Source organism: Oncorhynchus masou, chromosome 11 (genome assembly GCF_036934945.1).
Source record: "Oncorhynchus masou masou isolate Uvic2021 chromosome 11, UVic_Omas_1.1, whole genome shotgun sequence".
Taxonomy (NCBI): Eukaryota; Metazoa; Chordata; class Actinopteri; order Salmoniformes; family Salmonidae; genus Oncorhynchus; species Oncorhynchus masou.
The window spans coordinates 18,976,129-19,119,151 of record NC_088222.1 but is presented as its reverse complement, the minus strand read 5'-3'; the positions used below and the strand labels follow the sequence as shown (position 1 = coordinate 19,119,151).

The window sequence follows — 143,023 nt, the reverse complement described above, 5'->3', positions numbered from 1 at the left end:
CCCATAGTTCCTGCTGTGCCAGCTACTCTGCCTTTGTTGAGGAATTCAAACGAGTGTTTCAAGGCCCAAGCAGTGGTCCTGACTCAGCCAAACAGCTCCTGACTCTCCACCAAGGTTGGCGCAGCGTGACGGACTATGCCATCCTGTTCCGCACGGTGGCAGCAGCGAGTGGCTGGAACAACGAGGCGCTCACGGTGTGCTTTCTGAAAGGCCTTTCCGACACTATCCAAGATGAACTGGCCACTCGGGAACCACCGGACAATCTCGAGTCCCTAATCAAGTTGGCCTCACGCATTGACCAGCGTCTGAGAGAGAGAGAACTCAACTGTAGACCTCTAGCCCCTATCAGTCCCAGCTCCGAGTCCCCACCTTTATCCTCGCTGGCTCCACCGGAACCCATGCAGATTGGACGCATCTCCCAGGCTGAGAGAAACCGCCGGATGAGGGAGCGATGCTGTCTATATTGCGGCAAACCGGGCCATTTCCGTTCCACGTGTCCCGGGCTCCAGGGAAACGCTCTGTCCCGTACAGACCGGGGGGAACTGTAACGGGAAACATAACCTCCTCCCATCCGTCCAACTCCCGTCTGCTCATTCCAGTCACCCTTTGCTGGGACAACCACAAGCTTCACCTTCAAGCCTTGGTAGATTCTGGAGCCGCAGGTAACTTCATGGATGGTGTCTGGGCGAAGGAGAATGGCGTTCCCTCTGAACCTCTAAGTGACCCCATGAGGGTCACTACATTGGATGGAAGCCCTTTGGGATCTGGACTTGTCACTCATGTCACTACCTCCTTGCGACTTTCAGTTTCACAACACCAGGAATTGATGAACTTTCATTTGATCTCCTGTTCCGAGTTCCCTCTCGTCCTTGGATACCCCTGGCTTCACAGCCATAACCCTCACATCGACTGGTCTGTGGGCACTATCAAGCAGTGGGGTCCTACGTGCCAAGCTACTTGTATTTTCCCGAATTCCCCGAGTTCTACTCCCGAGTCTTTAGAATCCATCGACCTGACCCGAGTTCCCGAGTGTTACCATGACCTCAAACTGGTGTTTAGCAAACAGAGGGCCACCATGCTACCACCCCATAGACCTTATGATTGCCCCATCGACCTGTTTCCGGGAACTTGCCCCCAGGGGTCGGATCTTTTCCCTATCTCCACCCGAACGAGCTGCTATGGATACCTACATCAAGGACGCTCTGGAAGCAGGCCTCATGCGTCCATCCACCTCCCCGGCGGGAGCAGGGTTTTTCTTTGTGGCCAAGAAAGACGGTGGATTAAGTCCTTGCATCGACTACCGGGGACTCAATGCCATAACCGTCCGTAACCGTTACCCGCTACCCCTTATGGCCACAGCCTTCGAGCTGCTCCAGGAAGCAGTTGTTTTCACTAAGCTTGACCTGCGGAATGCATACCATCTTGTGCGGATCAGACCTGGTGACGAGTGGAAGACCGCTTTCAACACGCCTACTGGTCACTATGAATACTTGGTGATGCCCTTCGGCCTGACCAACGCCCCAGCGGTGTTCCAAGCGCTCATAAACGATGTGCTTAGGGATATGCTTAACATATTTGTTTTCGTTTACTTGGATGACATCCTCATCTTTTCGAGCTCCCTTCAAGAACACACAAAGCATGTCAGACAAGTACTCAAACGCCTCCTAGACAGCCATCTGTACGTTAAGCCGGAAAAATGTGAATTCCATTCATCCAGAGTACAATTCCTGGGATTTGTAGTGGAACCCGGTCGAGTCCAAATGGACCCCAGGAAGGTAGGGGCGGTAGCGGATTGGCCCACTCCCAAATCCGTTAAGGAAGTTCAGCGTTTCCTGGGCTTCACAAACTTTTACCGCAAGTTCATCAAGAACTTCAGCTTGGTGGCAGCCCCTCTCTCAGCTTTAACCAAGGGCGGCAATGCAAGGTTTTTGTGGGGAAGAGAAGCTGAGACGGCCTTCCAAGGACTCAAGCAGCGCGTCCTCTCTGCTCCCATCCTGATACTACCGACTACGGATCAACCGTTTGTGGTGGAGGTAGACGCATCAGAGGTTGGTGTTGGAGCTGTCCTGTCTCAGAGGAGTGAAGACAAGAAGCTTCATCCGTGCGCTTTCTTCTCACACCGGCTTACCCCGGCTGAGAGGAACTACGATGTGGGGGATCGTGAACTCCTAGCGGTTAAGATGGCATTGAAGGAATGGAGACACTGGCTCAAGGGGGCTTCTCACCCGTTTCAAGTGCTTACGGACCACAAAAATCTGGAGTATATCCAGCAGGCGAAGCGGTTGAACTCTAGACAAGCTAGATGGTCTCTTTTCTTCAATCGATTCCAGTTTATCCTCACCTATCGGCCCGGGTCGAACAATCTCAAACCGGATGCCCTGTCCCGAGTCTACGCTCCTGCCATTCGAGATGACACGGACATGCCTGTCCTTCCTGCTGCTAAGATCGTGGCTCCGATCTCGTGGCAAGTTGAGGATACCGTGAGACGAGCTCAAGCTATCGAACCGGACCCGAAAGGAGGTCCTGCCAAAAAGGTTGTTTGTCCCCAAGGCAGTGAGGACTCAGGTCCTTCTGTGGGGGCACTCCTCTCGCCTCACCTGTCACCCGGGCGTAGGTCGCACCTTGGAGTTCATCCAGCGTAAGTTCTGGTGGCCTACCATAAGAGAAGACGTTGCCACTTTCGTCAATGCCTGCCCCGTGTGCTGCCAGGGCAAATCTTCTCACCTCCGCCCTCAAGGACTCCTTCACCCTTTACCTGTTCCCCACAGACCCTGGTCACATATCTCATTGGACTTTATTACTGGCCTTCCTCCATCCCATGGCAATACTACTATCCTAGTCATAATCGACAGGTTTTCAAAGGCGGCCAGGTTCGTCCCTCTGACTAAGTTACCTTCTGCCAAGGAAACGGCTGAGTTGGTAATTAATCATGTGTTTCGAGTCTTCGGCATTCCTCAAGATATGGTTTCTGACAGAGGTCCCCAGTTCGCCTCAAGGTTTTGGAAGGCCTTCTGCCAACTCATGGGGGCTTCTGCCAGTCTATCTTCAGGGTACCATCCGGAGTCCAACAGCCAAACAGAGAGGATGAATCAAGAGCTGGAAACCACCCTCCGATGTATGACTCGTAACAACCCGTCCACATGGTCGTCCTTTATTGTTTGGGCCGAATACGCGCACAACACCTTGCGCTCCTCCTCCACTGGTATGTCCCCGCACGAGTGTCAGTTTGGCTATGCCCCTCCATTGTTCCCGGACCAGGAGGCAGAAGTCAGAGTGCCTTCAGCCTTGAAGTTCATCAGACGCTGTCGGCTTATGTGGAGGAAGACCCGTCTTAATCTTATGCGTTCCTCACAGAGGTACCAACAACAAGCCAACAGACGTCGCCGTCCCGGGCCTACCCTGCGCCCCGGCCAGAGAGTCTGGCTCTCCACAAGAGACTTACCACTACGGGTGGAGTCTCGCAAGCTGTCCCAAAGATACATCGGTCCCTTTAAGGTTGCCAGGAGAGTTAACCCAGTTTCTTATCGCCTACACTTACCCAGATCCCTTAAGATTAATCCCACGTTTCACATTTCCTTATTAAAACCTGTTGTTTTTTCTCCCCTTGTCCCGGCAGACAGACCTCCCCCTCCGCCTCGTGTCATTGGAGGCCAGCCGGCTTATACCATCCATCGGATACTGGATTCCCGCCGGGTGCAGCGGTCCTGGCAGTATCTGGTGGACTGGGAAGGCTACGGTCCCGAGGAGCGCTGCTGGGTTCCTGCCAAAGACATACTGGACCCTGACCTCATTCGTCACTTCAGGGCCCTCCACCGAGAGAGCTGGTAGGAACGTCAGGAGCCGTTCCTAGGGGGGGGATTCTGTCAGGATTTGGCCAGGGTTGTTCCGGTTTTTGGTCACTAGATGCCCCCATTGTGCTTTTTGACCTTTTGCTTTCCCTTGATCCCCATTATTATTTGCACCTGTGCCTCGTTTCCCCTGATTGTATTTAAACCCTTAGTTTCCTTCAGTTCTTTGCTCTGTGTTTGTATGTTAGCACCCAGCCCTAGTATTCTGTGAACTCTTGTTGTTCCCGGTGGACGCTCTTGTGGAATTCTGTTTTTTGTTCTTGTTTATTTATTTGTGAGTATCTTTTGAGGCTTTTTATGCTATACCTACCACCTTGTGGATTTACCTTTTTGTCTTGGAGGATTACCTTGTGGATTACCTTGTTCTTGTGGAATTCCTTTTGAGGTTGTGGAGTTACATGTTTTCCTGAAGGACTTCACTTTTTACTTTATTAAATACACCGTCTCAAGTACTGCTGTGTCTGCCTCATCTTCTGGGTTCTGCCGACTATTCGTGGCTCAGTTGGTTAAGTGGCTGTTTCTCACTCTGGAGACCCGGGTTCGTAACCGGGTCCTGACAGCACCTGTCTCATAACAGGGGCAAGCAAAAAAAAGACACATCATCTATGCACTTAAATAGCGAATGGAGTACACTTTTCCCGTGGTTTATTTTCATGCCAGCGAGGAAGGTTATACTCCTGTTGTAAAGAGAAGCAATGTACTTAATATTAGGAAAGTTGCAAAATAAATATAGTAGGCCTATAAAAAGCTGATGGGATTCTCCTCTTTGTAATATTTGTTTTCTCACACAATTGCATAACCTATAGAAATATTGCGCAACCTGAGCTCATGGGCGCTAACTAATTATTTATTTTTGATTACATTAGCACTGATGTCAGTGATTAGAGGGTCAATAAATAGGTTGCTGAGTACCAGGCACTTAGCATGTTTGGTAGGCTACTAATGACCATCTATGGTAACCGTAACAGCCCTACGTGCATCTCAATATTAGGAAGGTGTTCTTAATGTTTTGTACTCTCAGTGTATAACAATGCAAATAGACAAAAAGCAATTCCATGCCTGGAGTGTCTCTATAAAATGATGGTGTAGTATGACCATGCTGGTCATTTATGAACATTTGAACATCTTGGCCATGTTCTGTTATAATCTCCACCCGGCACAGCCGGAAGAGGACTGGCCACCCCACATATGCTCTCTCTAATTCTCTTTCTTTCTCTCTCTCGGAGGACCTGAGCCCTAGGACCATGCCTCAGGACTACCTGACATGATGACTCCTTGCTGTCCCCAGTCCACCTGGCCGTGCTGCTGCTCCAGTTTCAACTGTTCTGCCTTATTATTATTCGACCATGCTGGTCATTTATGAACATTTGAACATCTTGGTTCTGTTATAATCTCATGTTCTGGTTATAATTTTTCCTAACCACCGTGCTTCTACACCTGCATTGCTTGCTGTTTGGGGTTTTAGGCTGGCTGTACAGGAATATCAGATGTACGAAGGGCTATATAAATAAATTTGATTTGATTTGAAATTTGATTAGTAGCCTTGTGGCAGTGGATGGGCAGAGACTGCACGACCAGTAGCCACATACATAAATATAAATCCTCTTCAGCCATCTGGTCAGTATTAAGGGATGAGGCTAGGGAAGAATGTCTGTGGGGGATAGCTTATTGTGGACATACAACAAAACACAGCACAGTAGCTGTGTTTGATGTTTTTATTGCAGCAGTCACCTACCCCACTTCAGCCTCTAGCAATGTTGAGATTTTATAATATACACATTTATGTGCACGTATGCACACATACACATACACATGCATGCACACAAACACATAAACAAACTAATGTATGCACTACTTTCACATAAACCTTAAATACTCTTTTGAGGTGGCTATAATGTTTTATAACTCATCTTCTTAGACCCGAGGCCTTGAACACATTAGAGTTTCTTCCCCTTCTCCCACAGTCTCAGTAAACATTTCCAGAGCCAGCAGCAGAGTGGAGCATGTGGCGGAGTAAGCTAGGTCTCTATGGAGCTAGCTACTAGTAGATGTGGTTGTACTGTGTACGGTTGCTGCAGACCTTCCCTTATGAACAACCCTGTGAAGACCCCCATAGACTATGTGTACAAAACATTACAACACCTGCTCTTTCCATGACATAGACTGACCAGGTGAATCAAGGTGAAAGCTATAATCAATTATTGATGTCACTTGTTAAATTCGCTTCAATGTGTGTAGATGAAGGGGAGAAGACAGGTTAAAGAAGGTTTTTTAAGCCTTGAGACAATTGAAACAAGGATTGTGTGTGTGTGACATTCAGCGAGTGAATGGGCAAGACAAAATATTTAAGTGCCTTTGAACGGGGTATGGTGGTGCCAGGTGGACCGGTTTGTGTGTCAAGAACTACAGCTGGGTTTTTCATGCTCAACAGTTTCCCGTGTGTACCAAGAATGGTCCACCACCCAAAGGACATCCAGCCAACTTGACACAACTGTGGAAAGCATTGGAATCAACATGGGCCAGCATGCCTGTGGAACGCTTCGACACCTTGTAGAGTTCATGCCCGACTAATTGAGGCTGTTTTGAGTGGAAAAGGGGGAGGTGCAACTAAATATTAGCAATGTATTCCTAATGTTTTGTACAAATCAAATCAAATCTAAATGTATTGGTCACATTCACATGGTTAGCAGATGTTCATGTGAGTGTAGCGAAATGCTTGTGCTTCTAATATCTAACAAGTAATCTAACAAATTCACAATGACTACCAATGACTATACACAAATGTAAAGGGATGAATTAGAATATGTAAATATGAATATATATGGATGTAAGATGGACGTAAGATGCAGTAGATGGTATAGAATACAGTATAGACATATGAGATGAGCAATGTGGGATATGTTTACATTATTAAAGTGGCATTATTTAAAGTGACTCGTGCTGCTGCGCCTTCTTCACCACGCTGTCTGTGTGGGTGGACCATTTCAGTGTGTCCGTGATGTGTACGCAGAGGAACTTAAAACTCTCCACCCTCTCCACTACTGTCTTGTCGATGTGGATGGGGGGGGGGTGCTCCCTCTGCTGTTTCCTTAAGTCCACAATCATCTCCTTTGTTTTGTTGACGTTGAGTGAGACACCACCCTCCGAGGGCCCTCACCTCCTCCCTATAGGCAGCCTCGTCATTGTTGTTAACCAAGCCTACCATTGAAGTGTCGTCTGCAAACTTGATGATTGAGTTGGAGGTGTGCATGGCCACGCAGTCATGGGTGAACAGGGAGCACAAGAGACAGAACGCAACCTTGTGAGCTGAGAACACACCCTTGTGGGGCCCCAGTGTTGAGGATCAGAGGGGTGGAGATGTTGTTTCCTACCCTCACCACCTGGGGGCGGCCCGTCAGAAAGTCCAGGACCCAGTTGCACAGAGCTGGGCAAGACGTCGATATCTGTGACGGGGTTGGTTTTCTGTCAGTAATCCATGATTGACTGTAGACCCTGCCACATAAGTCTAGTGTTTGAGTCATTGAATTGCGACTCTTCTTTGTCTCTATACTGATGCTTGTTTGATTGCCTTGCGTAGTGAAGACACAGAGTTAAAAAGAATGTACCGTGCATTCAGAAAACATTCAGACCCCTTAACTATCCCTGGATTTGGAGAGTTTCTACCATTCTTCTCTGCAAATCTCATCAATGATCACTCTGTACATTGCTCTGTTCATTTTTTCCTCGATCCTGACTTGTCTCCCAGTCGCTGCCGCTAAAAAACATCCCCACAGCATGATGCTGCCACCACCATGTATTTATTATATTTTTATTTAACCTTTATCTAACTAGGCAGGTCAGTTAAGAACAAATTCTTATCCACAATGACAACCTACCCCGGACAACACTGGGCCAATTGTGCGCTGCCCTATGGGACTCCCAATCACGGCCGGATGTGATACAGCCACCATGCTTCCCAGTAGGGATGGTGCCAGGTTTCCACCAGATGTGACGCCTGGCATTCAGGTCAAAGATTTCAATCTTGGCTTCATCAGACAAGAGAATCTTGTTTCTCATGGTCTGAGAGTCCTTTAAGTCCGTTTTGGCAAACTCCAAGTAGGCTGTCATGTGCATTTTACTGAGGAGTGGCTTCCATCTGACGACTCCACCATAAAGGCCTGATTGGTGGAGCACTGCAGAGATGGTTGTCCTTCTGGAAGATTCTCACATCTCCACAGAGGAACTCTGGAGTTCTGTCAGATTGACCATCGGGTTCTTGGTCTCCTCCCTGACCAAAGCCCTTCTCCCCCGATTGCTCAGTTTGGTCAGGCGGCCATTTCTAGGTGGTTTGGTGGTTCCAAACTTCTTCCATTTAAGAATGATGGAGGCCACTGTGTTCTTGTGGGCCTTCAATTACATTTTTTGCTACCCTTCTCCAGATCTGTACCTCGACACAATCCTATCCCTGAGCTCTACGGACAATTCCTTCGACCTCATGGCTTGGTTTTTTTCTCTGACATGCACTGTCAACTGTGGGACCTTATATAGACAAGTGGGTGCCTTTCCAAATCATGTCCAATCAACTGAATTTACGACAGGTAGACTCCAATCAAGTTGTAGAAACATCTTAAAGATGATCAATGGAAACAGGATGCACCTGAGCTCAATTTCGAGTCTCATAGCAAAGGGTCTGACTCCTTATGTAAATAAGGTATTTCAGTTTCCCAGTTGTCTTGAAAGTACCACCTTCCTGTTTTAAAAAAAGTATTGTATTCTGTTGCATAAGTGATACAATATGTCAGGGAGATATGTATACTGTAGCTAAACAAGTATTACTAAGTGAACGTTGTATAATAAGCTGTTAGTAGCCCATGTGCCTCACCCTAATAATTTGGTATATTTTCCCTCCTTATTTTGCCTACTGTTCTGACTTGGTGGTGAACATGTAGCCTATAACCTGTTTTAGAGAATACTGTAAGAGGTTTCATTGTCTGCTTATATGCCCTTTTTATTTATTGTACGGTTCTGACTTGGTGTAGAGGGAGAACACTGTAATAACGGCCCATGTTCTGAAATCTGTTGCTGTACATTTCAAAAGTGCTGAACAATTAGTTATATTGACTATGTCTGTCCTAGCTCTCTCATTAATGTCTTAATCAAAATTACAGATTGCCTCTTATCCTCTTGTCATCCCCTTATGCCATAGTTTGTACATCTCAATTGTCAGTAGAAACCACATTTGTTTAAGCAAGTCAGCCATATCAGCTATGTTTTTTTTAAAGGCAGTAAATGAGGCTGAATGAACTGTTTTGCTGCCAGACAAGGCTCCGCTGATAGCCAGGTATGGCAGTGGTAAGGTGTTGGGACTGCTATTGGGACAGAATTATGTAGGCCCTAACAGTTTGTGGGCACCGTTTTCACCGTTATAGTGCAATTAATGTATTGTTTAGTGTTGTGTTATTGATAAACAGGGGAAACTGCTGAGCGTGAAAAACCCAGCAGGGTGACAGTTCTTGAAAAAAAAACGGTGCGCCTCGCATCTACAACAATACCCCATTCAAAGGCACTTAAATCTTTTGTCTTGCCCATTCACCCCAGCTGAATGGCAAACATACACAGTCTCAATTGTCTCAAGGTTAAAAATACTTCTTTAACCTGTCTCTACGATTGTCCCCGATGCGGCAACTAAATGGAGCTGTATTCCATCTAGCCATAGAAGCTATCAGTAGAAGACTTCAGTTCTGAGAAACCATCAGTAACACAACACCGATGTTTGGGTTTTTCATCATAGATTATTTAGCATCTTTCAAATTTCAAAGGGGAGGGGACAACTTGCAAAGACAGAGGGTGATGCTCCTCTTTCGGTTCTGCTCCTCGTTCTAGCATCTCTTAATCTCTTCTCTTAACACGTCTGGACCCAGAACTTAATCAAGCTGCTGACCAGTTACGTGAGACTTTAGTTCTGGGTTAACCAAGATTAGAGCTTCCCAGACAACTGTGATTCCACCACTGCACAGTGCACACACACACACTGTTCCTAACCCTACAACCACCAGATACAATACATGGTGGTGCTACTGTACCAATTTAAAAAAGTTAGGAGCACCAAACAGTATTTAGCAGTAGAAAAATTTCCGCAAGACCCATTTCTTCCAGTGCCGTCAAGTTACCATGTTGTTACCAGCCTAATATGACTGGACAAGGTTGTTTGTTGCCAAACAACTATTTAGTCGCCCGTGAGCAGTTTAAAACGGCCTAGGACATGGTCTATGAAAAAATAAAAAGTGGCCCGCGAATCCACATATGAGGCGGCACACAACATGGGGCACCGACGAGAGGTTCCAGAAAGGGAATTATCAATGCAATCACCCATTGTGATAATAAACATTGGCTATAGCGATATTACTGTGGGACATAGACTTTCTATTCCTGCCCGAGATCGCAAAACAATAAATACGTTGATGTAGTGCCCAATGGTTATGAATGTTTCAATCTGTATTGAGAAGTCGTGTTTTCACAATTTGTTTTTGGCGCAAAGATTACAAAAAACTACACTAACCATGAAAACTGCAGTCTGTACCATCCAATCACAGAGTAGTTACAAGTCACATGATCCGCAAACGCATGTGTGTTTGCCAACAGATCATGTGACTTGCATCTGCTCTCTGACTGGATGGCACAGACCTCAATGCATGGAATGAGTAGTTTGTTTGCCTCCTATACTAACCAAATACATGTAGCGAGACAGAATGTAAGCTTGCGACCCTTCAGGATGGTCGTAATAGACTAAGGGTACCGTCAAGTGCTAATGGTTTTCACAGGTGAGGTGCAAAGGGAACTGAACACTGTCTGCCGCTACCTCGCTTTCAAGTGTAGAGGAAATTCAACAATTATTGGACAGTGGATGTTGAAAGTTCTTTGTTAAAAGTAGGAAATGTGTTTAGCCGAGCAAAGTCGGTATGTTGTACCTTTCCACCTTACCTGTGAAAAGGAAGAGGACCTTCTGCAGCTCTGGCAACATTAGCCTTCATCGGTGTGTTACAGATCGAGAAGTGAAGGATGCTTTTATACAAACTGGCCTCCTATTGGTCCGATTTTTGTAACTCAATTACCAATCACATCATGTTTTGTATTCCCATTGTGATTGGTGCCTGAAAACAATTTTGAACTAATAAAACCTCAAATCTTTAACACCCTAATGAGAAAGCTGATGCTCCAAGTGAAATTATACAATGTAATGATTTTTATTGGGATGTACTCTGCTCATATGATCAAACTGTAGTCGTATGACAACAAAACAATGATACAAATGTAACTTTGCTTGCTCCCAACGGCACAAATAAAATTACCATTTGTAATGAGCCTCGCAATATGAGCCACATTACAATTCCCACCAAGTGGGTTAAATGTTTCTGAATAAGGCCAAGGAGAAACTTCAGTGTCCCTGGGACAGGTTAGTGACAAGTAATGGGACAGAGTTAGACTGCATTCACATTCTTTAGGCATTGGTGGTAAACATTACTGTAAATCAAACAGCCTACACTAAGGGATAGGTAAAGCATGAACATATGAGGGAGGTCTGACAATTTAGATAGTTCAAATTCTAAAGTTATCAGAAACACATGTGTTTATACAAGTGTTGTATACCACATTCCCTTTTACTCCAGGCCCAGTCTGTTACCAAACAGCAAACATGGTAGGCAGAAGAGAACATATTTTAAGGACAAGGTTTTTTGAAAGTCAAATGGTTTATTGAGTAAATCATGCAAGAGTAGTAGCAAGAACACCAGGCTAAATCAAAAGCATAACCGTAGAACCTAAAAGTGTGTCAGCAATATCACTACATCAGAAGTCAATTTTAGTTGTATGGTTATAAAAACAATTCATAACATTGTATCGTCCACCCCTGTAAACAATTTGCATGACGATGTACAAGTGAAGGAGATCCTCATTTCAAACAAGCACATGAGTTGGCACATTTCCCTACCTCATTTACCTTTACCCTTTTCTTCAAGAGGCACAGTAACAGGGGTAAGACAAGGAGATGGCCAAACCAAATTATGATCTCCCTAATTGAGTGGTCGGGCCGTCTGTTCCAAGGCTTGTCGCTACTGCTGAGGCGCCGGGGCCTGACGCTACTGCTGAGGCGCCGGGGCCTGACGCTACTGCTGAGGCGCCGGGGCCTGACGCTACTGCTGAGGCGCCGGGGCCTGACTTCACACTTGACGTGGCATTGTGGCCAGTGTCTTCTGCCGACGTGGCATTGTGGCCAGTGTCTTCTGCCGACGTGGCATTGTGGCCAGTGTCTTCTGCCGACGTGGCATTGTGGCCAGTGTCTTCTGCCGACGTGGCATTGTGGCCAGTGTCTTCTGCCGACGTGGCATTGTGGCCAGTGTCTTCTGCCGACGTGGCATTGTGGCCAGTGGCTTCTGCCGACGTGGCATTGTGGCCAGTGGCTTCTGCCGACGTGGCATTGTGGCCAGTGGCTTCTGCCGACGTGGCATTGTGGCCAGTGTCTTCTGCCGACGTGGCATTGTGGCCAGTGTCTTCTGCCGACGTGGCATTGTGGCCAGTGTCTTCTGCCGACGTGGCATTGTGGCCAGTGTCTTCTGCCGACGTGGCATTGTGGCCAGTGTCTTCTGCCGACGTGGCATTGTGGCCAGTGTCTTCTGCCGTAGCGTGGCATTGTGGCCAGTGTCTTCTGCCGACGTGGCATTGTGGCCAGTGTCTTCTGCTTCGCCGACGTGGCATTGTGGCCAGTGTCTTCTGCCGACGTGGCATTGTGGCCAGTGTCTTCTGCCGACGTGGCATTGTGGCCAGTGTCTTCTGCCGCGTGGCATTGTGGCCAGTGTCTTCTGCCGACGTGGCATTGTGGCCAGTGTCTTCTGCCGACGTGGCATTGTGGCCAGTGTCTTCTGCCGACGTGGCATTGTGGCCAGTGTCTTCTGCCGACGTGGCATTGTGGCCAGTGTCTTCTGCCGACGTGGCATTGTGGCCAGTGTCTTCTGCCGACGTGGCATTGTGGCCAGTGTCTTCTGCCGACGTGGCATTGTGGCCAGTGTCTTCTGCCGACGTGGCATTGTGGCCAGTGTCTTCTGCCGACGTGGCATTGTGGCCAGTGTCTTCTGCCGACGTGGCATTGTGGCCAGTGTCTTCTGCCGACGTGGCATTGTGGCCAGTGTCTTCTGCCGACGTGGCATTGTGGCCAGTGTCTTCTGCCGACGTGGCATTGTGGCCAGTGTCTTCTGCCGACGTGGGCATTGTGGCCAGTGTCTTCTGCCGACGTGGCATTGTGGCCAGTGTCTTCTGCCGACGTGGCATTGTGGCCAGTGTCTTCTGCCGACGTGGCATTGTGGCCAGTGTCTTCTGCCGATTGTGGCCAGTGTCTTCTGCATTGTGGCCAGTGTCTTCTGCCGACGTGGCATTGTGGCCAGTGTCTTCTGCCGACGTGGCATTGTGGCCAGTGTCTTCTGCCGACGTGGCATTGTGGCCAGTGTCTTCTGCCGACGTGGCATTGTGGCCAGTGTCTTCTGCCGACGTGGCATTGTGGCCAGTGTCTTCTGCCGACGTGGCATTGTGGCCAGTGTCTTCTGCCGACGTGGCATTGTGGCCAGTGTCTTCTGCCGACGTGGCATTGTGGCCAGTGTCTTCTGCCAGTGTCTTCTGCCGACGTGGCATTGTGGCCAGTGTCTTCTGCCGACGTGGCATTGTGGCCAGTGTCTTCTGCCGACGTGGCATTGTGGCCAGTGTCTTCTGCCGACGTGGCATTGTGGCCAGTGTCTTCTGCCGACGTGGCATTGTGGCCAGTAGCTTTAGCATTTGGACCAGACACAACACTTGCTTGGGCATAAGATCCAGTTGGTTCAGGTCCAGTGTAGGCATGATTCCCATGAGCGTTACCTAGGAAACAAAGAAAACATTGTGGTAAAATGCCAGCCTTAATTTGGATCGGAACTAGACCTGTGATTTGACCTGAATTACTGTAAACCAAAACGCACCTTTAAGTGTAAAACAAGTTATCCCTCCAATTAGCAGGCAACAAATCCAAGAAACACTACAAAACAGTCAGACAGTTAAACATAAATAACCAGGGAAAACTTTAAGACATGGTAAACCAACCAGATGAACACATTGAAAAACTAACCTCAAAGAGAATCCAAAAGTCACAGCCATATTAGTGATAAAAACCACAACAGTATTCAAGAACTAATTCTCGACAGCCTGCCAGAATATCCCTGTTGCTATTTCTAACAGCTGTTTTGGTTGCACCTCATAAAGGAATCCCAGACCCTTTTAACCTGGCTGGCTAATTATGTACAGCTGTCAGCCAATGAACTTCATTTCCATTGGTTCAATTTCCCAAATGCGATTAGGTGCAGTCATCCGTTGACGTATGGTGAACAACAGAGAGAGAATTGGACGACAAAAGAAAGAGACCAAATTCAGTTCAACAACTTACAAAAAAACAGACAATTGATGAACGCATATTCAATTTCATACATGTTCATTCGTCTGAAGCTGCCAAATTCTGATCTTTTTCCCACTAATTGGTCTTTTCACCAATCAGGTCAGCCGTTTTGCCAGCAACGCGGGGCAAAAGGTCAGAATTGGGCTGCCTGTGTAAACAGAGCCTGTGTGGCTGGGACCAAACAGACTATGAGGTAGTTTGTGAATGCGTCCAAACAGACTTCAGCCACTTTCCAAAGCTTAGACGTTGCTGAAGTCTGCCAGATCTTACATCGCCTTGATAGGTCCCTGCCTACAGACAGAAACTAAAACAAGAAGCTCCCGCGCTGAGGTCTGTTCAACGCTGCTCCGACCAATCTGATTCCACACTCCAAGACTGCTTCCATTACGTGGACTGGGATATGTTTCGTATTGCATCAAACAACAACATTGACGAATACGCTGATTCGGTGAGCGAGTTCATTAGAACGTGCGGTGAAGATGTCGTTCCCAAACTGAAAGCGCGAACCACTGCTTTTAATCAGGGCAAGGTGACCGGAAACATGACCGAATCCAAACAGTGTAGCTATTCCCTCCGCAAGGCAATCAAACAAGCTAAGCGTCAGTATAGAGACAAAGTAGAATCTCAATTCAACGGCTCAGACACAAGAGGTATGTGGCAGGGTCTACAGTCAATCACGGATTACAAAAAGAAAACCAGCCCAGTCACGGACCAGGATGTCTTGCTCCCAGACAGACTAAATAATTTTTTTGCCCGCTTTGAGGACAATACAGTGCCACTGACACGGCCTGCAACGGAAACATGCGGTCTCTCCTTCACTGCAGCCGAGGTGAGGAAAACATTTAAACATGTCAACCCTCGCAAGGCTGCAGGCCCAGACGGCATCCCCAGCCACGCCCTCAGAGCATGCGCAGACCAGCTGGCTGGTGTGTTTACGGACATATTCAAACAATTCCTATCCCAGTCTGTTGTTCCCACATGCTTCAAGAGGGCCACCATTGTTCCTGTTCCCAAGAAAGCTAAGGTAACTGAGCTAAACGACTACCGCCCCGTAGCACTCACTTCCGTCATCATGAAGTGCTTTGAGAGACTAGTCAAGGACCATATCACCTCCACCCTACCTGACACCCTAGACCCACTCCAATTTGCTTACCGCACAAATAGGGCCACAGACAATGCAATCTCAACCACACTGCACACTGCCCTAACCCATCTGGACAAGAGGAATACCTATGTGAGAATGTTGTTTATCGACTACAGCTCGGCATTTAACACCATAGTGCCCTCCAAGCTCGTCATCAAGCTCGAGACCCAGGGTCTTGACCCCGCCCTGTGCAACTGGGTACTGGACTTCCTGACGGGCCGCCCCCAGGTGGTGAGGGTAGGTAACAACATCTCCACCTCGCTGATCCTCAACACTGGGGCCCCACAAGGGTGCATTCTGAGCCCTCTCCTGTACACCCTGTTCACCCACGACTGCGTGGCCTCGCACGCCTCCAACTCAATCATCAAGTTTGCGGACGACACAACAGTGGTAGGCTTGATTACCAACAACGACGAGACGGCCTACAGGGAGGAGGTGAGGGCCCTCGGAGTGTGGTGTCAGGAAAATAACCTCACACTCAACGTCAACAAAACTAAGGAGATGATTGGGGACTTCAGGAAACAGCAGAGGGAACACCCCCCTATCCACATCAATGGAACAGTAGTGGAGAGGGTAGTAAGTTTTAAATTCGAGACGGCCTACAGGGAGGAGGTGAGGGCCCTCGGAGTGTGGTGTCAGGAAAATAACCTCACACTCAACGTCAACAAAACTAAGGAGATGATTGGGGACTTCAGGAAACAGCAGAGGGAACACCCCCCTATCCACATCGATGGAACAGTAGTGGAGAGGGTAGTAAGTTTTAAATTCCTCGGCATACACATCACAGACAAACTGAATTGGTCCACCCACACAGACAGCATCGTGAAGAAGGCGCAGCAGCGCCTCTTCAACCTCAGGAGGCTGAAGAAATTTGGCTTGTCACCAAAAGTACTCACAAACTTCTACAGATGCACAATCGAGAGCATCCTGTCTGGCTGTATCACCGCCTGGTATGGCAACTGCTCCGCTCACAACCTTAAGGCTCTCCAGAGGGTAGTGAGGTCTGCACAACGCATCCCCCGGGGGCAAACTACCTGCCCTCCAGGACACCTACACCACCTGATGTCACGGGAAGGCCATAAAGATCATCAAGGACAACAACCACCCGAGCCACTGCCTGTTCACCCCGCTATCATCCAGAAGGCGAGTTCAGTACAGGTGCTTCTAAGCTGGGACCGAGAGACTGAAAAACAGCTTCTATCTCAAGTCCATCAGACTGGTAAACAGCCACCACTAACATTGAGTGGCTGCTGCCAACACACTGACTCAACTCCAGCCACTTTAATAATGGGAATTGATGGGAAATGATGTAAAATATATCACTAACCACTTTAAACAATGCTACCTAATATAATGCTTACATACCCTACATTACTCATCTCATATGTATACATATATACTGTACTCTATATCATCTACTGCATCTTTATGTAATACATGTATCACTAGCCACTTTAACTATGCCACTTTGTTTACATACTCACCTCATATGTATATACTGTACTCAATACTATCTACTGCATCTCTCCTATGCCGCTCTGTACCATCACTCATTCATATATCTTTATGTACATATTCTTTATCCCCTTACACTTGTGTCTATAAGGTAGTAGTTTTGGAATTGTTAGCTAGATTACTTGTTGGTTATTACTGCATTGTCGGAACTAGAAGCACAAGCATTTCGCTACACTCGCATTAACATCTACTAACCATGTGTATGTGACAAATAAAATTTGATTTGATTTGATTCGGTATTTTAAGTATCAACTAACCACATCATATGTCAGTGGATGACACAGTTGATGATGTGGCACGCAACCATTGGTTGTTGCGTTGCCTCACTTTAGCTGTAGAAACTGACCTATTGCTGTGTTACACAGGGAGCCCAATTCAAATCATTTTTCCAAGTATTAGTGTTTTGAGCAATAACATCAGATCTTTTCACATCAGATCTTTTTCAGAGCTGATTGGTCAAAAGACTAATTAGTGAAAAAAATATCAGAATTGGAAGGCCTTTGTAATGCAGCCTTTGAGGGAGTTCTACTAACCTGAGCCGCAGTGCACCGGTCTACGGAAGGTGATGTGAATAGGCAAAAGCAGTGAGGGAGGAGCGCACTTCTCAAATCGTACAGTCAGTGGTTTAATGGAGGCTATACGCAGGTGTACCACTTTGTTTTCAATGGACATTTTGTGTACTCAATTCTTAATCCCCACTGATATGTATCAAAGTAGTATAGTGGAGGTATATGCTGTATCAATTCATAAGGCTGATGGAACAGATCAGAATGTTAGGATCCAAATGTTGAAAAACTATTATTTCTTCACATTTTAAGTGCATGAATGTGCACACGGTGATAGGCCTATTCAGAATGTTCCAAAATGCCACACCAGAGGAGGCTAGTGGGAGGAGCTAGAGGAGGACAGGCTGATTGTAATGGCTGGAATGGAATCAATGGAACGGAGTCAAACATATCAAACATATTGGAAACTGTTCCATCAATTCCATTCAAGGCCATGAAAATAAGCCCATCCTCCTATAGCTCCTCTGCTGCACCTCACATTTGAGCAGTTTTATGTTCAGATATTTGGACAGAGATGGTAATATCCATTATAGTTCAGACACACCGGTAGGATTGTCTAATGTTTGCCTGCCGATTAGTATTTAGCACCTCCGAACAGTGTTTGCAGTCAATCTCTGAGTGTCGGCAGTCAATCTCTGAGGGTCGGCAGTCAATCTCTGAGGGTCGGCAGTCAATCTCTGAGTGTCGGCAGTCAATCTCTGAGGGTCGGCAGTCAATCTCTGAGTGTCGGCAGTCAATCTCTGAGTGTCGGCAGTCAATCTCTGAGTGTCGGCAGTCAATCTCTGAGGGTCGGCAGTCAATCTCTGAGGGTCGGCAGTCAATCTCTGAGGGTCGGCAGTCAATCTCTGAGGGTCGGCAGTCAATCTCTGAGTGTCGGCAGTCAATCTCTGAGGGTCGGCAGTCAATCTCTGAGGGTCGGCAGTCAATCTCTGAGGGTCGGCAGTCAATCTCTGAGGGTCGGCAGTCAATCTCTGAGTGTCGGCAGTCAAACTCTGAGGGTCGGCAGTCAATCTCTTGACTGCCAACCCTCAGAAAACAGATCTTCTAAAGGTGGGGGAGTGGTCATCTTTTCCAAGGATCATCTTCAGTGCTCAGTTGTCTCCACCAAATCTGTCCCCAAACAATTTGATTTTCTTGTTTAAAGCATTAAACTTTCAAATATCTCTTTGTTGACTGTTGCTTGGTGTTATCGTCCTCCATCAACACAGGCCAGTAATCTACCTGCCCAAAGCTCTCTCATGGCCCCTTACACTAAGTCTGAATTTGTCCTGCTAGGTGACCTAAACTGGGACATGCTTAAACCACCTGACCAAGTCCTAAATCAATGGGACTCCCTACATCTTTCTCAAATTATCAGCAATACCACAAGGCATGACTCCAAACACCCCCAAACACCCAGAAAAGGCTCCTCTCCTCGATGTCACCCTCACAAATAATCCTGATAGGTATCAGTCTGGTGTTTTCTGTAATGACCTTAGTGATTACCGTTTTCGTAATGGCTGCTTTGTGAAACGACCTGTCCTGATTTGTCATAGACGCTTGCTAAAAAACTTATTCCTTCATGAACTGGCCTCTGTAAAATGGTATAGAATCAGCTTGATCCCCCTCTGTTGAAGACGCTTGGTCCTTCTTTTTTGATATTTTCAGTGTTATTGTTAACATAACAAGTGCCGTCAGATCAGTAGGCTAGTTTTTGTTTTTTTGTTTTTAATTAAACCTTTATTTAACCAGGTAGGCTAGTTGAGAAAAAGATCTCATTTAAAACTGCAAAGCAGTTCGACACATACAACAACACAGAGTTACACATGGAATAAACAAACATACAGAGTAATACAGTAGAAAAAATAAATATATATATACAATGTGTGCAAATGAGGTAAGATAAAGGAGGTAAGGCAATAAAATAGGCCATAGTGGCGAGGTAATTACGATATAGCAATTAAACACTGGAGTGATAGATGTGCAGAAGATGAATGTGCAAGTAGAGATGCTGGGGTGCAAAGGAGCAAAACAAATAAATGAATACAGTATGGGGATGGGTTATTTACAGGTGCAATGATCTGTGAGCTGCTCTGACAGCTGGTGCTTGAAGTTAGTGAGGGAGATAAGTGTCCAGCGATTTTTGCAGTTCGTTCCAGTCATTGGCAGCAGAGAACTGGAACGAAACTTGGCCAAAGGAGGAATTGGCTTTGGGGGTTACCAGTGAAATATACCTGCTGGAGCACGTGCTGCGGTTGGGTGCTGCTATAGTGACCAGTGAACTGAGATAAGGCGAGGCTTTACCTAGCAAAGACTTAATGACCTGGAGCCAGTGGGTTTGGCGATGGGTATGAAGCGAGGACCAGCCAACGAGAGAGTACAGTTCGCAGTGGTGGGAAGTATATGGGGCTTTGGTGACAAAACGGATGGCACTGTGATAGACTGCATCCAATTTTTTGAGAGTTTGAGGCTATTTTGTAAATGATATTGCCAAAGTCGATGATTGGTGGATAGTCAGTTTTACAAGGGTATGTTTGGCAGCATGAGTGAGGGATGATTTGAATAGGAAGCCCATTCTAGATTTAATTTTGGATTGGAGATGCTTCCTACCATGGGAACATACAAATGGACTGTGCTATGATTTGCAGTCACTCCCCTCTGTCCTTGTCCTCCTCTCTGCTTCTTTTATATTGATTCTGTACCGTTGAGGAAAGAGTTGGCAAGGAAGCATTTCACACCGTGTCCTGTTGAGGTCAGACCTGGGTAGAAAAGTGTTTAGTTTGTCAGCTTTTCAAATGCTAAAGGTAGTTAAATATATATTGTAGGATCCCCATTAGCTGATGTTTATGGCGACAGCTCGTTACACGAAAACACTTGGCAATTTACATATGTTAATGCGTTAAGTGTGGGTTTGTGCATCCGTTACACAACCAGTAGGTCACATAGGGGAGAGGCGTTGCCTTTTTTTTTAAACCCCGTTTGTTCTCTTGCGCTATATGGAAGGGAGTTCCAGCCAATCATGGCTCTAACACTGTGCGTTTAATTTGGAGACTGAAAAGACCACTGTTGGCATGTCTGGTGGGGTAAGTGTGTATGTTGACTATGCAAACAATGAGGAATTAAAACAAGAAATGCAGTCAACCTTTCCTCAACTACCAGAAACAAAGGTAAACAAATCTTTTTATACAAGTGGTGTGATCCACAATCCCTTTTTCTCCAGACCCAGTCTGTCCCTAATCAGCAAACATATGGTAGGCAGAAGAGAAACCCACATTTAAAAGACAAGGCATTTTGGAAGTCAAATTGTTTATTGAACAAATCATGCAAGAGTAGCAGGAACACCAGGAAAAATCAAAACCGTACAACCTAAGTGTCAGCAATAGTGGCCAAATCAGATGTAAATTTTAGTCGTATGGTTTTGAAAAAAAATCATACCATTGTAGTGTTCACCCCTGTAAACAATTTGCATAACAATGAGCAAGTGAAGGAGACCCTTATTTCAAACAAGCGCATTAGTTTGCACAATTCCTCACCTCAGTTCCCTTTGCCCTTTTCTTCAAATGGAGGCACAGTAACAGGGGAAAGACGATTAAGGAGTTGGGCAAACCAAATTACGATCTCCCTATCGAGCTTGTTGAGGGGTTGGGCCGTCTGTTCAAGGCCGGCCGCTTCTGCAGAGGTATGTTTGGCAGTTGCTTCAGCTGAGGCGCGGGGGCCGGCGGCCGCTTCTGCAGAGGTATGTTTGGCAGTTGCTTCAGCTGAGGCGCGGGGCTTCTGCAGAGGTATGTTTGGCGTTGCTTCAGCGGCCGCTTCTGCAGAGGTATGTTTGGCAGTTGCTTCAGCTGAGGCGCGGGGGCCGACGGCCGCAGAGGTATGTTTGGCTGCAGAGGTATGTTTGGCAGTTGCTTCAGCTGAGGCGCGGGGGCCGACGGCCGCTTCTGCAGAGGTATGTTTGGCAGTTGCTTCAGCTGAGGCGCGGGGGCCGACGGCCGCTTCTGCAGAGGTATGTTTGGCAGTAGCTACAGCAGAGGTGCGGGGGCCGGCGGCAGAGGTATGTTTGGCAGTTGCTTCAGCTGAGGCGCGGGGGCCGGTGGCCGCTTCTGCAGAGGTATGGCTGGCAGTTGCTTCAGCTGAGGCGCGGGGACCGACGGCCGCTTCTGCAGAGGTATGTTTGGCAGTAGCTACAGCAGAGGTATGTTTGGCAGTTGCTTCAGCTGAGGCACGGGGGCCGGCCGCTTCTGCAGAGGTATGTTTGGCAGTTGCTTCAGCTGAGGCGCTGGGGCCGGTGGCCGCTTCTGCAGAGGTATGTTTGGCAGTTGCTTCAGCTGAGGCGCGGGGGCCGGTGGCCGCTTCTGCAGAGGTATGGCTGGCAGTTGCTTCAGCTGAGGCGCGGGGACCGACGGCCGCTTCTGCAGAGGTATGTTTGGCAGTTGCTTCAGCTGAGGCGCTGGGGCCGGCCGCTTCTGCAGAGGTATGTTTGGCAGTTGCTTCAGCTGAGGCGCTGGGGCCGGTGGCCGCTTCTGCAGAGGTATGTTTGGCAGTTGCTTCAGCTGAGGCGCGGGGACCGACGGCCGCTTCTGCAGAGGTATGTTTGGCAGTAGCTACAGCAGAGGTATGTTTGGCAGTTGCTTCAGCTGAGGCGCGGGGGCCGGCCGCTTCTGCAGAGGTATGGCTGGCAGTTGCTTCAGCTGAGGCGCGGGGGCCGGCGGCAGAGGTATGTTTGGCAGTTGCTTCAGCTAAGGCGCGGGGGCCGGCGGCCGCTTCTGCAGAGGTATGGCTGGCAGTTGCTTCAGCTGAGGCGCGGGGGCCGGCCGCTTCTGCAGAGGTATGTTTGGCAGTTGCTTCAGCTGAGGCGCGGGGGCCGGCCGCTTCTGCAGAGGTATGTTTGGCAGTTGCTTCAGCTGAGGCGCGGGGGCCGGGCCGCTTCTGCAGAGGTATGTTTGGCAGTTGCTTCAGCTGAGGCACGGGGGCCGGCCGCTTCTGCAGAGGTATGTTTGGCAGTTGCTTCAGCTGAGGCGCTGGGGCCGGTGGCCGCTTCTGCAGAGGTATGTTTGGCAGTTGCTTCAGCTGAGGCGCGGGGACCGACGGCCGCTTCTGCAGAGGTATGTTTGGCAGTAGCTACAGCAGAGGTATGTTTGGCAGTTGCTTCAGCTGAGGCGCGGGGGCCGGCGGCCGCTTCTGCAGAGGTATGGCTGGCAGTTGCTTCAGCTGAGGCGCGGGGGCCGGCGGCAGAGGTATGTTTGGCAGTTGCTTCAGCTAAGGCGCGGGGGCCGGCGGCCGCTTCTGCAGAGGTATGGCTGGCAGTTGCTTCAGCTGAGGCGCGGGGACCGGCTTCTGCAGAGGTATGTTTGGCTGCAGAGGTATGTTTGGCAGTTGCTTCAGCTGAGGCGCGGGGGCCGGCCGCTTCTGCAGAGGTATGTTTGGCAGTTGCTTCAGCTGAGGCGCGGGGGCCGGCCGCTTCTGCAGAGGTATGTTTGGCAGTTGCTTCAGCTGAGGCGCGGGGACCGACGGCCGCTTCTGCAGAGGTATGTTTGGCAGTAGCTACAGAAGAGGTATGTTTGGCAGTTGCTTCAGCTGAGGCACGGGGGCTGGCCGCATCTGCAGAGATATGGCTGGCAGTTGCTTCAGCTGAGGCGCGGGGGCCGACGGCCGCATCTGCAGAGATATGGCTGGCAGTTGCTTCAGCTGAGGCGCTGGGGCCGGTGGCCGCTTCTGCAGAGGTATGGCTGGCAGTTGCTTCAGCTGAGGCACGGGGGCCGGCCGCTTCTGCAGAGGTATGGCTGGCAGTTGCTTCAGCTGAGGCGCGGGGGCCGACGGCCGCTTCTGCAGAGGTATGTTTGGCAGTTGCTTCAGCTGAGGCGCTGGGGCCGGTGGCCGCTTCTGCAGAGGTATGGCTGGCAGTTGCTTCAGCTGAGGCGCGGGGACCGGCCGCTTCTGCAGAGGTATGTTTGGCAGTTGCTTCAGCTGAGGCGCGGGGGCTGGCGGCCGCTTCTGCAGAGGTATGGCTGGCAGTTGCTTCAGCTGAGGCGCGGGGGCCGACGGCCGCTTCTGCAGAGGTATGTTTGGCAGTTGCTTCAGCTGAGGCGCGGGGGCCGGCGGCCGCTTCTGCAGAGGTATGTTTGGCAGTTGCTTCAGCTGAGGTGCGGGGGCCGACGGCCGCTTCTGCAGAGGTATGTTTGGCAGTTGCTTCAGCTGAGGCGCAGGGGCCAGCTGCTTCTGACGATGCATGGTTGGCAGTTGCTTCAGCTGAGGAGCGGGGTCCAGCCGCTTCTGCAGAGGCATGGTTGGCAGTTGCTTCAGCTGTGGCATTTGGACCCTGCGTCACACCTGCCAGGGTATTGTAGCCAGTAGCTTTAGCATTTGGACCAGACACCACACTTGCTTGGGATCCAGTTGGTTCAGGTCCAATGCAGGCAGGATGCCCATAAGCATCACCTGGGAAACAAAGAAAACATTGTGGAAAAATGCCAGCCTTAAGCCATTGGAACTAGTCTGTGATTTTAACTGAAGTAGTGTAAACCAAAACGCACCTTGAAGTGGAAAACACTTTATCCCTCCAATTAGCAGGCAACAAATCCAATAAACACTACAAAACATTCAGACAGGTAAACATCAATATCCAGTGAAGACTTTAAGACAAGGTAAACCAATCAGATGAACACATTAAAAAACTCACCTCAAAGAGAGTCCAAAAGTCACAGCCATTTTAGTGATCAAAACCACAACCGTATTCAGAACTAATGCTAGACAGACACCCTGCCAGAATATCCCTGTTGCAATGTCTAACAGCTGTTTTGGTTGCACCTCATAAAGGAATCCCAGGCCCTTCTTACCTGAATGGCTAATTATGTACAGGTGTCAACCAATGAACTTAATTTCAATTGGTTCAATTTCCCAAATGCGATTCGGTGCTCTTGATTTCATTCAGCTGGTGTGCACTTGTGTGCTGGAGGGTGGAGTTTACACATCATGGATCAAATCCGACAGTTTTAACCATATTGATGCGATGCATAGAGTGTTTGCCTTCCACACCATCAATCTGGGTTCGCTTACCTGCCCCACTGTTTGCTACACTGGTGTCAGAAGTGGGATGGTAGCCATAAGGTTGTCAGGGGTTAATAGGGTTAATCTTATTGGCGCGATGAATAGTGTGTTTGCCTTTCACCCTGGTTCGCTTCCCTACCCTGCCGTTGAGTGAATATTTTTCTAGTCTCACTGGTGCTACCAAATCAAATGTACAGATTACAGCAAAAATATTTAGGAGTGTGTGTGACCAAAATGGTTGAAAATGAGGTTGCAAATCATGTTTCAGTGTTACCTACCATCTAGTATATCTTTGTTCTACTAATGTACAACTAATGCAACCTCATACAAGTACTTGGGAGTATGGCTAGACGGTACACTTTCCTTCTCTCAGCACATATCAAAACGGCAGGCTAAAGTTAAATCTAGACTTGGTTTCCTCTGTCGTAATCACTTCTCTTTCACCCCAGCTGCCAAACTAACCCTGATTCAGATGACCATCCTACCCATGCTAGATTACGGAGACATAATTTATAGATTGGCAGGTAAGGGTGCTCTCGAACGGCTAGATGTTCTTTACCATTTAGCCATCAGATTTGCCACCAATGCTCCTTATAGGACACATCACTGCACTCTATACTCCTCTGTAAACTGGCCATCTCTGTATACCCATTGCAAGACCCACTGGTTGATGCTTATTTACAAAACCCTCTTAGGCTTCACTCACCCCGTATCTGAGATATCTACTGCAGCCCTCGTACTCCACATACAACACCCGTTCTGCCAGTCACATTCTGTTAAATGTCCCCAAAGCACACACATCCCTGGGTCGCTCGTCTTTTCAGTTCGCTGCAGCTAGCGACTGGAACAGGCTGCAACAAACACTCAAACTGGACAGTTTTATCTCAATCTCTTCATTCAAAGACTTAATCATGGACAATCTTACTGACAGTTGTGGCTGCTTTGTGTGATGTATTGTTGTCTCTACCTTCTTGCCCTTTGTGCTGTTGTCTGTGCCCAATACTGTTTGTACCATGTTTTGTGCTGCTACCTTGTTGTGTTGCTACCATGCCGTGTTGTCATATGTTGCTGTCTTGCTATGTTGTTGTTTTAGGTCTCTTTATGTAGTGATGTGTTGTCTCTCTTGTTGTGATGTGTGTTTTGTCCTATATTTATATTATATACATTTATTTATTTTTATCTCAGGCCCCCATCCCCTCAGGAGGCCTTTTGCCTTTTGGTAGGCTGTCATTGTAAATAAGAATGTGTTCTCAACGGACGTGCCTAGTTAAATATAGGTTAAATAAAATAAAAAACATAGCATAGTGTCAGTGAGTGCTTCACTATTGGATACAACAACAGAACACCTCAGGGTTTGACTGGAGTCTGGTTCCCAGTCCATTGCTCTATAACCACTAGGTAGTAATGCGGCCGATGTAGGTATAGTCCCAGGCCCTGCTGCAGCCCACGGCCCAGACCGCCAGGCTATTCCTGACCGCAGACGGACTAATGATGCCCAGATCAAATCAAATCAAATCAAATTTATTTATATAGCCCTTCGTACATCAGCTGATATCTCAAAGTGCTGTACAGAAACCCAGCCTAAAACCCCAAACAGCAAGCAATGCAGGTGTAGAAGCACGGTGGTTAGGAAAAACTCCCTAGAAAGGCCAAAACCTAGGAAGAAACCTAGAGAGGAACCAGGCTATGTGGGGTGGCCAGTCCTCTTCCGGCTGTGCCGGGTAGAGATTATAACAGACTCCTGGCCAAGATGTTCAAATGTTCATAAATGACCAGCATGGTCGAATAATAATAAGGCAGAACAGTTGAAACTGGAGCAGCAGCACGGCCAGGTGGACTGGGGACAGCAAGGAGTCATCATGTCAGGTAGTCCTGGGGCATGGTCCTAGGGCTCAGGTCCTCCGAGAGAGAGAAAGAAAGAGAATTAGAGAGAGCATAAGTGGGGTGGCCAGTCCTCTTCCGGCTGTGCCGGGTGGAGATTATAACAGAACATGGCCAAGATGTTCAAATGTTCATAAATTACCAGCATGGTCGAATAATAATAAGGTAGAACAGTTGAAACTGGAGCAGCAGCACGGCCAGGTGGACTGGGGACAGCAAGGAGTCATCATGTCAGGTAGTCCTGGGGCATGGTCCTAGGGCTCAGGTCCTCCGAGAGAGAGAAGGAGAGAATTAGAGAACGCACACTTAGATTCACAAAGGACACCGAATTGGACAGGAGAAGTACTCCAGATATAACAAACTGACCCCAGCCCCCCGACACATAAACTACTGCAGCATAAATACTGGAGGCTGAGACAGGAGGGGTCAGGAGACACTGTGGACCCATCCGAGGACACCCCCGGACAGGGCCAAACAGGAAGGATATAACCCCACACACTTTGCCAAAGCACAGCCCCCACACCACTAGAGGGATATCTTCAACCACCAACTTACCATCCTGAGACAAGGCTGAGTATAGCCCGCAAAGATCTCCGCCATGGCACAACCCAAGGGGGGGTGCCAACCCAGACAGGATGACCACATCAGTGAATCAACCCACTCAGGTGACGCACCCCTTCCAGGGACGGCATGAGAGAGCCCCAGTAAGCCAGTGACTCAGCCCCTGTAATAGGGTTAGAGGCAGAGAATCCCAGTGGAAAGAGGGGAACCGGCCAGGCAGAGACAGCAAGGGTGGTTCGTTGCTCCAGAGCCTTTCCGTTCACCTTCCCACTCCTGGGCCAGACTACACTCAATTATATGACCCACTGAAGAGATGAGTCTTCAGTAAAGACTTAAAGGTTGAGACCGAGTTTGCGTCTCTGACATGGGTAGGCAGACCGTTCCATAAAAATGGAGCTCTATAGGAGAAAGCCCTGCCTCCAGCTGTTTGCTTAGAAATTCTAGGGACAATTAGGAGGCCTGCGTCTTGTGACCGTAGCGTATGTGTAGGTATGTACGGCAGGACCAAATCAGAGAGATAGGTAGGAGCAAGCCCATGTAATGCTTTGTAGGTTAGCAGTAAAACCTTGAAATCAGCCCTTGCTTTGACAGGAAGCCAGTGTAGGGAGGCTAGCACTGGAGTAATATGATCAAATTTTTTGGTTCTAGTCAGGATTCTAGCAGCCGTATTTAACACTAACTGAAGTTTATTTAGTGCTTTATCCAGGTGGCCGGAAAGTAGAGCATTGCAGTAGTCTAACCTAGAAGTGACAAAAGCATGGATTAATTTTTCTGCATCATTTTTGGACAGAAAGTTTCTGATTTTTGCAATGTTACGTAGATGAAAAAAAGCTGTCCTTGAAATGGTCTTGATATGTTCTTCAAAAGAACAGGCCAGGGGAGCCAGAGGAGCCAGGAGAGCCAGGGGAGCCAGAGGAGCCAGTAGAGCCAGGGGTGCCAGGGGATCCAGAGGAGCCAGGAGAGCCAGGGGAGACAGGGGGCCAGAGGAGCCAGCAGGAGAGCCAGGAGAGCCAGTGGGACCTGGTGAGCCAGAAGAGCCAGGAGAGCCAGGGAAGCCAGAGGAGCCAGGAGAGCCAGGGGGACCAGAGGAGCCAGGGGGACCAGGGGAGCCAGAGGAGCCAGGAGAGCTAGGGGGACCAGGGGAGCCAGAGGAGCCAGAAGAGCCAGGAGAGTCAGGGGGACCAGGGGAGACAGAGGAGCTAGGGGAGCCAGGGGGACCACGGGAGCCAGGGAGCCAGAGCAGGTCAGGGGAGCCAGGGGGACCAGGGATTCTCTGCCTCTAACCCTATTACAGGGGCTGAGTCACTGGCTTACTGGGGCTCTCTCATGCCGTCCCTGGAAGGGGTGCGTCACCTGAGTGGGTTGATTCACTGATGTGGTCATCCTGTCTGGGTTGGCGCCCCCCCTTGGGTTGTGCCTTGGCGGAGATCTTTGCGGGCTATACTCAGCCTTGTCTCAGGATGGTAAGTTGGTGGTTGAAGATATCCTTCTAGTGGTGTGGGGGCTGTGCTTTGGTAAAGTGGGTGGGGTTATATCCTTCCTGTTTGGCCCTGTCTGGGGGTGTCCTCGGATGGGGCCACAGTGTCTCCTGACCCCTCCTGTCTCAGCCTCCAGTATTTATGCTGCAGTAGTTTATGTGTCGGGGGGCTAGGGTCAGTTTGTTATATCTGGAGTACTTCTCCTGTCCTATTTGGTGTCCTTTGTGAATCTAAGTGTGCGTTCTCTAATTCTCTCCTTCTCTCTCTCGGAGGACCTGAGCCCTAGGACCATGCCCCAGGACTACCTGACATGATGACTCCTTGCTGTCCCCAGTCCAACTGGCCGTGCTGCTGCTCCAGTTTCAACTGTTCTACCTTATTATTATTCGACCATGCTGGTAATTTATGAACATTTGAACATCTTGGCCATGTTCTGTTATAATCTCCACCCGGCACAGCCGGAAGAGGACTGGCCACCCCACATATGCTCTCTCTAATTCTCTTTCTTTCTCTCTCTCGGAGGACCTGAGCCCTAGGACCATGCCCCAGGACTACCTGACATGATGAATCCTTGCTGTCCCCAGTCCACCTGACCGTGCTGCTGCTCCAGTTTCAACTGTTCTGCCTTATTATTATTCGACCATGCTGGTCATTTATGAACATTTGAACATCTTGGCCATGTTCTGTTATAATCTCCACCCGGCACAGCCAGAAGAGGACTGGCCACCCCACATAGCCTGGTTCCTCTCTAGGTTTCTTCCTAGGTTTTGGCCTTTCTAGGGAGTTTTTCCTAGCCACCGTGCTTCTAAACCTGCATTGCTTGCTGTTTGGGATTTTAGGCTGTGTTTCTGAACAGCACTTTGAGATATCAGCTGATGTATGAAGGGCTATATAAATAAATTTGATTTTGATTTGATTTGACCAGGGTAGCCAGAGGAGACAGGGGAGCCAGAGGAGCTAGGGGAGCCAGGGGGACCAGGGGAGCCAGGGGAACCAGAGGATCCAGGGCAGCCAGAGGTGCCAGGGGAACCAGGGGATCCATCCTGCTCTGGTGACACAATATAACTTGTGCAGCCGTCATCTCAAGGAAAGACTGAGTTGAGTGTTGAGTTGTTGGGGTCTATGCATAAACATAACCTTTCTTGACGTAAGTATTTTGAAATATTTCTATTCTTTAGGGAGTGTATTGGTTAAATTTATTCACATAGCTCATTATTATACGGAAGACAACCACCCATCAAGGACACTACATCAATGTTCAGAGATGGCATTTGATGCATTTGCTCCAATACAATTGTTTCACCTTAAGATTGCCATTTTCTCCATCCTGTTTTGAGCACTCTGTTTTCCTTGTGTGTAGGCCTAGGTCTGTGTTGGTCAGTGGAAGTGGCCTCCGAGTGCCTCCTTATGGTCTGTTTGGGCTAAAGGTCATGCATGGATACACTATAACTAAATGCCCTGCACGGGACCCAGACCTGTCCCTGTCCCTGTTGACACCCATAAAACACTATACTGCCTGTGTGGGTGTCACTTGAAGCCTGTTTACATCTCCTTGCTCAATTCCTTGAAAAAATACAAGATTTCCAACTAAACTGTCGCAAGCCTACTTTTATATATTGTGTAATTTGTTTTGAGACAGACTAAGCGACCGAGAGGCCCTTTGACAGACAGAAACACACATCGTTTGAAAAAATAATGTTTTATAAGGGAGGATTTTTCCATACAGACAGACACATACCGTGTAGCCACTGCAGCGATGTGTTAAGAACACACTTGAATGAAGCCACGTTATGCCACAGGAGTCTAGAGTCATCCTGCTATGAAACATTGTTGCTATTTTCCACTGTCATTAACAAGATGCTCCAGAGGCAGAGTCATGGCCTGTCATCGTATACAGCAGCTCCATACAGAGCAGCAGGGGGTCAGTTGTGTCTGTTTTCCCTATTTAAGATTATGTTAACTAGTGACATGAAAAGAGTCATCTGACTAATGACCATGTGAGACCGCATTGTGACATTTCAAAGTGACTCACTGAAGCAAGCGGCCCAGTCAGTCAGTCAGTCAGTCAGTCAGTCAGTCAACGGCACGTCTTAACCTGCTGACTCTGCAGTGCTCCTGACTGCAAACCCCTGCAGATAGATAAGACAGTGTTAATGCTGCATCTTTACACTTATTTACAGTAAAACGGCTCAGGTTTACAATAAAACAGCTCAGGTTTACAGTAAAACAGCTCAGGTTCCAGCATGTAAACTAAAACCCCAGTCTACAGTACAAAATACATACTATGACAGTCAAAATAACTAAGTTATCACTTTTCACTGCTGAGTTGGGATCTCACCATTTCCACACATTAATTTTCACAAATTCCCCCCCCCCCCATAAGAAAAGAAGATTACATTCAAACTCAATGTCAATTTTCAGCCATAAACTCCAATAAGCAATATAAGCGGCCACCTGTGGCTGCAAGGGGGCCCCGCAGCTGCAAGTTTGTTAGGAACTCAGTCGGGTCTCAACGTACTGTTGAGGTTTAGAATAGTAGAATACACAAATTGCAATTTAAAAATTTGGTAGTGCATCAGCAGTTTTCCTCAGTCACTGGCAGTAATGTCAGTCGCTGGCAGTAATGTCAGTCGCTGGCAGTCACTCAATCAGCCCATGTCAGCAAACATTTCTTTACACTGCTAGGTAAGTTAGTCTAGTCAGCTATCTAAACCTTGTAGTAATCATGTCCGAATTACCAACTGGGCGTTGTGGGGGGTCCCCAACCAAATCTCTCTTAGGGCCGCCAAAATGCTTTAACAGGCCCTGCATATACTGAAGACCTCCTGTTATGGTGCATCAGTTGTTCCACTGGTGGAGAGTGATACAGTCCAGACTAGCTAGTCATGTCTATTACTGTCCAGTGTTTCTCAGGATGCATGCTTATCTGGTGGTTACAGGGCTAGCCAGGATCTCCTATTCTGATCCGTTTTATTGCTTTTTATTGCATGGTCAAATATAAACCGTGTTCATTAAAAATGTATGATTGAGTTGGAGTAAAACTGTAGAAAATGTTGTATGGATTAATAGAAATGACGCTGCCACGAGCACCAGAGATATTGAGATGAGTGAGATGCAAGGCTTTCTCTCTCAAACAGCCACACACAGTATCTGCACATGTGCAAGGGTTGGTTTCACACTGTTACAGCGTGGTAGCCAGGGTAACAAAACAGAGGACAGGTTGAGCCTTGAGCTTCAATGCTCTTAGTTGTTGTGGAAATTGACCCACTATGCCGTTTACTTTCTGCATGTACGTGATATGAGTCTACCTTTAACTACTGTTTATAAATGTGTGTCTGTTCATTTCACAGCAGTGAACGTATTGTATTGTTAAAACAATAGTATTATTATTATTAAAGTACTGACCAGTAATGACTCTGAATGAACTTTTCCTGCTAAGGCCTCCTTGCTGCAACCCAAAATGACCTAATAACACAACAGAGGTGGAATTCCCAAACAGAGGCAGTGGTGACCAAATCTGTGTGTCTCTGTCTCTTTGTTTCTCTGTCTGTCTGTCTGTCTTGTGTGTCTCAGCCACAATGGTCAATCTGAGGGATGTCATGAGGTATTTGGTATACAGAACTAGGCTATACTTCCCAAACAAACAAACCTTCTGTCTATTTGATGCTGCTCAGACAGAAATCAGTCTCTTTACAAGTGGCTAAGTAATCTTTCTGAAGCAAAACTCTCTGGAAATTGACAAAGTCAAAAATGGATAGAGACAGATGAGCGAACTGAATGATGATATTCACGTGATGGCGCTTTCTCTCCTCTCCACAACACGGGTTCACTGACTATAAACAAAGCATCTTAACACTGGTGTCTGTCTGACCACAACTGGCCATCCTAGGAGATAGAAATACCAGATGGATGTCAAGTTTGGAGACATGATAGTAGTGTCTCCACAAATGTTTTCTCATCACAGATATAGGATTTTTTTATTATGGGATATGTTTGATAGAGTTGACAGAGTTGACAGAGCTTCTACAAACAAACTCAAGATCAAGGTTACATAACAAGCAAGAGTTGAACCTAGATGGCATTTATTTTCTTTTACCACAATTTTACCACTCTTTCCCTCTACTTAGTTTGTCCAAGTGAACAATATAGGAGCAATCTTCACAACTTGTTTGACCAGGGAGCTTGTTAATGTCACACCCTGATCTGTTTCACCTGTCTTTGTGATTTTCTCCACCCCCCTCTGGGGTCGCCCATCTTCCCCATTATCCCCTGTGTATTTAGACCTGTGTTCTCTGTTTGTCTGTTGCTAGTTCCATCTCGTTTGTCAAGTCAACAAGCATTTTTGTGTCTCAACGACCTGATTTTCCCAGTATCTCTTTTTTTCTCCCTGGTTTTGACACTTGCCTGTCCTGACTCTGAGCCCGTCTGCCTGACCACTCTGCCCGACCCTGAGCCTGCCTGCCAACCTGTACCTATGCCCCACCTCTGGATTATTGACCCCTGCCTGCCGTGACCTGTCTTTTGCCTGCCCCTGTTGGATTATTCAACCATTATTCATTGCCCGAGACCATCCTTCCCACCTCGTACCTGGCGACGGCACTCAGCTGGGGTATCGGGAAACAGGTCCGGGAGGCGCAGAGGTCCCAGCCGAACCCTGGGGGGGCCCAGATAACCGGATGTTTGTGCCTGACATGCTGACCAGACCGGACACGTCGCGTGCTCGAGCGTCGCAAAAAATACATTTAGAAATCCTTGTTATTCAATTATTGCACCCACACTGCTCGCGGGCACCAACGAGCGTCTGCGACGCCAAGGGCTAAAATAGAGCTCATTCCTATTTCTGATGTAGATCGCGCTACAAGTCCTGCCTCTCCCATCTCCTCATTGGTTTATAGAAGCAGGTACCCACGTGCCATCTCCTCAGTGGTTATACCAACGTGGGTAAATGAAAGACAAACTGTTTTGCCGGTAGTCGTGGTAATACAATGAAAGTTTAGATGCGATCACCATATACAGTGGGGCAAAAAAGTATTTAGTTAGCCACCAATTGTGCAAATTCTCCCACTTAAAAAGATGAGAGAGGCCTGTAATTTCCATCATAGGTACACTTCAACTATGACAGACAAAATGAGGAAAGAAATCCAGAAAATCACATGGTAGGATTTTTAATGAATTTAATTTGCAAATTATGGTGGAAAATAAGTATTTGGTCACCTACAAAAAAGCAAGATTTCTGGCTCTCACAGACCTGTAACTTCTTCTTTAAGCGGCTCCTCTGTCCTCCACTCGTTACCTGTATTAATGGCACCTGTTTGAACTTGTTATCAGTATAAAAGACACCTGTCCACAACCTCAAACAGTCACACTCCAAACTCCACTATGGCCAAAACCAAAGAGCTGTCAAAGGACACCAGAAACAATATTGTAGACCTGCACCAGGCTGTAACGTAACCAAATGTGGAAAAAGTCAAGGGGTCTGAATACTTTCCGAAGACACAGTGTGTGATATATACAGTACTAGTCAAAAGTTTGGACACACCTACTCATTCAAGGGTTTTTCTTAATTTTGTAAACTATTTTCCACATTATGGACTTGGTATTTTAACAAATAAGGCTATCTTCTGTATGCCATCCCTACTTTGTCACAACACAATTGACTGGCTCAAACGCACTGCAGTCCCGGGTTCGATCCACAGCCGGCCGTGAACGGGAGACCCATGGGACGGCGCACAATTGGCCCAGCGTCGTCTGGGTTAGGGGAAGGTTTGGCTGGTTGGGAATTCCTTGTCTCATCGTGCTCTAGCGACTCCTTGTGGTGGGCTGGTCAGTCGACATTGCACGTCAGTTTGAAAATGTTTCCTCCGACACATTGGTGCGTCTTGCTTCCAGGTTAAGCGAGCAGTGTGTCAAGAAGCAGTGTGGCTTGGCTCTCGACCTTTGCTGAGTCTGTAGGGGAATTGCAGCGATGAAACAAGATCGTAACTACCAATTTGGATATTACCAAAAAGGGGGTAATGCCATATGCCAGAAAAGTTTGAATACATTGGCCATGCTGTCAATCAGTATAAAAGACACCTGTCCACAACCTCAAACAGTCACACTCCAAACTCCACTATGGCCAAAACCAAAGAGCTGTCAAAGGACACCAGAAACAATATTGTAGACCTGCACCAGGCTGTAACGTAACCAAATGTGGAAAAAGTCGAGGGGTGTGAATACTTTCCGAAGGCACAGTGTGTGATATATACAGTACTAGTCAAAAGTTTGGACACACCTACTCATTCAAGGGTTTTTCTTAATTTTGTAAACTATTTTCTACATTGTAGAATGGAATCATGCAGTTACCAAAAAAAGTGTTAAACAAATGAAAATATATTTTATATTTGAGATTCTTCAAAGTATCCACCCTTTTCCTTGATGACAGCTTTGCACAATCTTGGCATTCTCTCAACCAGCTTCACCTGGAATGCTTTTCCAACCGTCTTGAAGGAGTTCCCACATATGCTGAGCACTTGTTGGCTGCTTTTCCTTCACTCTGTGGTCTAACTCATCGGGTGATTGTGGAGGTCGGGTGATTGTGGAGGCCAGGTCACCTGATGTAGCGCTCCACTCTCCTTCTTGGTCAAATAGCCCTTACACAGCCTGGAGGTGTGTTGGGTCATTGTCCTGTTGATAAACAAATGATAGTCTCACTAAGTGCAAACCAGATGAGATGTCACATCGCTGCAGAATGCTATGGTAGTCATGTTGGTTAAATGTGCCTTGAATTCTAAATAAATCAGACCAAAGGACAGATTTCCACCAGTCTAATGTCCATTGCTTGTCTTTCTTGGCCCAAGCAAGTCTCTTCTTATTATTGGTGTCCTTTAGTAGTGGTTTCTTTGCAGCAATTTGACCCTGAAGGCCTGATTCATGCAGTCTTCTCTGAACAGTTGATGTTGACATGTGTCTGTTACTTGAACTCTGTGAAGCATTTATTTGGGCTGGTAACTCTAATGAACTTATCCTCTGCAACAGAGGAGACTCTGGGTCTTCCTTTCTTGTGGCGGTCCTCAAAAGAGCCCATTTCATCATAGTGCTTGATAGTTTTTGCGACTGCACTTGAAGAAACTTTCAAAGTTCTTGAAATGTTCCAGATTTACTGACCTTCATGTCTTAAAGTAATGATGGACTGTCATTTCCCTTTGCTTATTTGAGCTGTGCATGCCACATTATGGACTTGGTATTTTAACAAATAAGGCTATCTTCTGTATACCACCCCTACTTTGTCACAACACAATTGATTGTCTCAAACGCACTGCAGCCCCGGGTTCGATCCACAGCCGGCCGTGAACGGGAGACCCATGGGACGGCGCACAATTGGCCCAGCGTCGTCTGGGTTAGGGGAGGGTTTGGCTGGTTGGGATTTCCTTGTCTCATCATGCTCTAGCGACTCCTTGTGGTGGGCCGGTCAGTCGACTTTGCACGTCAGTTTGAAAATGTTTCCTCCGACACATTGGTGTGTCTTGCTTCCAGGTTAAGCGAGCAGTGTGTCAAGAAGCAGTGTGGCTTGGCTCTCGACCTTCGCTGAGTCTGTAGGGGAATTACAGCGATGAAACAAGATCGTAACTACCAATTTGGATATTACCAAAAAGGGGGTAATGCCATATGCCAGAAAAGTTTGAATACATTGGCCATGCTGTCAATCCAGCATGACTTCTTCTGCGTTCCAAATAACTGGAAACTCGGAACTGGGAAATCTCAGACTTCAGTGAGTTTAAGACAACTGGGAACTCGGATAAAACTAGCTCCAACTGTGGGCCTCCCGGGTGGCGCAGTGGTTAAGGGCGCTGTATTGCAGCGCCAGCTGTGCCACCAGAGACCCTGGGTTCGCGCCCAGCCTCTGTAACCGGCCATGACCGGGAGGTCCGTGGGGCAATGCACAATTGGCCAAGTGTCGTCCAGGTTAGGGATGGTTTGACCGGTAGGGATATCCTTGTCTCATCGCACACCAACGACCCCTGTGGCGGGCCAGGTGCAGTGCATGCTAACCAAGGTTGCCAGGTGCACATTGTTTCCTCCAACACATTGGTGCAGAATGCTTCCGGATGCATGCTGTGTTAAGAAGCAGTGCAGTTGTGTATCGGAGGACGCATGACTTTCAACCTTCGTCTCTCCTGAGCCTGTACGGGAGTTGAACAATGAGACAAGATAGTAGCTACTAACAATTGGATACCACGAAATTGGGGAGATAAAGGTAAACAAATATATATATATATTTTTTTTAACTAGCTCCAACTGGGAAAATCGTTCAAAATTATTTTCTGGGTCATCCAACTTTGAATTCCAAGTTGGTATTTCGGGCTTCTTTCTAGAGCCCACAGGAAGGACCGCCGCGCCACCTTCCTGCTCAAGTGAGAACAGCACAATAAGGTGTCCAAAAATGTATTGTATGCTGCTCCATAAATGATGTAATATGCCAGGGAGATATGTATACTGTAGCTAAGAAAGTAGTATGAAGTAGTATTAAGCCCATGTGCCTCACCCTAATAGTTAACTCCCTTTTCACCTCAGAACTTTACCTACTGTTCTGACTTGGTGTGCACATTTAGCCTAGAGCCTGTTTTAGAGAAATCCAATCATCGATAATCGTAAGAGCTTTCCTTGTCTGCTTGTATGCCCCCCTTTATTTATCCTATAGTTCTGGCTTGGTGTACAGGGAGAACACTGTAAGAATGGCCCATGTTCTGAATTCTGTCGCCGTACATTTCAAAGTGCTGAACAAATAGTTATATTGACTACGTCCTAGCTCGCTCATTAATGTCTTAATCGAAATTACAGATTGCCTCTAATCTGCTCGTCATCCATTTATGCCATAGTTTGTACATCTCAATTGTCAGTAGAAACCACATTTGTTTAAGCAAGTCAGCTATGTTTTTTTTAAAGGCAGTATTGTTTAGTGTTGTGTAGTGGCTTTGCTGGCATGCATCTGAAACTTTTTTCCCCCCACCACTGATCACACTCATTAACCCAATCACATGTATTGATATAACATGAACCTAGTATTTTTATTTCAGACGAGTCAAGATATCTAACCTCAGGTAGGAACTGTTATGTCAATGAGGCATGACTAGCAAATCGGACTGTTTTTCCTGCACCCACACATTGCCTGATGATGTGGTGGTGAAATAAAGAAGTTTGTTTTAATGTTTGAGCCCTTCAGGTCCACATGAGCTGGATTAACACTTAGACTTTAGCCTGTATTGATCTAATCCCTCAGTCTTCCCAAATCATACTGCACTCAAACTGTCATAGTGTACTTTAAGACCATGCAATTGTCTCTAAACGAAATGAGAAAATAAATGGTAGTGGTATAATGTGTGTATGTGATATTAAGACATTTTTCATCTGGTCAAATAATTGCTGCATTCAGCAAGATGACACAATTCTGATTTAGTCATGTTCTTTTCATGTTACTACTTCCACATGACCATATGCATGTCATCGTACAGTGGTCATGTGGTTTGGGAGAAGAGTAGAGTTACCATGCTAGTGCATCGCTTGCTGTAGTAGAAATGAGTCCAAATGAATGGCTCTGCAACTGGGCCTCACCCTGAATGAGCTAGAATAACATATATTATATACACATACTAACGTAACCAATAAGCCGAACCTGAAAGACACGCCAAACTAAACATATTACTTTTTCTCTCTTGAGTATAACCATTGTGTACTGTGCACATGAGAACATATTTATTCATCAACTGTCAGGAGAATTCTATACTCCTGTTCATTTACCAATTAAATGATGTTACCCTCAGTCTGTTATATCAGGATTTGTAAGATTCTGATAGAAACTAAAACAGACAGAGGCCCAGTCTACCAAAGTTAAAAGTTTATTCACGGGAACGTTCTGAAGTCAAGAATACAAATCAATTCATTTTATACTGACTTCACATACGCACACAAACATACGCATACACATACACACACACATACACACAAACATACGCACAAACATACACACAAACATCCGCACACACATACACAGAAACATACGCACACACATACACACAAACATACGCACAAACATACACACAAACATCCGCACACACATACACACAAACATACGCACACACACAAACATACGCACACACATACACACAAACGTACGCACACACATGTCCTGCTAAGCACACACTGTCTGTCTCACTACCCAGCCGGCAGAGATAGTGACCTTGTCCTTGAGACGTACTCCCCGTTCTCTCCCAAATCTCTTGTCAGGTCGGCACCAAGCTCAGACAGTCTGTGTTTGAAATACCATAAAGGCATATTGTTTTACCCTAATTCTGACTAGGACTACACATTTATTGATTATAATTTCATACATTCTAATCAATTCCATACAATCATATGTATAATATTATATATTATATTCTAATCGTTCAATTAACAGACAATTTTCACCTATCAAATCCACCCTTAATGAATAAATAATACACACTGATGCATCAATTGTATACAAGAATAATCCAGACCAATACTTTGCTTATCATATCCTGCCATATGTTACACCATCTATTGCATTTCCAACTATTGCCTAAACATTAACTACAAAAAAAGGACATGTCTATTTTTATTAATATCGTCAGTCAATCAAAATCAATCTCACAAAATCAATATGTGTATTTTCATTCCTTATCCATCAATGGCAGTTATAGGCCTACATTAGGTATCCTAACACTTCCGGTTTAGGTTTTTATTACAATCTTCATAAAGAACAGTATTATAAATTTTACAAACGTATTCATCAACTTCAATTACAGCAAGAATGTCCCAACAATCCTGAACCCAATCCAAGACAGTGAATGTTTGTCCTATTGCACTCTATTTTCATACTGCATGGTGGTTAGTACTGTTAAGGAGTGGGTGAGTTTTCTCTCTCTCTGCCGGTAAGGGGGAAACAATATTATTTGAAGAGTTGATGCAGACCCTAAATTCTGTTTAAAAGTTATGCTGAATCTGCATTACAGATGTAGGATCTTAATTTGATAACCCTGTTGCAGGAGAACTTTCCTGCAAAGCAGGAAATGTAAAACGTGTAGTGTGTTTGAGGTTTAAAAAGCCTTCTGAAGTTTGTAATTTACACCTAGAAATATCAGACTTGATTTTCCCCTTATGAAACATTTTATCAACCCCAAAAATGTCCATTATTTATAATCTACATAATAATTCTCATTTCCTGTTGCTGCACAATTATTTTCCTGCTGTAGCAAACTGTCTCAAATCAAGATCCTACATCTGTAGGTATAAGACAGAGAAAAAGATTGGGTGTACGGTTAACCAGTGTTAACTCAATACCACACATGTTTGTTATAGCCCCAGACAAACTCACCTGATTCAACTCATTGAGGGCTTGATCATTAGTTGATAAGTTGAATCAGGTGTGCTTGTCTGGGACTACAATAAAAATGTGTACTGTTGTGGATGCTGGAGGACTGGAGTTGGGAAACACTACGGTAGACCATCAATAGACTACAAGAAGACAGTACAACCAACAATGACATTGACAGTTAAAGGTCAAATTAGTATTTTTCAGGATGTTACTCATTCTCCAATAAAAATTAAAAGTCCACAAATACATCTAGTCAGCTGAAGAGGTGGGCTGATGGTGACTGGTCTGACTCCAGATTAGTGACACCATGGAACCACATCCTGGGTTCCAGGAAGTGAAGCACACTGTAGGGCAAAACCAGAGACAGGAAGAATGGCAGTCCAGTCACTGTGGAAACTGTGGGTGGAAACCAAGAATATTGCAGACATGAAGACACAATCTGAGCTGTGTGTGAGGCCTGTCTCAACCAGAAACTGTATGTGGGATCATAGAAAACAATGACCTAAGATGTTCGGCTACCTCAGACTAGTACAGTACATTCATGACGTTCACAATAACAGACCTGTTGTTTTTGCATTACAATATCGCACTTTTTCTGTCAAGATTTCCAGATTTCCTTGCGGAGGCTGAAGAACAACAAGATTCTAGACACTTTCCGGTTCTATGGTGTGTGGGCTAACTGAAAAATGGTGCCACCATTTTTATAGTTTTTCTCCAATCCAAAATCATAAATTAAAACGTTTTTCAAAGTAACACGTTACTAAACTTGAAGAACTTTTCAATCGTTTTACGTCTTGTTCCGAGTATAAACATTTATAAAAACGAATGTCTCAAATGATTTGTTTTTGGGTGCTGGTTCTGTCCCATACAAAGTCAAATTGAGCGCAGATAGTCATCTAAAGGCAAGAACTGTGGCTCCTCAGTTTTACAGGGTTTCCACATGATTCATTGTATTATTCTTATTGTGCTTTCTGTTTGTATTGCAACAGTAAAACCTTTGAGTGTTTTACATTGTCTTCTGAGAGGGAACACCAAACATATAAAGTTGAAGTCTCATATACTGCACAATATATTTCTATAGTTATTTACCCAAATAACTGTATACCGACTTCGCACAAATAATCAGAACAGTGGAACTGTTCTGCAACTGTTATTCTACAGTCGACAACAAATGTTGTTCAACAGGACATAGAATCCGATGTGTGCGACAGGGCTTGACCTTGAGTAAGTACAGAGCTGGTATGCTGCTCACACTTGTCCTTAATCTCATTTCTCTCCAAACATAAATTGACAAGAAATTGCCTGTTGTTTGGAATATACTTAGTCTAGGTTAGGGCAAAGACCTCTATCTCAGACACATTGCCATTGACTTCATTCACTCTCTCCCACTTGCATAAAGAACTGAGTACAGACTCAAGGGCACGAGGCGATGTTCCCATTAGGTCTCTTTAAGGGTTTCAGCAAGACGTTATCCCACTGATGTTCTAAGAACGTTCTAGGAACATTAAAACCTGACGTTAACTTCAGGACCATAAAAGGACGTTCAGTACAGGTCCCGGTTTGGTCGCAGCATAACGTTATAATAAGATAGTTTGATGTCCATTACAAAAGTTTATGAAAAGTTCTTATTTGGTTCTGATAGAACATTATCCGTAGAACATTTAATGACCACAAGGAGACGTTTCATGATGGTCAAGGGGACGTCGCATGATTGCCCCAAGAGAACATTCTTTGGAGGACCTTTGTCTAGTTCCCTGTAAGTTACCCGGTCGCTTAAAGTGGTCAGGACATTGTGTCATGGTCCCCTGAAGGTTTTTTCCAGTTCCTAGTTTGTCACCAAAAAAATAAAATTCCACGGGACCTTGACACAAAGTCCTAAGCACATCCAAAAAAACTCCTTAGGATGTCCCGGGACAAACCGAGAACTAGACAAAATCTCCAAGAGACCATGCCACAACGTCCTGACCACTTTAGGCAACCATTTCGTGACCTTCTGGGTACGTCCTAACTACCCATTTTTGGCTGAAGGGTAAAGATAACAATAGCCTTTCCCTTGGTGCAGTCCCACTGACCAGTTTGACACAATTAGTAACATAAATGTTATGTAAAGTAATATGATCTCCTGTCTTTCAGTATGTTACACTGTAGATACACTCACAAGCACACACACACACACACACACACACACACACACACACACACACACACACACACACACACACACACACACACACACACACACACACACACACACACACACACACACACAAAAACAAACCGTTAATGACTACTTGGCCTGTACTGGGTTCTTCCACTGTATAACAGTTAGTGCAATACCACATTTACAGGCTTTAGGTCTACAGCGGGATCATCCCTCACTGTGAATCAGCCCGAACAAGTTTTTTACGATAACGAATGTTGATGGCTTAATTCAATATTCCATTAAAACACTACACAATCTGCATAATGCATGTATGATACAATGAGTTTAAATAATATTTCCAAACTAAATGATCACCGGGCCTAAGGTGCATTTTGTTGTACATGGGTTCCACTTCAATGAATTACATCAGCTTCATAAACTAATGCTGTGGATCATGGCTCAATTGGAGCCATGTGTTTTCCCTGATTTCAGCTTTGCTTTAAGGCAGCCAAACCGCCAGCGCTGCATTGACCAGACTAGGATTACAGTAAGGTCATTAACATGCTCTGAGGAGACTGTAAAAGTGGATCTCCTAGTTCTACTGCAGACTTTCCACAAAGGATATAAAGAATAAGGGCTGGGTGGTCCAGTGATGTGATATCCTCTCTCTCTCTCTCTCTCTCTCTCTCTCTCTCTCTCTCTCTCTCTCTCTCTCTCTCTCTCTCTCAGCACCTTATACCACCCACCACTGCGACCTGTATGCTCTAGTCGGTTGGCCCTCGCTACATATTCGTCGCCAGACCCACTGGCTCCAGGTCATCTACAAGTCCATGCTAGGTAAAGCTCCGCCTTACCTCAGTTCACTGGTCACGATGGCAACACCCACCCGTAGCACACGCTCCAGCAGGTGTATCTCACTGATCATCCCTAAAGCCAACACCTCATTTGGCTGCCTTTCGTTCCAGTTCTCTGCTGGAACGAATTGCAAAAATCGCTGAAGTTGAAGACTTTTATCTCCCTCACCAACTTCAAGCATCTGCTATCTGAGCAGCTAACCGATCGCTGCAGCTGTACATAGTCTATCGGTAAATAGCCCACCCAATTTACCAACCTCATCCCCATACTGTTTATATTTATTTACTTTTCTGCTCTTTTGCACACCAGTATCTCTACCTGTACATTTATCACTCCAGTGTTAGTCTGCAAAATTGTAATTATTGGCCTACCTCCTCATGCCTTTTGCACACAATGTATATAGACTCTCTTTTTTTTCTTTTTTTCTACTGTGTTATTGACTTGTTAATTGTTTACTCCATGTGTAACTCTGAGTTGTTGTCTGTTCACACTGCTATGCTTTATCTTGGCCGGGTCACAGTTGTAAATGAGAACTTGTTCTCAACTAGCCTACCTGGTTAAATAAAGGTGAAATAATACATTTAAAAAAAGAAATATCTCTCTCACACTATCTCTCTCTTATACACTATCTCTCTCTCTCTCTCTTTCTCTCTCTCTCTCTCTCTCTCTCTCCCACACACACACACACACACACACACACACACACACACACACACACACACACACACACACACACACACACACACACACACACAGCGTTTTGTCTATACTGTGTAGTTAATCAGATAATAATTTATAGTGGATTACATGTGGGGCAGCAGTGTAGCTAGTGGTTAGAGCATTGGACTAGTAACCGGAAGGTTGAGAGTTCAAACCCCCGAGCTGACAAGGTACAAATCTGTCGTTCTGCCCCTGAACAGGCAGTTAACCCACTGTTCCCAGGTCGTCATTGAAAATAAGAATTTGTTCTTAACTGACTTGCCTGGTTAAATAAAGGTTAAAAAAAAAAAAACAAACATGTAAAGTACCTTAGCAGACTCAACATGTAGAAATGCATACTCCAGTGGCTATGTCAGACACCTGTCAAACATTAATATAGAAATCCAGACAAGTTATGTAGTATGATCTAAAATAAAGCCGTGCGACAACGAGGTTCTAGCTCCATCCTGTTTATTAACCTAACCCTTGCATGTCCTACATAGGTACGGATGCCCCCAAGGGACATCCTACTACATCTTCCCCTCTCCCATGAACAAGAACTCAACATGCATAACCACTGAAGCATAACTGAAATGCAATTTGGAAACCAGTATTATTCTCTAACATGCTACTTCCCATCCTGAAACAGTATGAAAGCATTAAATCACACAGTATGAACATTAACTTAGGTACAGTCTCTTTTTGCTGGGTATGTTCCCCAGCAGTAGGTTTTCTCTTCACGTAACATAGTCTTTCAGACACTCTGGTGGCTTCACATCCCTTTTTGGGTGCGCTTATGGCTCTGTGAGCATTCTCTCTCCTTCACCCTCTTTTTGTGCATTTTCTGTGGCCTCGGTCTGTGTGGCTGGTAGGTCTGTGTGGCTGGTAGGTCTGTGTGGCTGGTAGATCTGTGTGGCCTCGGTCTGTGTGGCTGGTCTGTGTGGCCTCGGTCTGTGTGGCTGGTAGGTCTGTGTGGCTGGTAGGTCTGTGTGGCTGGTAGATCTGTGTGGCTGGTAGGTCTGTGTGGCTGGTAGATCTGGAAGAGCTGTGAGGTGTGTTTTGTTCCTTCGTACCTCTTCTGAGTCTGTGTCCACCACATAGGAGCGTGAGGCATCCGCTTTCCTCAGCACTATTGCTGGTGTCTTTGAGTTTGTAATCCACATGCGCTGACCTTCGGTCAGCTCTGGCCTCTCCTTAGCACGGTGTCTCCCATTAAAGTCTCCAGTTAGCGTTTGTTTCAGACGTTTGTCCCTCTCAGCGAAGGCGTTCCTGTTAGGCCATCAGGGTTTAAGCTGAGCCGGCGAGAAAGGCAATGGGGAACGCAGCCTCCTGCCCATCAGGAGCTCGGCAGGCGACGGCCCATGATGCAGTGGTGTAACTCTGTAAGCTAACAGAGCCCTGTATGGATCCTTGTTCTTTTTCAGCAGTCCCTTGACTGTTTTCACAGCTCTCTGCCTCACCATTACTCTGTGCATGGTAGGGGCTACTGGTCATGTATGAAGTCATATTCTGCGGCAAAAGCAGAAAAGGAGCTTGTAGAGAACTGGGGAGCGTTATCTGTAACCAGGACCTCAGCGACCCCTTGCCTGGAAAAACATGGACTTTAATCCATTGATAACACCAGCTGATGTGGTTATGGGTGTCTTTGCTATTTCAATGTATCTTAAGTAGTAATCTACCACTAGCAGATAAGTGTCATTTCTCCAATAGAACATATCCGCCCCTACCTTTTGCCATGGCCGTTTTGGCAGCTCCGTTGCCATTGGCTCCGGATGACAAGGTTGACATTTTGTACAGACCTCACACTGGGCCACTAGCTTGGCAATCTGAGTACTCAGACCAAGCCACCACACTGACTGTTGAACCCTCAGTCTGCATTTGGTTATCCCCATGTGTCCATCATACACTCTGTCTAGCATTTCTGGTTGTAGAGTCTCTGGGATAACTATCCGTTGTCCTTTCATGAGAAGATCTCCATTACAGTGGAAGTCACTTTGGTGCACCCAATAGGGCTTCAGCAGCTGAGGCAGTTCCTCCTGCCTGGACCATCTCTTTTTGCACTGCTGCACTATCTGTTGGCAGATGTGGTCTTGTTGTTGCTCCTCTGCAATCTGCTGCAGTTGGGTCTGAGATGCAGGTACACTGTCCCTTATTGTATTAATGGACACCTGTACCTCACCCTCTAGACATTGCTCCTCCTCTGATAATGGATGTTTAATTGGGGCCCTGGAGAGTGCATCTGCTGTGATCAGTGCCTTCCCTGGCACATACACCATCTTGTAGGTGAACCTCAGTAATCTGAGGCGGAAGCGCAGAACTCTGGGAGGCAAGTCGTCCAGTGCTTTTGTCCCTAACAGAGCCAACAGTGGTTTGTGGTCAGTCTCTGATGTATACTGCAGGCCAATAAGGTATTGGCTGAGCCTTTCACATGCCCATGTGATAGCCAACGCCTCCTTCTCCACTTGAGCATATTTTTACTCTGTGTCGGATAAGCTTCGGGAGATGTATGCTATTGGACACCACTCCATGTTGTCCTGCATCTGTGTGAGGACCGCCCCTAGCCCAAAGGATGATGCATCTGTGTGAGGACCGCCCCTAGCCCAAAGGATGATGCATCTGTGTGAGGACCGCCCCTAGCCCAAAGGATGATGCATCTGCTGATACTTTTGTCTTAGCGTGGGGACGGTACTGGGCCAGCACTCCCTGTGAGGCCAGATCTCCTTTGATTTTGTCAAACGCTACCTGTTGCATGTGACCCCATGACCAGTCATTCTCTTTGGCTAGTAAGTCTCTCAGAGGTTTGGTTGTATCTGAGAACTGTAGGAGGAACTTACCCACATATGTGGCCATGCCTAAGAAGGTCCTGACTTCAGCCACATTCTGGGGTCTGGGCATATCTGTGATGGCGCTGATCTTCTCTGGGTCCGGCTCTATTCCAGCTGCACTGATTTTGTGTCCCAAGAACAAGACCTCTGATTGTGCAAAAGTCCATTTTTCATTGAGTGTCAGGCCAGTCTCCTGGAGTCGGGTCAGAACTGCTGTGAGCCTTACATCATGTTCTGCTCTGTCCCTTCTGCACATGAGCACATCGTCCGCGTGGACTATGACGCCACTCAGCCCCTCCAACAGCTGGGACATGAGTCTTTGGAAATGCTCAGGACCGGAAGCGATTCCAAATGACAAAACATTACAACAGTAATGGCCAAATGGTGCTATAAACGTTGTGAGTGCCCTACTCTCTGATGACAGCGGTATCTGCCAGAAATCTGAGCGGGCATCCAGCTTTGTGAAGACTTGTGAGCCATCCAACTGAGCCAGTGACTGCTCCACTGATGGTAAGATGTGTCTCTGTCTGCAGAGTGCCTCATTTAATTTAGTCATGTCCACACAGATCCTTATTTCCCCATTGGCTGTTGGGACCACCACCATCCCTGCACACCAGTTTGTGGGACTCTCTATTTTAGACACCGCCCCAATTTCTTCCATCCTCCCCAACTCTTCCTTTACTCTGGCCAATAAAGGGATAGGCACCCGGCGGGGGGTGGTAAGGGCATAGGGGACAGCATCCTCTTTCAGGTGGATTTTGTAGTCACCTTCTATCCTTCCTAGACCAGAAAACACTTTTGGGAATTTCTTTTTGAAAACCTCACCTGGGTCCTCCAGTTCGCTCACTCTCTCAATGAGTTGCAATGCTTCAATTGCTGGCAGCCCCAGCAACGGTCTGGCTAGAGAGTCAACGACGAAGACAGGCCGGATGGTACTTTTGTCTTTACTCTCCAGTTTAATCACCAAGTGCCCTTCCACTGGTAAAATGTTATTACTGGGCCCGTACAGTTTTTTGTTTGTAGAGAGCAAAGGGCCATCTCTGCTATAGCTATACAGCCTAGTTGGGATAGCTGTCACTGCTGCTCCAGTGTCTGGTTTAACTGACACAACCTCCCCATTGAGTGTAATGTCTGAATGCCAGCCAGTATTTTTCCCCTTTACTTCTCCCAGAAAGATGCTGTCCTGCTGTACCTCCTCTGAAACCTCATGCATTTGCTTTAATCGACAGACAGCTGTAAAGTTCCTCTCCTGTGACATTTCCTGCATTCCGCATCCTTTTCTGGGCAATCTTTCCATCTGTGGAAAGGGGATTTCTCACATTTGCAACAATTTGTAAGTCGCTCTGGATAAGAGCGTCTGCTAATTGACTTAAATGTAATGTAAATGTAAACATTTGAACTAGCTATTGGTGCTGTCTGTGATTGTTTTCTCCACGTCTGCCTCTGTTCTGTGTTCCCCTCCGTTTTTTTAGCTCTGTATGAAAATACATGTATTTCCTCACTCTCTTCGCTCTGCAAGAAGGATAGATAGTTTGACAAAGAAACCAATCAGGGACACTACCTTAATTTCATACCTACTACTTTTATTGTTTATTTCAATGCTCTCCAACTTTTAGGAAAAGTATGTTCTAGAATTCAGAGAATACATCGGTGTCTGGAAGTTCTCCTCCGCAAAAGGATTACTCCATCTCCTTGTACTCTCCATACGATATACAGTGCCTTCAGAAAGTGTTCTTACCCCTTGACTTATCACATATTTTGTGTTACAGCCTGAATTCAAAATTGATGAAATCAATTTTTTTTCTCTCGCCAAACTACACACAACACCCAAATAATGACAAAGTGAAAACATGTTTTTCTACATTTTAGCAAATTTATTGAAAATTAAATACAGAAATATCTAATTTACATAAGTATTCACACCCCTGGGTCAATATTTTGTAGAAGTACCTTAAGCGATTACAGCTTGGGTATGTGTGTATCAGCTTTGCACATATGGATTTGGGGATATTCTTACATACTCTGTGCAGATTTTCTTAAACTGTTAAATTAGATGGTGAGTGGCGGTGAACCGAAATCTTCCACAGATTTTCAATGGGATTCAAGTCTGGGCTTTGGCTGGGCCACTCAAGGCTGGCCCACTCACATTCTTGTTCTGAAGACATTCCAGCATTGCTTTAGCTATATGCTTGCGGTCAACGTCCTGTTATAACGTAAATCTTCACCCCAAGTCTAAGGTTGTTTGCATTCTGAAGCAGGTCCTCATCAAGGACTTGTCTGTATTTAGCTCAATTCATTGTTCTCTCTATCCTTACTAGTCAATCAAGTAGTAAAATCTCTAACTGATTACTATTGAAATGCCTGTGTAGTAAAGCTGTAGTGTTTTGACTATGTATTTGCTACCAACATCAAGTACTGTAGTAAAAATCTCTACCTGATTATTACTGGAAACACTACTGTTTTCTTACCGAACACTTCAAAACTCTACTTGTGTATCTTGAGTAGTGCATAAACTACACATTCACTGCACAATTCCTACGTGCCTCTAGATAGTCACTACTGCACAATTCCTACGTGCCTCTAGATAGTCACTAACTGCACAAACGAGTTTTGTGTAGTAATTCAGTAGTACTTTTCACGAGGGCACTGCAATAACAACAGCTAATGGGGATCCTAATAAAATAACAAATAAACACATGCATCTCCTCCTTAACCGTGGCTCTTCTTTAACTTTGGCTTAGTGATTATGTAAGGAGGATTACCTTACAAACCAACAGTAATGTTTTGGTACTTCAATCATGGTTCATCTGCTACACAATTCTTCATCAGTAATAAACCCAAAATGTCTTCATTTTGTGTTTTCTATCAAATGACTGTAAGTACTGTCATGTATCTCAATTTCACAGGGCTTGTGTCCACAGTTTATTTCTAACAATACAGGATATGAGGGATTTTTTTCTTCCTGTCTTGTCGATTGGTGAATGTTTGCATTGAGTGGCCACAAAAACCACAGGAAGAGTGGGAGAGGAGAGGTGGGCCAGAAGTGGTAAACATCACAAGACACTTCTAGCTCTGCTGCTATTGGCTGGAGCTGGAGGCAGCCGGGTTTATAAGCCAACCAGCAGCCTCCCTTCAGCAGCATCCATTCACATCCAAACTGAACTGTGCTGTTCCTCCTTTGGCATCCAAGAGAATAGTGAGCAGCTCTCATCCTCCTGACTAACTACTCTAGAGTTATCCTGTGGATTCTCTGAAGAACAAGTCAAGGTAAAAAAAAATGGCTTTTACTTGTATAGATGTTGGTGCTTACTTGCTATAATCCTCTCCTATATTTTGTGTAACTCAAATATCAATTATTTTCACAATTTTAAGAAATCTGGGAGACACTCTTCAGCACTTATAATCTATCATCCTACACAGTCAATGCTTCAATGTGTTGCACTTTTTTTTATGTACAACAGAATACACGCAATATTCTGGTTAGCAATAATAATGAAAAAGAAATAGAGCTCACTAGTCTGGTGTAACAATAAGTTTGTGTTATTACACATTCTCTCTAAACACCAGATATGTATGTGCCTTTGCTTGAACCTGATAGAGTGAAATAAATCATAAACTAGGTTTTATAGTGTTGGAGTGATGAATGTGAGCATGACAGCAGGAAGAGGAAGCTGTGGCCTCAGCTCACAAATCCACAGCTAATTTGTTCTCAGCTAACTGACTCGTACAGTCTGTTCCAAGACAAAGCCACAGCCTTTAAAGGGCTGAATGTGAGGAGAAATAATAATAACAGCGAAACTGACAGGCTGGATTAGTTACTTCTGAAGTCAGATCTCATCTACACTCATCATCCTCTCAACATCCCACGTTGTTTCTCTCGCCTCCGTCACACTTCAGATTTCTATTCTAGAACAGATTTATTCTACAACAGATTTATTCTGGAACAGATTTATTCTGGAACAGATTTATTCTAGAACAGATTTCTATTCTAGTACCCAAGGATCTAATGAAAAAAGTAGAGTTAGCTTTCAAAATAAAGCTGAGGGACGTTCATCCTGTTCCCTGCCTCCCTGGACCAACTGTGGTCTTCCAAACTTCCACTTTTAACTTGGGGAATTATACACTATGCAGAGATCATTATTGGTATAGCTAAAAGACTGCCTGCTCAGAGTTATACTTGATGTAATGTTGTTCTAGCTGAGAGTAGTTTAGCTGGAAAACAAGGGAGATGATTATGCGTGGGCTTAGGCATTAAAAAAAAAGAATCAAGTCAAATGTTATTTGTTCCTTGTGGCGAATAAAACAGGTGTAGACCTTACAGTGAAATGCTTACTTACAAGCCCTTAACCAACAGGTGTAGACCTTACAGTGAAATGCTTACTTACAAGCCCTTAACCAACAGGTAGACCTTACAGTGAAATGCTTACTTACAAGCCCTTAACCAACAGGTGTAGACCTTACAGTGAAATGCTTACTTACAAGCCCTTAACCAACAGGTAGACCTTACAGTGAAATGCTTACTTACAAGCCCTTAACCAACAGGTAGACCTTACAGTGAAATGCTTACTTACAAGCCCTTAACCAACAGGTAGACCTTACAGTGAAATGCTTACTTACAAGCCCTTAACCAACAGGTGTAGACCTTACAGTGAAATGCTTACTTACAAGCCCTTAACCAACAGGTGTAGACCTTACAGTGAAATGCTTACTTACAAGCCCTTAACCAACAGGTAGACCTTACAGTGAAATGCTTACTTACAAGCCCTTACAAGCCCTTAACCAACAGGTAGACCTTACAGTGAAATGCTTACTTACAAGCCCTTAACCAACAGGTAGACCTTACAGTGAAATGCTTACTTACAAGCCCTTAACCAACAGGTAGACCTTACAGTGAAATGCTTACTTACAAGCCCTTAACCAACAGGTAGACCTTACAGTGAAATGCTTACTTACAAGCCCTTAACCAACAGGTAGACCTTACAGTGAAATGCTTACTTACAAGCCCTTAACCAACAGGTAGACCTTACAGTGAAATGCTTACTTACAAGCCCTTAACCAACAGGTAGACCTTACAGTGAAATGCTTACTTACAAGCCCTTAACCAACAGGTAGACCTTACAGTGAAATGCTTACTTACAAGCCCTTAACCAACAATGTTTTATGCTTTATGAATTTAAGAATAAAAAAATAAAAAAGTGTTAAGTAAAAAATAGAACATAAAAGTAACAAATAATTAAACAGCTGCAGTAAAATAACAAGCAAGGCTATATACCGGGGGTATCGGTACAGAGTCAGTGTGCGGGGGCACCGGTTAGTCGAAGTAATTTAGGTAATATGTACATGTAGGTAGAGTTAAAGTGACTATGCATAGATTATAAACAGAGAGTAGCAACAGCGTTAAAGAGGGGTCTGGGTAGCCCTTTGATTACCTGTTCAGGAGTCTTATGTTTTGGGGGTAGAAGCAGTTAACAAGCCTTTTAGACCTCGACTTGGCGCTCCATTTTTAGGGCCTTCCTCTGACACCACCTGGTATAGAGGTCCTGGATGGCAGGTAGCTTGGTCCCAGTGATGTACTGGCCATATGCACTACCCTCTGTTGTGCCTTGCGGTAGGAGACCGAGCAGTTGCCATACCAGGCAGTGATGCAACCAGTCAGGATGCTCTCGATGGTGCAGCTGTAGAACCTCTTGAACCGTAGAACCTATTCTCCTGAGTGGGAATAGGTTTTGTCGTGCCCTCTTCACGACTGTCTTTGTGTGTTTGAACCATCATAGTTTGTTGGTGATGTGGACACCAAGGAACTTGAAGCTCTCAACCTGTTCCACTACAGCCCCGTCGATGAGAATGGGGGTGTGCTCGGTCCTCCTTTTCCCGTAGTCCACAATAATCTCCTTTGTCTTGATCACGATGAGGGAGAGGTTGTTGTCCTGGCACCACACTGCCAGGTATTTGACTTCCTCCCTATAGGCTGTATCATTGTAGGCTAGGCTGGATGTCATTAGTTGGGAGGGAAGCCCATTTTGTCTGCCAACGGTTAGGGACTTTAAAAGGAGTGCACTTCCAACAGAGTCCTTCCACTTAGCTATGGCAGAGACTCATAAGGGCCCATGGTTGGTGTTTTCCCTGTATAGTAATCCAGGCTTTAAGGGTTTAAACATTACAAGGCAGGACTTCACAGGCACTTTTCATGTAAAATCAGTCTAATTGCCTCCCATCCGGGCATTTCTGCTGTAATTGATGCTTTTATTAGGATACCCATTACCCGACGCCAATGGCGACAGCTAATCTTCCTGGGGCCAGACACATAACAAAAAAGACATTACAGACAAAAAGACTTTACAAATTGAAAAAAGAATGTATCACATTTTCACATTTAAAAAGGTGTTAAATGTAGCCTACACAGTGTACAGCTTTCAACATAGTTTCTATTTTCAGTCCTCATCATTTTGGTGGCTTTCATGATTCTTTCTTTTTTCATGATTATAATTTTTTTAGATACACCTCGTGACAATGAAGGCTGCAATTGTTTTCGTCCTGCTCTTTGCATCGGTCCTCGGTCGCCCGGCGATACGCTCGCTCGGCAACAGTCCAGAGAGCTCAGAACAACTGGTGAGTGTTCCTTCTATATGAGAACATACAGTATATATTGAACAGAGTCAGAGAGAGAGACAGATGTGTACATTGGTATCCACTTAAATTCCTGTTCATGTTGTCAGGTGAAACCAGCTCCAGTGCTTGGGATAGCCCCAGCAGAACTTGCTGAGGTGGCTCCTGTACAGGTAAGAGCCTCTTTCAGCAAACATTCATTTATCATCTGAAGTTGTGTTGGCATTGAAATGTATACATTTGCCCTGTAGGGAAAACTACATTAATATGTCAATTTTTATTGGACTGTTTTTAATGCTGAGGTTTTCTTTAAGAATGTAGATACCGCTACAACATCAGACGAGAGCTCCGACAAAGATGAAACCGAGGTAAAACATAATTATGTTGAAGCATAACGAAGCATAAGATGCTAAATAAATCTTACCCCTGATAGAGACAACCATATCTGTGCTTTTGATGGATGTTAATTGATACATTGATTGATCCTGTTTTTCTATTCTCCAGGGAGCTGATCCAACTTCAGACCCAACATCGGACAGCGCAGACAGTGCAGACAGTGCAGACAGTGCAGACAGTGCAGACAGTGCAGACAGTGCAGACAGCGCAGACAGCGCAGACAGCGATGTGAGTAGTGCACTATGTCTAAAACTACTGACAGTTGATATGTAGGAAATATTGAGTCACTTTTTTATTTTTAGATGCATATGTAGTTATGGCTCCAATAAGTTCACAGGGTCACACTGAGACTATAGCCACACTGAGACTATAGCCACACTGAGACTATAGCCACACTGAGACTATAGCCACACTGAGACTATAGCCACACGGAGTCTATAGCCACACGGAGACTATAGCCACACTGAGACTATAGCCACACTGAGACTATAGCCACACTGAGACTATAGCCACACTGAGACTATAGCCACACTGAGACTATAGCCACACTGAGACTATAGCCACACTGAGACAATAGCTACACTGAGACTATAGCCACACTGAGACTATAGCCACACTGAGACTATAGCCACACTGAGACTATAGCCACACTGAGACTATAGCCACACTGAGACTATAGCGACACTGAGACTATAGCCACACTGAGACTATAGCCACACTGAGACTATAGCTACACTGAGACTATAGCCACACTGAGACTATAGCCACACTGAGACTACAGCCACACTGAGACTATAGCCACACTGAGACTATAGCCACACTGAGACTATAGCCACACTGAGACTATAGCTTGTAGTTCAATGAAGACATCTAGTTCATGTTGACAGACAGGAGTGTTTCACTAAGCTCTTATTTGAACTTTATATCTTATAAGAGGTTATGTAAAACTAAAGGTGTTGTGATGTGTTTTCAGGACAAAGATGAGTCCAGTGAGTCAGAGGAGGCAGACACCACAGCTTCCCCTGCAACAGCTGAGCCCACCGTAGAGCCCACAATGGCTACCACTGAGGCCCCCATTTACGATGACGGACGTGGAGACAGCATGGCTTACCCCAGCGACTACAAGAAGTCTACCATCTATGTAGATACTAACAACATCGAGAAGGGACCTTCTCCTTACAAATCCTATGGAAAGATGGATGAGGGCATGTATGCTGGCAAAAAGGTGTCCGTCTACGACACCGGGCTCGGAAATGAGATTGAGAAGACGATGACAGTGTTCAAGGTAAATTTGTTTCTCCTCTGTGTTAGAATTCTCCATTTCAAACTCATAGGCATTATTTCCTTCCATTTAGTTTTGGAAGTTGGTCTAAACATCCTTCCACCGCCTCTCTCTCTCCCCCTCCAGGCCCTGCAGGTGCATGATTTGATGGAGGAGGACACCAGCATCCCTGACGTGGAGAGCCAGGTTCTGGACGCCTCCAGCGGGAAAGCCGAGGAGTCCAGCATGCGCAAGGCGCATGTCGACGTAGCCAGCCAGGACAGGACCCCCTCTGAGAGCACAGAGAGCCAGAAGGCCAAGAGCCTGGAGAGTGATGCCACCAGTGAGCGCACCAGTAGCGCTAGCAGCGATGGTACTAGCGAGAGCACCAGCACCAGCGCCAGTAATGAGACTGACAGCAGCAACAGTAGTGAGGAAGCTACAGCCAGGCCTGGGGCAGCAGACAGCGACTCAGCAGAGAGTAACGAGAGCCATGACAGTGACAGCGACTCAGCAGAGAGCAACGAGAGCCATGACAGTGACAGCGACTCGGCTGAGGAGGCAGCCACAGTGGCTACCATCACTACCGATGCTCCCGTCGTCATCACTGCCAAGTAAAGGCCTGTCTCTCTCATCCTGCTGCTGTCGACAGTGAAGAATGCTACCAGGACCTGGAAGGTGCTCTATGACCCTGACTTAGGAGGAGAGGTCAGAACGGAGAGAATAACAGAAAACATATAAGCACAACTCAGGGCCCTTAGGGTCTGATACAGTACAACAATAATACATGAGAAGATTCATACTAGCTATCTCATCATGACATATAGAACAGTCAATTCTGTTCAATTGCACAATTATTTACACTACATGTTGTTTGTCCCATTTTTACTGTAATAATGTATAACGTTGTATCAGTCCTAAATACATGCATTCTTTTTTTCCATAAAACTCATAGTGGGTCTGTTATTTCACGTGTATACGTTGTTGTGTCTGCTGAGCCATTGAGCTCTGTGCGTAGCATGTAGAGACTCCAGGGGGATTCACAGTGGTGTTCACCAGAGAAACCACAATCCATCACAAACCATCATTCAGCGTCGTTATGAGCTAAAATATGAACAAAGGCCCTGTCACAGTAAACATGCTGGATGTAAAATAGTACTGGAAAAAATTACATTTTGAACCTTCAAATGAAGTTGTTCATAGGTTGTTTTTCTCAACGTAACATTCCTTACTCAATTGTCTGATGAGGTGTTGTCTCTGTCAGGAGGAAGCTGGAGTTCACACATAACTCAAGCTGTGCCATAATCCCTTGGTGGTGTAGTGCAGCAAAAAAACACAAGGAAGCGCTGTAGGAATGGATGAAATCACTGTCAAAATCCCACTGTTAATGACACACTCGATCTCAGTGAACACTCATACTCTTTTCCAAGCATACAGTACACTAATACACTAATAATCTATTATGACTGATCATACCCATAACTAAAACTTGATAACAGTAATCAAAAATATAATCAATTAAGAGACATCTTTTCTCAATTTAAGTATTTTTCTACCTCTTTATTGAGTACACAAGTTCACAACAAATATCAATCAATCAATCAAATGTATGTTATTAAGCCTTTTGTAAATCAGCAGTTGTCTCAATGTACTTTACAGATAACCAGCCTAAAACTCCAAAGAGCAAGTCACTACATACTGTGTGTAAAGAGACATACTGGAGCATAACACAGCAATATCAATGAATCAAACATTCACAATTGTTTATATCACACCCAGCAGATTATGATCACCGAGTTCACAGACATCCAAACACCCGTAACTACCACCATATGTTGAACTAGTAAAGATTACAGGGCTTCTGATAGGGTTATTATGAAGCTATCGATAACATTACCTATAAATGCTGCTGCATAAAAAACAAAAATAAAATGCCAAGAAAGATATTTCATATAATGCAGGTACTGTAAACAGTCCATACAAAAAAATATGACCTAAAAAAAGCAATGATTTATAAACTCTTGAATAATTATAATAAAGCATTCTCATGAATTCTCTCATTATTAGTTGTCTCCTCTAGTTGGTGAAGGGGGAGTTGCTGGAGTGGGAGTTGTAATGTCCTCAGTGACACGTGCAGTAACGCTCCCTGGTGACGGTGTCATTTCACTGACAATTGGCCCATTCGTGGACATTTCTGTCACTGGTGGGATAGTTGACATGGCAGAAGTGGAAGGGTTCACTGTGGTTGGAGCAGTTGGTCCTGGTGTCCTTCTTGATTCATCAGATTCTGAGGACTCGTGGATTCGTGGAACATTGTGGTGTCCAGGCCTGTTGAACTGTGGAACATTGTGGTGTCCAGGCCTGTTGAACTGTGGAACATTGTGGTGTCCAGGCCAGTTGAACTGTGGACCATTGTGGTGTCCAGGCCTGTTGAACTGTGGACCATTGTGGTGTCCAGGCCTGTTGAACTGTGGACCATTGTGGTGTCCAGGCCTGTTGAACTGTGGACCATTGTGGTGTCCAGGCCTGTTGAACTGTGGAGTGAACAAAGCACATCATCACCTGAAAATACTGTAACGATAGCCATTACTGCTACTAATTATGGCAAAAGATATATAAAATATATAAAATGTACATCCACTTACTGGTTTTGCGATTGCTGTTGAGATAAAGACAATAAGAAGTGCAGGCCTCAGTAGCTCCATCTCTCTTTTTTTTTCTGATGGAAAAAAATAAACAAAATCTAAGATTTCTCTCTGATTACAGCTCCTGTCCTGTCTGAGCCTACTGTGGAGGAGACCATAGACAGACATCCTGGGCTGGTGCTAATATAGAGGGTGCCATTAAATGAACCAAGGGCTGGGCAGTTATCTAATCCTGGGAATGTTGCAGGAGGATTACTGGGCCTGATAGGATAGGCTTTCTGACTGTGTGTAACACATGTCTGTCATTTCATCACTGAAAATATTCCTCTCTGAGGAAAACTGAAATAATTCCAGTGTAAACAAAACAATAAATCATCTAATCATCCCCCCCCTATGTTGAAGAGGTCCATTGTATTGAAACAAACACTGAAAAGGAAAAAAGCTGCTACATGTCTGTCTCTAGCAGGAAATAATCTTTGCTAAAACAATACTAATGGCCGGGGGGATTTCATTTAACCTTGTTTCAACTATTAGTTTAGTCAGGTTCCAGTCTGCAGATTCTGAACTAGCTCAAACTAGTGCAGATAATTATTTAAGCCACAAGATTGAGCAACGATTAGCCAACATAATGGAATAGAAGTGTAGACATGCCTTGTAATTTCCTGTCAACTATAATTCAATGAAACTGTTGCTGATAGAGACTGATGACTGAATGACTAATGGTCAAATAAGTACACTCATAGTTTCTGGAAGAAGAACAAATCCTGAAAATGGCAACATGATCATAATTTGTATTGCAACCAAAGGAGGAAGTTAGGTAGCTGTCCTGTATCTTTTAATTCACTACAAGTTAAAACCTCACTCATGTCATTTTGAATCATGGATGGTTGAGCAATTAGATTTTGAAAGATTGTCTAACAAGTTTAATCTTGCCCAGCCTGACTGTTGCATCCAATGTGATACTCAGTATAGTAATGTAGTAAGCACAACACAATATTCTCCTCCATTTTGTTGTCCCCCACGATGAAATCGGAGAGGGGACTGTGGATCTGTCTCCATCTGTTCGTTCCTACATTAAAGCCAAATTAAAGCCAATTTATGCTTGATCTGAAAACGTGGTCGGAGGCGCCATATGGAGGATGTGACACAATTGCGGAGCATCCAGAGGAATAAAGAGGCCAAACTGAGCTCCGTACTGCATCGCCGTGCACTTCCCATATTTAGTAACAATGCGGAGGGCTCTATATAGTTCCGCTTTGGCATGATTGGTTGACTCTAGGTAGGGGCACGAGGTCCTGTATAAAAGCTAACTCACTTCCTTGACAACGTCCTTCAACGCTCTGCTCAACAGCTCTACGCTGCTCCATAAAGCGCAAGAAGCATGAATGCCCTGACTTCTGCAAAGGCCGTATCACCGTAAATGCTACATGGGCATTGTAGACGTCAGACTGACCATGCAGAGCCTTTAGTCACACAAATATCTCAGACAGCACTAGCCCGATTTTGAGGAAACTTGACTGAATGATGCGTCTTGCCATAGCAATCATGCCTTTACAAAATTACACTTATTGGCCCAAGGGAGCTGCTGCATCGAGGGGGACACCATGTTTACTGTTGCCTTGTTTTTATTTGGTCTGTGGGTTGAAATCTGGAGTACATCTAATTAAGAATGAAATCAGAACAAACAACTACTGACATGTTCAAATCAAATCAAATGTTCTTTGTCACATGTTTCATAAACAGCAGGTGTAGACTAAGAGTCAAATGCTAACTTTGGGCGCCAGAGTGGTGCAGCGGTCTAAGGCACTGCATCTCAGTGCTTGAGGTGTCACTACAGACACCCTGGTTTGATTCCAGGCTGTATCACAACCGGCCGTGATTGGTAGTCCCATCGGGCGGTGCACAATTGGCTCAGCGTTGTCTGGGTTTGGCCAGTGTAGGCCGTCATTGCAAATAAGAATTTGTTAACTGACTTGCCTAGTTAAATCAAATTAAAGGGGCAGAACGACAGATTTGTACCTTGTCAGCTCGGGGATTCAAACTTGCAACCTTTCGGTTACTAGTCCAACGCTCTAACCATTCGGCTACCCTACCCTGCAACCCCTTTTGTCCTCCGAACAGCCTCAACTGGTCAGGGCATAGACTCTACAAGGTGTCGAAAGCACTCCACAAGGATACTGGACCATGTTGACTGCAGTGCTTCTCACAGTTGTGTCAATTGCCTGGATGTCCTTTGGGTGGTAGACCATTATTGATACACACAGGAAACTGTTGAGCGTGAAAAACCCAGTTCTTGACACTCAAACCGGTACATCTGCCACCTACTACCATACCCCATTCAAAGGCACTGTAATGGAATTTTAATGTTTGTGCTTTTCTTATAACTATTATCTGTGTTCTATTCATGTGCTGTTCTATAAACCGATTTCTGTGTTCATGCAAGTGGCTGACTGTACAAATCCTCACCATCAGTAGGTGCAATTTGGCAGTACGCCCAGACATTGTTCTGAAAACAAACAAAAGATATCTCAGTTTCAATGTTTCAGCTTTGAGAGAAGAAGCCTCGTGAGATATTGGTCTGTCACATGTTATGAACCAGTATTGGTCTGTCACATGAATGAAACAAAATGGTAATGATTAATGAATTATGCTAAATCATGCAAATAGAACCTGTCTGTGTATAGCCATATATAAGACAACTGCTGGGACTGCCCAGGCAGAGCACCTGATTGACATGTGTACTATGGTGCATTGAGTTGGTTGGAACCTCTCCAGTGCACTGACAATAACTTCTTTGGGATAGGGGGCAGCATTTTCACTTTTGGATGAATAGCGTGCCCAGAGTGAACTGCCTACTCCTATGAACTCCTACTCAGTCCCAGATGCTAATATATGCATATTATTGTTAGTATTGGATAGAAAACACTCTGAAGTTTCTAAAACTGTTTGAATGATGTCTGTGAGTATAACAGAACTCATATGGCATGCAAAAACCTGAGAAAAGATCCAAACAGCAAGTGGGAAATCTGAAGTTTGTAGTTTTTGAACTCAGCCCCTATCGAATTCACAGTGGGATATGGGTTATTTTGCACTTCCTAAGGCTTCCACTCGATGTCAACTGTCTTTAGAACGTTGTTTCGGGCTTCTCCTGTGAAGGGGGCCGGATGAGAGCTGTTTGACTAAGAGGTCTGGCAGCGGCCTCGTTCTCAGTCACGCGCATTTCACATGAGAGGTATCTCTCGTTCCATTGCTTTTCTACAGACAATGGAATTCTCCGGTTGGAGCATTATTGAACATTTATGATATAAACATCCTAAAGATTGATTCTATACTTATTTTATCTCTATTTGTGCTTTTTGTGACTCCTCTCTTTGGCTGGAAAAATGGCTGGGTTTTTCTGTGAGTTGGTGGTGACCTAACATAATCGTTTGTGGAGCTTTTGCTGTAAAGCATTTTTGAAATCAGACACTGTGGCTGGATTAAAGAGAATTGTATCTTTAAAATGAAATCTCATAATTTGATTTATGAGATTTCTGTTGATTTGTATTTGCTAGCGGAACCCCAGTCCTAGACAGGATATCCAAAGATTCATTTAAGATTGATTTTGAGTGTCCCTGTGTAAGAATTTCCACAACACTTGCCCATTCACCATATGAATGGCACACGTACACATTCCATGTCTCAATTTTCTCAAGGCTTAAAGATCCTTATTTAACCTGCCTCCTCCCCTTCATCTACACTGATTGAAGTGGATTTAACAGGTGACATTAATAAAGGATTATAGTTTTCACCTGGATTCAGCTGGTCAGTCTATGTCATGGAAAGAGCAGGTGTTCCTAATGTTTGGTACAGTTGACTATACACTGAACAAAAATATAAAATTTAACATGCAACAATTTGAAAGATTTCACTGAGTTACAGTTGAGATTAGGAGATCAATCAATTGAAATCAATTAATTAGTCCCTAGTCTATGGATTTCACATGACTGGCAATACAGATATGCATCTGTTGGCGACAGATACCTTAAACAAAAGGTAGGGGTGTGGATCAGAAAACCAGTCTGTATCTGGTGTGACCATCATTTGCCTCATGCAGCGACACATCTCCTTCCCATAGTGTTAATCAGGCTGTTGATTGTGGCCTGTGGAATGTTGTAGGCCTATGTAGATATTCCATTAAAAAATATTTCGTTTGCAGCTGGTCATTTACAACATTAACAATGTCTACACTGTATTTCTGATCAATTTGATGTTATTTTAATGGACAATTTTTTTTTGCTTTTCTTTCAAAAAACAAGGACATTTCTAAGTGATCCCAAACTTTTGAACAGTAGTGTAGTTCTGATCATTATGGTGAAATTAGATTGATGTAACAACCTGTTAGTCAGGTTACGTCATTGTATTTATATTGAAGTTTTACCCTAATTTCAGTGTTTACAATGCTGGTGGAAATGAGATGGAAACAGTACTGGTTGAGGATTTTTTGCAAATCCAAATGTGTTTTCCACCTAGATTCCACTTCACAATAGGTTGACAAAAATGACGTTGAAACAACGATTCAACCAGTGCGTGCCCAGTGGGAGCTCTTAGACCAACATTTAATTGATCATTTTTACAATTTCACAATTTTTTTCCAACCTCATAATGTGGAAATGTATATAAATCACAGGAAAATCATGTCATGACTGTGTTGGGCCTTTAAAGGCTGAACGGTAAAATATCAAACTAATCTAATGAAGAATCATGGTTGGTTGAGCAATTTTATTTTGTCAGACAAATTGACTAACAAGTTCACTCTTTCCCAACCTGCCTGTTGAATCCAGGGTGGTTCACAGTATGGTATTTTGATAAGCCTCAGGTAAACAAACAGTGTAATATTGATGCTCAGTGACTAGACGTTCTTGTTACACACGATGAAACACAGTAACACAGAGATGCACAGTGTATAGCATAACAAAATCATACCCTGAAATGAGGCAGATAGATTTGAATTTCATACACATTTTATTTCACTGATTACTCTTCTTCTATATATTTGGAGAATTACAAAACTCAGAGATTCAGGGTTATTGCCTTGAGGGCCTTACAACAGAACAAAAAGACAGAACAAAAAATCAGCACTACAGAGTGAACACTAATCGCTTGGGACCGTGTGTTTCTTCAGCGATACTACACAAATTCTCTCTCTTAACAGATCCAAGGTTAATGACAAAGGGAGACATATTGGTGCCACTGAGGTAAGGATAGTGTGTGTACACAGGGGCTCCCATAGTGTTGCGAAGATGGCTAAAAGGGTAATAACCATAAGGGTTATAGCTATAGGGGTTCAAGTTGTATGGGTTAATGGTGTATGGATTCAAGCCATATGGGTTAATGCCTAATGGGTTAAGACTGGATGGGTTCAGGCCGTATGGGTTGACGCCTAATGGGTTAAGACTGGATGGGTTCAGGTCGTATGGGTTGACGCCTAATGGGTTAAGACTGGATGGGTTCAGGCCGTATGGGTTGACGCCTAATGGGTTAAGACTGGATGGGTTCAGGCCGTATGGGTTGACGCCTAATGGGTTAAGACTGGATGGGTTCAGGTCGTATGGGTTGATGCCTAATGGGTTAAGACTGGATGGGTTCAGGCCGTATGGGTTGACGCCTAATGGGTTAAGACTGGATGGGTTCAGGTCGTATGGGTTGACGCCTAATGGGTTAAGACATTAATGGGTTCAGGCCGTATGGGTTGACGCCTTATAGGTTATGACTGGATGGGTTCAGGCCGTATGGGTTGACGCCTAATGGGTTAAGACTGGATGGGTTCAGGCCGTATGGGTTGACCGGATGGGTTCAGGCCGTATGGGTTGACGCCTTATAGGTTATGACTGGATGGGTTCAGGCCGTATGGGTTGACGCCTAATGGGTTAAGACTGGATGGGTTCAGGCCGTATGGGTTGACGCCTGATGGGTTAAGACTGGATGGGTTCAGGCTGCATGGGTTGACACCCAACTGTGCTATTTTGTTATTTTCTTTGCATTGTTTGTAACTTATTTTGTACATAATGTTGCTGCTACTGTCTCTTATGACCGAAAATAACTTCTAGGCATCAGAACAGTGATTACTCACCTCGAAGTGGAACAAGAATTCTGCTTTAACTAGTGACGTGAAGGATATACTGCTTTCTCGGGAACGGGACAAAATCCCTGTCATTTGTGTGAAGAAAAGACAAAGGGAGCGAGGTCTGGCTGCCAACTGAGAATTTGTAGGCTAGTGAGTAAACCCCCACTGCTAACCTTTCTATTGGCCAACATGCAATCATTGGAAAATAAAATGTATGACCTACGATCAAGATTATACTACCAACAGGACATTAAAACTGTAATATCTTATGTTTCACCGAGTGGTGGCTGAACAACGACACGGATAATATAGAGCTGTCAGGATTTTCTCTGCATCGGCAGGACAGAGAAGCTACTTCTGGTAAGATGAGGAGCAGGGGTGTGTCTCTATTTGTCAATAACAGCTGGTGCATGATGTCTAATATTAAAGAAGTCTCGAGGTATGGCTGGCCTAAGGTAGAGTACCTTAGATAAGCTGTAGACCACATTATCTACCAAGAGAGATCTCATCTATATTATTCGTAGCCGTCTATTTACCACCACAAAGGCCATAAATCAAATCAAAGTTTATTTGTCACATGCGCCAAATTACAACAGGTGTACAGTGAAATGCTTACTTACAAGCCCCTAACCAACAGTCCTATTTAAGAGTGGCCGAGCGGCATAGACAAGATGCAATAGATGGTATAAGATACAGTATATACATATGAGATGAGTAATGTAAGATATGTAAACATTATTAAAGTGGCATAATTTAAAGTGACTAGAGACCAATTTATTTATTATAGTGGCCAATGATTTGAGTCTGTATGTTGGCAGTAGCCTCTCTGAGTTAGTGATGGCTGTTTAACAGTCTGATGGCCTTGAGATAAAAATTGTTTTTCAGGTTGTTTTCCTGACATCACACTCTGAGTGCCCTCACCTCCTCCCTGTAGGCTGTCTCGTTGTTGTTGGTACTGTTGTGTCACCTGCAAACTTGATGATTGAGTTGGAGGTGTGCATTGCCACGCAGTCATGGTTGAACAGGGAGTACAGGAGGAGGCTGAGCACGCAACCTTGTGGGGCCTCAGTGTTGAGGGTCAGCAAAGTGGAGATGTTGTTTCCTACCTTCACCAACTGAAAGTCCAGGACCCAATTGCACAGGGTGGGGTTGAGACCCAGGGCCACAAGCTTAATGTTGAGCTTGGAGGGTACTATGGTGTTGAATGCTGAGCTATAGTCAATGAACAGCATTCTTACATAGGTATTCCTCTTGTCCAGATGGGATAGGGTAGTGTGCAGTGTGATGGCGATTGCATCGTCTGTGGACCTGTTGGGGCGGTATGTAAACTGAAGCAGGTCTAGGGTGGCAGGTAAGGTGGAGGTGATATGATCCTTAGTCATTTAGTTCAGTTATCTTTGCCTTCTTTGGTAGAGGAACAATGGTGGCCATCTTGAAGCATGTGGGGACAACAGACTGGGATAGGGAGCAATTTAATATGTCCGTAAACACACCAGCCAGCTGGTCTGCGCATGCTCTGAGGACGCGGCTAGGGATGCCGTCTGGGGCAGCAGCCTTGCGAGGGTTAAAACATTTAAATGTCTTACTCACGTTGGCCGCGGCAAAGGAGAGGGGGGGCCCGCAGTCTTTGGTAGCAGGCCGTGTCGGTGGCACTGTCTTATCCTCAGTGCGGGCAAAGAAGGTGTTTAGTTTGTCAGGAAGCAAGACGTCGGTGTCCGTGACGTGACAAGTTTTCTTTTTGTAGTCCGTAATTGCCTGTTGACCATGCCACATAAGTCTTGTGTCTGAGCCGTTGAATTGTGACTCCACTTTGTCCCTATACCATAATTTCGTTTGATTGATTGCCTTGCGGAGGGAATAACTACACTGTTTATTTTCAGCCATATTCCCAGTTATCTTTCGATGGTTAAATGCGGTGGTTCGCGCTTTCAGTTTTGCATGAATTCCGCAATCTATCCACGGTTTCTGGTTAGGGTAGGTTTTAATAGTCACAGTTGGTGCAACATCTCCAATGCACTTCCTTATAAACTCACTCACCGAGTCAGCGTGTAGATCGATATTATTCTCTAAGCCTGCCCGGAACATTTCCCAGTCAGCGTGATCAAAACAATCTTGAAGCGTGGATTCCGATTGGTCAGACCAGTGTTGAATTGTTCTAGTCATGGGTACATTCTGTTTGAGTTTCTACCTATAGGACGGCAGGATTGCGGAAGTTAGAGTAGTTGTGGTCCAATGTATTGCCCGCGCGAGTGCTGCAATTGATACATTGATAGAATTTAGGTAGCCTTGTTCTCAAATTTGCTTTGTTAAAATCCCCAGCTACAATAAATGCAGCCTCAGGATATATGGTTTACTCTTGGGAGATAATATGGACGGCATTTGATTGTAAAGATTTCTAGGTCATGTGAACAGAAAGAATTGAGTTCCAGTATGTTATGATAGTCATTAATCATGAAGCATACACCCCTGTCCTTCTTCCCAGAGAGATGTTTATTTCTGTCGGCACGACGCATGAAGAAACCCGTTGGCTGTACCGACAACATATCCCGAGTGAGCCATGTTTCCATGAAACAGAGAATGTTACAATCTCTGATGTCTCTCTGGAAGGCAACTCTTGCCCTAATTTCATTCACATTGTTGTCTAGAGACTGGACATTGGCGAGTAATATACTCGGAAGCTGTGATTGGTGCGCATGCCTTTGAAGTCTGACCTAAGGCCGCTCCGACTACCTCTTCTGCCGCGACATTGTTTTGGGTCAGCCTCTGGGATTAGATTCAATGTCCTGGGTGGTGGTCCGAACAAAGAATCCGCTTCGGGAAAGTTGTATTGCTGGTAGGTTGACGTCGCTCTTTTATCTAATAGTTCTTCACGGCTGTATGTAATAACACTTAAGATTTTCTGGGCTAACAAAGTAAGAAATAATACATTAAAAAACAAAATACAGCATAGTTTCCTATGGACTCGAAGCGAGGCAACCATCTCTGTTGGCACCATCTGATCCTTCAGAAGGTGTAATTTACACTGAATAAAGTGGTTTGTGCTGTTTGTGCCGTCATTCTGTTACCAAACATTGGACGCAGGTGCAGGCTGGTTTGCAACACAGGATGATACTCCCAAGAATAGGAGATAATAGGACAGTTTCACACAATTTCACAAGGTTAGTCACACATGTCCCATTACACTCCTCCCTGTTGTTAATTCCTTAACAATAATTTAATCCGTTTTAAATACAGCAAGCTTCTCAAGGCATAATATCCTGTACTCCACAAATTCTACCATGTAAGTCTCATCCGTTGTGAGACTGAGTTTAAAACCTTCAACCCTTCATACATCATATACAGTTCTAACTTCCAGTGTCTTCTCATGATTAGGCAGTTAACCCATTGTTCCTAGGCCGTCATTGAAAATAAGAATTTGTTCTTAACTTAAATAACTTAAATAATTACACAGAATTACATAGACACAGAATGGATATTATGTCATACAGAAAACGTCCCTGGTGGACGGAGCCAACATGACAGCTGGTTACACAAAGGAAAGGGGGTTGGGTTTGAGTGAAAGAGTGGGAAGACTGAGGAACAAAGGGAGAAGCTAAATACAGTGTCTTATGCATTCTAAATTACCGCCCATTTGAAAAAGGAGAATGCAATATATATTTACTCTGAGCTGCGCATCAGTAGGTTGGTCGTAGATGCTGGCCGTGTTGCCCAACAGAGATCTTCCTTGTCCTTTGAAGAGTGTCTCTGGTGGTGAACTGGCTACTTGGTAGTATCGTGTAGTTTGTTAGAACAGATCCTTTGTCCATCCTTTCTTAGCCCACGTTTACAGCTGCGGTTGCTAACGTAACGGCTAGGAGGTATCACTTCTTTAGTGAAAAAGAGTTCAAAGTTCATACAAAGTAGGGTCATGTGGGTGAGCTGGTGAATTGTCAAAATGTTCATTACCACTCAACCCTACCATCGCACTTCTGACACCAATCTGTCCTGTTGAACAGAGCAGCAGCAGACCCAGTATGAAAAGTGTGATTTGCGCCATCACCTCAGATCTGATCGTCCTCAGGGTTGCCCACCTTCAGACAGTGGGATCCGTGGATCCAGTTGTCCCTTTCAGCGATCCTGACCGCAGTCGGAGGGGTCAGCAGCACTTGGTATGGTCTCCTCCACCGAGGTTGGTGCCAGTACTTTCATCTCAGATCCTTAACCATGATCCAGTCAACAAGGGAGATATTATGCAGCTGTCCTCCCTTTGTCTTGGGCAGGGTAGCTCAGCACCTGTGTATAAATAGACTTCAGAGTTTTGTTTAACTCTATCATATACTTTACCATCTGGTCGTCCCCACCGGTCAAGGTGAACTGGGCCTGCTTCACTGGCGCGTTATCCATCTTCATCTGCCTTCCTGTAAGTACTTACTCTGGCAGGGAGCGAGTTCGATAAAATCCATCATCAAGTGACTGAAAGGCATCTCAGGTTTGGGGTGAGCTGAAATATTTTTTATTTTTTTATTTTATTTCACCTTTATTTAACCAGGTAGGCTAGTTGAGAACAAGTTCTCATTTGCAACTGCGACCTGGCCAAGATAAAGCATAGCAGTGTGAACAGACAACACAGAGTTACACATTGAGTAAACAATAAACAAGTCAATAACACAGTAGAAAGAAAGGGTCTATATACATTGTGTGCAAAAAGCATGAGGAGGTAGGCAAATAATTACAATTTTGCAGATTAACACTGGAGTGATAAATGATCAGATGGTCATGTACAGGTAGAGATATTGATGTGCAAAAGAGCAGAAAAGTAAATAAATAAAAACAGTATGGAGATGAGGTAGGTATAATTGGGTGGGCTATTTACCGATAAGACTATGTACAGCTGCAGCGATCGGTTAGCTGCTCAGATAGCAGATGTTTGAAGTTGGTGAGGGAGATAAAAGTCTCCAACTTCAGCGATTTCTTTAGGCATGGGTGCAGGTCTTCCAACATTATACAATAAAACATTGTTTATAAAAAATGTCTGCAAAATTTGTAAACCCAAATGTATGTCAATGTCTATTAACATACAGTTGAAGTCAGAAGTTTACATAAACCTTAGCCAAATACATTTAAACTCAGTTTTTCACAATTCCTGACATTTAATCCTAGTAACAATTCCCTGTTTTAGGTCAGCTAGGATCACCACTTTATTTTAAGAATGTGAAATGTCAGAATAATATTTTATTTCAGCTTTCATTTCTTTCATCACATTCCCAGTGGGTCATAAGTTTACATTCAATTAGTATTTGGTAGCATTGCCTTTAAATTGTTTAACTTGGGACAAATGTAAAGGGGAGCCTTCCACAAGCTTCCCACAATAAATTGGATGAATTTTGGCCCAATCCTCCTGACAGAGCTGGTGTAACTGAGTCAGGTTTGTAGGCCTCCTTGCTCGCACACACTTTTTCAGAACTTCCCACAGATTTTCTATGAGATTGAGGTCAGAGCTTTGTGATTGCCAAAACTATATTTTGTTAACAAGAAATTTGTGTAGTGGTTGAAAAACAAGTTTTAACCTAAATGTATGTAAACTTCCGACTTCAACTGTATATACACATCCCCCCTTTGACACATGGTCCAAACCATGTGACAATTTTGCAAAGTTGGGAAAAGCCACTTGAGGGAGTACAGGGAGGCCCGTTGGACCCTTCCAGACACCATCAAAGGGGTTACACATGCATGCTGGTTGCCAATATCTCTTTTCTGCTTGCTCAGCCCCTTGTTGTAGTAGAGAGACAGCATTAAAGGAAATAGGGTTGACAGGGGAAATGCATCAGTGTGTTTAGTATGAGCTGCACATTTACAAATAGCAAGTGTGGAAGGTAGGAGTACTGCCTCAAGCAGTTCTTTAAAGGCCACATATCTACAATGTCAGCACAGGCCAATACTGCCTCCATTGCAGCCGCCACATAGCGGAGGCAAGGGAGCAGTGCACGCGCAACAGTATGGAGCCATTTCCAGTAGAAACCAACATGTCTCATTTTACCACCCACAGTTTGTGTCAGTACTGATGACATAAATCCTTTATTTTCTGAAATGAACAAATGGAAAGGTTTGGAGTGATCAGGTAACCCCAAACAAGGCGACTACGAGAGTGCCTGTTTCAGCCGAATTAGCGTTTCGTCATCATCTTTAGTCCACTCAGTCTGATCCCCCGTGGCCGTGGGTTTCAAATGAATGAGATCAAAGCGAGGTTGGACAACTTCAGCGTAATCAATTAACCAAACTCTACAATAGCCAGCCATTCCTAGCAGTGACAACATCTGTTCTTTGGGGTTTGGTTTTGGAACTTGTAAAATAACTTTAACCCTGTCTGTAGCCAAGCTTCTGTCCCCTGGTGTGATAACGTGTCCCAAATATTTAACAGTCTGTTGAACATATTGCAATTTGTTTTTAGAGGCCTTGTGGCCATTATCAGCTAGAATATTTAGCAGTGCAACAGTATCAATTTCACATGATTCTCTGTCAGGAGAGCAAAGAAGGAAGCCATCAACATACTGAACAAGTGTATTCCATTTAGGGGGGACAAATGACAGCAAGTTGGTTCCCAATTCATCCGCAAAAATGGTTGTGCTTTTCAACATAATCTTTTCTTTGAAAGAAAAACGCAAACCAATACTGAGTATCTGGGTACACAGGACTGCTAAAAAAACGCAATAGCCAAATCGAGAATTGTAAACCAATTTAAATCTGTCCGGACAGAAGAAAGGATAGTGTCTGGGTTGGGCACAACTGGAGCCCTGGTGTACACTGCATCGTTAACAGCTCTAAGATCTTGTACCGTTCTGCATTCACTAGATTATTTTCTAACAGGGTAAATTGGTGTGTTGCAAGGTGATGGTGTACAGGTGAAAACAACCCCCCCTGTTCAGCAGAGAGGTCAGTATTTTGCCAATTCCTGCATCCGCCTCCTTACACAAGGGGTACTGTGCATTGTGTGGCCGATATGTGCCTTTAGGAGAGACGGTTCAGGCGTTTCTCCTGTGAGGTGGAGGGGTTGGTAAGTCTGGATAAAGTCCACAGGTCATTTCGGTGACCAGTCGTTTGGGAGGCTTAGGGTCTCGGTAGGGGGCAGCCCAGAGGTGTCTGTATTTTACTCCGGAACTTTCTTCTTAGTGTTCATCAGATTCTCCACCGTCTGCCCCCACAGTTGTGGAGGTGGTAGCTGTTGTTGAGGTGGGGGGGCGTGAATGATGTTGATATAGTTCTTCTTTACGTCTGTTCCTACTTGCTTTGCCTTTCTTTTCTTCCGCTGTCATCATTGCCTCTGCACCCTTCTCTGCACGTTTCCTCTCTCTCTGTCCTTGTCTCTGCTTCAACTTCACACTTTCTAAAATGATCCCAGCGTATATATAATTGTTCTTGCCTTTCCCTATTTTCTCCAACTGTTCTCTGACTCATTTGAATTTAACAACACTGAGGGTGAATCTCCATTTGTTAAGCGATGCCATTGTGACACGTCCTCGGCAACATTCAGACCCCATTTGCTTACCATCACCTTCAACAGCCCTGTGTAGCAGATGGTGGCTGGAGAACCCTTTTTCCTCCAGGATGATCCCATCTTGTGTATTTATCTCACTCACACACACAGACTAAATAGAGGAGTGATCAGTTCCTACAACCTAAACCATGTAATTACATAGTTGCTAAGACATTGCCTAACTTGTGGTTGAACCATGGGAGAACTAATCCAAATTGTTATCTTACCTAAAAAGTAAACACAGTTTTGCTATGATACTTAGTTTCAACTGTATGATAACAGCCTCCACTCTTCTGTGAAGGCTTTCCACTAGATGTTGGAACATTGTTGAGGGGATTTGCTTCCATTCAGCCACAAGAGCATTATTGAGGTTGGGCACTGATTTTGGGCGATTTGGCCTGGCACGTAGTTGGTGTTCCAATTCATACTAAAGATGTTCGATGGGGTTGATGTCAGGGCTCTGTGCTGGCCAGTCAAGTTCTTCCACACCAATCTCGACAAACCGTTTTGTATGGAATTCGCTTTGTGCACGGGGGCATTGTCATGCTGGAACAGGAAAGGGCCTTCCCCAAACAGTTGCCATAAAGTTGGAAGCATGTTATTGAATGTTGTAGTGTTAAGATTTAGAAGAAAAAGAAACGCACACCTATTCAGACGAGGTGCTAGCTAGCAGAATAGAAACTTGAAAATAAAAGAGAGCCGCACACTCTAGGAGCTCAGATGCAAAAAAAAATGTAATACCAACATTTCGAGAGCCAAGCTGTCTTCATCAGGGTATAATCACAAACACTGCGGGATGACTCGTTTATATAGTGTCAAAAGACACAGGTGTCTGTAATCATGGCCAAGAGTGGCCTAATATCATTGGTTAATAATCAAATATTAAAATGTCATACAAAGAACAGCATGCAAACAACAAATGGATAGCATACGATCATAGATTAATTTGACTACACAAGTTTACAAACAATTACAATGGCAAAGTCACAATAATCACAAGAATGGCTTCAGGTCAAAGTCTTCGTTGAGACCGAAGGGCGCAAGGGTCTTTAAATTAAAGATCCAGGCAGCCTCTCATTTTAACAATAAATTATCAAGGTCACCCCCTCTCCTAGGGAGGGTGACATGTTCAATGCCAATATAACGCAGAGATGAAATCGAGTGGCCTGCCTCCAAGAAGTGGGCCGCAACTGGATAAGTAAAGTTTTTACACCTAATGGTGCTACGATGCTCTGAGATATGTACTTTTAATTCGCGCTTTGTTTTACCTACATAATGTTTACCACAAGGACAAGATATAAGATAAATAACTGCCTTAGTGGAGCACGTAATTACATCTTTTATTGGGATCGATTTCCCTGTTTGTGGGTGTTTGAAGGATCTATATTTATAAGTGCCATTGCATTGAGCACAGCCATTACATTGAGCACAGCCATTACATTTGTAATTTCCATCCAGTAGCGGTGCAAATAGACGTTGTTCAGGAATATCTTGGGGTGGTAAATCAGAGTTTACCAATTGGTCTCTGAGATTTCTGCCCCGCGAGAATACGACCAAGGGAAGGTCCGAAAACACATAACCGAGACTATCAATGGATTTTAGGATGTGCCAATGTTTGTGAACAATTAAGATTTCCCTTCACTTGAACGAAGGGGCTTAGCCCGAACCATGAAAATCAGCCCCAGACCATTATTCCTCCTCCATCAAACTTTAAAGTTGGCACTATGCATTCAGGCAGGTAGCGTTCTGCTGGCATCCGCCAAACACAGATTAGCCCATCGGACTGCCAGATGAGGTGTGATTCATCACTCCAGAGAATGTGCTTCCACTTCTCCAGAGTCCAATGGTGGCAAGCTTTACACCCTCCAGCCAACTCTTGATCTTAGGCTTGTGTGTGGTTGCTTGGCCATGGAAACCCATTTACTGAATCTCCCGATTAACAGTCATTATGTTGATGTTGCTTCCAGATGCAGTTTCGATCTTGGTAGTGAGTGTTGCAACCAAGGACAGACGATTTGTACGCGTTACGTGGCAGTCCCGTTCTGTGAGCTTGTGTGGCCTACTACTTTGCGGTTGAGCCGTTGTTGCTCCTAGACATTTCCACTTCACAATTATAGCACTTACAGCTGACCAGGGCAGCTCTAGCAGGGCAGACATTTGACAAACTGACTTGCTGGAAAGGTGGCAACAAATGTCTCCCGATCCCTCCCACATCCCTCAAATACAGGACAGACACCCCAGATTCGTTGAAAGTCACTGAGCTCTTCAGTTCGGACCATTCTACTGTCAGTGTTTGTCTATGGAGATTGCATGGCTGTGTTCTCGATTTTTATACAGCTGTCAGCAATGGGTGTTGCTGAAATAACCGAATCCACTAATTTGAAGTGGTGTCCACATACTTTTGGCAATGTGCATTTCACTGTTACTGTATATCACTAGTGGCTATTGACATCTAGTGTTCAAAAAGTACATTGACTAAAAGACAAACTGTTGTACCATGTTTGGTGCTGCTTCCATGTTGTGCTGCTGCCATGTTATGTTGATACCATGTTGTTGTCATGTTGTATCGCAACCATACTGTGTTGTCATGTGTTGCTGCCATGTTATGTTGTCTTTAGGTATCTCTTTATGTAGTGTTGTGATGTGTGTTTTGTCCTTTATTTTTAATTTTTAATCCCATCCCCCATTCCCGCAGGAGGCCTTTGGTCTTTTAGTAGGTTGCCATTGTAAATAAGAATGTGTTCTTAACTGACATGCCTAGTTAAATAAAGGTTCAACAGGCTCAACAGTGTGCACCAAGGGTCTTGACCTCAAGGAAACAGTATATTTGTTGTTATTGAGATTAAATGTGTGTGTGTGTTTATGTGTCTGTATAGGCGGCCTACAAGCAGACAGTTATGTGGACAGGTGTGTCCCACAGGTGTCGGGGCATGACAATAATACTACACTACCCACAATACCATGCGTTTGACAGACACAGCCATGTTGTAGGAAATCCGTTTGTGGTGGATTGCTACAGTAATCCTACAGCAGTCTGGACGATATATTTGATCACGACTAAAACCCAAAACTGGAGACCTGGATCAGATTAGGTACAGCCAAGAAGAAGCAGATGAAATTAAGACATGAATTGAGCTGCGGTGTGTAAACCAGAGAAAACAGAGATCGATTGGAAACCTTTTCCTGGACTGGAGCAGTCTGTTCATCTGACAGATAATTTGACAGCAGTTGGTTTACTAGCTACCTCTGGCTCGACAAGGCAGGAAGAAAGCTTTCATTTAGTGGTTAAAGTGACCCCCCCCCTCCCCCTCCCTCCCCACATCTAGCTAGCGAAATTACGTTCCTGCCCAGTTGATCTGCACTTCCCTAGTCTGCTAACCCCCTGCCGGAGAGGACGGCTGCGGATCCAGAGGTGCTGTTGGAGGTAGCTAGCTAGCACGGCTAGTTCATTTCACTAGCTAGCCTGCTAGCTACGCCTTGGAATTCACACCATTAGCTAACTGGTTCCTCCTGGGGCAGATACGCCGAGATGTCGGTGACGAAAGACCAAACACCAACCAAACTGTCCACCACCGATCGGCCCATTAAAGGTAGCTATGCAATTCTATCTCTATTAATTCAGCAAGTGGTTGCAGGAAGTTGGCTAGCAGCTAATTCGCGATGAAAACTGCTAGCTAGCGATCAAGCTAACTAGCTTGATTGGCTGTAGATGCACCGATACGGACAAGATGCTTCGTGCCAACTAACGTTAGCAAGCTACTTAGATCGTTCAGGTGCTCATCGTATTTGGTTTGCTTGGAATAAGTGGGATAATGTTAATGGTTTGTTCATTTACAAGCTAGCTTCCCTAGTTAGGTTGCTAGTCTGCAGCACTCGGCTGACACGTCGTGAGAGAATAAAGTATAATAGCAAGCTAATAAATATTTTACCTCAAATAACTTAGATTTTGGCATCAATCTTGTTGTAACAAACTAGCTAGATAGTCAGATGTTTTTGAGACTCCTACCTAGATTATATTTTTAGTTTTATCTGACTGTCACACTGACTGAACTGAAATAAGCGTGTGTGTTCTCAAGTGTCTTGTCTGTCTGTTTGATGTGTGTCTAGGTCAGTAGACCAGTGAGGCGAGAGAGTGTGTGTGTCAGTGGAGGCTGCTGAGGGGAGGACGGCTCATAATAATGTCTGTAAGGGAACAAATGGAATGGCATCAAACACATGGAAGCCATATGTTTAATGTATTTGGTACCATTCCACCAATTCTTCTCCAGCCATTACCACGATCCTGTCCTCCCAATGATGCCATCAACCTCTTTTGATGTGTGTGTGTGTGCGCGCACTGGTGGGTTATACCACAGCATACACACACAACCAGGGCCCCTGCGGCATATGCTGAATGACTGTCAGTGGATTGAGTGGCATGGAGCGGGTCTTTTGATTTACAACCTGGGTGGCCTATTGGGGTGTGGGGGGTATTGCTACCAACTTGCAACATTTGCTTTTGAAATATCAGCTTCTATTTTAAATTTGTAATGGACTTGTGCAGAATGTAAATGGCAAGCCTAACAGTGCATAGCCACTGCTCTGTCTACACTGTAGCAGGTATTTATGAATGGTAGCAGGTAGGCTTACTGTATGCTGCCTGATCTAACTGTAACCCTGATCTATGTTATGAAAACAACAGCAGGACTGAGGGTAAGGCCTTACGCTCCACAGGGAGTGAAGAGGACCAAGTAGGCTAGAGGAGCTCCAAGAACTGTGATGACCTTGTTCTTTAAGACAATGTACTTTGTTGTGGACCCAACGTGTGTGTGTGAGTGTGTGACAGGCTTAGTGGGTTAGGAGCATCAAGCTGCTGAGGTCATTAAACCTGCCTCTCTGATGCCGCCAGGTTAACCATCCTACAGACAGCACTGGGCTAAATAAACACGCACACACTCACTCATACATAGGCCTACAGCTTGACTCTATGCCCACTGACCTCCCTCGCTGCAACTGTGACCAAAATACTCCCCTCGCTGTGGCTGTCACTGACCAAGATACACCCCTCGCTGTGGCTGTCACTGACCAAGATACACCCCTCGCTGTGGCTGTCGCTGACCAAGATGCACCCCTTGCTGTGGCTGTCACTGACCAAGATGCACCCCTCGCTGTGGCAGTCACTGACCAAGATGCACCCCTCGCTGTGGCTGTCACTGACCAAGATACACCCCTCGCTGTGGCTGTCACTGACCAAGATACACCCCTCATGGCAGTCACTGACCAAGATGCACCCCTCGCTGTGGCTGTCACTGACCAAGATGCACCCCTCGCTGTGGCTGTCACTGACCAAGATGCACCCCTCGCTGTGGCTGTCACTGACCAAGATACTCCCCTCGCTGTCACTGACCAAGATACACCCCTCGCTGTGGCTGTCACTGACCAAGATACACCCTGTCACTGACCAAGATACACCCCTCGCTGTCACTGACCAAGATATTCCCTTCGCTGTCACTGACCAAGATACACTGTCACTGACCAAGATACTCCCTGCTGTCACTGACCAAGATACACCCGGTGTGGCTGTCACTGACCAAGATACACCCTTCGCTGTCACACTGACCAAGATATTCCCCTTGTGGCTGTCACTGACCAAGATATTCCCTTCGCTGTCACTGACCAAGATACTCCCTTCGCTGTCACTGACCAAGATACTCCCTTCGCTGTCACTGACCAAGATACTCCCTTCGCTGTCACTGACCAAGATACACCCCTCGCTGTGGCAGTCACTGACCAAGATACTCCCCTCGGTGTGGCTGTCACTGACCAAGATACTCCCCTCGCTGTCACTGACCAAGATGCACCCCTCGCTGTGGCTGTCACTGACCAAGATACACCCCTCGCTGTGGCTGTCACTGACCAAGATACTCCCTTCGCTGTCACTGACCAAGATATTCCCTTCGCTGTCACTGACCAAGATAGTCCCTTCTCTGTCACTGACCAAGATACTCCCTTCGCTGTCACTGACCAAGATACACCCCTCGCTGTGGCTGTCACTGACCAAGATACACCCCTCGGTGTGGCTGACCAAGATACACCCCTCGGTGTGGCTGACCAAGATACACCCCTCGGTGTGGCTGACCAAGATACACCCCTCGGTGTGGCTGACCAAGATACACCCCTCGGTGTGGCTGACCACCCCTCGGTGTGGCTGAGATACACCCGGTGTGGCTGACCAAGATACACCCCTCGGTGTGGCTGACCAAGATACACCCCTCGGTGTGGCTGACCAAGATACACCCCTCGGTGTGGCTGACCAAGATACACCCCTCGGTGTGGCAGTCGCTGACCAAGATACAAATATTACAACAATACAATGTGTGTCCACAGTCCGCGTTGTCTTTTTTTTGTGTGTGTGTAATTTTACTGCTAACTTGAGTTACTTGATGTGGAATAGAGTTGTGTGTAGTACTGTGCGTTTCCCTTCCTCTGTTCTGGACTTGGGGATTATGAAGCGACATGTCTAGTGGGGTGTCTGAGCTGTGTGTTAGCTTTGTGTTAGATGTTTGAACAGACAGTTCGGCACTTTTAACACGTCAATACCTGCCACAAAGACAAGTAGTAATTCAGTCAATCTCTCAACTTTGGCAGGAGAGTTTGACATGCATGTTCTTGATATTAGCCCTCCGTGTACATTTAAGGGCCAGCTGCGCTGCTCTGTTCTGGGCCAACTGTACATTCAATAGATCTAGCATGCCTGTGCTTGCTTAATTTTGTATAGGCCTAGGCCTGTTGCACCAAATGTTGTTTTGACAACTTTTGAAGAGAAATGAGTCCGTGTGGAAGCCTACCAAGGCAGATCTAAACCACTAGAAGATTCACACATTTTCCCCCCAATTGTTTTGCTTGTGATTTACGAGAACCAATTAGGCCTACTGGTCACAAAAACAACTTATTTATATCCCATTCCCTACATTCAATTAGAATAGGCCAAAATGTAATCGTATTACTTTCAACCATTTAACAAACTGCTTTTTAGGCCAATCAGGTTTATTAAAAGAGACGCCTTCTCTGTGTACCCAAACAGTGGCAGCATGGAGGTGATGATAAATTGGTATTATAATAGAATCCATTAATTTTGTCAGAACACATCTCTTATGCTAACATTGTTGATTAGTTGCACACTGTTGTTTGTCAAAAGAAAGCAACCTATGCCTTTAGAGATGGAATCCGCAGTATGGGGAAACGGTGCCACTGTTCGACCCCACCACCATTGTTATTGTTGCCAAGCTGAGGAGTGACGCAACATTTCTTCCCCCCCAGTAAATATTGTGTGCTTCAATAGCACATGCAATGATGTCCGAGGGGGAAACACAGTGTTGGTTGTTTGCAATAACTTCTTTGTTGTAATGTGTCAGATTCACAATTAAGGATTAAAGAGTTATAGCTCATAAAAGGAAACCAGTCATTTGAAATCAATTTATTAGGCCCTAATTTATGGGTTTCACATGAACTGGAATACAGATACGCATCGGTTGGTCACAGATACCTTCAAAAAAATGTGTGCACAACATTTGAGAGAAATAAGCTTTTTGTGAGGATGGAACATTTCTGGGATCTTTTATTTCAGCTCAAATCAAATCTAATTTTATTTGTCACATACACATGGTTAGCAGATGTTAATGCGAGTGTAGCGAAATGCTTGTGGTCCCATGAAACATGGGACCAACATTTGACATGTTTTTAAGTGTAATTCGCTGCGATCAATAATCAGTTTTTGTCAGAGGCGTGTGTGTTGTCAGTGCTCTCTGAGGGTTGACGTTTTGACCTTTTGACTTAGTTACCGATGGTAACCTGATCAGGCCAGCCAGCTGCATCGCTCTGCCTGTGTAATGATACTGTCTATGGGCCCTTTTTTTGCCCTAGGCCCGATTGTATCCTGGGCCCTAGCGTATACAGGAGCTGCCCGGGATTAGTGTGTGTGTAGTGTGATATGATGAACCAGTATGTGTGTGTGTGTGGAATATGTGGCGTATGGGTTAGATAAGATGAACCTTTAGTGTGATATGATTGGCTCAGTCTGTCTGTCTGACCTGCTTCTGTGGTGAAATGTTACACTAACTGGGCAGAGGGTGGGATAGAGGTAGAGAGATGGAGGGAAGAAATACTTTTGTATATATAGTGTATGTGGACACCCCTTTAAATTAGTGGATTTGGCTAATTCAGCCACACCCGTTGCTGACAGGTGTATAAAATCGAGCACATCTCCATAGACAAACATTGGCAGTAGAATGGCCTTACTGAAGAGCTCTGTGACATTCAATGTGGCACCATCATAGGATGCCACCTTTCCAACAAGTCAGTTAGTAAAATTTATGCCCTGTTAGAGCTCACATGGTCAACTGTAAATGCTATTATTGAGAAGTGGACACATCTAGGAACAACAACGGCTCAGCCACGAAGTGTTACGCCACAGAATGGGACCGCCGAGGGCTGAAGCATAAATCGTCTCCTTGGTTGCAATACTCAATTCCGAGTTCCAAACTGCCTCGGGAAGCAACATCAGCACATGAAATGTTCGTTGGGAGCTTCATGAAATGGGTTTCCATGGCAGAGCAGCCACACACAAACCTAAGATCACAATGCCAAGTGTCGGCTGGAGGGGTGTAAAGCTTGGGCTCTTGAACAGTGGAAACGCTTCTCTGGAGTGATGAATCACGCTTCACCATCTGGCAGTCCAAAGGGCTAATCTGGGTTTGGCAGATGCCAGTAGAACACTACCTGCCCGAATGCATAGTGCCAACTGTAAAGTTTGGTGGTGGAGGAGGAATAATGGTTTGGGACTGTTTTTCATGGTTCGGGCTAGGCCCCTTAGTTCCAGTGAAGGGACATTTTAACACTACAGCATACAATGATATTCTAGACAATTCTGTGCTTCCATCTTTATGGCAACAGTTTGGGGAAGGCCCTTTCCTGTTCCAGCATGACAATGCCCCTGTGCACTAAGCAAGGTCCATGCAAAATGGTTTGTCAAGATCAGTGTGGAAGAATTTGACTGGTCTGTACAGATCCCTGGCCTCATCCCCATTGAACACCTTTGAGATGAATCAGGTCAACACTCACAAGGCAGCGTGCCCCGACAGTATTCCAGGGCTCGTTCTCAGAACATGCGCAGAACAGCTTGCAGGCATATTCACAATCATTTTAAACCTCTCCTTGTCCCAGTCTGTAATCCCCACATTTTGTGGTGACCACAACTTTCCCCAAGAACTCCAAGGTTTCATGCCACAATGACTACCGCCCTGTAGAGCTTACTTCTGTAATCATGAAGTACTTTGAGAGGCTGGTTATGGCACACATTAACTCCACCATCCCAGACACCCTAGACCCACTCCAATTTGCATAGCTCCCCAACAGATCCATAGACAACACAATCTCAATTGCTCTCCATGTAGTTAAGAGGAATACCTATGTGAGAATGCTGTTCAGTGACTACAGCTCAGCATTCAACACCATTGTCCACTTCAAGCTTGTCACCAAGCTTAGGACTCTGAGTCTGAGCACCTCCCTTTGCAACTGGATCCTTGGACTTCCTGACCCTTAACACAGTGGCCCCACAGGGTTGTGTGCTTAGTCCCCTCCTGTACTCCCTGTTCACCCACAACTGTGTGGCCACGCATGACTCCAACACCATTATCAAGTTCGCTGACAACACAACGGTGGTGATCACCAGTGACGCTGACCTCCCTGTTGGATGACTCATCAAGACCAAGGAGCTGATCGTGGACTACAGGAAACGGGCGGGCGGGGGTTGGGGGGGGCAGTGGAGTAGGTAGACAGCTTCAAGTTCCTCAATGTCCAAAACACTAAAGACTTAATGGTCCAAACACACACGCACAGTTGTGAAAAAGGCGCCGCAATGCCCCTAACCCCTCAGGAGGTTGAAAAAATGTGGCATGGGCCCTCAAATCTTCAAAAGGTTCTACAGCTGTACCATTCAGAGCATATTGACTGGCTGCATCACTCCTTGCTATGGCAATAGCACCGCCCTTGATCGCATGGAGCTACAGAGGTACTGGGATGTCCGCACAACCATCACTGGGGCCGAGCTCCCTGCCATCCAGGACCTCTATATCAGGCCGTGTGAAAAGAAGCCCCGAAAAATCAGACTCCAAATATTTTCTCTTCTGCCGCATTGCAAGAGGTACCGGTGCATCAAGTCTGAAACCAACAGGCTTTTGAACAGCTTCTATCCCCAAACTATAAGAGTGATAAATAGCTCACAAAATAGATACACAGACTATCTGAGTTTACCTTGTATCTTTATTGACCTTTTATTTCAACCTTTGCACACTCACAGGGCCCTATACACACACACTGTTACTCCAACACACACTCACACACACACTCACAGGGCCCTATACACACACACTGTTACTCCAACACACACACTCATTTGCAAGCTGCTGCTACTCTGTTTATCTTAGATCCTGTTGCCTAGCTCCCTTACCCCTTTACATGTCTACCTCCATCACTCCTGCACATGGAAATATGCTATTGGATCTGACATTTAAAAAATATATTTCCTGTGTATAGTATGCTTGCTTACTTTGTGTATTTCATATTTATTCTTATTTCACATGTATTTTCTAGTAAAACATTGTTATTGATTATTGCATTGTTAGGTTTTAAGTTTGCAAGAAAATCATTTCACTTTACTTGTTCATGCTCCATTTAAACTGGAAACTTGAATTGGAACGCTGACTGCGAGCCAGCCCTAATCCCCCAACATCAGTGCCCAACCTCATTAATGCTCTTGTGGCTGAATGGAAGCAAGTCCCTGCAGCAATGTTCCAACATCTAGTGGAAAACCTTCCCAGAAAAGTGGATGCTTTTATAGCAGCAAAAGGGGGACCAACTCCATATTAATGCCCATGATTTTGTAATGAGATGTTCAATGAGCAGGTGTCCCCATACTTTTGGAAATATAGTGTATTTTAGCTATTTTCAGAGGGAATTATGGATGCAATACCTGGCACCACACCGACGGTAATATAAAAGAGGGGGTTCTGATGAATGAATGGTAGACTGTTTATGTGACTAGGACTTAATATAGCCCAGATGGAGGGAGACCGATACAGATGTGTTTTTGCCAGTCAAATCTGGTCTTCCTGATTCCTGCCAGTCCTCTTACAAATATGACACTGTATTTTTACCCAGTAACTCAGCCATGCAACACACACACACTGACTATCACTAGACTAGAGCCACCACATTTTAATGTGGAAGGATTGGCACCCTGAGACCTCCAGATGGTATGTCCTGGGTTTTAATGAACCAGTAGAGCTGCTAGAGGGTGTGTCCTGGGTTTTAATGAACCAGTAGAGCTGCTAGAGGGTGTGTCCTGGGTTTTAATGAACCAGTAGAGCTGCTAGAGGGTGTGTCCTGGGTTTTAATGAACCAATAGAGGTGCTAGAGGGTGTGTCCTAGGTTTTAATGAACCAGTAGAGCTGCTAGAGGGTGTGTCCTGGGTTTTAATAAACCAATAGAGATGCTAGAGGGTGTGTCCTGGTGTTTGATAGCTTCATTAGTTAATTAGTGTTTGTAGTGTATATTCTTTATAATAATGTTGTATTGCTTTGTAGCGGTGCCCTACCCCCCTGGCTCCAAGCTGACTGTAAAGGACCTGTATGTAGACGGGAAGCCCAGTGTTGAGGTGCTCAAGACCCATCTTGTTAAGGAGGGCCGTCTGGAGGAGGAAGCAGCTCTTCGCATCATCACTGATGGCGCCAACATCCTGCGACAAGAGAAATGCATGCTGGAGGTGGAAGCACCTATAACAGGTAACCTCTGACCTGTTACTAACCCCAAACATTCTCTGACAGACGGACTTCTAACTCGTGTGTGTGTGTGTGTTGCAGTGTGTGGGGATGTCCATGGCCAGTTCTTTGACCTGATGAAGCTGTTTGAGGTGGGCGGCTCGCCCAGCAGCACCCGCTACCTGTTCCTGGGGGACTATGTTGATCGAGGATACTTCAGCATCGAGGTCCGTGTGTTTCTACATCTGCTGTTTCATCTAACATTAAGAGCCGTGGCCTGTAACCCGGTCTTGAGTTGCAGGGCTTAGGAGCACATCTTTAAAGTCAGCAGCACCCAGTTGTCGTCGAACCCCACCCCACACACAATTGGGTTTTGTGTCCCTCTTAGGTTCTGATTAAGCCAGTGTATTCTAATGATATTACATATCTATTGTCCTTCATTCTAGCTGTCGTGATCGTAGCGAGTGTTAGCAACATGAGATGGAACTCACTCTCTCGTTCTCTTCAGTGTGTGTTGTTCCTGTGGACTCTGAAGATCAACCACCCCACCACTCTGTTCCTACTCAGAGGAAACCATGAGTGCCGGCATCTCACAGAGTACTTCACCTTTAAACAGGAGTGTGAGTGGTGCTGTGTATTTAGTGTCTGTGTGGGGTGGATGCAGGTTTCTGTGCCATGTGTGGTTGGTGCAGGTTTCTGTGAGTGGGTGGGTGTGTGTCTGGGTTTCTGTGGGTGGGTGCGTGTCTGGGTTTCTGTGGGTGGGTGCGTGTCTGGGTTTCTGTGGGTGGGTGCGTGTCTGGGTTTCTGTGGGTGGGTGGGTGCGTGTCTGGGTTTCTGTGGGTGGGTGGGTGCGTGTCTGGGTTTCTGTGGGTGGGTGGATGCGTGTCTGGGTTTCTGTGGGTGGGTGGATGCGTGTCTGGGTTTCTGTGGGTGGGTGCGTGCGTGTCTGGGTTTCTGTGGGTGGGTGCGTGCGTGTCTGGGTTTCTGTGGGTGGGTGGATGCGTGTCTGGGTTTCTGTGGGTGGGTGGATGCGTGTCTGGGTTTCTGTGGGTGGGTGGATGCGTGTCTGGGTTTCTGTGGGTGGGTGGGTGCGTGTCTGGGTTTCTGTGGGTGGGTGGGTGTCTGGGTTTCTGTGGGTGGGTGGGTGCGTGTCTGGGTTTCTGTGGGTGGGTGGGTGCGTTTCTGTGGGTGGGTGGGTGGGTGGGTGGGTGTCTGGGTTTCTGTGAGTGGGTGGGTGCGTGTCTGGGTTTCTGTGAGTGGGTGGATGCGTGTCTGGGTTTCTGTGGGTGGGTGCGTGCGTGTCTGGGTTTCTGTGGGTGGGTGGGTGCGTGTCTGGGTTTCTGTGGGTGGGTGGATGCGTGTCTGGGTTTCTGTGGGTGGGTGCGTGCGTGTCTGGGTTTCTGTGGGTGGGTGCGTGCGTGTCTGGGTTTCTGTGGGTGGGTGGATGCGTGTCTGGGTTTCTGTGGGTGGGTGCGTGCGTGTCTGGGTTTCTGTGGGTGGGTGGGTGCGTGTCTGGGTTTCTGTGGGTGGGTGGGTGCGTGTCTGGGTTTCTGTGGGTGGGTGGGTGCGTGTCTGGGTTTCTGTGGGTGGGTGGGTGCGTGTCTGGGTTTCTGTGGGTGCGTGTCTGGGTTTCTGTGGGTGGGTGGGTGCGTTTCTGTGGGTGGGTGGGTGCGTGTCTGGATTTCTGTGGGTGGGTGCGTGTCTGGATTTCTGTGGGTGGGTGCGTGTCTGGATTTCTGTGGGTGGGTGTCTGGATTTCTGTGGGTGGGTGCGTGTCTGGGTTTCTGTGGGCGGGTGCGTGTCTGGGTTTCTGTGGGCGGGTGCGTGTCTGTGTTTCTGTGGGCGGGTGCGTGCGTGTCTGGGTTTCTGTGGGTGGGTGCGTGCGTGTCTGGGTTTCTGTGGGTGGGTGCGTGCGTGTCTGGGTTTCTGTGGGTGGGTGCGTGCGTGTCTGGGTTTCTGTGGGTGGGTGCGTGCGTGTCTGGGTTTCTGTGGGTGGGTGCGTGCGTGTCTGGGTTTCTGTGGGTGGGTGCGTGTCTGGGTTTCTGTGGGTGGGTGCGTGCGTGTCTGGGTTTCTGTGGGTGGGTGGGTGCGTGTCTGGGTTTCTGTGGGTGGGTGCGTGTCTGTGTGTGTATGTCTTATAGTAATAATAATGTCCTCTCTGTTGTGTTCTAGGTAAGATAAAGTACTCTGAGCGTGTGTATGATGCGTGTATGGAGGCGTTTGATTGCCTTCCCCTGGCTGCGCTCCTCAATCAGCAGTTCCTGTGTGTCCACGGAGGCCTGAGCCCCGAAATCACCTGCCTGGATGACATACGCAAGGTATGACCTCTAACCTCAGACCTGCTTTGGATTAACTCTCTATTAATTGTTTTAACTGGTTAAGCTGACAATGATATTAAGTGTTTTGACTGGTATAAGGAGCACCCAGCGTTATTTAACTGTTTAACCGGATTAACCCTGTAGATTCACTGTGTTTAACTCTGTGTTGATCAGCTGGACCGGTTTAAGGAGCCCCCTGCGTTCGGACCCATGTGTGACCTGCTGTGGTCAGACCCTGGAGAAGACTACGGCTCTGAGAAGACCCAGGAACACTTTGCTCATAACTCAGTTCGAGGCTGCTCCTACTTCTACAGTTACCCAGCAGTATGTGACTTTCTGATGAACAATAATCTGCTGTCAGTAATAAGAGCACATGAAGCCCAGGACGCTGGGTGAGTATTATTCATAATATGAATTCATAATAATAGTGGTATGATACTGTTTTGTGATATAAACTGTGTATTCCAGGTATAGAATGTACAGGAAAAGCCAGACGACGGGTTTTCCTTCTCTGATCACGATATTCTCTGCTCCGAATTACCTGGACGTGTACAACAACAAAGGTAAACAAACACAAAGGTTACCCACGTTAGAAACCATGACAACAAGGTAGAAACCATGGCAACACAGGGTAGATCGTGTATGTGTGTGTGTGTTCTTGTAGCGGCGGTGCTGAAGTATGAGAACAACGTGATGAACATCCGTCAGTTCAACTGCTCCCCACACCCCTACTGGCTGCCCAACTTCATGGACGTCTTCACCTGGTCGCTGCCCTTCGTCGGCGAGAAGGGTGAGTGTATATGTGTGTGTTATAACGGTGTATGGTATCTTTGGGCTTCTTGTTACCTTTGCAAAACTGACCTCTGTGTGAGATAATGTGTGTGTGTTCCTACAGTGACAGAGATGCTGGTTAACGTGCTCAACATCTGCTCTGATGACGAGCTCATGTCTGAAGGAGACGACACCTGCGAGGGTAAGAAACACAGACACTTAACAACTCTTTCATATTGACTTTCCATGTATGAAAATGATGATATAGTTGCAACGTGTTTCTTCAAAGAGGAAATGAAACCTTTAAGGAAGTGAAGTTGTTTTTGACTGAAGTGCAGTGTAGCAAAAATAGACGTGAAGAGAGGTGATAGAGTTCACACCCCTAACGGATCCAACAACAGATATTTATCAAGGCCTCTATTGTTGCCACATGGCAGCTGAGTATCAGCTGAGCTGTGTGTGTGGGCGCGTTCCACATTGCAGCAGACTTTAAAGTTGACTAAAAATCCATTTAACCATGATACATCACGGTTTTGGATGCTCTCGAACACGGACGGTGTGTTATGTTTCACAAGTCTGTTACCTCACCCTTCTTTCTCCCTCTCTCCTACCTTCTTTCTCTCAATCCTCTTTCCCTCTCTCTCTCGTTTTCTCTCCCTCTCCCTTTCTCTCCCTCTCAGCTGGAACTTCTGCTGTGAGGAAGGAGGTAATCAGGAATAAGATCCGAGCGATCGGGAAGATGGCCCGTGTCTTTTCTGTGCTCAGGTAGAGTACACGCGTGTTTGACTCTCTCTGGTTTCATTGATTAGATGTAATCAACCACTGTAAAGGCATTGATGAGAAGACCTGCATACAGATTCTATCTGGACTTGGTTATGTTCAGCTTCCACTCTTTGTATGGTGCCCCTTGTTTGTAACAACCATGCTGTTGACTCTGGAAACTGAATGTGTGTGTTGACAGAGAGGAGAATGAGAGTGTGTTACAGCTGAAGGGGCTGACCCCCACTGGGGCCTTGCCTGTGGGAGTTCTGTCTGGAGGACGGCAGACCCTGGAGAGCGGTACGTATGCACACCTACACACACACTCCCTGGCTCTCACACACACACACTTCCTGGCTCTCACACACACACATACACTCCCTGGCTCTCACACACACACACTCCCTGGCTGTCACACACACACACACACACTCACCTGAACTACTATTGCATCATGAGAGAATTGTTTTATCCTTTCCCTGCACTCAAACCCACCAACAGACTTAACCCTCCCTCTCTCGGGCTCCCTGACTCTCACACACACACTCCCTGACTCTCTCTCACACACACACACTCCCTGGCTCTCTCTCACTCACTCACCTATCCCTAATCCACATTCTCTAACCTGCAGAATTCTCTTTAAACCTTGATCAATCTCTTAAACCCAGAACATTCCCCTTTCTACACTAATCACAGTCATGTGTAACTCCTGTGTCACGTTTCAGAGGGAAGTGGGCTGGGGAGGTTGGGGTTGAATGATCGTATGACTGACTGCATTGATAACAACTCACTGACAATAGATGTTTAACACTGAATAAATAAATTGATATCTCACTGACTATAGATGTTTAACACTGAATAAATAAATTGATATCTCACTGACTATAGATGTTTACCACTCTGAATAAATAAATTGATATCTCACTGACTATAGATGTTTAACACTCTGAATAAATAAATTGATATCTCACTGACTATAGATGTTTACCACTCTGAATGAATTGATAACAACTCACTGACTATAGATGTTCAACTCACTGATCTGGGTCTGTTGGTAATGTTAACTCTCTCTCTGTATGTTTTGGGCATGGCTCTACTACTCACGCTTACACAGCTACCGTACAGGCAGAAGAGGCACGAGGTACGCAAGTCATTTCTCATCTCTGTCTCCATCTCTCTTCCTCCCTCCCCAAAATTAGAGTGTATTATTGTTGTTTATATACATATTACTAAGTTAAGAGGACATACCATGAAGTTTTAAAGTCTCAGACTATTTCTGCCATTTACCAAATAGTCTGAGACTTCGCTCCACTCCCTCTCCTCCACCTGGTCTCAATCTCCTTTTCTCTGTTTGTTTGCTCATGCTGCCTTGATGTTTTTGAAGTAAGTGTCTTACCTCTAACAACCAAACCCCTCAAGTCTACAATGTCAGACTACACTTTATGTATTAGACTAAACATGACCATACTTCTATTACCCCTACCAACCACTACCTAGTACCTTCTAGACTGTAGATTAGATCCTAAATCTTCCTCTTCACCCCCATACCTCCCTTACTAAGAGTCAGACCAAACCCCCTGTATTGTGCTGTATCCTGCACTGCTGCTAAACTCCACTTCTCTCTCCAGCTATCCAAGGGTTCAACCCGCAGCATAAGATCCAGTCCTTTGAGGAGGCCCGAGGTCTGGACAGGGTCAATGAACGGATGCCCCCTCGCCAAGATGCTCCTCCCCCTCCCAACAACCTCCCAGCCAGTGGCCCACCTAACAAGAATGGGACCAACACACAGGCCTAGGCATCTGGCCCACCTCCCTCTGTATCCCTCCCTCCCGCTCAAATGTTTCCCTCTCGACTCCCGCTCTCTGTATCCCTCCCTCCCGCTCTCTGTATCCATCCCGGTCTCTGTATCCCTCCCGCTCTGTGTCTCTCCCTCTCTCCCTCCCGCTCTCTGTGTCCCTCCCTCCCTCCCGCTCTCTGTATCCATCCCGGTCTCTGTATCCCTCCCGCTCTGTGTCCCTCCCTCCCTCCCTCCCGCTCTCTGTGTCCCTCCCTCCCTCCCGCTCTCTGTGTCCCTCCCTCCCTCCCGCTCTCTGTGTCCCTCCCGCTCTCTGTGTCCCTCCCGCTCTCTGTGTCCCTCCCGCTCTCTGTGTCCCTCCCGCTCTCTGTGTCCCTCCCGCTCTCTGTGTCCCTCCCGCCCGCTTTCTGTGTCCCTCCCTCCCTCTCCCTCTGTATCCCTCCCTCCGTGTCCCTCTTTTCCTGCCCTCCTCTTCTCCCTCCCTCACTGCCCCTCAGAGAAAGGATGGGTCTTTGTTACTTGGCCTCCAGAGAATCAGTCCTAGCATCATGTTTATTTATTTCATCATCTAGAATGAATCTAATGTCATTGGAGTCTAACAGTGGATCTGAACAAATGACACATGATTTAATCTACATTGTACATTTCTATAAATGATACATGACGACTCAATCTACAATGTACATTTCTTTATTGACTGTCCCGAGGCTGGGGCATCACTGCCGTATTAAATAAAAGGCAAATCCATTTTGTAATTTTGAGTTGATAATTGGGATAATAGTCACACCACCTTTTTGTGTGCTTGGCAAAGGAAGACCTACGCTGCAACTCATAAAGGTCTTTGCCTTGGTACTTTATATATTAGACAACATTACTAAGATATAAAGTACCTAAGATACATAGTATATAATGTACCTAGGCTATGATGCCTAAGAAATATAGTATATAAAGTACCTAGGCTATGATGCCTAAGATATATAGTATATAATGTACCTAGGCTATGGTGCCTAAGATATATATAGTATATAATGTACCTAGGCTATGGTGCCTAAGATATATAAAGTACCTTGTCTGTGTCCCACCCAAAAAGAGCAAGCAAGAGCACTTGAATAAAAAAAAGAGAAATCCGTTTGAACCACCATTGCATTAAATCCATCCTTTCTAATGCCAATGACAGTGTGACAAGAATATTGACATTTATATTATATGTACATTATAAATGTTCCCGTCTCTCAATGTGATTGACTGTTTGTTTTATTTTTACGAAAAATAGAATTAGGCTTCATACCTAGATCAGCGAGGGATGTGGGAGGGAGAGATTTGTTTTCTCTCTCTGAAGACATCAGTCTGTTAACAGTGGAGAAGCACAAGCTAGATCATGTATGAGGGAGAGGTATGAATGAAAGGTGTTTGAGAGTGTGTGGAAGATGGCGGTTGTTGGATGATGAATAAGTGAAGGCTGTTTGGAGTGTGTGTGTTTGCATGGGTGGCGGTATTAAGGGGTGGAGGTATTGAGGGTCAATAGAGAATGGGGTTGACGCGTATGTGAGCGGCGATGGGGCCTCGTCTTGTTTCTGACTTCTGTTCCAGCTCAACATATCTCACAGAATGTACAGAGATCGTTTAATTAAGGTTTTTCATAATAGCTGAATCTCAAAACTGTTTTTTGGCAAGTATTTGTACTGCGAGGCCTCTGATTTATGTAGCTGTATCCATTCAATAAAAAACTGAAAAGAAACACCTTTGTTACCTTGTAGAATTTGTTGAATGACAAAGGACAGTGTTTTCTATACAGCTAGATTTGTTGTCAAATGTAATTAAAACAAATAATACAACACTTATTTCATTCATTTTCCAAATTCAGCATATACACTAGGGTTGGGAGGTAGGGATTACGGGTCTTGTTCTGGGTGGGATTTAAAATGGTAATCATTTCTGGTGTTCTTCATGCCAGGAATGTCCTGGTCTCAGAACCTTTTCTACGATCTTAGAGCCTGTTTCTGATTTGAGAATAACCACAAAAAGAAAAAAATAACGCTGTTCTGTTTTGAGAGAATAATTTTCAGATTAATATAATAATAATATTTGTCAACCTCAGTCATGGGTTCACACCAGGAAATATATTCACGTGAATAAAAAGCTGTACTAATACACAACAACATTTCTATAAAACATGAACCATGGTCGATCAATCATGTAAAAACATATCACAGTGATACTGTGAAGTTTGAACATACAGTGCATCCGGAAAGTATTCAGACCCCTCGACTTTCTCCACATTTTGTTACATTACAGACGTATTCAATTGTTTTTCCCCCCTCAATCTACACACAATACCCCATAACGACAAAGCAAAAACAGGTTTTTAGAAATGTTGTCAATTTATTAAAAATAAAAAACAGAAATACCTTATTTACACCATTTGCTATGAGACCCAAAATTGAGCTGAGGTGCAACCTGTTTCCATTGATTTTACTTGAGATGTTTCTACAACCTTATTGGAGTCCACCTGTGGTAAATTCAATTGATTGGACATGATTTGGAAAGGCACACACCTGTCTATATAAGGTCCCACAGTTGACGGTGCACGTCAGAGCAAAAACCAAGCCAGTAGGTCGAAGAAATTGTCAGTGGAGCTCCGAGACAGGTTTGTGTTGAGGCACAGATCTGGGGAAGAGTACCAAATCATATCTGCAGCATTAAAGGTTCCCAAGAACACAGTGGCCTCCATTATTCTTAAAATGGAAGAAGTTTGGAAGCACCACCACTCTTCCTAGAGCTGGCCGCCCGGACATACTGAGTAATCAGAGGAGAAGGGCCTTGGTCAGGGAGGTGACCAAGAACCCGATGGTCACTGACAGAGCTCCAGAGTCCCTCTGTGGAAATGGGAGAACCTTCTAAAAGGACAACCATCTCTGCAGCACTCCACAAATCAGGCCTTTCGGGTAGAGTGCCACTCAGAAGCCACTCCTCAAAAAAAGGCACATGACAGCCCACTTGGAGTTTGCCAAAAGGCACCTAAAGGACTCTGACCATGAGAAACAAGATTCTCTGGTCTGATGAAACCAATTCTTTGGCCTCAATGCCAAGTAACACGTCTGGAGGAAACCAGGAATTGCTCATCTCCTGGCCAATACCATCCCAACAGTGAAGCATTATGGTGGCAGCATCATGCTGTGGGGATGTTTTTCAGCTGCAGGGACTGGGAGACTAGTCAAGGTCAAGAGAAAGATGAACAGAGCAAAGTACTGAGAGATCCTTGATGAAAACTTGCTCCAGAGTGCTCAGGGCCTCATACTGGGGTGAAGGTCCACCTTCCAACAGGACAACGACCATAAGCACATAGCCAAGACAATGCAGGAGTGGCTTCGGGACCAGTCTCTGAATGTCCTTGAGTAGCAAAGCCAGAGCCTGGACTTGAAACCGATTGAACATCTCTGGAGAGACCTGAAAATAGCTGTGCATTGAACCTGACAAGAACTTGAGAGGATCTGCAGAGAAGAATGGGAGAAACTCCCCAAATACAGGTGTGCCAAGCTTGTGTCATACCCAAGAAGACTCAAGGCTATAATCACTGCCAAAGGTGCTTCAACAAAACACTGAGTAAAGGGTCTGAATACTTACAGTGGGGAGAACAAGGATTTGATACACTGCCGATTTCGCAGGTTTTCCTACTTACAAAGCATGTAGAGGACTGTAATTTTATCATAGGTACACTTCAACTGTGAGAGATGGAATCTAAAACAAAAATCCAGAAAATCACATTGTATGATTTTTAAGTAATTAATTTGCATTTTATTGCATGACATAAGTATTTGATCACCTACCAACCAGTAAGAATTCCGGCTCTCACAGACATTTTAGTTTTTCTTTAAGAAGCCCTCCTGTTCTCCACTCATTACCTCTATTGACTGCACCTGTTTGAACTCGTTACCTGTATAAAAGACACCTGTCCACACACTCAATCAAACAGACTCCAACCTCTCCATAATGGCCAAGACCAGGGAGCTGTGTAAGGACTTCAGGGATAAAATTGCACAAGGCTGGGATGGGCTACAGGACAATAGGCAAGCAGCTTGGTGAGAAGGCAACAACTGTTGGTGCAATTATTAGAAAATGGAAGAAGTTCAACATGACGGTCAATCACCCTCAGTCTGGGGCTCCATGCAAGATCTCACCTCGTGGGGCATCAATGATCATGAGAAAGGTGAGGGATCAGCCCAGAACGACACGGCAGGACCTGGTCAATGATCTGAAGAGAGCTGGGACCACAGTCTCAAAGAAAACCATTAGTAACACACTACGCCGTCATGGATTAAAATCCTGCAGTGCACGCAAGGTCCCCCTGCTCAAGACAGTGCATTTCCAGGCCCGTCTGAAGTTTGCCAATGACCATCTGGATGATCCAGATGAGGAATGGGAGGTCATGTGGTCTGATGAGACAAAAATATAGCATTTTGGTCTAAACTCAACTCGCCGTGTTTGGAGGAAGAAGAAGGATGAGTACAACCCCAAGAACACCATCCCAACCGTGAAGCATGGAGGTGGAAACATCGTTCTTTGGAGATGCTTTTCTGCAAAGGGGACAGGACGACTGCACCGTATTGAGGGGAGGATGGATGGGGCCATGTATCGCGAGATCTTGGCCAACAACCTCCTTCCCTCAGTAAGAGCATTGAAGATGGGTCGTGGCTGGGTATTGCCCAGCGACAGCCCCGAAACCTGAAGGACCCGGAGAAGGTATGTATGGAGGAGTGGGCCAAAATCCCTGCTGCAGTGTGTGCAAACCTGGTCAAGAACTACAGGAAACGTATGATCTCTGTAATTGCAAACAAAGGTTTCTGTACCAAATATTAAGTTCTGCTTTTCTGATGTATCAAACACTTATATCATACAATAAAATGCAAATGAATTACTTAAAAATCATACAATGTGATTTTCTGGATTTTTGTTTTAGATTCCGTCTCTCACAGTTGAAGTGTACCTATGATACAAATTACAGACCTCTGCATGCTTTGTAAGTAGGAAAACCTGCAAAATCGTCAGTGTATCAAATCCTTGTTCTCCCCACTGTATGTAAACATATGTTTAAAAAAAAAATCCATTTAAGAATAAGGCTGTAACGTAACAATGTGGAAAAAAGAGAAGGTCTGAATACTTACCGAATGCACTGTAGATTTACTATCAAAATTATAATATTTTACATTTCTAAGTGTATTAAAAGCAGTGATAATTATTGTGTGGCTAGATAGTGTGTGTACATCTGTGTGTGTATGTGGTGGGGAGGCAGTAGATACTAGGAGATTCTCAATGCTTATGATCAGGTCGGTTAGGATTAGGGGTAAGACTTGGGTCAGGCTTGTCTCTGTACTGATGCTCTATATCAAAGCCAGTGAGACTAGGACCCAGATTCAATCAGATCCAGCATTATCCGGTGACAGCAGACACTCGCATAGCTGATGTTTTGGAGGTGTAACTAAGTTGGAGCTGTCAAAACGTGATCAGCTGCTCTTGATCAATGTCACGCAGCCGCACCTGTCAGAATGTAGGCCATATAGAAAAAATGATGCTCAAATTGAAAATCACTAAACTAAATGATGATGGTTTCTATCATCCTAATGGAGGTGTAGATTACATCTCACATTCCAGTGTTCCAACTTGTAAACAAGGCTACATGGTATTTCTCTTAATGCAACTCTGTGCAACCAATGGCAAAGTCCGCTTTAGGTAGAATGCCAGGAGGCGCTTGTGGATTTGACAGCTCTCGTGCAGTTCTTCTACCTCTGACACCTCCAAAACAACCGCTATGCAGATGTTGTCAAAAGCAGATCTGATTGAATAGAGCCCGAGAGGATACGACGAGAACATACAGGTAGAATATGGCTACAGTGATATAGGACTAGTTAGGATGTGACATTTTTATGGTTATTTAGGGTGTGATAGTTTGGTGTTGTGGGGTATTCTTCGTTAGGCAGTGGAGCGGTTCATGTTTTCTGTGAAGGATAAGGTCACTTTCTGCTAGAAAAGTTGAACATTCTTTTTCAAATGATTTCGTTTCCATAGTGACAGACGGTCGAACTCGGCGATGGGCATTCCGAACAGACGCTCAAAGTCCTCAGGAGACAGGTGTCTCTGAGGAGAAAGACGCACACGCTTAGTAACACATAGGCAAACACACAGATACACACATACAGTTGAAGTCGGAAGTTTACATACACCTTAGCCAAATACATTTCAACTCAGTTTTTCACAGTTCATAACATTTAATCCTAGTAAAAAGTCCCTGTTTTAGGTCAGTTAGGATCACCACTTTATTTTAAGAACGTGAAATGTCCGAATAATAGTCGAGTGTGATTTATTTCAGCTTTTATTTCTTTCATCACATTCCCAGTGAGTCAGAAGTTTACATACACTCAATTAGTATTTGGTAGCATTGCCTTAAATTGTTTAACGTTGTGGGTAGCTTTCCACAAGCTTCCCACAATAAGTTGGGTGAATTTGGCCCATTCCTCCTGACAGAGCTGGTGTAACCGAGTCAGGTCTGTAGGCCTCCTTGCTAGCACACATTTTCTATGGGATTGAGGTTGTGGGATTCTGTGTTTTACATTATATCCATTACCATATATATGGTTAAATATTATCTGATGTCGGCTGTGTGAAGTATCTGCATGTGTGCACTTGAGCATCATCATGAGATTAAACAACTGCTTGCTACATCTACTTGCCTGTTTGTGTGTGTGACAAGAACTGAGTAACATGGTGTGACCTGCATGTTGCAAAACTGTAGATAACAGCCCAGCAGATGCTTTGTCCTTGTGTTTGTATGTGACAATATTGAGAACATGGTGTGACTTGCTGTATCTTACAAAGTTGTGGTTAATCAGGTATAGGGAGGGGTGGTCATCACGAGGTTTAACAGAGATAGAAAAATACTGAACAACACAATAGCAGGAACTGAGCAACTGCTATAACTAGGCTGCGATACCAGAACAGTAAGAATCTATACATCGACGGAGGGAGGACTCTAAGAAGCGCCAAGAGGCGGGAACCAGCCTGAGCGCCTGCAATAGGCTGAGCAAGTCTAAACCACGTTCAGCCTCTACTGCGATAGACATTGTTCCAACCTGTCTGTTGGCCTATCACAGTATAAGAACACTGTTTACGTACATCCTGTCAGTTCTCTGTTCTGCCCTACGTGGTATTACAGTGAGTCCGTATATACGAAAGTTGCATTTGCCATTTATTGCTTAGCTAATAAAAAATACATAGTATACAATAGGTGACTCGTTGTCATATTTATCCTGATACCAGATTCGAATTTACGCAACTCTAACAATGTCAAGGCTTTGTGATGGCCACTCCAATACCTTGACTTTGTTGTCCTTAAGCCATTTTGCCACAACTTTGGGAGTATGCTTGTGTAGCCGATGTGAAATGGCTAGCTAGTTAGCGGTGGTGTGCGCTAGTGGCGTTTCAATCGGTGACGTCACTTGCTCTGAGACCTTGAAGTAGTGGTTCCCCTTGCTCTGCAAGGGCCGCGGCTTTTGTGGAGCGATGGGTAACGATGCTTCGAGGGTGACTGTTGACGTGTGCAGAGCGTCCCAGGTTTGCGCCCAGGTCAGGGGGAGGGGCAGCGTAGCCTAGTGGTTAGAGCGTTGGACTAGTAATTGGAAGGTTGCAAGTTCAAACCCCCGAGCTGACAAGGTACAAATCTGTCGTTCTGCCCCTGAACAGGCAGTTAACTCACTGTTCCTAGGCCATCATTGAAAATAAGAATTTGTTCTTAACTGACTTGCCTAGTTAGATAAAGGTAAAAAAAATATATATATACTCTTACACTTGGGTCATTATCCATTTGGAAGACCCATTTGCGAACAAGCTTTAACTTCCTGACTGATGTCTTGAGATGTTGCTTCAATATATCCACATCATTTTCCATCCTCATGATGCCATCTATTTTGTGAAGTGCACCAGTCCCTCCTGCAGCAAAGCACCCCCACAACATGATGCTGCAACCCCCGTGCTTCATGGTTGGGATGGTATTCTTCAGCTTGCAAGCCTCCCCCTTTTTCCTCCAAATATAACGATGGTCATTATGGCCAAACAGTTCTATTTTTGTTTCATCAGACCAGAGGACATTTCTCCAAAAAGTATGATCTTTGTCCCCATGTGCAGTTGCAAACTGTAGTCTGGCTTTTTTTAATGGCAGTTTTGGAGCAGTGGCTTCTTCCTTGCTGAGCGGCGGTTCAGGTTATGTCGATATTGGACTCGTTTTACTGTGGATATAGATACTTTTGTACTGGTTTCCTCCAGCATCTTCACAAGGTCCTTTGCTGTTGTTCGGCGATTGATTTGCACTTTTTTCACCAAAGTACGTTCATCTCTAGGAGACAGAACACGTCTCCATCCTGAGCAGTATGACGGCTGCATGGTCCCATGGTGTTTATACTTGCGTACTATTGTTTGTACAGATGAACGTGGTACCTTGAAATACATCCACAGGTACACCTCCAATTGACTCAGATGATGTCAATAAGCCTATCAGAAGCTTCTAAAGCCATGACATCATTTTCTGTAATTTTCCAAGCTGTTTAAAGGCACAGTGAACTTCGTGTATGTAAACTTCTGACCCACTGGAATTGTGATACAGTGAATTGCAAACAATTGTTGGAAAGGTTACTTGTGTCATGCACAAAGTAGATGTCCTAACACACTTGCCAAAATTATAGTTTGTTAACAAGAAATGTGTGGAGTGGTTGAAAAACTAGTTTTAATTACTCCAACCAAGTGTATGTAAACTTCTGAGCAATAACACACATATGTACACGCACACACACCTCCAGTCTGGTACGGTCCACGCCTGGCGGCAGATTGCAGCGCCCTCTATGTGTGACTATGAGCATTTCATATGGGTAGATCTGAGGAGAACACACAGTTCTGGCTGGGTCTTTATATATTTTTTTGCCTGTGTGCATGAATGCGTGGTGAGTATTCACCAGTGCTCACCTTCTGCTCCAGCATACTTGGCAGTGACTTTCCTCTGTCCATCCTTTCCCGCGGTGCCTCTCCTTTCTAGACACACACACACACACACACACACACACACACACACACACACACACACACACACACACACGCCGTTTGTGTAATCAAAATGCCTTTGAGGTAGATAGATATGACTTGAGCAGAGGGAAGAGTCGGTATGAAAATAAGGCCGGGATTCAGCCTGACCACACTTGTAGACAACACAGCTTTTTAAAAGGCAACGTTATCGCTTTCATGGAGATCGCATGTCAAGGCTACAGATGTGGGCTCAATTAGATATTAAAGCAGATGTGGTGCTGATCAGAATAAATCCTGGCATAACAACACCCTTACCTGTTCAGCTGCACAACACAACAGGGAGAGACAAGAGAAAAGAAGATAATTACATACTTATATTCAACATATAAAAGGCTGTAGATATACACTTTAATATACACTCAGTGGCCCGTTTATTAGGTACACCACCCCGTTCACGAAAATAGTTCACTCCTACAGACAGTGAGTTTCATGGCTGTAGCTTGCTATATAAAGCAGGCATACAGGCATTGGGGCAAATAACGACACAGTACACAACTCCTTATTCCTTGTCACAGATGGGCTCCTGCAGCTGACGACCACACCAGGTTTTACTCCTATAAGCTAAAAACAAGAAGAAGTGTCTCCAGTGGGCACGCGATCACCTTCACTGGACAATTAAGGAGTGGAAAAACATGCTGATGGCAGAGTCAGGATTTGGCGTAAGCAACATGAGTCCATGGCCCCATCCTGCCTGGTGTCAACAGAACAGGCTGGTGGCGGTGGTGTAATGGTGTGGGGAATGTTTTCCTGGCACACGTTAGGTCCCTTGATACCAACTGAGCATAATTTGAACGCCACACCTTGTAGAATCCATTACCCACAGAATTTAGGCTGTTCTGGAGGCAACTGGCCACTGTGTGTATATACAGAACCAGTCAAAAGTTGACACACCAACTCATTGTAGGGTTTTTCTTTATTTGGACTATTTTCTACATTGTAGAACAATAGTGAAGACAAACTGAAATAACACATATGGAATCATGTAGTAAACAAAAAAAAAGTGTTAAAGCAAAATATACTTTATATTTGAGATTCTTCAAAGTAGCCACTCTTTGCCTTGATGACTGCTTTGCACACGTTTGGCATTCTCTCAACCAGCTTCATGAGGTAGTCACCTGGAATACATTTAAATTAACAGGTGTGCCTTGTTCAAAGTTAATTTGTGGAATTTCTTTCCTTCTTAATGCGTTTGACCCAATCAGCTGTGTTGTGACAAGGTAGGGGTGGTATACAGAAGATAGACCGATTTGGTAAAAGACCAAGTCCATATTATGGCAAGAACAGCTCAAATAAGCAAAGAGAAACAACAGTCCATCATTACTTTAAGACATCCCAGTGGGTCAAAAGTTAAGTCAATACTGAACATTTCAAGAACTTTGAAAGTCTCTTCAGGTGCAGTCGCAAAAACCAAAAAGCGCTATGATGAAACTGGCTCTCATGAGGACCGCCACAAGAAAGGAAGACCCAGAGTTACATCTGCTACAGAGGATACGTTCATTAGAGTTAACTCCAAATAAATGCTTCACAGAGTTCAAGTAACAGACACATCTCAACATCAATTGTTCAGAGGTGACTGCGTGAATCAGGCCTTCATGGTCAAATTGCTGCAAATAAATCACAACATAAGGACACCAATAAAAAGAAGACTCTTTCTTGGGCAAAGAAACACGAGCAATGGACATTAGACAGGTGGAAATCTGTCCTTTAGTCTGATGTGTCCAAATTCAGAGATTTTTGGTTCCAACCGCCATGTCTTTGTGAGACACAGAGTAGGTGAACGGATGATCTCAGCATGTGTGGTTGCTACCGTGAAGAATGGAGGAGGAGGTGTGATGGTGCTTTGCTGGTGACACTGTCGTGATTTATTTAGAAATCAAGACACACTTAACTAGCATGGCTACTACAGCATTCGGCAGCGATACGCCATTCCATCTAGTTCGCGTTTATTTTGCGTCTACCATTTGTTTTTCAACAGGACAATGACCCAAAACACATCTCCAAGCTGTGTAAGGGCTATTTGACCAATAAGGAGAGTGAGGGAGTGCTGCATCAGATGACCTGGCCTCCACAATCACCTGACCTCAACCCAATTGAGATGGTTTGGACCGCAGAGTGAAGGAAAAGCATCCAACAAGCGCTCAGCATATGTGGGAAGTCCTTCAAGACTGTTGGAAAAGCATTCCTCATGAAGCAGGTTGAGAGAATGCCAAGAGTGTACAAAGCTGTCATCAAGGCAAAGGGTGGCTACTTTGAAGAATCTCAAATATAAAATATATTTTGATTTGTTTAACACTTTTTGGTTACTACATGATTCCTTATGTGTTAATTCATAGTTTTGATGTCTTCACTATTATTCTACAATGTAGAAAATAGTAAAAATAAAGAAAACACTTGAATGAGTAGGTGTGTCCAAACTTTTGACTGGTACTGTATATATGCAGTGCATTCAGAAAACATTCAGAACCCTTGACTTTTTCCACGTTGTTGCGTTACAGCCTTATTCTAAAATTGATTAAATAGCCAACCCCCCCGTATCAATCAACAGGTGTGACCAAAAGTTTAGAGAATGAGACAAGTATACATTTTCACAAAGTCTGCTGCGTCAGTGTCTTTAGATATTGTTGTCAGATGTTACTATGGAATACTGAAGTATAATTACAAGCATTTCATAAGTGGCAAAGGCTTTTACTGACAATTACATGAAGTTGATGTAAAGAGTCAATATTTGCAGTGTTGACCCTTCTTTTTCAAGACATCTGCAATCTGCCCTGGCATGCTGTCAATTAACTTCTGGGCCACATCCTGACTGATGGCAGCCCATTCTTGCATAATCAATGCTTGGAGTTTGTCAGAATTTGTGGGGTTTTGTTTGTCCACCCACCTCTTGAGCATTGACCACAAGTTTTCTCAATGGGATTAAGGTCTGGGGAGTTTCCTGACCATGGACCCAAAATATTGATGTTTTGTTCTCCGAGCCACTTAGTTATCACTTTTGCCTTATGGCAAGATGCGCCATCATGCTGGAAAAAGCATTGTTCGTCATCAAACTGTTCCTGGATGGTTGGGAGAAGTTGCTCTCGGGGGATGTGTTGGTACCATTCTTTATTCATGGCTGTGTTCTTAGGCAAAATTGTGAGTGAGCCCACTCCCTTGGCTGAGAAGCAACCCCACACATGAATGGGCTCAGGATGCTTTACTGTTGGCATGACACAGGACTGATGGTAGCGCTCACCTTGTCTTCTCCGGACAAGCTTTTTCCAGATGCCCCAAACAATCGGAAAGGGGATTCATCAGAGAAAATGACTTTACCCCAGTCCTCAGCAGTCCAATCCCTAAACCTTGTGCAGATTATCAGTCTGTCACTGATGTTTATCCTGGAGAGAAGTGGCTTCTTTGCTGCCCTTCTTGACACCAGGCCATCCTCCAAAAGTCTTCGCCTCACTGTGCGTGCTGATGCACTCACACCTGCCTGCTGCTATTCCTGAGCAAGCTCTGTACTGGTGGTGCCCCGATCCCGCATCCGAATCAACTTTAGGAGACGGTCCTGTCGCTTGCTGGACTTTCTTGGGCACCCTGAAGCCTTCTTCACAACAATTGAACCGCTCTCCTTGAAGTTCTTGATGTTCAGATAAATGGTTGAATTAGGTGCAATCTTACTTACTCTCCTTGCCTGTGAAGCCATTTTTGTGCAAAGCAATGATGACGGCACGTGTTTCCTTGCAGGTAACCATGTTTGACAGAGGAAGAACAATGATTCCAAGCACCAAACTCCTTTTGGAGCTTCCAGTTAGTTATTCAAACTCAATCAGCATGACAGAGTGATCTCCAGCCTTGTCCTCGTCAACACTCACACCTGTATTAGAGAATCACTGACATGATGTTAGCTGGTCCTTTTGTGGTGGGGCTGAAATGCAGTGGAAATGTTTTTTGGGGATTCAGTTCATTTGCATGGCAAAGAGGGACTTTGCAATTAATTGCAATTCATCTGATCACTCTTCATAACATTCTAGAGTATATGCAAATTGCCATCATACAAACTGAGACAGCAGACTTTTGAAAATGACACAAATATTAATTTTCACAAACTTTTGGCCACGACTGTACACACAATACCCCATAATGACAAGCAAAAATAGGTTTAGAATTTTTTTCACATTTATTAAAAATTTAAAAAAAGGAAAAATTAAATTTATGTAAGTATTCAGAACCTTTTTCCCCCTTTATTTAACTCGGCAAGACAGTTAAAAACAAATTCTTATTTTCAATGATGCCCTAGGAACAGTGGGTTAACTGCCTTGTTCAGGGGCAGAACAACAGATGTTTACCTTGTCAGCTCGGGGATTTGATCTTGCAACCTTTCGGTTACTAGTCCAACGCTCTAACCACTAGGCTACCTGCCGCCCCTTTATTCAGTACTTTGCTGAAGCACCTCAGCGATTACAGCCTCGAGTCTTCTTGGGTATGACGCTACAAGCTTGGCACACCTGTATTTGGGGAGTTTCTCCCATTCTTCTCTGCAGGTCCTCTCAGGCTCTATCAGGTTGGATAGGGCGAGTCGCTGCACAGCTATTTTCAGGTCTCTCCAGAGATTTTCAATCAGGTTCAAGTCCAGGCTCTGGCTGGGCCACTCAAGGACATTCAGAGACTGGTCCCGAAGCCACTCCTGCATTGTCATGGCTGTGTGGTTAGGGTCATGGTCTTGTTGGAAGGTGAACCATTGCCCCATTCTGAGGTCCTGAGCACTCTGGAGCAGGTTTTCATCAAGGATCTCTCTGTACTTTGCTCTGTTCATCTTTTCCTTGATCCTGACTAGGCTCCCAGTCCCGCCTCTGAAAAACGCCACCACCACGCTTAACCGTAGAGATGGTGCCAGGTTTCCTAAAGCAGTGACACTTTGCATTCAGGCCATAGTGTTCAATCTTCGTTTCATCAGACCAGATAATCTTATTTCTTTTGGGTGACTTTTGGCAAACTCCAAGCAGGCTTTCATGTGCATTTGACTGAGAAGTGGCTTCTGTCTGGCCACTCTACCATAAAGGTCTGATTGTTGGAGTACTGCAGAGATGGTTGTCCTTCTGGAAGGTTCTCCCATCTCCACAGAGGAACTCTGGAGCTCTGTCATTGACCATTAAGAGTTCTTCGATACCTCCCTGACCAAGGCCCTTCTCCCCCGATTGTTCAGTTTGGCCGAGCTGCCAGCTCTAGGAAAAGTCTTGGTGGTTCCAAACATCTTCCATTTAAGAATGATGGAGGCCACTGGGTTCTTAGGGAGCTTCAATGCTGCATAAATGTTTTGGTACCCTTCCCCAGATCTATGCCTCGACACAGTCCTGTCTTGGATTTCTACGGACAATTCCTTTGACCTCATGGCTTGGGGTTTGGTCTGACATGCACTTTCAACTGTGGGACCTTATATAAACAGGTGTGTGACTTTCCAAATCATGTCCAATCAATTGAATTTACCACAGGTGGACTCCAATCAAGTTGTGGAAACATCAAGGATGACCAATAGAAACAGGATGCACCTGAGCTCAATTTCAAGTCTCATAGCAAAGGGTTTGAATACTTACGTACATAAGACAAGGTTTTATATTTTTTATAAATTAGCAACATTTTCTAAAAACTTGTTTTCACTTTGTCATTATGGGGTATTGTGTATAGATTGGATTAGGAACATATTTTATTTAATCAATTTTAGAATAAGGCTGTAACATAACAAAATGTGGAAAAAGTCAAGGGGTCAGAATACTTTCCGAATGCACTGTATGTGCATTTTGTTGTTTCAGCCTGAATTCAAAATGGATTAAATTTATTTTTTCACCCATCTACACACAATACTCCATAATGACAAATTTTGTGAATCAATCAATAATTATAATTTATAAAATTCTTCATGCTCTGTCAAGTTGGTTGTTGATCATTGCTAGACAGCCATTTTCAATTCTTACCATAGGTGCTCTTCTTTGTGAGGCATTGGAAAACCTCTGGTCTTTGTGGTTGAATTTTTGTTATGAATTCACTGTTTGACTGAGGGTCCTTACAAATAATTATGTGTGGGGTACAGAGATGAGGTCGACATGGGATATTGTATGTGACCAGTGACACAACATTGTAATTTGGTGAAACTGATTGTGTAGGTCCTACTTCACTACTACAACTGTTTTTGTAATACATGATAAATGTAGCCTACCTGTTTTGCCTTGATTTCCCTCTGTAGTGAACTCTGCAGACTGCATCTGCACAGAGGTAACACATATAAATCCTCACGCACACACTTACTGCAACACATGCAAACACACTGTACACTCACCCTGGTCAGACCTGAGCTGGAGGACACCTTCAAGGAGAAACCTGAAGACATCAGAGCAACCAATCAGAATCAGGTTCTAGCACACACACACAGACACACACGATGGACTGTAACTTACTTGTGTGCATATGTGTTCTGTCTGGCAGTGACTGCGTCTTCCTGCGGCCAATGTCAAGTAGAGCCTTCTCCTGCTCCTCCTTCTCCTCCTTCAGGATCAGCCTGCCCAGGTTAGACATGATCTGGCACACACGCCACACACACAAACACACCCATGCACACCATCAATCGATAAATATTGATTAGTGAAGACGGTAAAACTTCCTATGATAATATACTGTATAAGCACTTATGTAATTCAATACGAAGAAGGAATCCATGTCAAGAGTTACCTTGTGGAGCTCCTGCTCCTGTAGTGTCTTGGCATCACTAGTCAGGACTTCAAACTCATCCTTCCCCTCTTCCTCTTCCTCCTTCCTCTTCCTCCACTCGATCTCTGTGGCAACAACAGGAGAGGTCAGACCACACACTACTTCTACCTATCCAATCACGTGTGTGTGTGTGTGTTTGGTTTTTCTATCCTTGTAGGGACCGGACGTCCTCACAAGGATGGTAAAGCAAGGAAATTTGTGGGGACATTTCGCTGGACCCCACAAGGAAAAAGGCTATTTGAGGCTTAAGGCTACTTACTACAAGCTTCACTCCGTTCATGTGCGTGGAGTGGGAATTTTGGAACAGCAGACATCTTTTGGTAACATGATATCCTCACCAGTCCCACTCCCATTCATAAGGGGGCGATAGCAAAGTTTTTTATTTCTGCCATTTCATTTTGTGAAGTGTTGCCTCCTTCCCTTGCTCGTAGTAGCTACCTGACAGCCTGGCTATACCCTGATGAAGACAGCTTGTCTGTCGAAACCTTGGTTATTCAATGATTGATCTGAGCTCCTAGAGTGTGTGGCTCTCTTTTAATTATTCAAGTGTTCTACTCCGCTAGCCAGCACCTCGCCTAAATATGTGTGCGTTTATTTTGCCTCTAGATTAGCCTGGCTAAAAACACAGCAAGCTAGCTGGGACACTCTTTTCATGCCACTTCGATAAAAAGGGATTTTCGTAGCAGGTTAGGAGAGCATTTTTGCTAACCCTAACCCTTTTCCTAACCTCAGTCTCCTATTCCTGCTACGTTAATTATCCTAACCGGATATGTTAATTCTACTAACCTGCTCTGTAAGGTCTCCTAACCTGCTACGAAAAAGTAACTTCGGTTTCAAAGTGGCGTGAAATGAGTGTTTAACCATGGCACTGTATAATGTATCATGTGAAATATATCAGATTTATAATTTTAAAAAATATGCCCTGGCAAATATACTTATACAGTGCCTTCGGGAAGTATTCAGACCCCTTGACTTTTTCCACATTTTGTTACATTACAGCCTTATTCTAAAATGTATTACAGTTTTTTCCCCTCATCAATCTACACACAATACCCCATAATGACAAAGCAAAAACAGGTTTTTATAAATGTTTGCAAATTTATGCCGGTGTAACCTAAAACATTATCCCAGTTTGATATGCTGCTTGTGTATTCATTCCGATATCAGCAAAAAATAGAAAATCATGTTTTGGTCACAGAGAAAACAAGCACATGGCTAGCTAGCTGGCTACAACAGGTTCTACCATTTCACACTAGCCTGGAATCACTGGTTATTACTTGTATACAAAATACCTTTTGGGGTGAGATTACTACTACACTGATGAATAGCCTATGAATACTATTCTGATGAATAGACTATGAATACTATTCTGATGAATAGACTATGAATACTATGCTGATGAATAGACTATGAATACTATGCTGATGAATAGACTATGAATACTATTCTGATGAATAGACTATGAATACTATTCTGATGAATAGACTATGAATACTATTCTGATGAATAGACTATGAATACTATTCTGATGAATAGACTATGAATACTACTCTGATGAATAGACTATGAATACTATGCTGATGAATAGACTATGAATACTATTCTGATGAATAGACTATGAATACTATGCTGATGAATAGACTATGAATACTATTCTGATGAATAGACTATGAATACTATTCTGATGAATAGACTATGAATACTATTCTGATGAATAGACTATGAATACTATGCTGATGAATAGACTATGAATACTATGCTGATGAATAGACTATGAATACTATGCTGATGAATAGCCTATAGATCAGATCAAGATCAAGGAACCAAGCGACAACATTGCCACAACGGCTGCGAAAGGAATGATAAGGCGTCTCTCAATTGTCAGGTAGTACAAAAGTACGTTGCATGCCGGAGCGTATTACGAGGCTCTGTCCCTTTTGTGACAAAAAACGACATTGCAACACTCCATACCGTCCTTCATACCGTTTAGGCTTACAATTATGGCTAGAATTAGGGTTAGGAGTTAAGACAATGTATGGACATTTACATTTACAATGTATTTGTATTTATTATGGATCCCCATTAGCTGCTGCCAAGGCATCTGCTACTCTTCCTGGGGTCCGGGCACCTCCCATAGTCTGTTCTGAACTTGGGGACCGTGAAGAGACCTCTGGTGGCATGTCTTGTGGGGTATGCATGGGTGTCTGAGCTGTGTGCTAGTCGTTTAAACAGACAGCTCGGTGCGTTCAACATGTCAAAACCTTTCCAAATACAGGCAGTGATGAAGTCAATCTCTCCTCCACTTTGAGCCGGGAGAGATTGACATGCATATTATTAATGTTAGCTCTCTATGTATATCCAAGGGTCAGCCATGCTGTCCTGTTCGGAGCCATTTGACATTTTCCTAAGTCCCTCTTTGTGGCACCTGACAACATGACTGAACAGTAGTCCAGGTGCGACAAAACTAGGGCCTGTAAGACCTGCCTTGTTGATGGTGCTGTTAAGAAGGTAGAGCAGCGCTTTATTATGGACAGACTTCTCTCCATCTTAGCTAATGTTGTATCAATATGTTTTGACCATGACAGTTTAGGAACAATGTATGATGGTTGTTACAAGAAATAAGTTTATATGGACATGACTTTTTAACATACAGTAAATTGCTTTCACGTCTCTGACAATCACTCACAGCTAAATAGGAAAAACAATGTGCAGAAAGAGGTCATCTAAATGGCCCGGAAGCCTGCTTCTTCCAAAGGATGAAAATATCATAGGCCTACGACAAACTGTAAAGTTCATGGCATATATTATTAGAAATGCAGGCAATTTGTTTAAATATATATATATATATATATATATATATTTTATTTTTATTTTTTTATTCCATCTTTATTAAACCTGGTAGGCTAGTTGAGAACAAGTCCTCATTTACAACTGCAACCTGGCCAAGTTAAAGCACAGCAGTTCAACACATACAACAACACAAAGTTACACATGAAATAAACAAACATACAGTCAATAATACAGTAGAAAGAAGAAAAGTCTATATACAGTGAGTGCAAATGAGGTAAGGTAATAAATAGGCCATGGTGGTGAAGTAATTACAATATAGCAATTAAAACCTGTTTGGGATAGGAGGCAGCAATTTCACTTTTGGATAAAATGCATGCCTAGAGTAAACTGCCTCCTACTCGGTCCGAGATGCTAATATATGCATATTATTAGTAGTATTGGATAGAAAACACTCAGAAGTTTCTAAAACTGTTTGAATGATGTCTGTGAGTATAACAGAGCTCACATGGCAGGCGAAAACCTGAGAAAAATCCAACCAGTAAGTGGGAAATCTGAGGTTTTTAGTTTTTCAAAGCTTGGCCTACCGAATGCACAGTGTCTATGGGGTGAAGTTGCACTTCCTAAGGTTTCCACGAGATGTCAACCACCTTTAGAAACTTGTTTCAGGCTTTTGCTATAAAGGAGGGGGGAATGGGAGCTGAATGAGTCAGTGGTCCGGCAGAGTGTCTCAGGCTCGTGACGCGCGGTCCCGACAGAGTTAGCTCTCGTTCCAGAGCTTTTCTACAGGCAATGGAATTCTCCGGTTGGAACATTACTGAATTGGAACAATATTGAAGTTTTATGTTAAAAACATCCTAAAGATTGATTCCATACATCGTTTGACATGTTTCTATGACATATAGCGGAACTTTTCGAGTTTTTGTCTGGACGTAGTGCTCGCGCCTCATGAAAATGGATTACTGGGCTGAACACGCTAACAACAAGTGGCGATTTGAACATAAATGATGGACTTTATGGAACTTTATGGAACAAATCAGTCATTTATTGTCGAACTGGGATTCATGGAAGTGCATTCTGATGAAGATCATCAAAGGTAAGTGAATATTTCTATTGTTATTTCTAACTTCTGTTGACTCCAACATGGCGAATATTTCTTTTGCTGGATTGGTCTCTGAGCGCCGTACTCAGATTATGGTTTTTCCGTAAAGTAAAAAAAAAAAATTCGGACACAGCGGTTGCATTAAGGAGAAGTCTATCTTTAATTCTGTGAATAACACTTGTATCTTTTATCAATGTTTATTATGAGTATTTCTGGGATTTGATGTGGCTATCTGCTCCAGTGATTTTTCCAGTTCGTGCCCATACTCTCATTACTGGGGTCAGACAAAATCTGCAGGAAAACTTTCTAATCACTACCTTCAAAGCATTAAATGCAATACACAACTTTTATCAACAGGTTTTGCAGCAGTACTTGGTTTGAATGAATCACACAGGTATTACTCAGGGATAACACACACCCCACCACACCTGGCAGATCTGTGGTGGTGAGGAGCATAATAGGATGTGTCTTTATTGGAGACTATGCATTGAGGGCAGAATCTTGAAAACTGTGTGAGAAACGACTAGTATAAATCTTCAATTGACATCAGGGGTGGTAAACTCATCCCATAGGGTTAGGCGTTTGGGGTTAGGTATAGGTTAAGAAGTTAGGAAAAATATGATTTTCAATAGGAATCAATTGTCTGGTCCCCACAAGGATAGTAAAACAAACATGTATGTAGGTGCGTGGATCTTACCCATAGCAGCCAGTGAGGGAGGACAGGGCCAGTACTCTGTCTCTATCTTTGAGGGCAGGTTGGGGTCTGGTTTCTGAGCTGCTGGGAACTTAGATGACTGGATAATGCTGCCCATCACCTTCTGCTTGCTGACCTCTACAGACAGGGAGAGAAAGAATTACACACACACACACACGCACACACACACACACACACACACACACACACACACACACACACACACACACACACACACACACACACACACACAAATCTCAAAGCCAAACACACGCACAAATATACAGTACCCTGTTTAAAATTAGGCAGCTTCATGTAGATGTTGGCACCATTATCTGAAATAAAACACAGAATTAGAAAAGTATGTGTGTGTGTGTTTGTTGGTGCACGTGTGTGTGTGTTTGTGTGTGCATACATGCATGTGTGTGTACCTGGCCTGTGGAAATGCTGCTGTAGGGGAATGGATGTCTTTCGGAGCTGCATTGTGGAGCCTCCTGGAGACCCTCCATCCTCCCTACACACCTTCAGCTGAGAGAGAGAATAGAGAGAGGAGAGAGAAATATATGGAGAGAAAGGGAGAGAGTTAGTGCTGCTGGGTAACTGGATGAAGAGAAACACCTACACAGCGCAACACAGAGAAATAAAGGGAGGGGGAGACAGGGGAGATCAGGAAAGGAGAGAGGTCTGAAGAAGTGTCTTACCTCAGGAGAGGGAGGAGGAGAGATGGAGGGAGGAGAGAGGGATCTCTGGGGATGGAAGAGGAGAACGCAGTCACATCACACTTCTCTTCCTAAACAGCCTTTACGAGTTACTTACTGTAACATGAATTGTGTGTGTACCTCTCTACGGGGCGTACGCACTGCGTCTAGTGGTGAGTAGGTGAGGTGAGGTTGGTAGGTCATGAGATCTGGTCTCTCCACCTACAGAATAGCACAGTCTGTGGTGAATCACAAGCAAGCATGCTCCACATACAAATCTGAGCTATCTGATTGGCTAGCGGTAGGCTTACAGGTGCACTTGATTTTCTCTCTAGGATTTTGCATGTGCTTTAGCTCCATTGCCTTTCTTTTTTTTTCTGAAAAACTCCCGGTCCTTAATGATTACAAGCATAACCATAACATGATGCAGCTACCACCATGCTTGAAAATATGGAGGGTGGTACCCAGTATTTTTTGCTGTATTACATGTTTTGGAATATTTTTATTCTGTACAAGCTTTCTTCTTTTCACTCTGTCAATTGGGTTGGTATTGTGGAGGAACTACAATGTTGTTGATCCATCCTCAGTTTTCTCCTTTCACAGACATTAAACTCTGTTTTAAAGTCACCATTGGCCTTCCTCTCCGGCAACTGAGTTAGGAAGGACGCCTGTATCTTTGTAGTGACTGGGTGTATTGATACACCATCCAAAGTGTAATTAATAACTTCACCTTGCTCAAAGGGATATTCAATGTCTGCTTTTTAAAATGTTTACCCATCTACCAATAGATGCCCTCATTTGTGAGGAATTTGAAAACCTCCCTGGTCTTTGTGGTTGAATCTGTGTTTGATATTCACTGCTCGACTGAGGGACCTTACAGATAAGTGTATGCGTGGGGTACAGAGATGAGGTAGTCATTCAAAAATCATGATAAACACTATTATTGCACACAGAGTGAGTCCATGCAACTTATTATGTTATTCTCACATGTTTACTCCTGAACGTATTTAGACTTTCCATAACAAAGTGGTTGGATACTTATTGACTCAAGACATTTCAGCTTTTCATTATTAATTCACTTGTAAAAATTGGGGTATCGTGTGTAGGCCAGTGACACAAAATCTCAATTTCATCCATTTTAATTTCAGGTAACACAACAAAATGTGGAAAAGGTCAAGGGGTGTGAATACTTTCTGAAGGCCCTGTATGTTTGTGTGTTTTACCTTCTGCATGATGGTGGAAATCCTTCCTGTGGCTGAAACCAGATGGCAGAGAGAGGCAGAGAGAGAAGCAGAGAGGCAGAGAGAGGCAGAGAGGCAGAGGCAGAGAGAGAGAGAGAGAGGCAGAGAGGCAGAGGCAGAGAGGCAGAGAGAGAGAGAGAGAGAGGCAGAGAGGCAGAGAGAGAGAGAGGCAGAGAGAGGCAGAGAGGCAGAGGCAGAGAGAGAGAGAGGCAGAGAGAGAGAGACAGAGAGGCAGAGAGAGGCAGAGGCAGAGAGAGGCAGAGAGGCAGAGGCAGAGAGAGAGGCAGAGAGGCAGAGAGGCAGAGGCAGAGAGAGAGAGAGAGGCAGAGAGGCAGAGGCAGAGAGGCAGAGGCAGAGAGAGAGAGAGGCAGAGGCAGAGAGAGAGGCAGAGAGGCAGAGGCAGAGAGAGGCAGAGAGGCAGAGGCAGAGAGAGAGAGGCAGAGAGGCAGAGGCAGAGAGGCAGAGAGAGAGAGGCAGAGAGGCAGAGAGAGAGAGGCAGAGAGGCAGAGAGAGGCAGAGAGGCAGAGGCAGAGAGAGAGAGGCAGAGAGGCAGAGAGAGAGAGACAGAGAGGCAGAGAGAGGCAGAGGCAGAGAGAGGCAGAGAGAGGCAGAGGCAGAGAGAGGCAGAGGCAGAGAGAGAGAGAGGCAGAGAGGCAGAGGCAGAGAGAGAGAGAGAGAGAGGCAGAGAGAGGCAGAGAGGCAGAGGCAGAGAGAGAGAGAGAGGCAGAGAGAGGCAGAGAGAGAGAGGCAGAGAGAGAGAGGCAGAGAGGCAGAGAGGCAGAGGCAGAGAGAGAGAGGCAGAGAGGCAGAGAGAGGCAGAGAGGCAGAGAGGCAGAGAGATGCAGAGATGCAGAGGCAGAGAGGGGCAGAGAGGCAGAGAGAGCCAGAGAGGCAGAGAGGCAGAGAGATGCAGAGAGGCAGAGAGGCAGAGAGAGAGAGAGGCAGAGAGGCAGAGAGAGGCAGAGAGAGAGAGAGGCAGAGAGGCAGAGGCAGAGAGAGAGAGAGGCAGAGAGAAAGAGAGGCAGAGAGAGGCAGAGGCAGAGAGAGGCAGAGAGGGGCAGAGGCAGAGGCAGAGAGAGGCAGAGACAGAGACAGAGAGAGAGGCAGAGAGGCAGAGGCAGAGAGAGAGAGAGGCAGAGAGGCAGAGAGGCAGAGGCAGAGAGAGAGAGGCAGAGAGAGGCAGAGAGGCAGAGAGGCAGAGGCAGAGAGAGAGAGGCAGAGAGGCAGAGAGAGGCAGAGAGAGAGAGGGGCAGAGAGGCAGAGAGAGAGAGAGAGGCAGAGAGAGAGAGGCAGAGAGAGGCAGAGGCAGAGAGAGAGAGAGGCAGAGGCAGAGAGGCAGAGGCAGAGAGAGAGAGAGGCAGAGAGAGGCAGAGAGGCAGAGAGAGAGAGAGGCAGAGAGAGAGAGAGGCAGAGAGGCAGAGAGAGAGGCAGAGATGCAGAGATGCAGAGAGAGAGAGAGGCAGAGAGAGAGGCAGAGAGAGAGAGAGAGAGGCAGAGAGAGAGAGAGAGGCAGAGAGGCAGAGAGAGAGAGGCAGAGAGAGAGGCAGAGAGAGAGGCAGAGAGAGAGAAAGAGGCAGAGAGAGGCAGAGGCAGAGAGAGAGGCAGAGGCAGAGAGGCAGAGAGGCAGAGAGGCAGAGAGAGAGAGAGGCAGAGAGAGAGGCAGAGAGAGAGAGAGGCAGAGAGGCAGAGAGAGAGGCAGAGATGCAGAGAGAGAGAGAGGCAGAGAGAGAGGCAGAGAGAGAGAGAGGCAGAGAGAGAGAGAGGAGAGGCAGAGAGAGAGAGAGGCAGAGAGAGAGGCAGAGAGGCAGAGAGAGAGAGAGGCAGAGAAAGAGAGAGAGAGGCAGAGAGAGAGAGAGAGAGGCAGAGAAAGAGAGGGAGAGAGGGAGAGGCAGAGAGAGAGAGAGAGAGAGAAACGACTCAGAAGTAGAACAGTGATGTAGATAAGGAACAAGGTTCATAAAGCCTGTCTTTCTGACGGAGGATATTGTTGCCACTAAACTGTGTCCACATGCTCCTCACAACATCACAACATCACACTCACACTAACCAACTCACAATAACCACGTTTCCATCCACAGTTTTTATGAGAGTAAAGTTACAGATTAAAAAGAAATCAGGATAGCTGTGAAGGAAACTTTTTTATAAATGCCGAAAGATAATTTGTTCGTTCAACACGGTGGGATTTTTTTGTGTCTATAAAATTAATTATGCGAGACATGGCGATGGAAATTGTATATAATATTGATAAATATTAAATATTACTATTAAATATTGATATAAAAACCATCATATCCAAGTAAACTTGGAGTTACGCAATGATATGGTGTGTGGTCCTCTCACTACAACTCAGGAAACCATGCGGTTTATGAGGCTACAGATGAAATAATTTATGAACTTCACAGGGTGGTGAAAGTGCAAGGTGATGAGCTTGATGCTCCTTTCCAATAAATATTGAGGGTCTTACTCTAGTGACATGATCGATGCTTGGCTGCCATTTGACAAATAAATATATTCTCACTCTCATCCATAATAATCTTATGATGAAGACTAGCCTACCCACACTGTATCTGTGAGCTGTTGGCTAGATAAGGCACATTTGCTATTTAACACAACAGCTTTTGTGACAAAACTACCGGTATAGTTGAAAATGTGATGGAAACAAGATTTTTATTCGGTACATGAAAACTTAAGCGATAAAGAACATTTTGTGTGCACTACGTCATCACGCACTGATTGGTCTCCGCAACAAGTCAGTTTGGTGGAAACTGGTGGGAAAATGCGCAGATTTTCTTTGTGGAGTTAAAAATATTTGCATGAAAATTTGTAGCCAACTGGATGGAAACCGAGCTCATGTCACACAGCACAAAAACACTGCCTTCAGGGCCTCCCAAGTGGCGCAGTGGTCTAAGGCACTGCATCACGACAGACCCGGGTTCGATCCCAGGCTGTGCCGCAGCTGGCCGCGACCGGGAGACCCATGAGCTAGCGCACAATTGGACCAGCATCATCTGGGTTAGGGGAGGGTTTGGCTGGCAGGGATGGCCTTGTCCCATTGCGCACTAGCGACTCCTTGTGTCGGGCCGGGCACAGTGCACACTGACTTTGGTTGCCAGCTGTATGGTGTTTCCTCTGACACATTGGTGCAGTGCGGTTTGGGGATGGTGGTGTTTCGGAGGACGCATGGCTCTCGACCTTCGATCCCTCCCGAGTCCATGCGGGTGTTGCAGCGATGGGACAAGTCAAACTACCAATTGGAAAACTGGGAAAAAGTACAACAAATAATAATATAAAAACAGCTTCAATAGTCACCCTAATGGGGATCCTAATAAATCACAACATGAAAATAAAGTCTTTAAACAAGTGAGAGTTAAGACTATCATTAGGGTTTTAAAGAAAGGGAGAGAGAATAGAGGAGGGTTAAAGGAGTCCCCATGAAGTCAGAGGCCTCCCTCACTTCCTTCTTCTCCCTCGTCCCTCTTTTTCCTCTCCTCCACCCTCTTCCTCTCTCTGACTCATTTTCCCCTCCCTCTTCTTCCTCCCCTCCCCTCCTCTCCCTCCCTTTTCTTCCTTCCCCTCTTCCTCTCCTGCCTCTTTCTTCTACCTCCCCCTCCCTCCCTCCCTCCCTCATCTTCCTCCCTCTTCTTCCCTCCTCCCTCTCCCCTCTTCTTCCTCCCCCCTCTTCTTCCTCTTCTCCCTCCCCCTCTTTTTCCTCTCCCCTCCCTCCCACTCCCCCCTCCTCTCCTCCTTCTCCCTCCTCTCCCCACCCTCCTTTTCCTCTTCTCCCTCCCCCCTCTTCTTCCTCTTCTCCCTCCCCTCTTTTTCCTCCCTCTTCTTCCCTCCCCCCTCTTCTTCCTCTTCTCCCTCCCCTCTTTTTCCTCTTCTCCCTCCCCCTCTTTTTCCTCTCTCCCTCCCTCTCTTTCTCCTCTCCCCCTTCCTATCTTCCTCCCTCCCTCCCTCTCCCCCCTCCTCTCCTCCTTCTCCCTCCCCCTCTTTTTCCTCTCCCCTGCCTCCCTCTCCTCTCCTCCCTCCTCTCCTCCTTCTCCCTCCTCCTCTCCCCACCCTCCTTTTCCTCTTCTCCCTCCCCCCTCTTCTTCCCCTTCTCCCTCCCCCTCTTTTTCCTCTTCTCCCTCCCTCTCTTTTTCCTCTCCCCCTCCCTATCTTCCACCCTCCCTCTCCCCCCTCCTCTCCTCCCTCTCCCTCTTCCCACCCTCTTTTTCCTCTTCTCCTTCCTCCCTCTTCTCTCTTCCTCTCCCCACCCTCCTCTCCCCCTCTCTCTCCTCCCTGCCTCTCTCTTCAACCTCTCTCTTCTGCCCCCCCCCCTTCTCCTCCTCGCTCTTCTTCCTCCACTCTCCCCCTCTCTTCCTCCCCCACCCTCTTTTTCCTCCCCCCCTCCCTCTCTTCCTCCCTCTTCTGCCTCCCCCTCCCCCCTCCCTCCTCCTCCTCCTCTCCTCTTCCTTCCCCCTCCTCCTTCCTCTCCATCCCCCTTCCTCTCACTCTTCCTCCTTCCCCCTCCTCCCTTTCCCCTCTCCCTCTTCACTTCCGCCTCTCCCCCTTCTGTCTCTCCCCGCTTCCTCTCTCCCTCCAACCTCCCCCATCCTCCTCCCTTTCCCCCTCCTCCCTTTCTTCCTCTCCCCCTTAACTTCCTCCCCTCTCCCCTCTTCCTCTCCCCGCTTCCTCTCTTCCTCCCTCCCTCCCCTTCCCTCGCTTCCTCCCTTCCTCTCTCCTCCCTCTATTTCTCCCTCCCTCTCTCTTCTGCCTCCACCCTCCCTCCTCCTCCTCGCTCTTCTTCCTTCTCCCACCCCCACTCATCCTCTCCCCACCCTCTTTTCCCTCTCCCCCTCCCTCTCTCTCACTCTCCTACCTCTCTTCCTCCCTCTTCTGCCTCCCCCTCCCTCTCTCTCTCCTCTTCCTTCCCCCTCCTCCTCCTCTCCCTCCTCCCTTTCCCCTCTCCCTCTTCACTTCCTCCCCTCCTCCCCCTTCTTCACTTCCTCTCCTCCTCCTCTCCCCCTCACCCTTCTTCCTCTCCCCGCTTCCTCTCTTCCTCCCTCCCTCCCTCCCTCCAACCTCACTCTTCTGCCTCCCCCCTCCTCACTTTCTTCCTCTCCCTTCTCCCTCCTCCCTCTTCACTTCCTCCCCTCCTCCTCCTCTCCCCTCTCACCCTTCTTCCACTCCCCGCTTCCTCTCCCTTCCTCTCCCCCTTCCTCTCTCTCTCCTCTTCCTTCCTCTCCCTCCCATCCTTCCCCCTCTTCTCCCTCTCCCCTTCTCCCTCTACCCTCCTCCCTCCTTCTTCCTCTTCCCTCCTCCTCTTCCTCTCCTCTACCCTCCCTCTCCTCTCCCTCTTCTTCCTCCTCCCTCTTCACTTCCCCCCTCTCCCGCTCCTCCTTCTTCCTCTCCCACTTCCTCTCCTCTCCCCCTTCCTTCCTCTCCCCTCCTTCCTCCATCTCCCCATTCTTCCTCTCTCCCTCCTCCCTCTTCTTCCTCTCCTCTTCCTCCCCCTCCTTCCTCTCCCCTCCCTCTCTCTTCTTCCTGTCCCCTCCCTTCTCCCTCTACCTTCTTCCTCCTAACTCCCTCTTCTTCCTCCCCCCGCCCACTTCATCCTCCCTCTTCTTCCTCTCCTCCCTCCCCCTCCTTGCTCCCTCTTCCCACTTCCTCCCTTTCTTCTCTCTTCCTCCCTCCCCCCTCTTCCTCCTCCCCCTGGCTAGGTTGCTTCTCCCCACCTTCTCCCTAAAGTGCACTCGTTTGCCAGATTTCGTAAACCAGTCCATTCCATAATGATTCAGTAGCCCTCCCAGGCGCCGACCTTCCTCCCCTCTCCTGCCTCCTCCCCATCTCTTTTTTCTCTCTAACTGAATTGTTTATCAGTCCAGCCTGTCAGGCTGACGCCCAGCCAGCCATCACCACGGTTACAGTCCCCCCACTAGGGAACATCCCCTTGGAGAGGCCTTCTCTCTTTCTCTGTGTCCGTCTTTCGCACCCAGTCCCTCCTTTCGACCGTTCTAAGACACACCAGCAGCGTGTGGCAGCTCTGAGCTCTCTGCCAGCAGTGTGAGTAGATTCATATTGATCTACTGGGATCTGTTTCTCTGAAAGAAATTCCTGGGTTAGGTGATCTATCGGTAGCAGACAGGCCACAGACGCTAGAGTAAAATATAGATGGGGTCTAGTCTAGAGTGTAATAGAAGGCTAATAGCTCCACCTTGCTTATACCTATAGAATTCTGTTCAAATGTTATTTGTCACATGCACAAGTACAGTGAAATGCTTAACTAGCAAGCCCTGACTAACAGTGCAGTATTCAATATAAAAATAATTATAACTAATAAGAAAATAAAGGAATTTAAAAACACAAGAAATGAAAAATAATAGAGGAAGCTATATACAGGATTAATTTACAGTGTGCAGAAATACTGGAGTATTTGAGGTAGATACAGTGCCTTGCGAATGTATTCGGCCCCCTTGAACTTTGCGACCTTTTGCCACATTTCAGGCTTCAAACATAAAGTTATAAAATTGTATTTTTTTGTGAAGAATCAACAACAAGTGGGACACAATCATGAAGTGGAACGACATTCATTGGATATTTCAAACTTTTTTAACAAATCAAAAACTGAAAAATTGGGCGTGCAAAATTATTCAGCCCCCTTAAGTTAATACTTTGTAGCGCCACCTTTTGCTGCGATTACAGCTGTAAGTCGCTTGGGGTATGTCTCTATCAGTTTTGCACATCGAGAGACTGACATTTTTTCCCATTCCTCCTTGCAAAACAGCTCGAGCTCAGTGAGGTTGGATGGAGAGCATTTGTGAACAGCAGTTTTCAGTTCTTTCCACAGATTCTCGATTGGATTCAGGTCTGGACTTTGACTTGACCATTCTAACACCTGGATATGTTTATTTTTGAACAATTCCATTGGAGATTTTGCTTTATGTTTTGGATCATTGTCTTGTTGGAAGACATCTCCGTCCCAGTCTCAGGTCTTTTGCAGACTCCATCAGGTTTTCTTCCAGAATGGTCCGGTATTTGGCTCCATCCATCTTCCCATCAATTTTAACCATCTTCCCTGTCCCTGCTGAAGAAAAGCAGGCCCAAACCATGATGCTGCCACCACCATGTTTGACAGTGGGGATGGTGTGGTCAGGGTGATGAGCTGTGTTGCTTTTACGCCAAACATAATGTTTTGCATTGTTGCCAAAAAGTTAAATTTTGGTTTCATCTGACCAGAGCACCTTCTTCCACATGTTTGGTGTGTCTCCCAGGTGGCTTGTGGCAAACTTTAAACGACACTTTTTTATAGGTATCTTTAAGAAATGGCTTTCTTCTTGCCACTCTTCCATAAGGGTCAGATTTGTGCAATATACGACTGATTGTTGTCCTATGGACAGAGTCTCCCACCTCAGCTGTAGATCTCTGCAGTTCATCCAGAGTGATCATGGGCCTCTTGGCTGCATCTCTGATCAGTCTTCTCCTTGTATGAGCTGAAAGTTTAGAGGGACGGCCAGGTCTTGGTAGATTTGCAGTGGTCTGATACTCCTTCCATTTCAATATTATCGCTTGCACAGTGCTCCTTGGGATGTTTAAAGCTTGGGAAATCTTTTTGTATCCAAATCCGGCTTTAAACTTCTTCACAACAGTATCTCGGACCTACCTGGTGTGTTCCTTGTTCTTCATGATGCTCTCTGCGCTTTTAACGGACCTCTGAGACTATCACAGTGCAGGTGCATTTATACGGAGACTTGATTACACACAGGTGGATTGTATTTATCATCATTAGTCATTTAGGTCAACATTGGATCATTCAGAGATCCTCACTGAACTTCTGGAGAGAGTTTGCTGCACTGAAAGTAAAGGGGCTGAATAATTTTGCACGCCCAATTTTTCAGTTTTTGATTTGTTAAAAAAGTTTGAAATATCCAATAAATGTCATTCCACTTCATGATTGTGTCCCACTTGTTGTTGATTCTTCACAAAAAAATACAGTTTTATATCTTTATGTTTGAAGCCTGAAATGTGGCAAAAGGTCGCAAAGTTCAAGGGGGCCGAATACTTTCGCAAGGCACTGTATGTAGATGTAGGCTGGGATTTGGAGAAAGTGACTGGTAGCAGGATAAATAATAATAATAATAATAATAGTAGTAGTAAACAGTATGGCAGCAGCATAAGTGGTGGGTGGGTGTATGGTGGTTAGTGCGTGTGGTGGTTAGTGTGTGTTGGTCAGTGGGTATGTGTGTGTGTGTGTGTGTGTGTGTGGTGGTGGTGGTTAGTGTGTGTGTGTGTGTGTGTGTGTGTGTGTGTGTGTGTGTGTGTGTGTGTGTGTGTGTGTGTGTGTGTGTGTGTGTGTGTGTGGTGTGAGTGTGTGGTGGTGAGTGTGTGTGTGTGTGGTAGTGAGTGTGTGTGTGTATGGTGGTGAGTGTGTGTGCGTGTGTGTGGTGGTGAGTGTGTGTGTGCGTGCGTGCGTGTATGGTGGTTAGTGTGGGTAGGTGGTGGTTAGTATGTGTGTGTGTGTGTAGTTAGTGTGTGTGTGTGGTGATTAGTGTCTGTAAGGTAGTTAGTGTGTGTGTGTGTGTGTGTGTGTGTGTGTGTGTGTGTGTGTGTGTGTGTGTGTGTGTGTGTGTGTGTGTGTGTGTGTGTGTGTGTGTGTGTGTGTGTGTGTGTGTGTGTGTGTGTGTACAGTGCACTCGGAAAGTATTCAGACCCCTGGACTTTTTCCACATTTTTGATACTGTTGGTTTCAAGATAAACTTTGAACATTGAGATATTAAATAAATTATAGATCAGAAGCATAGAATATAAGGAGTGAAAAAGAAAAAGGTTTTATGTCAGAAGTTAATGGTTTTCTGTAGAAAGACAGATGGCTTTGGAATGTGATGGGTGGACGGGCGGAGATCACAGGATTGCTATAGGGGAGCGGATGGACATCTATGGATTAGGCGAAGAAAGGGTTGAGGTCAGGTCAGGTCAGATCCGCTGAAGGGAGTAATAGGGGTTTATTACCTTATTACCCTCTTCCTGTGGAACCATAAGATGTAAGGATTGGAGAGAAGGAGGAGTGTCCCAAGTGGGGTATACATACTTGTGATGGTGAGTAATGTTTTTTGTCTGAATACAGCTGTGTCGACCCTTTGGGAATAATTAAACTTGGTTAAGCTTCTCTAGTGTCGGCCTCCCGGGTGGCGCAGTGGCTAAGGGCGCTGTACTGCAGCGCCAGCTGTGCCATCAGAGACTCTGGGTTCGCGCTCTGTCGTAACCGGCCGCAACCGAGAGGTCCATGAGGCGACGCACAATTGGCCTAGCGTCGTCCGGGTTAGGGAGGGCTTGGTCGGTAGGGATGTCCTTGTCTCATCGCGCACCAGCGACTCCTGTGGCGGGCCGAGTGCAGTGCGCGCTAACCAAGGTTTCCAGGTGCACAGTGTTTCCTCCGACACATTGGTGCAGCTGGCTTCCGGGTTGGATTGGCGCTGTGTTAAGAAGCAATGTGGCTAGGTTGGGTTGTGTATCGGAGGACGCATGACTTTCAACCTTCGTCTCTCCCGAGCCCGTACGGGAGTTGTAGCGATGAGACAAGATAGTAGCTACAACAACAACTGGACACCACGAAATTGGGGAGAAAAAGGGGTAAAAATTTAAAATTTAAATTTAAAAAAGCTTCTCTAGTGTCCGTGAGTTATTTACTCTGAAAAATAAGAACCTAACAGTTGGCGTTGTTGGCAGGATTCACCATGATTTGTAGTCAAACCAAAGAGTCCAGATCAATGGAGCAGAGCTGGCAACAAACAAGGTAGGCTAGTTCCTATATCTGTTTCTACTCATTTTGACATCTTGGGGAGATGAGAATCGTAGGCTGAACATTGTAGGATATGGCCTGGAGAGCCCGAGTTTAATTCAGTTGGACCGGTCGTAGCTTTATGGTAAATGGTAAATACCGGAAGGTAAACTCGTACAGGCTGGTACCTGTGGGGTAAGTCCTAGGGGGTAAATCCCTAGTAGGTTGGTTCCTGCTAGTACTATAAGTATAGGGTAAGTCCCGGAAGGTAATCTCGAGCAGGCTAGTACCTGTAGGGTAAGTCCTAGGGGGTAAATCCCTAGTAGGTTAGTTCCTGCTGGTACTATAAGTATAGGGTAAGTCCCGGAAGGTAAACTGTGTGGTAAGTCCTATGGGGTAAATTCTGGTTGGGATAGTTCATGTGACTACTATAAGAATAGGGTGAGTCCCGGAAGGTAAGCCAGCGCAGGCTGGAACCTGCAACGGGTAAGTCCTAGGGGATCAATTCTGGGTGGGATTGGTTCCCTGCTAAAACTGTGATGAGAGGGCAAAAGGCCCAGTTGCAGTGGCCGTGAGAGCGCAGGGTGTGAGTGTGTGTGTGTGTGTTTTCTGCCCTGTTGGGGTGGTGAAACATGGCAGATTATGTGGAACACAAAGACAACCTGCCTAAATGACTACAGACCTGTAGGACTCACATCCGTAGCCATGAAGTGCTTTGAAAGGTTGGTCATGGCTCACATCAACACTATTAACCCAGAAACCCTAGACCCACTCCAATTTGCATACCGCCCAAACAGATCCACAGATGATGCAATCTCTATTGCACTCCACACTGCCCTTTCCCACCTGGACAAAAGGAACACTTATGTGAGAATGCTATTCATTGACTACAGCTCAGCATTCAACACAATAGTAACCTCAAAGCTCATCACTAAGCTAAGGAACCTGGGACTAAACACCTCCCTCTGCAACTGAATCCTGGACTTCCTGACGGGCCGGCCCCAGGTAGTGAGGGCAGGTAACAACACATCTGCCACGCTGATCCTCAACACTGGAGCTCCTCAGGGGTGCGTGCTGAGTCCCCTCCTGTACTCTCTGTTCACCCACGACTGCATGGCCAGGAACGACTCCAACACTATCATTAAGTTTGCAGACGACACAACAGTGGTAGGCCTGATCACCGACAATGATGAGACAGCCTATAGGGAGAGGTTCAGAGACCTGGCCGGGTGGTGCCAGAATAACAACCTATCCCTCAACGTAACCAAGACTAAGGACATGATTGTGGACTACAGGAAAAGGAGCACAGAGCACGCCCCCATTCTCATCGACGGGGCTGTAGTGGAGCAGGATGAGAGCTTCAAGTTCCTTGGTGTCCACATCAACAACAAACTAGAATGGTCCAAACACACCAAGACAGTCGTGAAGAGGGCACGATAAAGCCTATTCCCTCTCAGGAAAGTAAAAAGATTTGACATGAGTCCTGAGATAGTACACATGCGGAGATCATCCCCTCACCTACTCTGCGTCTCACAAAGACACGGCGGTTAGAACCAAAAATCTAAAATTTGAACTCATCAGACCAAAGGATAGATTTCCACCAGTCTAATGTCCATTGCTTGCGTTTCTTGGCGCAAGCAAGTCTCTTCATCTTATTGGTGTCCTTTGGTGGGGTTTCTTTGCAGCAATTTGACCATGAAGGCCTGATGCACGCAGTCTCATCTGAACAGTAGATGTTGAGATGTGTCTGTTACTTGAACTCTGTGAAGCATTTATTTGGGCTGCAATTTCTGAGGCTGGTAACTCTAATTAACTTATTATCTGCATCAGATATAACTCTGGGTCTTTCCTTTCCTGTGGCGGTCCTCATGAGAGCCAGTTTCATCATAGCGCTTTTTGGTTTTTGCGAATGCACTTGATGAAACTTTCCGAGTTCTGCATTGGCTGACCTTTATGTCTTAAAGTAATGACTGTCTTCTCTTATTTGAGCTGTTCTTGCCATAATATGGACTTGGTCTTTTATCAAATAGATCTATCTTCTGTTTACCACCCCTACCTTGTCACATCACAACTGATTGGCTCAAACGCATTAAGGAAAGAAATAGCACCAATTAACAACGCACACCTGTTAATTGAAATGCATTCCAGGTGCCTACCTCATGAAGCTGGTTGAGACTGTCAAGGGTGGGCAAAGCTGTCATCAAGGCAAAGAGTGGCTACTTTTAAGAATCTCAAGTATAAAATATATTTTGATTTGTTTAACACTTTTTTGGTTGCTACATGATTCCATATTTGTTATTTCGTAGTTTTGATGGCTTCACTATTATTCTACAATGTAGAAAATAGTACAAATAAAGAAAAATCCTAGAATGAGTACTGAATATAAAAAAATGTGTGTGTGTCAATTTCTGATCAGCCCACACACCAAAATAATGGTGCAGCCGATCTGGCTTTTGACAGAATAGCCTGATGGCCTATGCACCTTGGCTTGTCTGGCTAACGGTTACTGGTGTGGCTTTCATGGAGTCATATTTGCCTTATTGTTATGATAAAAAAAACATTTTTTTACAATATAGCCTCATAATAGATAAACATCGACGCAACAGATGAACAAAAGCTCATATCGGCTATAGACTATTAGTACTACATCACATACTGTAATGGCCTATCATATTATATCCTCCCTATCCAGTAGGCTTATAATAAGCACGTCATGCGGCCTTTCGTCGATAAATTCGCACGACGGGGAATGAGAGGCAGTCTGGAAGACAATATCTTGAATTGTTTACATGAAAGGTGCTGAATAGACCCCATGACAAAAGGATATAGTTTATTATTAACCCTTCCCAGACGACCATACCAGACGACCTAGACTACAACAGTCCTTAGTCAAGTGTAATGTCTTTATGAACGTAACTAATAATACAATGGAATCAAATGATCTAATCTTACCTGCCAATCAATCCGCCGTCATCAACGAAATAACACTCCAGCTAGTGACGCGAACAGATCGAGCATTCCGAAATCCCATCAGTCCTGTGCCATGGGCGGGAGCCTGTCAATTTAAGTGCGCTCCTAGATATCGAGGAGACTGATGGGAGGGTGTGAGTGCGTCCTCTCTTCTCTCTCGTCTCCTCCTCTCTTTTACACTCCTCAGCTCCTTCCCTCTCCTAGCCTATCTGACAACAAGTGGATAAGAAGCAACATGGTGAACAATGAATACCAGAATTTAGCTTTAACCAGTCCCAGATGTCACAGCAGATGTAGGAAAGGAGACAAAAGGCGTGGGCCCTTCAAGCAGAACGATATGACGTAATCGGGTCAGGGGTTTACAGCTATGGCGTCGGGAAATGGACTTGCTTCTCTGGTGAGAATCCATACGGTTGAATAACTGTATTTGAATTTAATGTACATGTAATATACCGGTAGATTGTAGCTGTATATGAATTCTTAAAGTATATGCTGCATTTGTATTTGTAGTAATGCCTCTTCCTAAACGGGAACAACATTGATTGAATTGAACATGTTTTAATACCATTATTAGACTTCAGCAATAACAGTAATATTGAATTGATAATGCCAATATTTCGTCGTATTATTTAAGATGTGAACTGTGAAGTAGCTTTGGGACACAACATCAGCAGTCTGTATTGGTAGGACTACCCGAGTTGTGTATCGTTCTGGTCCGTGGCGATGGAAAATACCTACCACAATATAGAGTGGCGGTGTAATCATACCCATACAACCTAGTGGTCAAACAGGGAAATGGTTTCAATCGTTTTTCCGCCATTCATTTTTCCCATAGAGAACACCTAAAATAAGGGATGTGTTTTGTGTAGGCTTACCCTTGCGTGACGTTTTGATAACCATGTATATCTCTCGGACAAGGTGATACACACACACATATATATGGCTCTATTTACTCTTATTCGAAAACGCTAATTAGCATCAAAGTAGACCATGCAAAACTACACATTTCTGCAAACTCTTACATATCATCTCTAGCGGACACCTTTGCTAACAGGTATTGTCACATTAAAACTTGCACTAGACTGTTTACAGGATTATCAATTTTAAGAAATAATGCACATCTAATTACTACATTTAGCTAACATTATATGGTTAATCCAGAGATTCTAACCTCTGCCTCGACTCTGCAGTCTCATCCAGGTCATGGCATTTGTCGTTCTTTATAACAGCCATATTAGCAGATAATTAGCATGTCAAATACAGGCGACTATATTGTCCTACCTAGAACAATTTACAGTTTTAACAAAACATCACGCTAGGGTAAGCCTAACACGAAACACGCTAAAATCCTCTAGGAAAAATGAATAATAGAAAAACAATTAGAACCATTTCCTTGTTTGACTGCCAAGTTTTATGGGTATAATGACAGGAGTCTGTATTGGTTGTACTCCCTGAGTTGTGAATCGTTCTGGTGGGTGGCGATGGAAAATAACCCTACCAAAATATAGCCACTTACACCAAAAAGTAAATGCCTGTTAACAAACGCATATAATCTCTAGGAACTCGATTTACCAGATGTAAAGTGAAATGTGTCCCTCGCTATCAAATAAATGTCTGAATCAAACGTTTATTCCTGTTAGACAGCGGGCTGGCATTAAACCACACACTTGGTGTAGTTCGGACAAAAGTTGGATTCAGACCTTTATTTAATATTGGAGGGTCACATTTGACTTTACGTCTGGTAAATCGAGTTCCTAGAGATTGTATGCTTTCGTTGACAGGAAATTATTTTTTGGTGTATTTTGGTTGGGTTATTTTTCATTGCCACCCACCAGAACGATTCACATCTCAGGGACTCCAACCAATACAGACTCCTGTGTTGTGTCCCAAAGCTAGTGTAAAGGAGCAATTGTAATACTGTAATGATAATGATTCTGTTATATCATGTCATTCAGGGTGTTGAGGGAGCTACAGCAGCCGCACAGGCGCTGTCTCTACCAGCTGAGGCTTATGGGAACGATGTGAGTTGCCAACACACGGTCTATTGAGGTTTTCCATCCTCTGACACATTCAACACAGTATAATTGTAGTGTCAGTTAGCTAACCTGTGTGTGGGTGCATGTGTCTTAGCCTCAACTGGAAGTGATGTGGGCAATGAAGGCTTACAATCACGCAGAAATCTACTTCAATGTGAGTCTCTCTTACTCACAAGTACCTGCACCAGTTGGAGCATATTATGAATACTAGCAGCCACATTGCACTGATCTAGTCCTCTCCCCTCTAGCTAATAATGTGTATGTACTGTAGCTGATCTAGTCCTCTCCCCTCTAGCTAATAATGTGTGTGTACTGTAGCTGATCTAGTCCTCTCCCCTCTAGCTAATAATGTGTATGTACTGTAGCTGATCTAGTCCTCTCCCCTCTAGCTAATAATGTGTATGTACTGTAGCTGATCTAGTCCTCTCCCCTCTAGCTAATAATGTGTGTGTACTGTAGCTCATCTAGTCCTCTCCCCTCTAGCTAATAATGTGTGTGTACTGTAGCTGATCTAGTCCTCTCCCCTCTAGCTAATAATGTGTGTGTACTGTAGCTGATCTCGTCGGTAAACCCCATTAATCTGAAGTTGACCACGGTGGATGACCGGATCTATACATCCTTCAAAGCATCCTTCTCAGACCTCAACATTAAGAACTTGGACCCAGACATGCTCAAAACGGCAGAGGCCAAAGAGGTAGAGGACAATGTGTGTTACAGGAGTCAGAGATACAAAGAGGGACAGAGGAAGAGTGAGTGGGTGTGTATGTGAGAGAAACTAACCTCATCTCTGTATTGGCATCAATAGAAGTGGCGTCCATTCTGTAACCAGTTTGATGGAGTGGTGGAGGACTTTAACTACGGGACTCTGCTACGACTTGACTGTGTGAAGGACTACACAGAGGAAAACACCATATTTGGTATTGTCAGTCACTATTACAGAAGAAATGTTGTCACTAATTAGGAGCATAAGTGTGCGGGCCTTCTGTCTTTTTTTAATGAATATTCACCAGGATGTTTAGTTATCAAGCGTATTTAACAATGACCTTATTGTCCCTGCAGCCACCAGGATCCAGTTCTTTGCCATCGAGATCGCTAGGAACAGAGAAGGATTCAACACCCCTGTTTTCCAGGCTAAAAAGCAGCCTTCGTAAACCCATACCCAAAAACTCAACCTGCTATAACCTCTAACCCAGTAACAAGAGAAAGTTGTCAGCCCTGTGTACCAGGTAAACACCCTTTATAAACCCTACCACCACCACCACCTCGAACACAGAGGTTTTAACAGCCCTGGTTACTAGTGTAAACATTCCCAGTGCTTGACACACCACCATCTCCTTACAAACTTTTCCTCTGGTCACCCACCTTGACAAAATAGGTGGTCTACTGGAAACTCGACCAGGGGCATGTTCAGCAGGAGTATATTATTTACGTCTTGCAACAGAAAACATTTAAGAACCAAATCTAAACATGGAGGGACCTACCTGAATTTTTACAATAGAAACCCTTTTTCCGTTTGGAATAAATGGTTTGTTGCAAAACGTTTTGCAACAATCTGTGTCATACACCCCAGGGCACGTTAAGATAGATATGTACAACAAACAATTCAGTATTTCTATCTGCAACATTTGCTTACTGAACATGGCCCAGAAGTCCACCCCTCCTCCCTCCACACACACATCCCACAAGTGTGTGTGTACTGATGTCTAAACTGAGCATCGTAGCTATATGTAATTAGCTTTCCTCTTATTTGTGCCAAGCACTTCTGGGATTACGTATGTCCTTGTACAAAGTTGTAAATGTCTTTCATATATGTGTGTATGTATGACGAGGCCAGTCCGAAGGTAGACACCAAATGCAGTCGGTTACACTGGGTAAATCTGAAAGAACACCCTATTTCTAATTTAGTGCACAACTGCTAGCCAGAACTCATAAGTGGTTCACTATAGAGAATATGGTGCCATTTGAAAGACGTTTATATTTATATATATATATATATATTTATATATATATATATATATATATATACACACACACACAGTTGAAGTCAGTTTACATACACTTTAGCCAAATACATTTAAACTCAGTTTTTCACCATTCTTGACATTTAATCCTATTAAAAATCCCGTCTTGGGTCAGTGAGGATCACCACTTTATTTTAAGAATGTGAAATGTCAGAATAATAGTAGACAATGACTTTCAGCTTTTATTTTTCATCACATTCCCAGTGGGTCAGTAGTTTACATACACTCAATTAGTATTCAGTAGCATTGCCTTTAAATTGTTTAACTTGGGTCAAACATTTCAGGTAGCCTTCCACAAGCTTTGGTGAATTTTTCACCCATTCCTCCTGAAGGAGCTGGTGTATCTGAGTCAGGTTTGTAGGCCTCCTTGTTCGCACATGCTTTTTCAGTTCTGCCCGCAAATTGTCTATAGGCTTGAGGTCAGGGCTTTGTGATGGCCACTCCAATACCTTGACTTTGTTGTCCTTAAGCCATTTTGCCACAACTTTGGAAGTATGCTTGCGGTCATTGTCCATTTGGAAGACCCATTTGTGACCAAGCTTGAACTTCCTGACTGATGTCTTGAGATGTTGCTTCAATATATCCACATCATTTTCATCCCTCATGATGCCATCTATTTTGTGAAGTGCACCAGTCCCTCCTGCAGCAAAGCACCCCCACAACATGATGCTGCCACCCCCGTGCTTCACGGTTGGGATAGTGTTCTTCAGCTTGCAAGCCTCCCCCTTTTTCCTCCAAACATAACGATGGTCATTATGGCCAAACAGTTCTATTTTTGTTTCATCAGACCAGAGGACATTTCTCCAAAAAGTATGATCTTTGTCCCCATGTGCAGTTGCAAACTGTAGTCTGGCTTTTTTATGATGGTTTTGGAGCAGTGGCTTCTTCCTTGCTGAGCGGCCTTTCAGGTTATGTTGATATAGGACACGTTTTACTGTGAATAGATACTTTTGTACCCGTTTCCTCCCGCATCTTCACAAGGTCTTTTGCTGTTGTTCTGGGATTGAGTTGCACCTTTCACACCAAAGTACGTTCATCTCTAGGAGACAGAGCGTGTCTCCTTCGTGAGCGGTATGACAGCTGAGTGGACCCATGGTGTTATGTGCGTACTATTGTTTGTACTGATGAAAATAGTACCTTCAGGCGTTTGGAAATAGCTCCCAAGGATTTTTTGATGAACCAGGTCTTGGTTGATTTCTTTTGATTTTCCCACAATGTCAAGCAGAGGCACTGAGTTTGAAGGTAGGCCTTGCAATACATCCACAGGTACACCTCCAATTGACTCAATTGATGTATCAGAAGCTTCTAAAGCCATGACATAATTTTCTGGAATTCTCCAAGCTGTTTAAAGGCACAGTCAACTTTGTATGTAAACTTCTGACCCACTGGAATTGTGATTCAGTGAATTATAAGTGAAATAATCTGTCTGTAATCAATTGTTGGACAAATGACAAAGTAGATGTCCTAACAGACTTGCCAAAACTATAGTTTATTAACAATTGAAAAACAAGTTTTAATGACTCCAACCTGAGTGTATGTAAACTTTCGACTTCAACTGTATGTGTATATATATTTTTTCAAACGTGAATCTGAATAAATGGATGTAAAATCAACCTGTAGCCTGTGTTTCAGATAAATCCTTATGAAGACAATACCTTGCTAGTCTTCACCACACACTAAAGACATGACCCATGTTGTGCAATAAAACACAGTGACAGCATGGTATACAAACCAAATAACGTTTATTTGCAGTCACAATGCTGACACTATAATATGTAGCAGACATCCACACAACTCAACCAAACTACAGATCCAACACACACTCACATCAGAGAACCAAGGTACCGATCCAACACACACACACTCACTTTAGGGAACCAAAACAATAAACCAGGAAGTCAAATCAACATTGTTAGAGATGAGCTAGTCGTCACAAACAGTTAGCAGCAACACCTGTAGAGTAGCACAAGTTGCTAATGAACTCTGAACCCACATCTCCTCTTTAATACACAGTTCTGTCTTTTTCTTACCACCCATTTCCCTGTAATACACAGCTCTCTGTTCTACCAAAGGTTGCATTCTTCTTTAGTTTCTCAATTAGAAATAAACTATCCTTCAGGGAGCTCGAAAACGAGAGCTGAACGTTCTAGAATGTCCTGGAAGGTTCTGTCTGGAGCACACCGCTCCTTTACAATACCACGAGAGGCCGCACGCACGCACACACACACACTCGGAGTCACACATACTCCAGAGATAGACTGCAGCCACGCTCCTTTCTGTTATCAGATCTGTGACCCCTACACACTAGCTAGCATGCTGAGACACTTCACTCTCCCCTAACCCAACCGACTCCCCTGAGGTTCGTGTCAGCTCCAACCAGCCTACCAGAGGGTAAAGTGGAGCATGACCTTAACCCAAACCTACTCCCATAACCCTGCCCCACACCTAACCAATTCTATTTGAACAAGCAATTATTTTCTAGGCAAAATGTCTAAAGGTGGTGTCTCGGGGGTAAAGGTGGTGTCTAGGGGCTTTGGACAGTGCATAGAGAGTAAAGGTGGTGTCTAGGGGCTAAAGGTGGTGTCTAGGGGCAGTGCCTAGGGAGTAACAGTGGTGGGTATTTACATCACTCAAATCAGAGGGCCAGAGGAAAATGTGCAAACTGGACAGTTTCTCACTCTCTTTGTCTCCACCCCATGTCTCTACCCCACAGCTCTAGTGCGCTCTACTTTCTTGCTCCCCTCATCCCCTGTAGAAAGTTTTTTCCCCACACACAGACAGACAGGTGCACTGACTCACTACACTGTAAAAAGTTCAATCACACATTTCTCATTTTGTGTTTTAAATTCAATCAATATAAACATTGTTCAAAATGTTATGAAAAAAAATGTACACTTGATTTGTTGTGTTTCTATACAAGGCAGGCAGAAGCAGAGAACTACATTTACCGGCTTCTCCCTTTTCACCTTCATCCCCCCACTCAGATTCACTCCCTCCAAAGTGTGTAGAGATATCCTCCCTCCCTCCATCCTCCACTTCCCCCTCTCCTCCCAGCAAGTAGCAGGGTGATCTCTACAGACTGGCTTTAAAATAGATCTGTATATTTATATAGGCTTCTATAAAAAGGAGGGTGGAACCACAAGGGAGAGGAAGAGGGGGGAGAGATGAGAGGAAGGGGGGTGAGAAGAGGAGTGGAGAGGAAGAGGGGGCGAGAGGAGGCGTGGAGGGAGTTGAGTTTTGGGAAGCTGCTCTGTGTGGAGCAGGTGTGCGTGTGTGGAATGTCAGCTCATCATGTCATTGGTGTTGACTCCGTATGAAGAGTTTTTCATGCTGTCATTCACCTCCCTCCGGAACACCGAGAGGTTCTGGGTGAACCTGTACAGATGAATATACACACAGTTAAAAAACACACAAAGTGAGCGCACACACAGTCAATGGAATTGTGTGTACCTGTCTCTGTTCTTGGTTAGCAGGTTGCGTTCTATCCCCTCCATCAGGTTCTCAAAGCAGAGATGCATGGCCTGCTGCTTTTCTGGAGGCTGGCTGTTCACAATGCTGTTCCTTAGGTCTGCAAAATACTACACACACAAACGCGCACAAAAAAATAATGTTCTCTGATCGGCAAAATACTGCAGGAATGGAGACACAGGACGAGGCTGGTGTGTTTGGTTTTTTTCTTTTCTTTTTTTAGCCAGGATAGTCCACTCAGCAACAATTGCCACATCTTCCAGGGAATGGTTGGATAATGGGTGTGTGGTTGTGTACTGGTACCTTCTCATTGAGCAGGATGAGGCCCAGTAGAGGTCTGGACATGGACCACTGGTTCCTGCAGTCCTCAAAGATGATGATGTTCAACACTGTGGACAGCATCTGTAGGACAAACACACAGAATGATTAGTGAGTGTGTGTGAGAGTGCGTGAGCGTGTGTGTGTGCGCGTGTGTGAGAGAGAGTGAGTTCGGTGTGTGTGTTTGGGGTGTGTACCTGTTGGATCATCTCTGGGTGTTGCTGCATGATGTGTAGGAAGCGTTCGTCTGTTGCCATAGCAACAGGTCGTTTCTTAGTGGAGCGAGACAGCTAAACAGAAACAATACATTAGCATCAATATATGTACATACATGTATAAGATGATATGAATAGATTACAGATGAACAGAGGGAGAGGTTACCTGTTTGAACAGGTAGGTGGCGATATGGTCCAGACTGGAACAACACCCAGTACACACCATAGTATCTACAACACACGTTAGTCATTTTAAAATAAATTCTAAATATAGTCTGTTTATTTATTGTCCTATCATGATGGAACAGTCCACAACCCTATACAGCCACCCGAGAGACCCATACACTAAGGAGAAGTCCTTATCTGTTTTATGGGCCTACTGTAAGTAGCCTATACGCAGCCAAAAGAGAAAGATAAATGCAGTCAGAGACCTTCTAGAGCAGCACCACCCCCTCAAGATTCTGAGCCTGCCTGGCAGGATTGGTCCTTCAAAGCCAGAGCCCCCTGATGGGTGAGCATAATATACAAAGAATTTCTCAAAGCTGCTAATGAGTACCTTGATGACCTTGTACCTAGTCGGTGAGGATTCCGGTGGGGTGCCCCCACCCAGGTCATCAAGTAAAACATTTTTTAAAATGTGTTGATCGGGGACAGAATGCAGTCGGACCATCAAATAATTGGCACATACATTACCCAATCAGACAGGGTTTTTACATGGACGATACATTGCAGATAATATAAGACAACTGCTGGAAATAATAGAATACTATGAAATATCAGGGAAACCAGGCCTGGTTTTCATAGCGGACATTGAAAAGGCTTTTGAGAAAGTACGACTGGAGTTTATATATAATTGCCCAGAATATTTCAATTTTGGAGAATCTCTTATAAAAATGGGTAAGTTATGTATAGTAACCCTAGGTGTAAAATAGTAAATAATGGCTACTTCTCAGAAATGATTAATCTGTCAAGAGAAGTAAAACAACGTTGTCCACTATCGGCATATCTATTTATTATGGCCATCGATAAGGTTATCTATTAAAATCAGATCCAACAATAATAATCAAGGGATTAGAAATCCAGGGTTTAAAAACAAAAAGGTATCATTGTACACCGATGATTCACGTTTTCTTTTAAATCCACAATTTGGATCCCTCCACAGCCTCAGAGGATCACTCCTAATAGAGGATCACTCCTAATAGAGGATCACTCCTAATAGAGGATCCCTCCTAATAGAGGATCCCTCCACAGCCTCAGAGGATCCCTCCTAATAGAGGATCCCTCCACAGCCTCAGAGGATCCCTCCACAGCCTCAGAGGATCCCTCCACAGCCTCAGAGGATCCCTCCTAATAGAGGATCCCTCCACAGCCTCAGAGGATCACTCCTAATAGAGGATCACTCCTAATAGAGGATCCCTCCACAGCCTAATAGAGGATCACTCCACAGCCTAATAGAGGATCCCTCCACAGCCTAATAGAGGATCACTCCACAGCCTAATAGAGGATCCCTCCACAGCCCAACAGAGGATCACTCCTAATAGAGGATCATTCCACAGCCTAATAGAGGATCAAGATACTCTTCTAACCTCTCTGGATTACAACCAAAGTTTGATAAGTGTACTATATTATGTATTGGGTCCCAAAAAAATACAACTTTTACATTACTGTGTAGTTTACCAATAAAATGGTCTGATGGTGATGTGTACATACTCAGTATACATATCCAAAAGAAATAAATGATCTCAGTACAATACATTTTAATAGAAAGTTAGCAAAAATAGTTAAGATCTTGCTGCCATGGAAAGGAAAATAAATCCCTGTCTATTTGTAGAATACTCACGCTGATTAACTCTTTAGTCATATCACATATTACCTATTTGCGTATGGTTTTGCCTACACCTAGCGACCTGTTTTTTAAATTATATGAGCAAAACATATTCCATTGTATTTGGAATGGCAAGCCACACAACATTAAACAGGCTTATTTATATAATGAATATGGAGGGCAAAAATGACTAAATATTAAAGCATCAAACCTCTCACTAAAGGGTGTCAGTCATACAAAAGTTAAATTCCAACTGGTTCCCTAGCAGATTAGTAAGAATGTCTCACGCCATGTTCAAGAACGGCCTTTTTCCCTTTATTCAGATTACAACCTCTCACTCAAGTTATTTGAAAATGAAATCTCCAAAACATCGCTATTGGAAGAGGCAAGCGGAAGGGGGAAGGAACTTGTCTGTCGGCCCTGCATTAAAGACCAACATTGGTTAAAGAAAATGGTGATGAATAACATTTTTTTTTTTAAGTATACCAGTTTCATTTAAGGACAAAGAAATTGCCAGCTGTGCCATACAGTTTGAAAAATAGTTAAGAGATTTGGATGTACCGATTCCATGGCACATGGTTTATGAACTGATACGCAAAACGACGCCGGATTCTAAACATTAAATTGTTCTAAATTAAAATTAGACATAATTATTGAAACCAATAGAATGTTATATACAGTACCAGTCAAAAGTCTGGACACACCTACTGATTCCAGGGTTTTTATTTATTAGTACTATTTTCTACATTGTAGAATAATAGAAGACATCAAAACTATGAAATAACACATATAGAAAGAATCATGTTGTAACCAAAGTGTTAAATCTAAATATATTTATATTTCAGATTCTTCAAAGTAGCCACCCTTTGCCTTGGAGGACAGCTGATTTTACCCAACACATAAAATTATCTATAAGGTTTCTCAGTCGAGCAGTAAATTTCAAACAAATTCAACCTCAGCAGGACAATAACCTAAAACACAAAGCCAAATCTACACCGGAGTTGCTTACCAAGATGATATTAAATGTTCCCGAATGGCCTTGTAACAGCTTTGACTTAAATCAGCTTGACAATCTAATGGCAAGGCCTGAAAATGGTTGTCTGGTAATGATCAAACAACTAAAAAGAGTTGGAAGAATTTTAAAATAATAAAAATGTGATAAGAGCTTTACACACCTGGATTGTACAGTATTAAGAGACTTACCCAGAAAGAATCACAGCTGTAATCGCTGCCAAATGTGATTCTAACAGGTATGAACTCAGGGGGTTGAATCTAATCAAGATATATCAGCATTTTACTTTTCATACATTTTTTATAGATGTCAAAGTTGAAGAAAAATTCTAACATGAATGCTGTGTGTAGATCGTTGATGAAAAATTACAATTAAATACGTTTTAATCTCACTTTGTAACAACAAAAGTCAAGGGGTGTGAACATTTTCTGAAGTCACTGTATATGTACCATTTCCCGGTGCAGTGGTATACTGTATATGTACCATTTCCCGGTGCAGTGGTATACTGTATATGTACCATTTCCCGGAGCAGTGGTATACTGTATATGTACCATTTCCCGGTGCAGTGGTATACTGTATATGTACCATTTCCCGGAGCAGTGGTATACTGTATATGTACCATTTCCCGGAGCAGTGGTATACTGTATATGTACCAGTGGTATACTGTATATGTACCATTTCCCGGTGCAGTGGTATACTGTATATGTACCATTTCCCGGTGCAGTGGCATACTGTATATGTACCATTTCCCGGTGCAGTGGTATACTGTATATGTACCATTTCCCGGTGCAGTGGTATACTGTATATGTACCATTTCCCGGTGCAGTGGTATACTGTATATGTACCATTTCCCGGTGCAGTGGCATACTGTATATGTACCATTTCCCGGTGCAGTGGTATACTGTATATGTACCATTTCCCGGTGCAGTGGTATACTGTATATGTACCATTTCCCGGTGCAGTGTGTGTATGTACAGCTGAAGTTGGAAGTTTACATACACCTAAGCCAAATACATTTAAACTTGGTATTTAACAATTCCTGACATTATATCCTAGTAAAAATTCCCATGATTTCCCCATGATGTCAAGCAAAGAGGCACTGAGTTTGAAGGTAGGCCTTGAAATACATCCACAGGTACAACTCCAATTGACTCAAGTTATGTCAATTATCTTATCAGAAGCTTCTAAAGCCATGTGATAATTTTCTGTAATTTTCTAAGCTGTTTAAAGGCACAGTTAACTTAGTGTATGTAAACTTCTGACCCACTAGAATTGTGATACAGTGAATTACAAGTCAAATAATAAAATATTGTTAATAAACAATTGTTGGAAAAATGACTTGTGTCATGCACAAAGTAGATGTCCTAACAGACAAAACTATAGTTTATTAACAAGAAATTTGTGGAGTGGTTAAAAAACAAGTTTTAATGACTCCAACCTAAGTGTATGTAAACTCCCGACTTCAACTGTATATACATTACCCATTGCAGTGGTATACTGTGAATGTATCATTTCCCGGTGCAGTGCGTGTTATGTATCATTTCCCGGTGCAGTGCGTGTTATGTATCATTTCCCGGTGCAGTGCGTGTTATGTATCATTTCCCGGTGCAGTGCGTGTTATGTATCATTTCCCGGTGCAGTGCGTGTTATGTATCATTTCCCGGTGCAGTGTGTGAATGTATCATTTCCCGGTGCAGTGCGTGAATGTATCATTTCCCGGTGCAGTGCGTGTTATGTATCATTTCCCGGTGCAGTGCGTGTTATGTATCATTTCCCGGTGCAGTGCGTGTTATTTCCCGGTGCAGTCATTTCATTTCCGGTGCAGTGTGTGAATGTATCATTTCCCGGTGCAGTGCAGTGTGTGAATGTATCATTTCCCGGTGCAGTGCGTGTTATGTATCATTTCCCGGTGCAGTGCGTGTTATGTATCATTTCCCGGTGCAGTGCGTGTTATGTATCATTTCCCGGTGCAGTGCGTGTATGTATCATTTCCCGGTGCAGTGCGTGTATGTATCATTTCCCGGTGCAGTGCGTGTATGTATCATTTCCCGGTGCAGTGCGTGTATGTATATACATTACCCAGTGCAGTGAGTCCCTCGGAGATAGATGACAGTATGTACATGACGACATGCGGCTCTAGAGAAGCAATGAAGTTCATGTGATCCTGAGTCAACACCTCCAACAGACTGTAGAACGACTGGCTCAACTTGGGATAGTCCTGGAGTGAGGAGGGAGAAATAGAAGGGGGAGGGAGAAAGAAGGAGATTAAGTGTGCTGAAACTGCCATTGTCAGATATATTTAGCATGTTCAGGGAAGTACTTCACTGTGAGGGATGGAGAGGAGTGTGTGTACCAGCAGGTCGCTGTGTGGTATGGACAGCAGCAGTTTGATGAAGGTCTGTAGCGCGTTGTCCAGTGCGTCATCTCCATAGAGACGGAACACCCCGAAGTTGACATAGTTCCCAGAGAGCACAGCCTTGAGCATGGAGAAACACACACTGACACCCTTCAGCTTCACACTGTACATCTGGTCCTTAGGCACCTCCCCAATGGTCAGGATACGGTTACCTGGAGAAGGGGAGAGGGAGAACCAAGGAAATTAATATATTTAAAAAATATTTGGCTGACAAACCAATTACAATTCTCCAATGAGTGCACAGCAACTGTGGCAATAGGACACTTGAGTGTAGTACCATAGGTGGTGATCATCTTGCTGGTTTCTCTGAACAGCAGGATTCCGTTGGGTGATGACACGTCAAATTGTAACCTCTGTGACCTGGAAACACAGACACAGAGTTAAGGATTCATATTTTCCTCAAATTTACCAATTTTCCATCCTGATAAAATTGCAAGCCTTTCTCAGGTATCCCGAGATCCGTCCAACCAGAAATGCTATCTAAAAGCATTTAATACCCGCAAGTGTGGAACGGCTATAATTCTATCACTATAAATTGAGAAACACTTGCAGGTATCTAACGGTTTCTTGTTGTATTTGTTGTAATGGAATCAACTCAAAGTTCTCTCCAAGTCGTCACACTATTTTGTTTATGTAACCTATAGTTAACGTAGGCCGAAGAAAAATTGTTTGCTTGACTAGTAAAATGAGGTTATTATAGCTAGTGAAAATGACAGGGTCGTTTTACCGTTGACTGAAAGATGACACCCAGCTTGTTGGCTCTCTCCTCTCCCCTTGCAGAGCAGCTGTCTGGCTATCAGGGGAATTTGGAAAGATTATGGCTGTTTTTACTATGAAAACTCACTTATGTGGTGACTGTTTGTTTAGCGCAGCATTGGAGATTTTCCTTGTGACAGACAAGCAAACGGTGTAGAATCCGCACCATGGACAGCTGCCGATCAATTTCATGTGAATCTGACCTTCTAGTCAAGCCAGTGCCCTTGCTTTTGTTAGTGTAACAACTTGGAACAATATTGCGAATGTCAATTTTCTTGAGCAATTTTGCAGACACAATGTATTAGGTGTTTTGTTAGCAGTGAGCAGCCGTAGTTTATATTTTGGATCCTCTGTTGGGCAACACAGCTGAAGTTTGGGAAGTAATTTGAATGAACAAACTGAAGAGGAGAAACCTGGGACGGAAATGACTGCGTGGAGAAGTCGTGTGTAGCAGTGTAAATAATAGAAGCCATGTAGACGTTTTCTATTGGGGACTAGCCTAAATAATGCAGCTTTCTAGCATTGCATGTTTTCTGTTTTTGCATTAGTGCGGTATAGAAATGTTATATTATTGTTTGAGATACTTAAAAAAAAAAAATGTATCTTGGTAATCAGGAAGGCACTTGGTTCAGGAAATTGGTGTTAATCCCTACAAAGGGTTAGAAGTCAGGGGTTAGAGGTCGAGGGAGAAGCTTCAGGGTTCTGACTGTATGCATGTTTATGTACCTGTTGTGGACTAGCTCGGCCATGAGCTTTAGGACAGGAGTGGTGCATGCTGGTACGTGGTACCAGAGCTCTATGGCTCTCTGCAGGATGGGCATGTAGGCTGGGTAGCTGGGGGAGGGGTTAAGAACAACACTGTGCACCAATGAGACTTCAAGTGAAGGACAACACTACTTGCAATTCACAACTCTACAGTGATTTCCTATTCTATGACACAGTCATATCTCTTCTACACAACAATTTCTATCTGAACGTTCTTTAACCTTTCAATCTCCTAAGCAGGCCCCTGGTCCGTAAAGGTCAGGGGTCAGAGATCAGGGGTCAGAAAAGGATACATCCAGTCGAAGAGCATCATAAAGCTGGTCTTGGCGTTGAAGGCAAAGGCGATACCTCTCAGGTCTCTGACCAGTCCTACCAACGTCCTCTTCGCCTCCTGCTCGTTGAATGTGTTGGTGCTGAACATCTGAGCCACTGCTTCAAACGCCGCCGTTAGGGGAAGCATGAATTGTTCAAACTGGTCCTCATCCTCACCTACACACACAAGATGAAAACAAGGTTAAAGTAGGGCTGGGACGATACCAGTATCATGGCAAGGGTTACAACACACAAAGTGGATTTCATTTCTTTAGGAAAACAGCCCTAATGTTGGAAACAAACATCATTATCTTGTCATCCAGAGTCACATTGATACATTTTTCCAAGCTATAGCACACAATATTTTACATACAACAAGTTTTTAAAGGACCAACGAGTGTGTGTGTGTCTACCTAGGTCGACCATCAGCAGGCGTCCCAGTGCGGTGTAGAACGTGGTGCGACACCTCATGTCGCTGAGGTTTGATTGGTTGTTCACGCCCAGGAAGGAGAAGTGCTCGCTCTGACATAATTGGAGAAAGGATAAGGGCATTATGGGAAAAGAACTGGATGTGAAAAAGCATACATTGAGATTCAGGAGGTTAGTGTTAGTGGTCAGGGTGAGAGATCAAAGGTCAGGGTACTTACTGTGTGGTTGTTCAGCATGAACTGAACAGCGCTGAGTTTCACCAACTTCCTCACACTGCTGTACGTACACACACACACCGTCAAAGAGACAACACAGGAGCTGGAATATAACAGAATACCAAATACACCCCCCCGCCTTCTCTCTCTCACACACACGCGCAAAAGGATATCCTATAGAGAGGTCATTGAGTAACTGAAGTGTCTTGGAAGTGATTGGTTCACACTGGCCCCAGTACTTCAGGTTGGTGATGCTGCAATCACAAATGGTATTAATCAGTGGTTAGTTCATAGAACCAGCAGTAGTACTAACACAGGAAGTGTTGAAACTCACATTTTTCCAATGAAGACGCTGAGTACCATGGTCTCATCATTCAGCCCCAGAACCTCTGACAGCCGCCGGTACAGCTGTGACACACACAGACACACGCCATTAACCATTGGAAGATCCCCTGGAGAGAGAGCAACTACACAGTAGGACAACTATGATATAATCACAAACAGTAACAGCTGCCAGCAGCGTAGCACTAGTCATCTCCACAGGGTTAAAGACAAACACACACCAATCAGCTCTGCTCTCATCTCCCGAACGTGGCTGTACATTCCGCCAAAACCTGAGCTCTGAGGTAAAGTAGTGTGTGAGGAAGAGAGTGAGTGAGATCAAGAGAGTCTGTGTGATAGTGTTAAGTTGAGCAGAGCTGAGGATGGTTGTCCTTAGTATCGGGGGGTTAGGGTAGCGGGTGTCAGAGGGATGTGTATCTCCTGCAGGTCTGGGGTGTTATTTATTCTGACACCTCAGACTCATACGGTCCATCTCACACATACACAACCTGAAATGAGACATTCCAGAACCTTTATCATATGAATTAAACTCCTCCCACCTACAAACCTCATAATAACTATTCTAGAACTCCTCCCGCCTCCACACCACTTTATATTAATTATTCTAGAACTCCTCCCGCCCCCACTCCACTTTATATTAATTATTCTAGTACTCCCCTGCCTCCACCCCACATTAATTATTTTTGTTCTCCCCTGCCTCCACCCCACTTTATATTAATTATTCTAGTACTACCCTGCCTCCACCCCACATTAATTATTCTCGTACTCCCCTGCCTCCACCCCACTTCCATGGAGAATTCTCTGGTTAGCGATGATTCCGCCTACATTATTCACCATGTTAACAGTAAAACTGACCATGTCACTAAGAAGGGATAGGGGAGGATAACTTTAAGACCAAACCAAACAGACACGTTGGGGGAGGGCTGCTCTCGACTGTCACCACTTATCTGGGCTGTTCACATTTCGCAGCCTCTGCCCAGCACAAAGAAAGCACACTCAGTCAGTCAGTCAGTCCAAGGCTGTGTGTCAGCACTAACACACCCACAGACAGAAGAGCTACTAGTTAAAATATAACATAACTCCCACTAGTTACAGGCAAAGAACAGAATGGAGAGAGATGGAGTCAGTCATGAGAGGAAGGAAGAGAGCATAGCCTTGCTATTGAGAAAGGCCGCCGTAGGCAGACCTGGCTCTCAAGAGAAGATAGGCTTTGTGCACACTGCCCACAAAATGAGGTGGAAACTGAGCTGCACTTCCTAACCTCCTGCCAAATGTATGACCATATTAGAGAAACATATTTCCCTCAGATTACACAGACCCACAAAGAATTTGAAAAAAATCAAACACCATGGTAAATACAACCTATATTTATGTTAATTTATTTTCTCTTTTGTACTTTAACTATTTGCACATCATTACAACACTACATAGCCATAATATGACATTTGAAATGTCTCTTAACTTTGGGAGTGTAATGTTTACTGTTAATTTTGTATTGTTTATTTAATTTTTGTTTATTATCTATTTCACTTGCTTTGGCAATGTAAACATATTTTTCTCATGCCAATAAAGCCCTTTGAATTGAGATATTAACAGAGTTAGTCTTGCTAAGAGAGGAATAGAGTGAGAGAAAGAGAGACAGTCATGCTTAGAGAGGAACGGATAGAGATAGCTGTGGATCTAAACAAGACAGTATGACATGTGGACTCATCAACATTAAATCATGTTGGAGGTCTGAAACATAACTCTCTCTGTGTGTGTGGTAAAAGTATTTACCTTGGAGGACTTTTGCACCTGGTCTCCGATGTAAATTTTCCTGAACTGTTCAAAGAAGCTGAGCATGGCCAACTCCAACCGCTCGTTACCCGCCTGGGCCAGCCGCGAATCTGTTAGGTTCATCAACTGGAGCACTCTGACACACACACACACGATTGACTCAGCAGTAGCATTATAACATTTCATGGATGTTAAAATCACCTATAAATTCAAATTTTGTAAATGAGAGGCATTTTTTCAAGATTGTGTACAACACTTATACTTGAAATGTCTGTAAAAGGGATGTCAAAAACCTTTAGAGCTTTCCAACAAGTATTTCTTTATATTCCATTGGAAGTCAGGTTGGATGATAATTTGGCCAATATTAAGTGTGGTTGGCATTGATTATGTACTGTGGCATGCCCAGCAGGAGATGGAGAGTGACAGAACCTGTGAGGGTGACCTCAGGTTACTTAGACGTTAGAGTGTAGCTAGGTCATAGACTATTAATAAGAAGCGTTGGTTGAGGGACATAGCACAGTTCCACACACATTTCATTTTGAAGTTGATTCCTGAGCTGGTGTACAAAGACCACCATCTCACATTCAATTCCCAGCCACCATAAATGATCACATAAAGCAAGTTACACCATCCTAAGGAGCCTCGTTTGCCATAAATGGCTTATGTCCTTATAGGCATCTCGTGATTACTGCAGTTTCTCAGACCAATGCATGAGTTAAGTAGCCCTATATTTCTGTTATTACGGTCCTCTCCCCCTGTTAGAAGTGCACCTGCGAAGAAGTTTTAGTCTCTGTTGGACCGGGCCAGAGTGTAATACAGCGATGATATTGTGAAGTAAACTGCTAAACTGGAACCTAGTTGTGTCATTTGGAGATCACATTGGTTTCAGAAGATGGCTAATAAATGAGAGTTGGAAAAATGTACTTGGAATCTGGACACAGGTTACCAATCTGGACAAGAAAAAGCAAGCACTTACAGTGGTATTATTGCTCGATGGAAGAGCAAGACATACAGCACTGGAAATATTCGTGGTGGATTTGACCCAGGATGACGGAATGGGAACTTTGATCAGAACACTGGATTCTGTGTTTCTTAAAGAGCAAAAAAAAAAAAAAAAAACTGTGCCTACGTGGCGTATTTGAACGGAGACATTTCAGTTGCAATGGCGGGCTACGTAATTGATTTTGAACATGGGTACTAGAGGTCGACCGATTTATCGGCACAGCCGATAAAGTTTTCATAACAAATGGGTAAATCGGCCCTTTTTGGATGCCGATTACATTGGAATCCAGGAGGAAACTGCGTAGCAGGCTGACCACCTGTTACGCGAGTGCAGTGTCAAAAGGACCTTGTGGCTGCAAGGAGCCATGGTAAGTTGCTAGCTAGCATTAAACTTATCTTCACATAATTACAAGTTAACCTAGTAATATCAACAACCATGTGTAGTTACCTAGCTTTTCCTGCGTTGCATAAAATCAATACGGTGCCTGTTAATTGATCATGGAATTACAGCCTACTTCAACAAACGGGTGATGATTTCACAAAAGCGCATTCGCGAAAAAAAGCACAATCGTTGCACAAATGTACCTAACCATAAACATCAATGCCTTTCTTAAAATCAATACACAGAAGTATATATTTTTTTACCTGCATATTTAGTTCAAATAAATGCATGTTAGCAGGCAA

The 143,023-nt window shown here is 44.8% G+C and overlaps 6 protein-coding genes and 1 long non-coding RNA gene across 23 annotated transcripts in view; 3 read left to right on the top strand and 4 right to left on the bottom strand.

Annotated features, from left to right (window-relative positions):
- Positions 1-49,510: 49,510 nt before the first annotated feature.
- On the top strand, positions 49,511-55,548 carry LOC135547916 (dentin sialophosphoprotein-like). The gene is made up of 7 exons (XM_064977125.1): positions 49,511-49,626; positions 52,855-52,968; positions 53,076-53,138; positions 53,280-53,333; positions 53,470-53,589; positions 54,335-54,646; positions 54,770-55,548. The coding sequence occupies exons 2-7, from the start codon at positions 52,870-52,872 to the stop codon at positions 55,238-55,240; spliced, it is 1,119 nt and encodes a 372-aa protein (XP_064833197.1). The 5' UTR covers positions 49,511-49,626; positions 52,855-52,869; the 3' UTR covers positions 55,241-55,548.
- Positions 55,549-73,864: 18,316 nt separating this feature from the next.
- On the top strand, positions 73,865-90,059 carry LOC135548266 (serine/threonine-protein phosphatase 2B catalytic subunit gamma isoform-like). 3 transcript variants are annotated; one of them, XM_064977685.1, is made up of 13 exons: positions 73,865-74,473; positions 82,505-82,702; positions 82,781-82,905; positions 83,187-83,298; positions 84,851-84,996; positions 85,171-85,388; positions 85,465-85,559; positions 85,661-85,786; positions 85,892-85,969; positions 86,448-86,532; positions 86,729-86,826; positions 87,641-87,667; positions 88,164-90,059. In XM_064977685.1, the coding sequence occupies exons 1-13, from the start codon at positions 74,413-74,415 to the stop codon at positions 88,319-88,321; spliced, it is 1,527 nt and encodes a 508-aa protein (XP_064833757.1). In that variant the 5' UTR covers positions 73,865-74,412; the 3' UTR covers positions 88,322-90,059. The 3 variants fall into 3 exon arrangements, with proteins under 3 accessions (XP_064833757.1, XP_064833756.1, XP_064833758.1); XM_064977684.1 differs by having other exon boundaries at positions 88,155-90,059; XM_064977686.1 differs by lacking the exon at positions 87,641-87,667 and having other exon boundaries at positions 88,155-90,059.
- Positions 88,996-92,105, bottom strand: LOC135548267 (uncharacterized). The gene is made up of 2 exons (XR_010456797.1): positions 89,356-92,105; positions 88,996-89,314 (listed from the first exon to the last, which is right to left on the bottom strand). It is a non-coding gene; the product is annotated as an uncharacterized LOC135548267 (long non-coding RNA).
- Positions 92,106-93,370: 1,265 nt separating this feature from the next.
- LOC135548265 (dematin-like) lies at positions 93,371-98,323 on the bottom strand. Its single transcript, XM_064977683.1, has 3 exons — positions 97,328-98,323; positions 97,159-97,239; positions 93,371-94,453 (listed from the first exon to the last, which is right to left on the bottom strand). The coding sequence occupies exons 1-3, from the start codon at positions 97,367-97,369 to the stop codon at positions 94,340-94,342; spliced, it is 237 nt and encodes a 78-aa protein (XP_064833755.1). The 5' UTR covers positions 97,370-98,323; the 3' UTR covers positions 93,371-94,339.
- A 3,741-nt stretch (positions 98,324-102,064) lies between these two features.
- On the bottom strand, positions 102,065-123,563 carry LOC135548263 (dematin-like). 3 transcript variants are annotated; one of them, XM_064977679.1, is made up of 11 exons: positions 123,414-123,563; positions 110,687-110,718; positions 109,605-109,685; positions 109,467-109,511; positions 109,197-109,293; positions 109,056-109,100; positions 108,769-108,903; positions 104,144-104,247; positions 103,873-103,993; positions 103,755-103,795; positions 102,065-103,680 (listed from the first exon to the last, which is right to left on the bottom strand). In XM_064977679.1, exons 2-11 carry the CDS (start codon positions 110,693-110,695, stop codon positions 103,585-103,587), a joined length of 774 nt encoding a protein of 257 aa, XP_064833751.1. In that variant the 5' UTR covers positions 110,696-110,718; positions 123,414-123,563; the 3' UTR covers positions 102,065-103,584. The 3 variants fall into 3 exon arrangements, with proteins under 3 accessions (XP_064833751.1, XP_064833749.1, XP_064833750.1); XM_064977677.1 differs by having other exon boundaries at positions 109,056-109,293; XM_064977678.1 differs by having other exon boundaries at positions 109,056-109,293; positions 110,687-110,712.
- A 176-nt stretch (positions 123,564-123,739) lies between these two features.
- Positions 123,740-129,101, top strand: LOC135548264 (protein PBDC1-like). 2 transcript variants are annotated; one of them, XM_064977680.1, is made up of 6 exons: positions 123,740-123,828; positions 125,387-125,452; positions 125,562-125,621; positions 126,021-126,161; positions 126,273-126,384; positions 126,527-129,101. In XM_064977680.1, the coding sequence occupies exons 1-6, from the start codon at positions 123,799-123,801 to the stop codon at positions 126,616-126,618; spliced, it is 501 nt and encodes a 166-aa protein (XP_064833752.1). In that variant the 5' UTR covers positions 123,740-123,798; the 3' UTR covers positions 126,619-129,101. The 2 variants fall into 2 exon arrangements, with proteins under 2 accessions (XP_064833752.1, XP_064833754.1); XM_064977682.1 differs by lacking the exon at positions 125,562-125,621.
- A 112-nt stretch (positions 129,102-129,213) lies between these two features.
- Positions 129,214-143,023, bottom strand: part of LOC135548262 (exportin-7-like) — a 22,594-nt gene continuing 8,784 nt past the window's right edge. For 9 of the 12 annotated variants that reach the window (XM_064977667.1, XM_064977673.1, XM_064977674.1 and 6 more), the window contains 16 exons: positions 141,338-141,473; positions 139,554-139,627; positions 139,393-139,473; positions 139,223-139,286; positions 138,989-139,097; positions 138,557-138,752; positions 138,225-138,332; positions 137,470-137,535; positions 137,020-137,102; positions 136,680-136,894; positions 136,406-136,544; positions 131,656-131,720; positions 131,472-131,564; positions 131,260-131,358; positions 130,939-131,066; positions 129,214-130,863 (listed from right to left, as the gene is read on the bottom strand). In XM_064977667.1, the coding sequence (XP_064833739.1) occupies positions 130,770-130,863; positions 130,939-131,066; positions 131,260-131,358; positions 131,472-131,564; positions 131,656-131,720; positions 136,406-136,544; positions 136,680-136,894; positions 137,020-137,102; positions 137,470-137,535; positions 138,225-138,332; positions 138,557-138,752; positions 138,989-139,097; positions 139,223-139,286; positions 139,393-139,473; positions 139,554-139,627; positions 141,338-141,473 (1,750 nt within the window). In that variant the 3' untranslated portion in view covers positions 129,214-130,769. Of the gene's footprint in view, positions 130,864-130,938; positions 131,067-131,259; positions 131,359-131,471; positions 131,565-131,655; positions 131,721-136,405; positions 136,545-136,651; positions 136,895-137,019; positions 137,103-137,469; positions 137,536-138,224; positions 138,333-138,556; positions 138,753-138,988; positions 139,098-139,222; positions 139,287-139,392; positions 139,474-139,553; positions 139,628-141,337; positions 141,474-143,023 lie in introns of those variants that run through there. The other 3 variants (XM_064977676.1, XM_064977675.1, XR_010456796.1) reach the window with 2 other exon arrangements.

Excerpts from the sequence above, each read along its gene's own strand:
- LOC135547916 (XM_064977125.1), top strand. The coding sequence starts at position 52,870 with ATGAAGGCTGCAATTGTTTTCGTCCTGCTCTTTGCATCGGTCCTCGGT. Across the intron at positions 53,139-53,279 it reads CTGAGGTGGCTCCTGTACAG|AATGTAGATACCGCTACAAC; the intron begins GTAAGAGCCTCT and ends GTTTTCTTTAAG. Across the intron at positions 53,590-54,334 it reads CAGACAGCGCAGACAGCGAT|GACAAAGATGAGTCCAGTGA; the intron begins GTGAGTAGTGCA and ends ATGTGTTTTCAG.
- LOC135548266 (XM_064977684.1), top strand. The coding sequence starts at position 74,413 with ATGTCGGTGACGAAAGACCAAACACCAACCAAACTGTCCACCACCGAT. Across the intron at positions 74,474-82,504 it reads CACCGATCGGCCCATTAAAG|CGGTGCCCTACCCCCCTGGC; the intron begins GTAGCTATGCAA and ends ATTGCTTTGTAG. Across the intron at positions 86,533-86,728 it reads CGTGTCTTTTCTGTGCTCAG|AGAGGAGAATGAGAGTGTGT; the intron begins GTAGAGTACACG and ends GTGTGTTGACAG.
- LOC135548265 (XM_064977683.1), bottom strand. The coding sequence starts at position 97,369 with ATGGACAGAGGAAAGTCACTGCCAAGTATGCTGGAGCAGAAG. Across the intron at positions 97,240-97,327 it reads CAAGTATGCTGGAGCAGAAG|ATCTACCCATATGAAATGCT; the intron begins GTGAGCACTGGT and ends TGTTCTCCTCAG. Across the intron at positions 94,454-97,158 it reads TGGACCGTACCAGACTGGAG|AGACACCTGTCTCCTGAGGA; the intron begins GTGTGTGTGCGT and ends CTTTCTCCTCAG.
- LOC135548263 (XM_064977677.1), bottom strand. Across the intron at positions 108,904-109,055 it reads GCTGCCTAATTTTAAACAGG|AGGTCAGCAAGCAGAAGGTG; the intron begins GTACTGTATATT and ends CCCTGTCTGTAG. Across the intron at positions 103,994-104,143 it reads AGGAGCAGGAGCTCCACAAG|ATCATGTCTAACCTGGGCAG; the intron begins GTAACTCTTGAC and ends CGTGTGTGCCAG.
- LOC135548264 (XM_064977680.1), top strand. The coding sequence starts at position 123,799 with ATGGCGTCGGGAAATGGACTTGCTTCTCTG. Across the intron at positions 125,453-125,561 it reads CTGAGGCTTATGGGAACGAT|CCTCAACTGGAAGTGATGTG; the intron begins GTGAGTTGCCAA and ends CATGTGTCTTAG. Across the intron at positions 126,385-126,526 it reads AGAGGAAAACACCATATTTG|CCACCAGGATCCAGTTCTTT; the intron begins GTATTGTCAGTC and ends TTGTCCCTGCAG.